This window comes from Sus scrofa, unplaced genomic scaffold (assembly GCF_000003025.6).
Source record: "Sus scrofa isolate TJ Tabasco breed Duroc unplaced genomic scaffold, Sscrofa11.1 Contig59, whole genome shotgun sequence".
In the NCBI taxonomy this organism is placed as follows: domain Eukaryota; kingdom Metazoa; phylum Chordata; class Mammalia; order Artiodactyla; family Suidae; genus Sus; species Sus scrofa.
Window position 1 is genome coordinate 645,939 of NW_018085257.1, and position 144,179 is coordinate 790,117.

Sequence of the window (144,179 nt, forward strand, 5' to 3'; positions counted from 1 at the left end):
CACCCAAGCAATAAGAAAAAATACACCTGGGAAATGCACCCAGCATAGAAGATGGAGTGACTCTGCGTTTGCATGTTCAGGAGCATTTTTGGAGCAGTGACTGATGAAAACATGATGTCGGTGAAGGCCAGGTGACTGAGGAAGAAGTACATGGGGGTGTGGAGGTGAGGGTCCAGCCTGATGAGCAGGATGATGAGCAGGTTCCCCAGCAATGTGGTCAGGTACATGCCCAGGAACAGGGCAAAGAACACTCCCTGCTGCTCTGGCCAGATGGGGAGCCCCAGGAGGAGGAACTCAGACACACAGCTCTGGTTCTCTCTCCTCATGCTCCTCTCCTGTCTTCTGGGGAAGGATGGGAGTGGGAAATGTCAGAGACGTTGAAGTCATGATTGTGGCCACCACCCTAGTGTCTCTCATTTCCTAGTGGAGAAACAGAATAACTGCCTGCGTTTCTTTATCACCTAGTGTTTCCAGAGCAAGTGACACATCCTCAACACTCAACATGATTCCTTTCAATGAAAACCAGCACATTCATTTATATTTTTCTTTTCATTTATTTTATTTGAGGGGGGCTGCACCTGTGGCATGTGGAAATTCCCAGCTAGGGGTCAAATCAAAGCTGCACCTGCCAGGCTACACCACAGCTATAATAACACCAGAATCAAACCTTATCTTTGAACTCCACCAGAGCAGAAGGCAATGACAGACCACCAACCCACTGAGCGGGCCAGTGATAAAAACTGCATCCTCCCAGATGCTAGCTCAGCTCATTACCATGGAGCCTCATAGAGAACTTCTTTTTTCTTTGTAATCAACCATGTTTCTGGCACTATGCTACTAAGTGGACATACAAGAATAAATATGACATACAGGATCCCTTCCCTCAAGATGCTGACCCTGAAGGGCACACATGACCAAGGACTGACTAAAGGTGTGAGCCTGAAGTCAGATTCCCTGTATTGTGATTTTGGTCCCACAAAATTCTTGCTGTAGGACTTGGGACGCTCAATCTCTCTTGGGCTCAGGTTGTGCCTATAAAACATGAATATGCCAATATCACACCTTCATAGAGTTAATAAAGAGGATTCTAATTCATTATTTGTGAATATCTAAGAACACTGTCCTGCATCAAATAAACACCAAAAATTGCATAAATTATCTTTTGTGAGAGGACCTGCATCCCCAAAATACTACTATCAAGTTCATGAATTTAATAAAATTCAATATTTTGAGCTGGCTTATAAAGGACCATGAAGCTAACCTATTATGAGCTGGTTTATAAAGGACCATGAAGTTAACCTAAAATTTATGTCAACCTACCTGAGTTCTCACACTCTTAAGGTCAGTTTCTGAGATCATATCCTATCACTGGGGTTAGTTCCCTGGTGGAATTTATCTTAATGCAAGTTTATTTTCTTGCCAAGAAGTAAACCTTATTTAGAACACTGTAAATCAGCTATAATGAGAAAAATAAAAATCACATATAAAAAAAGCAAGGTAAAAATTATTTCCATCTATATCTGTCTATATCTGTTACTCATGCTGTCCCTCTATACCTTGAAGATGTCAATATCACACATTCATAGATTTAACAAAAAGGATTCTAATTCACTATGCCTTCATACCTAAGAACACTGTCCTGCATCAAACACCAAAAATTGTACTGATCACTTTTTTATAGGATAAATATCCAAAATAAACCAATGTCAAGTTTAGGAAATTAATAAAAAAGTATTATGAGGTGGTCACCATAAAGCACCAAGAAGATGACCTAAAATTTATGTTAACTTATATGAACTCTCACACTCTTCAGGTGTGTTTCTGAGCTCATATCCTATCACTGGGTTAAGTTCCTTTCTGGAACTTGTCTCATTGCATGTTTATATTCCTGCCAAGAAATAAAGCTTACTTCAGTGCATGGACCTCTATTTCCATCTATGTCTGATCCACCAATTTGGCTCATATCTGGATATTCATCATTAGAAAGACATTTGAGATCTGAGATGGGGTCTGAGGCTGAGGGATACTGAAGAATTGGGGTGTCTCTTAGAAGTCAGTTACCTGATTGACCAGAACTATTTCAAATACTGATCTTCACACAATGGCGGAGAAATAGGTTTTTGCATGATTGCATCACTGAATATTTCAATAGTCTTAGGAGGGAGGTGCGATTAAAACTTCACTATTGGGAATTCTCATTGTAGCTCAGTGGGTTAAGGACCCAACTAGTATCCATCAGGATGCCAGTTCAATCCCTGGCCTCACTGAGTGTGTTAAGGATCCAGCATTGCTGAGAGCTGTGGTGTAGGTTGCAAACTGGGATGAGATTTGGCATTTTTGTGGCTGTGGTTTACACCCTACAGCTGATATTCTGATTTGACAGCTAAACTGGGAAAGGCCATATGCAGCAGGTATGGACCTTAAAAAAAAAAAAAGGTAAGAATTAAAAAAAATAAACTTCATTATCAACATACTCAGAAGGAGTAGGAAATGATATTGGAATCTTGGCTACTATAACCCTACTGTTCCTCCCTCTCTTTATTTAGACAAAATAGGCAGGACCTTATGAAGAACAATTTCAGGATTTGAAGGCATCCACCTGCTAAGATAAATGTCCACACTCATATTCATGCAGACCTTTATACTGCCAATGGCTTTAATATGCCTTCAATTTCATTGAATTGATCAACATTTATTTGTTCCTGGGAAGCAGAGAAGACAGTGTTTTATCCCTGCTTTTTACCAACAGGAGTAGTGAAATCATTTAAACAATCTCACATAGATATTGCATAGTGGAACATGGTCTCAAATATTGATTTTTCTGTTCATCATTTCACTGGAGAGATAATCCACACATTTCTTTTTATGGGGGGTAGTGAGGCTAAAGTCAAATGCTAAAAGTGAAAAGTTAAGTGTTAAAATATGCCTGACAGAGGAAAGTACATTAACACTGTGTAAGAATCTGTCAGTAGATGCTTGCTCCAGACCAGGGACTTGCTTGGGGTTATTAACTGACTCAGTTCATGGGGCACATGGAAGGACCAGGCACTTGACCCTCCTGCCAATCAGGCTTCTCACTGAAAGCAGCTGGATCAGACATAGCCCAGGATCTCACAGATCTCCTGCAGGAGAACCAGAGCTCCTACTGACACCCAGGAGTTACAATGTGATCAGAAGGGAACCATACAGATGTGCTACTTTGATTCCTTCAGCACCATGTGCAAAGAGGTAGCTGCAAAACTGCTTAATAGTGAAGAGGAGACAGTGTGTGACATAGGGGTGGGGCATTGAGAGAGAGAGACTATGGATGGGGCTGATTTTCCTGCTTCATACCAAATATTGTCCCCTGCACAAAAGAAACAGAGAGTCAGGTGTCTGGATCTTCACAAGGCTACAATGTGTTACGGGGTTATGGTGTGCCTAGCTTCTTTTTTTTTGTGCCTAGCTTCTTAATCACCTTACAAACAAGATCTTTTAGCAGCTAGCATGATCTCTTGTAATAACAGTGGATGCTGAGAATCACCATGGCCACAAACAAGGCTACCAAGCTATTAAGTGAGGAATGATAAAGATCTGACTGTCAAAGTATGTGCTTTCAAAATAAGCCTTTCATTTCTAAATGGACTGACCAAAATTGAAGCAGAGTGTCAAAAACTTTGGGCCTCCAGGGGCCCTGCTGGAGGAGTCAAATCACAGAAAATTTGAGGTCAATAGCTCTGCAAAGTCAGTTTCCCATGTGGACTCTGGTCTCAGGCAGGTGGATACCAGAGATGTGAGACTGCCACACACACACAGAGATATTTAAATTTTCTGTGTGAAAGAAATCGATGTGTGGATTTGATACACAAAACAATTCACACACCATCACAGACACACACTTACCAAGTAGAGATTTATAGATTTTGCTGGCTTATACCCTCACTACATAAATACAGTCAGAGTGTAAATCAGCTTCACATAAATCTATGGAAAATTCAATAACAAAATACCTATGTACAACACAGATACACACTCAGAACTGTTAAGTATTATAGACCAAAGTTGATGTTGTCATAAGAAGTCGTTCATATTTGAATCATAAGTGGTGCACTAGGTCTTACACACAGAACACAAGCAGCCGATGCACATAGAATAAGCACACCCTGAGGAAATGTCCAAGCTTCTCTGACCTCTGTGTATCCTAGTGTGTGCCATTCAGTGTTTTTGTCACTTACACATACACACATAGACTCAAACAACACACCACAACACACACACAAATACATTAACTTCTCTGATGGTCATGGACACACTTACACACAGACACACATGCCCGACTATGGAGGTTTCTGGGCTCCTTCTAAGCTATACCTGTGCTCTGAGTTCAAATACCTTCTGTTTCATTCTGTTACCTGAAAACTCACTTTCTGTCCATAAAGCTCGGAGTCCAAAGAAAAAGAGCAAACCTTGGTGGCCTGAGGAACTTACAGACTCTCATGTAAGTTCTCCAGCTTCAAAACAATGCACAAGGAGATCTCCTTTACTCCATTCAAAAGAGGCCCCAGAAAGAATCCCCCCAGGTCCCTACTAGAGAAGCAGTCCACTGGGACAACTGCACAACTCCATCCAGACCCCTTGGGAAGGAGGATTATTAGGGTCCACAGGGGCTGATCCGCACCTGGTTTCACATAAGATATCAGTGGTAACTTGTGCTTCTGGTCATGTCTCTGATAAGAAGAAGCAGTTTCCCCAATGTCTGTGGCCTCTGAATCATGAGCACAGCTTCTCTCAAATGCAGTGTATGGCACAGAAAGAGCAAGTGTTTCTGCAGTTTCCCCGACACTGACACAGGTTTTCATCAGAATATAAAGTCCTTAAAATGTGCACATCTTCCCACTGCCCTGGAAGGTGTTGTAGGGCACAGTCTAGCCTTTTTCAGGAGAAAGGGGATTAAATATAAAACTCTGGAAACAAGACTCTGGGTTATTCCCCTGCTAAGGAGGCACACTTGAGCAATTTATACAAGGCCACTGAGACTTACTTTCTATAAAGTAGAAATAATAACCATAGTCTTTGTGTGAGTTGGAAGGATGGTTAAATGAGCACCTAATGAAAGCTTACTAAATGTGTTTTATTGTCAATATATTTGTATCACTAGAGATCAGCTATGGCTCACAACAGACAATTGTGACCAGTAAGTGTTGAAATCATCTGTTCATTCATTCACTCATTCAATAAAATAATGCTTATGGTATGTGAAATAAGACAGCAAAAAAGAATAAACACAGTGCTATACAGTAAGTTCATGCATTACTAAGAGTAAGTCCATTGATGAATATTTGGGGTGTTTTTAGCTTATGGCTATTAAATAAAGCTCTTATGAACATTCTTGTATAAGTATAGGTATAACTATATATATTCTTTTACCTTTGACAAATACAAATATGATTCCATTGAAATAAGCTTCTAGGAAATGCAAACTAATCCATGTGACAGACACAGAATAGTGGATCCCCTGAGGACAGAAGGGAGGAGCATGAGGAGGGCAGGAGGGTAGACATCGACTTGTGGTGACAATTTCATAGGGGTGTACACAGATAAAAACTGGTCAAATGGTATACTTTTTTAACTTTTTAAAATTATAGTTGATTTAAAATATTGCGTGAATTTTTGCAGTTTAGCAGAGTGACACAGTATCAATCTATTTATAACCTTTCTTAAATTTTCTTCCAGCATGGTCTATCCCAAGACTGGAAATAGTTCATTGTGATATACAGTAGGACCTCAGTGCTTATGCATTCTGAATGTAAAATTTGCATCTACTATCCCCAAAATCCTCATCCATCCCACTTACCCCTCCTCCCACTTGGCAACAACAAATCTCTTCTCTATGTCTATGAGTCTGCTTCTCTTTTGTACATAGGTTAATTTATGCAATATTTTAGATTCCACATGTAAGCAATATCATATTTTTGTTGTCTTTCTGACTTACATCACTTAGTATGAGACTAGTCACATCATGGTGCTGCAAATGGCTTTGCTGCATTCTTTTCTATGACTGAGTAGTATTCCATTCTCTATATGTACCGCATCATCTGCATTTATTCATCCTTTGATGGACATCTAGGTTATTTCCAAGTTTTGGCTATTGTAAACCGTGCTACTATGAACATAGTGGCACATTTATATTTTGAATTGTAATTTTATCTGGATATATGTTGAGGATTGGGATGGCTGGATTATATGGTAGTTCTATATGCTTTTTTCTGAATCAAATGCTATAATTTAGCTACATGAATTTTATTGTATGTCATTTATATCTCCAAAAATCTTGGTGTTTTTAAAGAAACAATAACAAAATCAAGTATGACCATGTTATTCCTCTATTGAATACCTTCCAGCAGGATCCCAAATCAGACTGAGAATCAAAAGCTAAACTATAATGGTTAATTTTTTTCTGCATTTTTTCTTTTTAGTGCCACTCCCACTGCATATGGTGATTCCCAGGATAGGGGTCTAATCAGAGCTACAACTGCCAGTCTATGCCGCAGCCACAGCAACTCTAGATCTGAGCTGCATCTGCAACCTACACCAGAGCTCACAGCAATGCCAGACTGAAAACCCACTGAGTGAGGTCAGAGATCAAACCCACAACCTCATGGTTCCTACTCAGATTCATTTCTGCTATGTCATGACAGGAAAGCCTAAAATGGTTAATTTTATATGTCAAACTGGCTAGGCTATGACACACAGATATTTGGTCAAACACATGTCCAGATATTTCCATGAAGTTATTTTTGTGGGTGAGATTAACATCACAATATGAACACTCTTATAAAGCAGACTGTCTTCCATAATGAGGGTGAGCCTCCTGCAATCAGTTGAGGACCTTAATAAAAAGAATGTCCTCCAACAAAGAAAAGACAGGTCTGTCAGAAGCCTGCCTTCAGACTCAAACCACAACTCTTCCCTGGGTTTCTGGCCTGCCAACATAGCCTGCAGACTATACTTCCCAGTTTCCACAATTATATTAGCTGATAGTTTAAAATAAATCTCTCACTCATCTTTTTTTTTTTTTCTTCTTTTTTGGCCACCCTGTGGCATATGGAAGTTCCTAGGCCAGGGCTCAGATCAGAGTCTTAATAGCCACCTACACCACTTCTGAGGATATTGCATCCTTTAAACCACTGCAGCAATGCCACCAATCCAATAATGCCACAATAGGTACACTATATATCTTTCTTACACACACCCACTGTATTGATTCCACTTCTCTGGAGAAATCTTGACTGATACACCCATCATGACCTTAAGTGCCCTAAAAATCTGGTCCTCTGATATCTCTGAACTATCATCCACCATCACTCCCCCACTAAGTTCTGTTAAGGTACAGAGGCTCCATTAATATCCTTGGGATAGGACTGGCACCATCTCCCCTCAGAGTATTTCTAGGTGCTGATATCGATGCTTTTGCCCAGGCAGCCCCATGGCTCACTTCCCTGTCCTCACTAACATCTTTGGATGTTACCTTCCCAATGAGCTCTACCTAGACCACATGGTGTGAAATTACAAACCTCACCCCAGCACTCTTGCCCCCCCCACCATTCTTTTGATTTTACATATTTAAGGCTAGAAATGCAGAATAGAGAAATCCACAGGTTCAGGATGAATTATGAGCTGTAGCTTCCTGCCTACACCACAGCCACAGCAAGATGCGATCTGAGCCACATCTGAAACCTATTCCACAGCTCATGGCAATGCTGGATCCTTAACCCATTAAGCAAAGCCAGGGATAAAATCCATGTCCTCATGGATATTAGTCAGGTTTATTAGAGCTGCACTACGATGGGAACTCCTTGCTCTCCCCTTTTAATGCCTCCTTTATTCACAGATTTTTTTACCTAAAAAAACTTAGAATTTATTTATTCAAGATGTAGAAACCCATCTTTATCCCAATAAAGAAATGATGACAATTTTAAGACGGGATGAAAATGGAAGAATAGAAGGACTAGAGCTCAACTTCTCTCATAAAAACAACAAAATTACAACCAAATGCTGAGCAACTTTCAACCAAATGGACTGGAAACTTTAAAAAAAGATATTCTACTCCAGAAGACAAAGAGAAGGCCATATCAAGAAGTAGGAGGGGTGATTACATGATATAAGCAACACCATACCTCCCAGGTGGGAAGCCCCACAGACAGGAAAGTAACCGTATCACAGAGAATCACCAACAGGAGTGAGATTTCTGAGCCCCATGTCAAATGCCCATGCCTAGGGATCTGGCACAGGGAGAAAGAACCCCCTGAGCATCTGGCATTGAAGGCCAGTGGGGCTTGTGTGTAAGAGCTCCATGGGACTGGGGGAAACAGTGACTGCATTCTTGAAAGGTGCACACAGACATTCATGTGCACTGGGTCCCAGGGTAAAGCAAAGGCTCCAAAGGAATCTGGGTTGGACCTGACTGCAGTTATTGGAGGATCTTCTAGGAAAACAGAGGCTGACTGTGCATTTTTGTGGGGGAAGAGCAATGGCGATGAAGCTCTTGGGAATATTTATCAGTGTGTGTTTCTCTGGAGGTGGCCATTTTAAGAAAATATGGCCCCATCCATCAGTGCTGTGAAGCTCCAGGCCAACTAATAATGCAGGTGGGATCAAAGCCCCACCCACCACTAAACATGCTACCTAAAGACACCCCAGACACACAGCCACCTCTAATCTCACACAGAGACAAAGCCACATCTGCCAAATGGATAGGAATCAGCCCCATCTACCAGCAGACAGGCACCAGCCGCTCCCATAAGGAAGCCTACAGCAAGTCCCCATACCACCTTCAGCTACAAGGGCAGATATCAGAAGTAAGGAAGGCTACAACTCTGTTGTTTGCAAAAAGGTCACTACACCAAAAACTAAAAAAAACATATTAAAATGAAAAGACAGAGCACTACATCTCAGATAAGGGGGAAAGAAAGATACCTAGATAAACAGCTAAGCAATCAGGAGATCCACAGCCTCTAGGAAAAATGACTTTAGACTGTGTATGCTGAAGATGATGTAAGTTATTGTAAATAAACTGGAGGAAAATATTGATAATGTACAGAAAATGAAGAGGAAAGAAATAAAAGATATAAAACTTGAGATGCAAAATATGATATTTTTCTAATAAAAATTCATTAGAAGCAGACTACAGGAGGCAGAGGAGTGAATATGTGAGGTAGAGGACAGACTAGTGGAAATCACTGATGCAGAACAGAAAAGATAAAAAAAGATTGAAAAGAAATGAAGACACTCTCAGAGAATTATGGACAATGTTAAACACATGAACATCTGTATTATTGGGGTGCCATAAGGAGAAGAGAGAGAAATGGACAGAAAAAAATATTTGAAGAGATAATAGCTGAAAACATCCCTAACATGGGAAAAGAATCACTCACTCAAATCCAGGAAGCATGATGAGTACTATATAAGAAAAACCCAAGGAGGAACACCCCAAGACACATATTAATCGAACTGACCAAAATAAAAGTCAAAGAGAAAATATTGAAAGCAGCTGGAGAAAATAAACAACATACAAGGGAACCCCATATTTCAGCAGATTTTTCAGCATAAACTATGCAGGCCAGAAGGGAGTGGCACAATATACTTAACCTAGTAAAAGGAAATATCCTCCAACTAAGATTACTTTACCTAGAAAAGCTCTCATTCAGATTTGAAGGACAAATAAAAAGCTTTACAGATAAGCAAAATCTAAGATAATTCAGCAACACTTTATAACAAATACTAAAGGAACTTCTCTATGCTGAAAAGGAAAAGCCACAACCAGAAACAGAAACACCACAAATGACAAGACTCACCAGTAAAGACATATATAAAGATATGAAATCATCCATGCACAATTATGCTACCAAGTCATTTGATCCTTAATACTGTTTTTTCAAAATAACTTTTTCACTTTAATTTTCAAAATTTCAATACTTTCAATGATAATCTAACAAAGGGAATTTGCAAGTTTTGCTGGGGTGATAGAGACAAGCCTTGCTGATGCCCAAGGCAGGTGCCTCAAACCTCAGACCTCCATTTAAGGGAGGTTCCATGACTGGTAGGAAATAGAAGAAAATACCTCTGTAAGTAGAGAAGCAAGAATAACTCTTGGGAGAGAGGTGCCATGCTTCTGAATGTGATTTTATGGCCAATAAGAACCCCAAAGTCCTTTTTTTCCTTTTTTCCACATCTTGGAATCTAGTACTATTTTATACAAAGCCACTTGACTCCAGACACAGTGAACATAGCCCACCCAGAATATGGGAGGTGTGTGTGAGAAGTCTATTTGCTAATAGTTACATTTTATGATTTTCCAGAGAGAAAAAGAACAATTTAAAGCCAGTGAAACCTGTGGATACCACCTTAATCCAGGGATCAAAGTTACTCTCACAGGTAATGAAACAACCTGACATCATGGCCTCCTGATATGATGCACTGAGAAGGAACCAATATCCCTTCCATGGGATTCCTGCCCCAAATCTATAAGCTGAGTTTATTCATGAGGAAAGTGCCAAGTGGCTCAAACTGAAGAGCAGAGCTGAAAAAAAATTTCCTGAGCTCTTTGACAATGTAAAGCTCATAAAGGCTGAAGAACCATTCCAAGGTGATGGAGACTAAGGCGACAAAACAACTAAATGCAATATGGGACCCAGGGCTATCCTGGATGAGGAAAAAAATGCTCCAGAGAATCTCCTTGGGACAATAGGCAAAAGCTGCACACAGTCAATAAATTAAATAACAATGTCACTTCAAAGATAACATTCTGATTTTCACAACTGTACTGTGGTTATACAAAAGAATGTATTTGGTCCTAGGGATAAAGGGTCATGATGTCTTCAACTTACTCTCAAGTTGTTATGGGCAAATTTTGTGTGTGTGTGTGTATATACATGGAGATTGTGTGAGAATGAGTGGGAGATGGGAAGAATGAAGCAAGTGTGGCTAAATGCTAACAGGCTGAAAGGTGTGCAAGAATTCTTTGCTCTAGTCTTATAATTCTTCTGTAGGGTTGAAATGATTTAAAAATAAAAAGGGTTTAAAAATTTTTTAAAAGAATGCCTTGATGAATCAGTAAAAATTATTCATTGTATTATATCTGGGTAGTTAGGTACATGTATTTCTGTAAGATGAAATGGAAAGTACACATAAAGAATTTCTGGGTATTTATACCTGAAACTTATGTAGCACTAAATCAACAATACCTCAATAAAAATGTAAATAAAATAAAATAAAAAATAAGTTCTGTGCACTAAAAAAAAGAATGATGACAAAATGTTAAAAATAAGTAAAGTTTTTGGTGTCTTAGAAGGTTGAAACTATAAAAAAAAGGAGCATGATGAGCTGGATCAGGTGTGCTGGAATGTAAACTCTACAAGAGGATGCATTTTTTTAAACTTGGATTCTCAGAATATAGAAAAATTACCTGGCACATAGTAGTCATGCAATAGATATTTTAGGGTGCATAAATTTTAATTTCATGAATTTAGCTTTTTCATATTATAAGTGATATCTCTAGAGAAAAGACAACACCCATTTCCAAGATTAAATTAATCCAATAGCTGTAGACTGGTCTCAACACAAACATCCAATTTGGTGGAAAAGTCTGTCAACCTGGAATGGGGAAATTTGGTAACTGGATTGACTACTCTGTGCTCTGCTACTGTTGAAATAACAATCAAATTAAAGTTTATTTAGGTTTATCAAATGAAGAAAAGTGCTTTATGAACTGGATACTGCATTGAGAAGATAAGATTTTTGGACTTTACTAAAATTAAATATTGGAAACGTAACCGAAAGTTTGTAGCTTTGGAAAGCGAGAAGTGAAGACATGGAATAAACATAAATTTGCATCAATATATGAATGATAATGAAGATGTGGTACATATATTTAATAGAACATTACTCATCCATATAAAGAATGAAATAATGCCATTTGTAGCAAACTGGATGGACTTAGAGATTATCGTACTAAATGAAGTAAACCAGACAGAGTAAAACATAAAAAATATGATATTGCTTATACATGGTATCTAAAAAAATGATAAAATGAACTTATAAACAAATAAGAAATAGACCCAAAGACATAGAAAAACACACTTATGTGGAAGAAGATGAAAGGGTAGAGGTACAATTAGAAATTTGGGCTTCACATATACACACTGCTATATATAAAATAGACAAGTAACAAGGACCAATTGTATAGTACATGGAACTATTCTGAATGTATTTTAATAACATATGGGGAAAACAAGCTGAAATATATACATATTATATATATATGCTATATAATATATATAAAATTGAATCATTTTGCTCTACACCTGAAATTTACACATTGTAAGTTGACTATAATTGAAATTAATTAATCAATTAAAATTTTAAAAACCAATCCCCAATAGATGACCATAATAAAATTCTCAATATATAACTACTTCAGTAAATCTGTAAAAAAAGCTAAATGTTATAATAATATAAAACATTGAAAAAAACAAAATGTAAACACACACATACACACAAAGGAGTTTGGTGCTTTAAAAACCATGTTTATGTCTTTTGTTTTAAACTCCGTTTTGTCTGATATGAGTATTGCAACTCCTGCTTTCCCGTCATGTCTATTGGCATGAAATATTTTTCCCACCCCTTTGATTTCATCTATATGTATCCTTTATCCTAAGGTGAGTTTCTTGTAGGCAGCATATTGAAGGTTTTTGCCTTTTTATCCACTCAGCCACTCTGTGTATTTTGATCAGAGCATTCAGTCCATTGACATTTAAGGTAATAATTGATACATGGGTATTTATTGCCATTTTAAACCTCGTGTTCCAGTTGATTCTATGGTTCTCCATTCTTCCTTTTTTTTTTTTTTTTTTTTTGGTTGGATGGTCTCCAGTTATTATCTGTTTGAGTGTTTTTTTTTTCTTCATTTTTTGCGAATGCAATATTTGGTTTTGGCTTGTGGTTGCCCTGTTTTTTCAGTATGCTAACCCCTTCCTATAATGGTGTGTTTTAGACTGATGGTCCTGTAGGTTCAAACACTTCATTACTATACTAAAATTAAGTAGATAATCAAACAAAAAGGGTCTTTTTATTTCCTTACTTCCCTTGCCCACATTTTATGATTTCAATGACTCTTTTTTTCTTTTTAATTTTATTTTGTTTGAAAAATGTTCGTGATTAAATCTTTATGCTAGCTTATTTGAGTGACTGATATCTTTTTGTGCTTTCCTCAATCCTCGTTCTTCCTCCTTTTTTTTTCTTTTTCATCCCTTTCTTTCCTTCCTTTCTTTTTTGGTTCAGAGAAGCCCTTTCAATATTTCTTTTAGCCTGAGTTTTGTATAGGTGTATTCTTTTAGCTTTTGTTTGTTGGAAAAAAAATATTTCCCCTTCTATTTTAAATGATATTATTGCTGGATATAGTATTCTAGGTTGCATATATTTTTCTTTTAGCACTTTAAATATCCCTTGCCACTAACTCCTGGTCTGTAGAGGTTCTGTAGAGAAATCAACTGAGATCCTTATGGGGGTTCCCTTGTGGGTAAAATTATTCTTTTCTCCTGCTGCCTTTAGGATATTCTCTTTATCACTAAATTTTGTCATTTTGATTATCACAGGTCTTGATAAAGTCACTATTTAATGATTAAGGGATCCAACCAAAGAGAGGATGTTACTATCGTCAACATATATGCCCCAAATACAGGAGCACCCAGATACATACAACAAATGTTAACAGACAAAAAAGGAGAAATGGATGGGAATACAATCATAGTAGGAGACTTTAATACCCCCCTCACATCAATGGACAGATCCTCTAGACAGAAAACCAATAAAGCAGCAGAGATCCTAAAGGAAACAATAGAAAAGTTAGACTTAATTGATATCTTCAGGACACTACATCCAAAAAAATCAGAATACACATTATTCTCAAATGCTCATGGAACATTCTCAAGAATCAACCACATATTGGGACACAAAGCTAACCTCAATAAATTTAGGAGCATATAAATTATCTCAAGTATCTTCTCTGACCACAATGCCATGAAATTAGAAATCAACCATGGGAAAAGAAATGAGACAAAACCTACTACATGGAGACTAAACAACATGCTACTAAAAAACTAATGTGTCAATGAGGAAATCAAGAAGGAAATTAAAAAATAACTTGAGACAAATTATAATGAAGACACAACCTCTCAAAATCAATGGGATCCTACAAAAGCAGTGCTCAGAGGGAAATTTATAGCAATCCAGGCCTTTCTCAAAAAAGAAGGAAGATCCCAAATTGACAACTTAATCCTCCACCTAAACGAATTAGAAAAAGAACAAAAAAGACCTAAAGTCAGCAGAAGCGAGGAAATTATAAAGATCAAAGAAGAAAGCAGTAAAATAGAGTTTCAAAAAACAATAGAGAAAATTAATAAAACTAAGAGCTTCTTCTTTGAAAAGGTAAGCAAAATTGACAAACCCCTGGCTAGACTCAACGAAGAGGAGAGAAAGAACCCAAATAAACAAAGTTATAAATGAAAAAGGAGAAATCACAATGGATACTGCATAAATACAAAAAAAATAAGGGAATACTATGAACAACTATATGCCAACAAATTTGACAATCTGGAAGAAATGGACAATTTTCTAGAATCATATAGACTGCTAAAACTGAATCAAGAAGAAAGAGACCAACTTAACAGACTGATCACTAGAAAGGAAATTGAAGAAGTTATAAAAACACTCCCTACAAATATAAGTCCAGGACCAGAAGGCTTCATAGGTGAATTCCACCAAACATACAAAGAGGAACTTATACCCATCCTCCTTAAACTCTTTCAAAGTGTGGAGGAAGAGGGAACACTCCCGAGACATTCTATGATGCCACCATCACCCTAATTCCAAAACCAGACAAAGATACCACCACCACCACCAACAAAAAAACTATTGGCCAATATCTTTCATGAATAAAGATGCAAAAATTCTCAACAAAATCTTAGCCTACTGAATCAAACAACATATCAAAAAAATCATACACCACGACCAGGTAGTGTTCATCGCAGGTTCACAAGGATGGTTCAACATATGCAAATCAATCAACACCATACCACATTAACAAAAGAAAAGTAAAAAATCATATGATCATCTAAATAGACGCAGAAAAAGCATTTGGCAATGTCCAATATCCATTAATTTTCAAGACCTTCACCAAAGTGGGCATAGAGGGAACATTCCTGAATATAATCAAAGCCATTTATGATAAACCCACAGCAAATATATGACTCAATTGGCAAAATCTGAAAGCCTTCTCACTCAAATCTGGAAGAAGACAGGGATACCCACTCTCACCACTGCTCTTCAACATAGTTTTGGAAGTCCTAGCCACAGCACTTAGACAAACCAAAGAAATAAAAGGCATCCATATAAGAAGAGAAGAGATAAAACTGTCACTGTATGCAGATGACATGATACTATACATAGGAAACCCTAAGGACTCAACCCAAAAACTACTTGAACTGATTAATAAGTTCAGTAAAGTAGCAGGATATAAGATTAATATTCAGCAATGAAATATTAATATACCAGCAATGAAATATTAGAAAAGGAATACAAAAATATGATACCTTTTAAAATTGCACCTCACAAAATCAAATACCTCAGAATACACCTGACCAAAGAGGGAAAGGACTTATATGCTGAGAACTATAAAACTTTAATCAAAGAAATCAAAGAAGATATAAAGAAATGGAAAGATATTCCATGTTCCTGGATTGGAAAAATCAATATTGTAAAAATGGCCATACTACCCAAAGCAATCTACACATTCCATGCAATCCCTATCCAATGACCCAGGACATTTTTTACAGAATTAGAAAAAACAATCCAAACTTTTATATGGAATAATAAAATACCTATAATTGCCAAAGCATTCCTGAGAAACAAAAACCAAGCAGGAGGCATAATTCTCCCAGACTTCAAAAAATATTACAAAGCCACAGTCATCAAAACAGTGTGGTACTGGTATCAAAACAGACACACAGACCAATGGAAGAGAAGAGAGAACCCAGAAATAAACCCTGACACCTATGCTTAATTAATCTTTGACAAGGAAGGCAGGAACATAAAATGGGACAAAGAAAGTCTATTCAGCAAGCATTGCTGGGAAACCTGGACAGCTGCATGCAAAGCAATGAAACTAGAACACACCCTCACACCATGCACAAACATAAACTCCAAATGGCTGAGAGACTTAAATATATGACAGGACACCATCACACTCCTAGAAGAGAACATAGGAAAAACACTTGCTGACATCAACATCATGAATATTTTCTCAGGTCAGTCTCCCAAAGCAAGAGAAATTAGAGCAAAAATAAACCAATGGGACCACATTCAACTGAAAAGTTTTTGCACATCAAAGGAAACCCAAAAGAAAACAAAAAGACAACTTTCAGAATGGGAGAAAATAGTTTCAAATGATGCCATGGACAAGGGCTTAATATCTAGATATATAAGCAACTCACACAACTCAACAGCAAAAAAACCAATCAACCAATGGAAAAATGGGCAAAAGACCTTAATAGACTATTCTTCGAGTCAGACATGCAAAGGGCCAGCAAACACAGGAAAACATGCTCAACATCGCTGATTATTAGAGAAATGCAAATCAAAACTACCATGGAATACCACCTCACACCAGTCAGAATGGCCTTCATTCAGAAGTCCACAAATAACAAGTGCTGGAGGGTTTGTGAAGAAAAGGGAACCCTCCTGAACTGTTGGAGGGACTCTAATCTTGTACAGCCAATATGGAGAACAGTTTTTGGAGATACCTTAGAAACCTATACATAGAATTTCCATATGACCCCGCAATCCCACTCTTGGGCATATATGCAGACAAAACTCTACTTAAAAGAGACACATGCACCCACATGTTCATTGCAGCACCATTCACAATAGCCAGAACATGGAAACAACCCAAATGTCCATCAACAGATGAGTGGATTCGGAAGAGGTGGAATATATACACAATGGAATACTATTCATCCATAAAGAAGAATTACATAATGCCATTTACAGCAACATAGATGGAAGGAGAGTCTCCAACAATGAGTGAAATGAGTCAGAAAGACAATGATAAATACTATATGATATCACTTATAACTGGAATCTAATATCCAGCACAAATGAACATCTCCACAGAAAGGAAAATCATGGACTTCGAGAACAGACTTGTGGCTGCCCAATGGGGAGGGAGGAGTGGGAGGGATTTTGAGCTTGGGGTTATCGGATACAACTTAATATAGATTTAGATGGAGATCCTGCTGAGTAGCATTGATAACTATGTCTAGATACTCATATTGCAACAGAACAAAGGGTGGGAAAATACATGTATACATGTAAGTGTAACTTGATCCTCATGCTGTACAGCAGGAAAAAATAAATTTAAATTAAATTAAAAGAAAACCACATGTTGATTGTGGGTTGGGATAATGTAATATTTAGGGTTACAGAAGATTAAATGGGCAAGATATATGACCAAAGGGAAAGAGATTGACCCAATAACAATGATCATTTAAAAGACAGAAATGTGCTAGAGACATGGTGCTCAACACACAACTTTTCAAGACATTTCTAACCAGATCAGTGAGTAAATAAGAACATGGATAGGTGACACTCATTTAGCTAAAAGGTTACTATTTCTGAAAAGAATCACCAGAGACAATGTTATGTCTTTGTTTCTCAGGCTGTAGACGAAAGGGTTCATCCTGGCAGTGACAACTGTGTACATCATGGAAGAAATGATGTCCTTGTCATGGGACTGGCCTGAGGAGGAGGAAAAGTACACTGCTATAATTGTCCCATAGAATAGAGACACAACTGAGAGGTGGTATCCACAGTTGGACAAGGCTTTGAATATCCCTTTAGCAGAGGGGAACCTCAGGATAGAGAAACCAATTTGGCCATAAGATTGGATGGCCACTCAAAGGCCATAGGATGCCACTCAAAGGAAAAATGACAACTGCTGTCCCTAGGCCCTCAAGTGAATATGATCAGCTCATTTATGGATGTGTCTGAGCAGGAGAGTTTGACCAGGGTAGCAAGGTCACAGATGGGGATGATAGTGTCAGAACAGAAGGACAGTTGAGCCAGGATAATGGTGTGGGTCAGGGCATAGGCAGAGTAGATTTCCCAGGATCCAGCCAACAGAGAGAGACACAGCTCCTCCCTCATTATGATGGCCTAGAAAAGAGGGTGACAAATGTTCACATACCTGTCATAGGCCATCACTGCAAGAAGAAGGTTATCAATGCAACCATAACACATGAAAAATGATATGTGTTACACACCCTGCATAGGGTATAGATTGATCCTGAGTTTGCATGTCCATCAGCATCTTAGGGACAGTGACAGATGAAAAGGAGACATCTGGGAGGGCCAAGTGGCTGAGGAAGAAGTACATAGGGGTGTGGAGACAAGGGTCCAGCCTGATGAGCAGGATGATAAGCACTTCCCCAGCACCATAGTCAGGTACATACCCAGTAACAGAGTAAAGAAAATGCCTTGCTGCTCTGGCCAGACGGGGAGCCCCAGGAGGAGGAACTCAGACACAAATCTCTGGTTCTCCCTCCTCATGTTCCTCTCCTATCTCCTGGCATGAGTATAGTGTCAGAGTAGAGTGTCAGAGAAGCAAATACCATCACATTGTGATTTACGGCAGGTAGATAAAAAGGAAGCTTTTCTACTGGTGAATATTTCAAGGTTTGTCTGCCTTGCTAGGACCCTGCAAATATCCCTTAAATTGTATGGGATCATCATGTGAAATGAGAGAACTTACTAAAGATAAGAGCAGATAGAGAAGAGACATTGGCTCAGTGGAAATTTTTCATCATCTAGGAGAGAGTCAGCCTATTAGGCATCATTTCCAGCAATGTGTAATTGGTAAAGAAAAAAATGGCCTAGGAGAGGAATATAAAATTAAGTCTACACACTTTACATTTTGTTCCTGTATATTTAGAAACAAACACAATTCTTGATCTTCAAGTTGTAAAATATTGAACTTTTGAAATCTAAAACCCATTAATAAGTTGTATTTGGAGGAAGTTTCAATGACATATATTCAATTCAAACTGAATCAGAAATAAATAGTTGAATTGTACATTTTATATAAAATTTGAAGAAAAAAAGATGCATACCTGTTGCTTGGATTCAAAGGGTCCTGGAGCTCAGTCTTGAAATACCACTGGTAGAAAAACTAAAAATATTACTGCTAGTTATATATATTTTTACTAGTACTCATATTTATCATTCCCCTACCTCTTCTGAATCAACAACCTCTCTATTCAATATAACTGGGTAGAACATGTTGGAATAGGAAAAAAAGAATGTATATGCAATGTGTATATATGGTTATATAATACATATAATATATAACTCTGTACATAAATCATATATATATATAAATTTATGATTGTGTCACTCCCCTGTCCAGCAGAAATTGACACAACAATGTAAATCTACTATACTCTAACAAAGTAAAATTATATATTTACATATATATATATATATACATATATATATATATATATATATATATGTACACACACAGAAAAAAACAACATTTCATGACCTCAACATGCACAATCTAAAATGAAAAGAGGTATTATTAAGAAAGGTCAAAGAGAGAATCAAGAATGTCTCCTCTATTCATTTTAAGGAACTAGGAATAAGAAGTGGTTTAAGGAAGAGCTCACAGAAGTGTGGAGCACCTATATTCACATGCACATACACACACACACACACGCACCTGCTTCTGATAAGAGATATGCTGTTCTGCTCTGAAATTTATGCTCAAGTGATCTACTGCCAGGAGTATGGACTGTTTTCTCACCTTTTCTGTAGGATACCCTCAGACCATATGTAGTCACAACTTACACGGTCCTGAACCTCTCACCAGCAACAGAGAGAAAAGTCATGAGCCTGGAGCTTACTGCTCAGTGAGTTCACCCCCTTCAGAAGTGGAGAGGTAAAGACTATGCTCTACCAACCAGGGAGAGGGCCCAAGGGGACAGGGCACCAAGCTCTGGGTTCAAGACATGCACTAAACCTGTGTTAATTGCTCACTTTTCCTCCTCCTATCGCCAGAACAGGTGACCTAGGGAAGTGGTCCCTAAACTGGGATGTTCTCTAGAATTGTCTGGGGAGCTGAGTAAAGATGCAGAGCCCAGCTCCACCTCCAGTTATGCTCATTCACAAGACCTGGGGTCAGGTGATTCTCAGGCAGATGGTCCTCAGGGCTGTGAGGCAACACTGTCCTTAGAAAGAACACCAGGGAGATGCCCTGTGCATGGGAGCCCAGAAGGAGATGTGGGGAGACCTCCATACTGGCCCTTCCTACCAGATTCATGTTTCCCCTGACAGGTAATGGCCAGGGAGGTGAAGAGGCATTTTTCTCCCCAGTGGACATTCATATTAGATTTGCTGCTTTTAAATCAATTCTGCTTCATGATGGAGATCCAAATGAAACAGAAATGAAAATAAAGGACAAGGTCAAAGTACTACACCTTTCCATTGTTCATTTTTTATCTTTCTAAAATGAGTTTTATTTGGAAAATTTTAGGTTTACATAAATCCTCTTTATATCATATTATATAGCTTTATTTTTCTATCATAATTTATTATAATAATATTTGCATTTCTACTTCATGCATATCAATACATTGAGCACATAAAATAACCCTACATCAATCTACCTAATTTTTTTATCTGAGCATTTGTTCTGTGAACACATTCACTATGAAATTTTATTAAAGACCATACTATGCCTTGAAATCTCTTTTGTAAGTTATCTAATGAAGGTTACATGAACATCCTCAATGTATTCATTTTATTTTTTCATTTTTATTGCACTAATTAATTTACAATGTTGTGTCAATTTCTGCTGTAAAGCATAGTGACACCCCCTATATATATATATATATTCTTTTATTCATGCTAACTTTACTCATGTCTATAAAATTATCCATTTAGTAGGCTCCATTGTCTTAGTTCTTGACTGCCTTTGGATTGCTCTGGATTTCCTTGTTTTTTTTAAAATTTATTTTAATGGACTATAGCTGACTTACAATGTTGTTTTAGTTTTAGGTGTGCAGCAAAGGGAATCAGTCACACATATACCTATATCCATTTTTCCTCCATTGATTATTGCAAACTATAGAGTACATTCTCCTGTGCTATACAGTGGGTTCTAGTTAATAATCTATTTTATACAGTAGTGTGTATATGTTAATCCTACCCTTAAGATTCTTCCCTCCCCACAATGGTTCCACCTATGGTAACCATAACATTGGTTTTGAAATCTGTGAGTTCCTTTCTGTTTTATAAATAAGTTCTTTGGTATCATTTTCATTAGAATCCATATGTAAGTGATGTCATATGATATCTTTCCTTCTCTGCCTACCTGAGTTCACTCAGTATAATAATCTCTCCATGTTACTGCATAAGACATTACTTCCCCTTTTTTTAATGGCTGCATAATAGAGAAGATGTGGTATATGGTGTTTTCTCCTTTACAAAAAGAACCTATCTTTGTAAAGGTCCAGGAAAATACATGACAAATGGAAATCCAGGTTGAACACCATGGAAAGAGCAACAAAGCCACATTACCTTCATGCACCTGTGGGATCACCTAAGTCAGAGCTTATGGAGTGAGCTAAAAGCATGATTAAGGAAAGTCACTATCATAAATTTTCCACATGTATCAAATGCCAAATTCCTTCATAGTGTTTTGACTCCCATCTTCACACTCCAAACAGACCAGAGTTGGGAACATAAGCACAGCCTTAAATGTCACTCCAAATGCTAGTTATAAACTATCTAATCTTATATTTATGTATAAAATTTGTAAATTTTTTGCATTTAGCATAGGCCAGACATGCACACCCAAATACAAAATCAAAATCTGAGAAGACTGAAGGAAAAAACCTGAGACTCAAAAATAAGATATATACCTATGAAGAAAATAATAGAGATAAAATGAATAATACAGCAGTTCCTGTTGTGGCTCAGCGGGAATGAACCTGCCTCATATTAATGAAGATGTTGGTTTGATTCCTGGCCTCATACAGATGGTTAAGGATCCTGTGTTGCCCCAAGATCTAGTGTATATTACAGATGTGGCTGGGATCCTGCATTGCTGTAGCTGTGGTGTAGACCTGCAGCTGCAGCTCTGATTGGAATCCTAGCCTGGGAACACATGTACCTCAGGTATAGCCCCAAAAAGCCAAAAATAATTAATCTAAAGAAAGGCAGGAAAAGAGGAAAATAAATAAAAATAAAAAATCCAAATCTATTTTAAATGCATGAGTTTAACAAGGTAATATAAAACAAGGTGAATGAACAAAACCCCAAAATCAATGGTATGTCTATTTCCTCACAGTGAGCATTGTGACTTGAGAATTTTTATATACTTTTATAGCAATAGAAAAACAAAAAATATGCATGGATAAATTTAACAAAACAAGTGCAAAACAAGATAAAAAACCACAAAAACATTCATGGGTAAAATTAATGAGGACATAAATAAAAGACATATATTTTGCACATAGATTGGATAATTCAGTGAAATTATAGAAGTGGCTATCCCCACAATTGACCTATAGACTCAAGGTAATATAGTCAAAATAGCAGCAGCCTACCTTTAGAAGTTAATTCTTGATTTTATATAGAAGTGAAAGGGAAACAAAATAGACAAAACAACATAAAAATGGGAAACAAACCACCAGACATATTTTACCAAATTTTAAAACCCTTTCTTAATCCATACCAAGGGAAAAAACAATAATTGCATGAGGATAGGAATATAGATCAATGAATAATTTGAATAGAATGAATAATTTTGAAACAGAACAATATACATAAGGATAAATAATGTTTTACAAATGCACCAAGGCATATAAATGTGGAAAGGATATTGTTTCAATAAATGGGGACAGTATAATTCAATATCAATATGCCTTAAATGAACATAGAGTCTTGTGTTGCACCATATGCAAAATGTATAACTAGAAATGGGTCAAACTGTTAAGAATTATAATGAGAAAACTATTTTGAAGAGAACGTTGGATACAATGTTGGAAAATTTGGGGTATCAAAATTTACTGAATAGGATGAAAAAGTCATGGACTTTGTAAAGAAAAACATAATTATTTGGACTTCATAGATATAAGATTCACTAAGGCTTCAAAAGAAACTCTTAATAGAATAAAACAACTAACTCCAGACTGGCAGAAAATACTTATAAAACATATTTCTGATAAAGACGTGAATCCAAAACGTGTAGAGGAGACAAGCAAGCCAATTATTTTCTAAAACTAAACGTAAAAGATTTGAAAAGATATTTCACTGAAGAAGATAGAATATCAGCCTGTATAAAGAGACCTAACATCATTAGTCATTAGATAAATGGAAACAAAAACCACAGTGAGATACCATAGCAAAATCACCAGAATGGCTGAAATCAGATGACTGGCAATACCAGAGGCAGTGAGGATGTAATTAAAAGTTGGAATTCTCATACATGGTCAGCAATAATGTATAATTCAGAATCTTTATGGGAAATTTTTGGTAAGTTTCTCATAAAGTTCAACATACACTTGACCCAGCAATTCCATTCCTATGTAATTAAGCAAAAGAAATAAAAATCTTCTTCCCATAAAGTGTTAGATGGAGAGATATAAACATGAACATATATTTGGGACAAAAGTTTTACTGATACACAAGAAGGGAAAGTTAATGTTCATTATTTAGTATTGCATTTGTTTCAAGTCAAACATATTTTAGATGTTTTGGAATGTTTTCAATTTCAGTAGAAGAAGAAAGGAATATTCAGTGGAGTGTAGGGAATTTCCCCAGGCCATACACTGGCAGGTTCAGCCTGCAATTTAGATCCGTTTTCCCAGATACTCTTCTCTTATGCTATGTGGTGCTGAGCTGCAGAAGCAGTTTTGATCATATTAATCTTTAATTAAGTATAGCCCAAAGAAGAAAAATAGGTGGTCCTTCAATATACATAGAAGAAAAGAGATTAATACTTACTCTTATAACATAAAACGGGTATCATGAAGCTGATTAGAAATGATTTTTTACAGAGATTCATAATGAAGATGTTAAATAGGACAAACACCAAACTCAATGGTGGCAACAGAAGACGCCAGACCATGGGTGTTTCGTTTGTCTTACTCTTTCCCAGTCTGGACTGAGCAGGCCTTTTGTTCAAAATCACACATGCAGTCAGAACACTCCAGAGATGACTAGTCTGTGAGTGACCTGCTGAGTGTAGAGAACAGCAGTGTCTTAGAGTGATCATCGTTTCTAAAATCCAGAAGAAGCCTTGAGTCCCTAAGTGGAGGAGCTGAACTCATAGATGTGGATTGCTTCCTGGAGAAATACAGGCTGCTCTACAGTTTCTTCTCCTGACCCACCATCATCACCACCAGCAACCCAAAACATGAAATGAATGTGAAGCAAGGATAGGAAAAGACATAATTTGCCAAGTCCTAGCACTGCACCTTTCTATGGCACCAAAGCCTGCTTGGCATGGAGCTTCCACCCATCCATAGGGACACACATTTCCTCCTCCCAACACATGGCAACCACCATCCTATCCTCTGCTGTATGAATTGCTTATTTCAGTTTCCACATAAAAGTGAGATCACACATTATTTGTCTTGTTTTGGGTTTGACGTATTTCACTAGCATAATGGACAAATTTCCAATGAGTTCTTCTGAGGTATAATGTACAGCACAATGATTACAGTGAACCAGACTATACTGTACACTTGATATTTAATCCAGTAGTACAGTGGATCTTATGTTCTCTCACAACACACACAAATAAATTAAAATGGTAATTAAGTGGAGATGAATATATTATATATATATATATATATATATATATATATATATATATATATAGGGTGGTCCCAATGTAGCCTTAGATATATATATATATATATATATATGAGTTAATTTCACAATGTATACATATCAAAATACTAATCTGAACACTTTAAATACATTCTCTATTTAAAAACAATTTTACTTCAATAAAGACATTTTATAACAAACTAATAAATTTCTGTGATATAAGAAGAGAGACAAAGTACTACCAGTTATGTAATTTCTCAATGTTGTAGACAAGAGCAGTAATCAATAATGTCAACTCAGAATTCACAATTTATATAATGCATTATTAGGAAAATAAATGATGAATGTAAAAAATTGTAATTCAAGTTACCAAATAGTTTCTGAGTATTCATTCAAGGCTGGGCTCAAGATTAGACATGTAGGATATGCGGTTATGTAACTACATTTGTCTGTTCTAAAGATGAGCAAATGTCATTGAGACAAGACTCTTGTTGAAGAGTTTCTCCAAGGCCCCTTCATGTCCCTGTTCCTCAAGATGTAAATGAAAGGGTTCAGCAATGAGGTGACCACTGCATACATCACAGAGGCAACTATGTCCTTCTCATGGAGGTGCTGGATGAGGCGAAAAAGTACAGCCCAATAAATGTTCCAAAATAGAGAGAAACCAGAGAGGAGGGAGCTACATGTGGACAAGGATTTTCAGATCACTGTGGTGGGAGGAACTTTGAGGATGGTGGCCCCAATGCAGCCTTAAGAGCCAAGATTCATATTAGTGGGGGGGATAATGACAGCCAGTCCTACTGTGAAAATGACCAGCTCAATGAGGGATGTGTATGATCAGGAGAGCCTGAAGAGTTTACCAGAATCACAGAGGAAATGGGTTATGGTATTGTCATCACAAAAGGACATCTGGGCCAGGAGAAGGGTGTGACAAGGGCACTGGCACAGGACAGAATCCAAGATACAGTTATAAGTAAGGGACAGCACCTCTTTCATGATAGTGGTGTAGTGGAGAGGGTGAAAGATGGCTATGTACTGGTCATATGTCATTGAGGTGAGAAGTAAATTGTCTAGATCAGTAAAAAGTATGAAAAAATACATCTGTGCTATGCACCTGGCATAGGGGATGGATTTGTACTCAGTGTTCATGTCCATCAGAATCTTTGGGACAGTGACAGATGAAAAGGAGATATCTGTAAGAGCCAGGTGGCTGAGGAAGAAGTACATGAGGGACTGGAGGTGAGGGTTCAGCCTGATGAGCAGGATGACGTGCAGGTTCCCCAGCACCATGGTCAGGTACATGCCCAGGAACAGGGCAAAGAACACTCTCTGCTGCTCTGGCCAGATGGGGAGCCCCAGGAGGAGGAATTCAGACATGGTGCTCTGTTTCTCCATCCTCATGCTTTTCTTGGCTCAGCTGGGAATTGGTGAAAGTGGGAAATGTCACTGAACATGCCAAAATATTATAGTCATGTCCTTTGTACAATGAAAAGTCTTAATTTAGGCTATATTTCCCTTCATTTATGTTAACTATTGGTGAATGAATTAGTCTCTCCAATTCTGGCTCCAATAACACATCAAACCTTCACATTAACTGAGTCTTTTTCCCAAGAAACTAATGGACATTTATTCTCCATTCAATAAACAATTATTGAAAAACTGCTTTCTCCCATATTGAGTACTTAGGAGTTAATAAGAACAGAGAAGTCTCTGTATTCAAGTTTATATCTTTACATCAAGCCGTGTTCAAATCTCTGTAATTGGCCAAGATGAAAAGTGAAAAGAGCACCAGGGAAGATGTATCAATCGTTCATTTCCTCTTAAGAAAATTAAATTCCTTACATTTGCATAGAATTACTAAAGCTATTTCATGAGCTTTCAGTATAGTTTGCTGCATCCTATTTGTTTTGAGTCACTTATAATCCCTTCTTATCAAAAATGTCCAATCCAGGCTTCCAAACCAATGTCAACAGTTCCAAGCTCTGTTCCAAGTGTTTTGTACATACTTTCAAATTAAATGTTCCCAGTATCTCTAATAAATACTCTTAAATATATTTTAAATAGAATAAAACAAAAGCATACATTATTTAAATGTGCAAAAATACACAATTAAATGCAACAGGCAGAATCACAACACAGGTCTGTTTGACCAAGATCCATTCTCTTAACCACTCAGAATGGAAAATACACCCTCAGTAGTTAAAATATACAGAGAAGCTTCATTATGTCAGCTATCTTTCTCCAAAATCTTCCTAACTTGCTCTAAGAAAAATTTATGACTCCTATTTATATATCATACAAGGGATTTTCACATGCTTTAACCTCTCAAAACACTAGTTATATTTTAGGACTGCTTGGTACCCAAGGCAAATCTTATGTCTTCATTTGATAAATGTGGAAAGTGTAGCTAAGAGATAAATTACTTACCTCAGGTGATTTAGTGTTTTGACAGTCAATTCCAGATTAATGTATAGTGGGAGGGGGCCAAGCACTCCTACATCAAAGTGAAGTGAAGTGCAGCACTGCCAGCATCTGTGGGTGCACGTGTAGTTCTGTATCAATGCAGCATAAATGATATCCATGAGCACAGTTGCATCTAGAGTTGTCTGCCTCAAATTTATAGTATACCTGATAAGGGGGACAAAGATACTTAGATGTAGCAGGAAAACAAGCGGGGTATATAAGCCACCCCTCCACTGCATTCCAGGCTCAGCCTATGGATACTAATTCCTGAGCCAGTGCCTACCAGCATGAATAAATGTTGCTTCCTGGTGAAAAATAAAAGCTTTGGTGTCTGATTTCTCTCTATATATTCTGAGGGTTCATCTGGGATTTGGAGCCAGTGATTTTGCCTCCCTTGTAGCTGGGATACAACGCCTGGAATGCCAGAAGAGGTAACCTCACCTGGTGCCCACTGACCAATTGATCCATAGGGGACTAGCACTCAGGACAAGGACCCCAGGAGCACAAAAGAACCTGGGGAGGCCCAGGAACCTGCCTAGGGAGCACCACCCATCAGAATAGTAAGAACCCAGGTTCAATTTGGGGGCCTGCCCCTAAGAGGTAGAAGGGGAGTCTGATATCCTCCTAGACATGCCCTAAGAGTCTCACAGGAGTTCATCTAGAGGAGACATGAGAGGAAACTGCACCTCTAAGGAAATGGGCATCAGATTGGAGATGTCCTGTGAATGCAAGTAAATATGAGTGAATGAGACAGACATTTGGAGAGTTCCAACATAATCAGATATGCTTAAGCAAGTGTTGAGTCCCCAGCCAAGAGTCCATGGTGACCTCATATAGCTTAAGGTGACTGTCTTCAGAGAGGTCCTGATGAAGAGTTTATACAGTCTCATGAATGCCAAGAGGAGCCTGAAATATTTCTGCAAGGAGAGCGCCAGAGATGGATGAAGTGATTATTTACTTCTTCCCTTTTCTCCTCCCTCCCATCCTTGTATTGTGTAGTCCTTGTCTTTCAGGAGATGAAATAGGTGGAAACCAGAATAAACAAACCCCCCTTGGAGTGCATGGTAAAGAATTTTATGAAGGGATATTCAGGAAATTATGATAAAAAGCTCTCTCCCCCAAACTTCCAGATATTCTTTGAAATAGATTGGCCTGCTTTTGGGGGTGGGACTCTAGATAGAGAAATGGTTATTAGGGTGTTTAGGATTGTTGCAGGTGACCCAGGGAACCTGGACCAACTCCCTTATATTTACTGCTGGCAAGACACAGTCCTTTACTGGCCACTGTGGCTGAGAGCCTGTTTGGAAGAGAATTGCAAAGTTATGTTGGCTCAAATATGGGCTTCTCCAAAGTGCCCAAAGTAACTCAAAAAGTCTGCTTTATCTGGGGAACCAGAGGAAATCCCCCCACCTTATTTACCTTTGTACCCTCTACTGCCTTCAGGTGCTCCCAACAGCCAGGCTGTACTAGGAAAGGCTGTCTCTCCCAGAGGGTCTCATCCAAGCAGCCCCTCCCTTGACTCACCCATGACATCACCAGTAGCTGCCTCTCTGGAGCCACAAGTGTTTACCTGATATACACCAGTGGGAGAACAACCAAAAAGTAGGGTCAATGGGGAGAGAAAATGCACAGGCATGTGACCAGAGCCAGCTCCTTGAGAAAAGAATAAAATCCCCAATGGGACCCTAATAATGCCTGGGGATTTCAAATACTGGAGCACCACAAAGGGGCTCTTTTAAACAACATGAGGAAAAAGGTTAAATACCTTGGATTTCATATCCCCAGGGATAATGTCAACTCAGCGCTGAGAAAAGGCAGGATGTCTTGTCAACCCTGCTTCCCTCCACCCAATGCCAGGTTCAGAAATTTCTCTGGGCCACAAGTTTCTGGAAGATTTGGATACCTAACTTCTCCATTTTGACAATACTCATTGATCAGGAAACAAAGTGGGGAGAGCAGGAGTCTTTGTTGTGTGAAATAATAGCAAAAAGCCTTTGAAGAAATCAAGCAAGCCCTCACCAAAACACCTGGCTTGAGACTCCCAGATCTCCAAGCCCTTCTTGTATGTACATGAGTGCTCCAGGGTCACAGTAGGGGTTTTAACACAAATTCCTGGGTCATGGCATCCTCCAGTGGCATATCTTTCCAAACAACTTGACTCTATTGCCCGGGGGTGGCTGCCCTGCCTGTGGGCACTAGAAGCCACAGCACTTCTAGTGATAGAAGCTAATAAATTGACTATGGGACAGGAAATAACAGTCCATGTGCCACATTCAGTGCTTATGTTAGTGGAATATAAGGGACAATACTGCCTGGATGGTCAAGAATCAGGTAATGCTATGTGAAAATCCATAAATTTGCCTGAAGTTAGGGAGGACCCTAAACCTTACAACCCTGCTGCCTGTCGGGCCAGGCCAGCCAGATCATGACTGTGTAGAGGTTATGGATGAGGCATTTTCCAGCTGCAGGATTTAACAGAACAGCCCCTTAAAGTCCCAGATGCTGAATATTTCACTGATGGTAGCAGCTTTGTAAAAGAGGGTGAATGCCTTGCTGGGTATTCCATGGTGACCTTACATTTCACAGTTGAAGCAAAGGCTCTGCCAAAAGGAACTTTCATGCAAAGGGCATAGCTCATTGCCCTAGCCCAAACTCTCCTACTGGCAACAGGGATACATGTCAACATATACAATGACTCCAAATATGCCTTCACCACCCTCCATGTATATGGGACTTTATATAAGGAAAAGGGGCTAATTGACTCAGGAAGGAAGATATAAAGCAGGACAAGGAGATTCTTGAAATTTTAGATGCTGTATGGGCCGCTAAAATTCATGCACTGTGGGGGATATCAAAAGGGGGATACCTCTTTCACTTGGGGAAACCAAACCATAGAGTAGACCAGCAAGCAAAACTTGCTTGCTCCAGGGGGACAATAAAATCAGTGGCCCTGACCATCACACTGTTCCCTACCCTGCTGACAGAATGGGACTCTAACTATTCACAGCATGAGAGCACTTGGTTCCAAACTGAAAAAGGAAACTACCTCCAAGTTGGATGGTGGGAATCTGAAGATGTCGAAATTGCAATTCCTGAGGCCATAGCCCAGGCTTTGTTAAGAAAATTCATCAGAAGACTCACATTGGCCAGAGGGCTCTTGAGACTATACTCGGCAGACACTTCTACATCCCTAGGCTTGCCAGCATAGCCTTGGTAATATGTGAACAGTGTGAAATATGTGCATGAAATAACCCATGTCAGGGGCCTAGGGCCACCCCTGGGGTGCAGTGTCAGAGGGGCCCTCATCAAAAATATAGTCATGGATTTCATTTAGATCCCCAGTGTCCAAGGCTATAAATTCTTGTTAGTGTTTGTGTGTATATTCTCCGGTTTGGTAGAGGTCTTCCCCATTAGCACAGAGAAGGCACAGGAGGTTGCTTGATTCCTCCTAAAGGAAGTAATTCCCCGATTTGGGATTCCAATCACCACTGGGTCAGACAATGGACCTGCATTTGTGGCGGAAGTAGTGCAACTGGTGACAAAGGGATTAAAATTGACCTGGAAGTTGCACACAGCTTATTGGCCCCAGAGCTTCAAGAAGGTGGAAGAGATGATTCAGACTATGAAGCTGCAATTAAGTAAACTGTGTCAGGAGACAGCTGCATTGGGACCAGCTCTTTCCAGTAGCCTCATAAATGATTAGGTCCAAAGCTACTAAACAGACTGTATCTTCTCCTTACAAAATCTTCTATGGGCACCAACCTCATCTTATTAAGGTTATGAAGGGGGGACTTAAAGAAATTAGGGATCCTCATCCTGAGAAAGCAGGTGCAGGCACTAGGTTGCACCTTGGTCACCCTCCATTTGTGGGTTAAGGAATGGTTACCTGTGAGCCTAACGACAGACCCCACACTTTCAAAACAGGGGATGCTGTATGGGTTAAAATAAAAGGAATTTCCAGCCATTAAAAACTCTTTGGAGGGGCCCATTTACTGTCATTTTATCCACCCTACTGCAGTAAAGGTGGCAGCAATGGCTCCTTGGATTAACCACAGCAGAGTAAGACCAGCATCGCAAGACCTGGGACTGCATACCTGACTGGTTGACGCTGTGCAAGCTGACCATCTGAACTGCAACTTCAGGGACCTGAGAGGACAACAGATTTACTCTAGTCATTCCAGAGGCTGACTAGTCTATGCATGGTGAAAGCTTGTGGAATCAGCTGCCAGACAGAATAAATAGACTGTGTCTGCTCCTCATTTTGGTTCCCTAAATGTGATGCACTGCCACCCCTTGTACCTGTCTGTTATTGCAGTTACTGTTCTAATCTTTGCCATAGGGTTGGAAGGGACTGCTCCTGAAAACTGGAAATGTGGTGAGAAGTCCCTGCTCACATTCTGCTTCATCTTCTGGGTAGGATACATTGTTACTATTGGTTGCTTCTAATCTGTGTCCCTTTTGCCCCTTTAGTAGACATAAATTCTATCCCTTGTCATAAGTGTATGCATAATATTTTGTATTGGTGAAAGATTAGAGTGAACTTTACCTCCTATAGCAACCAACCAGCTTCTTGCTATTAGGATAACACACCCACCTTTTGCACATATAATGGTAGTAAGTAGCAGATGGGGTGGATAAAGGTCAAATATCTAGGGGGACATACTTGTTGGGGACCAAAAAGAAAAAGCAGCTTGGACCTGTTGGACATACAGCGAGTGTCAAGACATGCCCAGTGGAGGAAATTGGGGCCCAGGTATTCAGAGAAATTATACAAAAAAACAAAAACAAAAACAACAGGCAGGTTCAAAGTCCCCACAATCAAGGTCTAGCCAAGTCTATGACCAACTCAGGGAGGACCTAGGTCCAGAGCATGACTTCCCCACCCTGGGAGAGAAACTTTTCACTGCCCCAGCTGAGAGGATTGCCCATAGGTTCAATGTCACTGACTATTGGGTCTGTGGAGGGGCCCTTGTGAGTGAAAAATGGCTTGGAGGGGAATCAGTCTAAATGCACTCCATTTACTTCAGTGGAAACATTCCATAATGGAGAGAGAAAACAACCAGCCCCAAGGTTGGGTTTTGGGTAACTGGAGAGGAATAAATTAGTAGAACAGGACCTGCTTATACACAATGGGTAGGAGAAACTCCATGCAAAAGACTTTTTTGGGATGCTACCAGTTTTGAGTGGTGGCCAAACACTCCTACCTGGCATTGGGCCCTGGCCTCTGTGGTTAACATATCCCAGTGTAAATCCTCTCCCCATAAAGCCATAGTCAACTGTACTATAAATACTAAGGAGGAAGCCAATCCATTCCATGGCATAACTGAAATTAGTAAACACTTGGATAGCCTAGCTCTTAGTGACTCAAGCACTGGAGGGAACCTGACGGGCTGCTTTGGATATGTGGAAAAAGAGCATATACACAACTCCCTGCTTGCTAGAAAGGGAGTAACACTATCAGAATAGTCCAACCAGGGTTTTTCCTCCTGCCAAACTAGGAGGGGGGAATATTAGGGGAGTCACTTTATCAGAGTGTAAATGTTAAAATCAAAAGAAGTCTTATAGGTAGGGGGACAAAAAAGATGAAGGGAAGAATAATGGATGCCCTAGAGAATTATTGAGACTTATGGCCCAGCCACCTGAGCTCAAGATGGAAGCTGGGGCTACTGAACCCCCATATACATGCTCAATCAAATCATCAGATTGCAGGCAGTAGTGGAAATAATTACTAACCAAACAGCCATGGCCCTGGAACACATGACAAAACAACAGTCAAAAACGCAAGCAGCTATTTACCAAAACAACCTAGTCTCAGACTATCTATTAGCAGAGCAAGGAGGAGTATGTGGAAAATTTCATCAATCTGACTGCTGCCTCCAGATAGATGACAATGGCTATGCTGTAACTAATATAGCCACAAACATCAGAAAAATGGCACATGTCCCCATACAAACTTGGAAGGGCTGGAACCACAGAGATCTGTTTGGGGAATGTTTTTCAATCTTTGGGGTATTCAAAACCCTCATAGAGGTTGTGCTTATGATCTTGAGAGGCTGCCTGATCTTACCCTGTGGCTTCTCTACTTATAAGATCTCTCTCCGAACTCAATGAAGTTGTGAGAAAAACAGCCACACACATGATGATGCTGTGGAAATATAAACCCCTATCCCAAGATGATTCACTTTGACCCTGGAAAAGAATCAGAGAATCAAGGTGGGAATATAGGGGGAGGGGGCCAAGCCCTTATAGATAAAAGGGAAGGCAAGGTGCAGCACTGCCAGCATCTGTGCTCATGCTGACTTCTTTAGTAATGTGGCATAACCTATATCCATTAGTGCAGGTGCATCTATAGTTGTCTGCACAAAATTTATAGTATACCTTATAAGGGGGACTAAGAAACTTAGATGTAGTGGGAAAACAAGCAGGGTATGTAAGGTAGCATCCTTCCATGTTTGGGGCTCAGCCTCTGGATATTAATCCTCTGAGTCAGTGCCAACCTGAATACACGCTGCTGCCTGGTAAAAAAAAAAATCTTTGGTGTCTCATTTCTCTGGACATAAACCCCACTAAAAATATTGCTTTAGAAGTTAGTTTAGAGGTAAGGATTACCAACCACAGAGCCCTGAATAAGGACTCAAGATAGACATTCTCACTCAAGTATAGGGGCAGGACAGCAAGTCCCCCTCAGAGACTGAAATAAAAGAACAAATCTGACTCCATATTAATCTTGTTTCTTTTACTTTAACTTTTGTATACTATTGCTTTGCTACAAGTGAGGAATGTTGCCTCTAGCCTGAAACATACAGAAGAGCCCATTCACAAGCCTCTGATCTTTAAAGGTGTAGCACTTTCCCATTCATATGGAGATTAAAAATCTGCAGATCAGAAAATAATATTTGTCTCTTTGGGGGTTTACAGGAGAACTATGACCTGACCTATGCGGACAGCTGCAAGAAGAAAAGATTCGAACACCAAGAAATTTGAAGCCACCAATCATATGTTTACATACTTTATTATAAGACAAACCTGAATTCTAACTCAGGGAAGATGGTTCTTTGGGACACCATTTTCTCCATTTGTTGGCTTTCCAAATAAATTCACTATTCCTTGCCCCAAAACATGGTCTCTCAATCGACTGGCCTATCATTCAGCAAGAAATGCAAGTTTGGGCTTAGTAACCAGACCACGTTCTTGCTTGAGTCACTGGCAATTTCACTTCATGGCCACAAAGGAGGACAATGACAACCATTTTATAGAGGCATGACTACTCCCTGGCATGCATGGTGTTGGTCCTCTCAGAGAAACCAGAAGGGAACAAGATGGGTGTAAGCAACTAGGAACCTTAATTCAGGTATGACCTTGTGAAGGAGGCAGCCGGGCCATGAGTCCTGGCAGGTAGGTAAGACTGTGACTTTGAGGTTTTAGAAGGAACCACTGGATGGACCTGTTTTCACAGACCTCTACATGTCCTGCCACAGACAAGAGTGAAAGAGGAATCTCCATGACAGAAACATGGAGTTTGGAGCAAGATAATAAAAATACCTCCTTTATACTGAGCACCAAAGATGTGTCAGACTTCATTTTGGATAATTTCCATGCTTTCCTCACTTAATCCTCAAAGTAAAACAGGGATGTAGGGAGACTTCCTTCTTTTGAACCTGTGAGTATTCTTGACCCTTGGAGAATTGAAGTCACTTCCTAAGATCACAAAAACATTTTAGGACCAGACTGAGGACTGAGCCTAAGTCTGACACAGTGCAGATACTGACCTCATATCCATTAGTACACTGCACCTACTCAGGGGTGGAAATGTACATGAACCTGCCTGCCAATGCCATGATACAGCCACTGTTGACAGACAGTTAAAGGATTATTTGGGCTCATAGGCATTAAAACATAAGCAACTAAGAGTTGTATGTGAAACACACACTAATATACACACTTAAATTACTGATTTGTAATTTCTTATCAGTGTGATCTATAGGAAATTTATGATGGATCATGCCTCAGTTACCCAAAGATTCACAATAGTGAATTCCTAAATAACACACAAGATTGTACACACAAAATAATCCACATCACTATGAACAAACAACTCGTGTAATTTCAACAAACATAAAACCACCAGAAACACCTAAAAATCACATATCAGATGTATGAACTCAGATCAGACTCTAAATTGAGATTGATACATGCAAACACACATTATCCAGTAAACACAAAGTTTTTCCAGAAACTTTTTCCAGAAAAAAGGTAGATGAAATAGATTGAGTCCTTGGGCTCCGACTCAGAAGAACTGGGTCTGGGCTATGCGCCTCATTAACAGCTGACCCTGAGGAACTTAACTATCCTCTCAGCCCTGCACGACTATGGAGGTTTTTGGGCTTCTTGTCAGCTATACCTGGGTTCTGGGTTCAAATATCTTCTCCATTCTGTTAGCGTTATCCTCATTTTCTGTTCAGAATTCCCAGGTTCCAAAGAAAAAGAGTAAATATTGGTGGCCTGCGCATTTTACAGTCTCTCCTGGTGGTTCTCCAGCTTCAAAATGATATTCAAGGAGAGCTCCTTTTCTCCATCCAAAAGAGACCCTGGAGGGAATCCAGCATTAGCCCTGGCTAGAGAAGGAGTCCACTGGGGCAACTGCCAAACTTCCTCCTACCCCCTGTGGAAGGAGGATGGTTAGGGTCCACAGGGGCTGAGCTGCACCTGGATTCACAGGAGAAAGTGACTCTAATATCAGTGGCAACTTGGGCTTCTGGTTAAGTCTCCAATGAGAGGTGGGAATTCCCCCATTCCCCATGTCCTCTGTTTCATTAGCACAACTTCTCCAAAGTGTGCTGTACGTCAGAGACAGTGGAAGGGTTTCTGCAGTTTCCCCAACACTGACACAGGCTTTCATTACAACACAATGCCCCTTAAAATGTGCCCATCTCCACACTCCATTGGAAGGTCTTTAGTGCAGTATCAGTGCCTTGTTTGGGAGAAGGGAGATTTAATCTAAAACTCTGGAAAAAAGACTCTGTATTCCTCGCCTACTATGAGAGCATACTTGAGCAATTTATCAAAGGCCACTGAGACTCAGTTTCTTCAAAGTGGAAATAATAATTGTTCTATTCACTTGAATTTCAAGGATGGTTAAATGAGCACTTAAAGAAAGCTTACTAAATGTTAAGGTTTATATTGTCAAAGTCTTTGTATCACTAGAGGTCACCTATGGCTCACAACAGGTAATTGTGTTTAGTAACTGTTGAATAAAATTGTCAGCTCATTCATTCCCACAGTCCTTTAAATTAACATTAAGATTTCCACAAATGTAATACTGATATATTCTCTAGAGACATAACAGTTAATAATATAAACCGAAATCCCTGCACATCCAAGTGGGGGGTGCATAAAATATTATTTATGCAAAATGAATGGCATGTAAATGGTGACAAGTGCTGCATAATGATGAAAATCATGCAGGTGGATATTGCATAAAATACTCAGTGTTACAGGATTCTTTTTCAAGAACACAGACACCCCTTCAATCAAGTGGATCCATATCTGTAAAATGTTTTACACCATTACATACCTATTAGACTGGCTGAAATTGAAAAGACTGCTACTCTCACTGTCACTGAAGATATGATGTAACTAGAACACTTATACACTGCTCATGGGAATACAAAACAGTCTGAACATTTTTTAAAAAGTTAAACATATACTTAGCACATGACTAGGTATTTATAAAAAGAAAAAGAATGTGTATAGGTAAAAACAGACCATATAAGAATGTTCATAACATATCTGTTTAACAGCCATAAATGTGAAAAGCTCAGATGTTCATCAGTGGACTTACTGTTAGTAAGTGAATGGACTTACTATATAGCACAGGAATCTATACTCAATATTTTGTCATAACCTTTCAGGGAAAATAATCTCAGAAGAATATATAAACTGTGTGTGTGTGTGTGAGTGCGCATAACTGAGTCACATTGTTTCACACTTGAAACTAACATAAAATTGTAATTGCACCATACTTCAATAAAAAATAAAGTCAAATTAAATTTTTAAAAAAAAGATAAAACAAATTTTTAATTACAAATAAATAATTAAAAATTTAACAATAATAAAAAATGTGTGAAAATTATGAAAGTTGAGTGGACACAACAGCTGTGGTATATCCATACAATCAAATACTACTCAATAATAAATAAAAAGAACTATTGATACACAGTAGAACATGAATGAATCTCAAAATGCTCATGCTGAGTGAAAGAAGGCAGCAAGAAAAGATTACACACTGTATGATTCCACTGAAATATGCTTTTAGTAGATGCTAACTACCCAATGTGACAAAAACAGATCAGTGGTTTCCCTGAGGACAAGTGGGAGGAGCAAAGAGGGCAGGAGGGTAGACATCAGGGAAATTCCTAATCTTGATGGCTGTGGTGATAGTTTCACGTCAAAACAAGGCAAATGATATATTTCTATTTTTTACCTTTTTTATTACTGTAAAGTTAATTTATAATGGTTGGGCCCAGTTCTGCTATATACCACAGTGACCCAGTCATATATATATATATATATATATATATTCCCTTTCTTATATTTTCCTCCCTCATGGTATATCCCAAGAGACTGATATAGTTCCCTGGACTATACAGTAGGACCTCATTGCTTATCCATTCTAAATGCAAGAGTTTGCATCTACTAAACCTAAATTCCCTGTCCATTCCTCTCCTTCTTGGCAACCACGAGTCTCTTCTCTATGTCTAAGAGTTAGCTTCTGTTTTGTAAATAGGTTCATTTGTGTATTATCATCACTGAAATGAACTAACAGCCCAATATCCCTCCCCCACTTAATACCATCCAGCTACAAGGCCAAATGAATATCCCTGGAATTGGCCAGGAACTTTCTCACCTCAAAAATTTCTTAGGTTCTGATCTCCATGCTTTTGTCCAAGTATCACCATGGCTGTCTTACCTGTCCTCACTAATATCTTTGGATATTACCTTCCTAATGAGTTCTACCTACACCACATGGTGTTAATTTATGAAGCCCACATCAGCTCTCTTGCTTATCAACCCCCTTTACTTTGGGGGGTTTTTGGCCACAACTTTGGCTTATGGAATTTCTCAGGCTAGGGTTTGAACCAGAGCTGCAGTAGCTGGCCTCCACCACAGCCACAGCAACATGGATTCTAAGCCACATTGTCAACCTACACCACAGTTCATAGAAATGCTGTATCCTTAACTCACTAAGCAAAGCCAAGGATGGAACCTGTGTTCTCATGAATAATAGTCAGGTTCATTACCACTAAGCCAAGATAGAAACTCCTTCTCCCCCACCCCTTTTTATGGCTCCTATGAATATAGTTTATTTTAGCTTCAAAAATTTAGAATTCATTTATTTCATACAGAGAAACCCATATTACATATAATTTTCATCTCAGTAAAAAAAAAGACAATTTTAAAAATGAGTAAAGTTTATGGTGTTTTAGAAGGTTAAAACCTGTTATGGAAATAAAGGAGCATGATGAGCTGGATCAGGAGGGCTTAAATGTAAAATCTTTTTTAACATGTATTCCCAGAATGTAGAAAATTGTCTGGCACATAGTGGTTATGCAGAAGATATTTGTGGGTGCATAAATTATAAATTCATTCATTTAGCTTTTTCATATTAGAAGTGAGATCTCTGGAGAGATGAAAACAAGCATTTCCAAGGCTAAAATTAATCCAGGAGCTATAGACTGTTCTCTACACAAATGTCCAATTTAGGGGGGGAAATTAGTCTTCCTGGAATGGGGAAATATGGTAATTGGATTGACTACTCTGTGCCCCCATATTGTCAAATCACAATCAAATTAAAGTTTATTTAGGTTTAGCAAATGAACAAAAGTACTTTATTAACTTGATACTGCATTGAGATGATAAGATTTTTGGAATTTACTAAAACTAAAAATTAGAAACTTATCTGATTACATGTAGCTTTGGAAGGTGAGAATCTAAGACATGGAAACAACCTCAATATCCATCAACAGACGAATGATAAAGAAGATGTGGTACACAGTATAATAGAATATTACTCAGCCATATAAAGAATAAAATAATGCCATTTGAGGCAACATGGATGTGCCTAGAGATTATAAAACTAAATGAAATAAACCTGGCAGAGAAAATCATATATCATTTGATACCATTTTTATGCTGTATCTAAAAAAGTTACAAATAAATTTATACATAAAATGGAAATAGATGCACAGAGATAGAAAATGATCTCCAAAAGGAAAGTGGGGAGTGACATAGTAGGAGTTTGAGGTTAACATATACACACTACAGTATATAAAGTAGATAATGATCAAGGATCAAATGTATAGCACATGGAACTATTCTCAATATTTTGTAATAACATATAAGGGAAAACAATCTGAAAAAATACATCATATATATTTAAAAGTTAATCACTTTGCTCTACACCTAAAATTCACACAATATTGTAGCCAAATAAACTTCAAAAAATAAAAAATTTAAAAATAATGGCCAATGGATGACCATAATATGAATTAATACATATATATATTTAATTTAAAAGACTGTAAAAACCCAAATTTAATAATAATATAACACATGGAAAAAATTAAAAACACATACACATACAAACAGAGGAGGTTGATGCTTGGAAAACCAAAAAATTAAAAGTGTGTTGTTGCTAATGATACATATAGAGTTATGGAGGAATAAAGGGACAAGAGATGTGACTAAAGGGAATGAGATTGATCCAATAAAAATGACTATTTAAAGGACAGTGATGAAAAGTGCTAGAGACATGGGTAATCAACATACAAATTTTTAAGGCATTTCTGACGAGGTAAGTGAATAAATAAGAACATGGTTAGGTGATTCTCACTTGGAAAAAAAGATTATTGTTTCTGAAAAGTTTCCCCAGAGCCAATGTAATATCTCTGTTTCTCAGGCTGTAGATGAAAGGGTTCAGCATTGGAGTGACCACTGTGTACATCACAGAAGCAATGATGTCTTTGTCATGGGACTGGTCGGATGAGGAGGAAAAGTACACTGCCATCATTGTCCCATAGCATAGAGTCACTACAGAGAACTGGGAGCCACAGGTGGACAAGGCTTTGCACATCCTTTTAGTAGAAGGGTTCCTCAGGATGGATACCCCAATGCAACTGTAAGAGACCAGAAGGCTAATCAAAGGAAAGGTGAAAACTGCAGGCCCTACAATTAGTATGACCAGCTCATTGAGAGTAGTGTCTGAGCAGGACAGCTTAAGCAGGGCAGCAAGGTCACAGAAGAAGTGGGGGATGATGTTGTCAGCACAGGAGGAGAGTTGAGCTAGGGGGAGGGTGTAGGTCAAGGCATCAGCACAGGAGAGGAGGCAGGGTGAAGCCAAAAGACATAGACACAGCTCCTCCTTCATGATTATGGTGTAGTGTAGAGGGTGACATATAGCCACATACCAGACATAGGCCATCGCTGCAAGAAGAAGGTTATCAATGCAAGCAAAAAACATGAAAAAAGTTGGTGTTACACACCCTGCATAGGGAATGGATTGATCCTGAGTCTGCATGTTTGTCAACATCTTAGGGACAGTGACAGATGAAAATGAGATGTCTGTGAGGGCCAGGTGACTGAGGAATAAGTACATGGTGGTTTGGAGGCAAGGGTCCAGCCTGATGAGCAGGATAATGAGCAGGTTTCCTAGTACTGTGCTCAGGTACATACCCAGGAACAGAGTAAAGAACACGCCCTCAGCTCTGGCCAGATGGGGAGCCCCAGGAGGAGGAACTCAGACAAGTGCCTCCCTATGCTGATTTTCCCTCTTCTTGGACTGAAGAGAAATGGGAAGTTCCAGGAAATTAGAAGTACCAAACACAGCAGTAACCACGTGGTCACGTGTTTTCACAGAGTGCCTGTGTCAGTGTGCCAACAGATCTGATTTCACTGCACTCACACACTGATGCTTCATCCAGTTTGGTGAGAGCAACACAGCATGAATTGTCTGAACACTGACACAGTCACATGGAGAAAGTATATGGCTTTAATCAAAGCTTCAATGGTAATATAGAAGAGCTCATTCTCTTTCTTACAAAGTGGAGACATCATGATAGACAATAGGGAGGGAGTAATAATTGGGACACAATTGATTCCATGGCTCTACTGTCAGACTATGTGCTCTGTCTGTATTACACAAACACACACCAATGAAAGCACTATTTGGAAGATTAATGTACCATGTAGGAAATAAATTTCTCAACACATTAACTTACTTTTTATCATCAGAATAACTATAACAATTACAAAAAAAGAATAAAGAAAGGAAAAAAGAAAGGAAGAAAGAGGAAGAAATGAAGGAAGGAAAGAAGCAAATGACAAAAAAAAGGAAGGAAGGGAGTGAGGGAGGGAGGAAAAGTCAAACATTAAGAAAGTTCCTCCAAAAATTCAGTAGAATTTCCATTTGATGAAGGAATTTTACTTCTGCTTATATACACATAATAACTGAAAGCAGGGGCCAAAGAGGGGTTTATACACCCATATTTAAAACAGCATTATTCACAGTAGCCAAAAGATGGAAACAACCCATGTCCTTTAGCAAATGATTGGATAAATAAAATGTGGTCTATACATACAGTGGAAGACTCTTCAGCCTTAAAAAGGAAAGAAATACTGATGCAGCTGCAATGTGAATGGACCTTTAGGACATTATGCTAAGTAAAATCATGCAGTCACAAAAGTGTAAATACTGTAAGATTCCATTCATATAAGACTACTAGAAGAGTCAAATTAATAGAGACAAAAAATTGAATGGTGACTGATAGGGCCTGGTATGGGTAGGAAAATGAGGAGTTCCTGTTCAGTGGGTACAGAGTTTCCATTTGAAAAGATAAAAAATTCTGGAGGTGGATGGTGGTGATGGTTGTACAACAACATGAATTACTTAGTTCCACAGAAGTGTACACAAAAATATTGAAATGTTAAATTTGGTTACATGTATTTTATCACAACAAAAATTTCAGTTTAGAAAATATATCACAAGTCAATAAATATTGACTAAAATAGCAATCAAAATGAGAATGACCCCAAAAATAAATAAATCAGCTCATTATTTGGGCAGGATGTGTAAGCAGGCATCAGGAACTAAAGATGACAAAGATACAGGAGGCCATCAGACAAGATCAAGCAACTCCCTGAAATGTGTGTTTACTTCTGAGGTCTGCCTCCCACATCCAGGAAACAGTACAGGTCCAGACCATGGACACCTTTTGAAGATCAGTTGGTCAAAAGAACTTCACTCACTGCTTTTTTATTTTTTAATAAATTTGCCAAAAGTAGCTTCCTTAATATCTTCCAAGGTCTCTCTCTCCCCTTCCATCACCATTGCTTTAAAGACACCCAATTCTGAGCATACATGCAAAGTGAGGGACATGTGAATTTGCCCAGTTAGGTTACCAGAGGGCTGATATATTACAGATGATGTAGGACCAAAGACCTATCTCAGAATTCACAGTCATTTCATTAACTAGACAAAGTTGCTAAATTGACAACACTTAATTCCCAGAGTGGAAATGTGGAAGTCATTAAACATCAATGAGGAATACTGCAAGAAGCTCAGTAGCCCTCAAACCCTCTGGACAAATTGTCACCAACTTAGCATAAAGAGGACTTGGTTGGCTGCCTGTTTATATCTAGAGCTTAGACAAAGGAAGATTCAGGCTGTGTGGCTGTATTGCTAGGTCAAATGCTTACATATATTTCCAAGACCCTCATGAGACCATCTCTGCTCTACATCCATCAAAAAAGGAGAAGTAGTGTGTAAACATGTTATGGACAGAAACAGACACTCAGCATGACACATAGTGACACAAAAACAAAACCCATACTCATCCTAGTCAGAAGTGAGGTTTGTATGGATTCATACCAATTTACTATTTTAAAATGAAATCTTTCATCACACACAGCTTAAAAAACTTGCATACAAGAACACTTCTACACTCTTTGTGGGGAGGTAAAATGGTGCTGCCAATGTGGAAAACACTAAGGAGCTTCCCCAAGAAATAAAAAATAGAACTACATGATCCAACAATCCCACTTCTGGGTATACACCAGAAAGGACTGGAATTGGGAGCTCAGAGAGGTATCTACTCTCCCATGTGCACTGCAGCTCTGTGCACAGTAGATAAGTTATAGAAACAAGCCACATGTCCATCAAAGTGAATGCGTAAATGTGGCATATACACACAATGTTATATCAATTTGCCTTAAATAAAGGAAATCGTGACATTTCTGACAACATGGATGAACCAGGAGGTTGTTATGCTAAGTGAAATAAGCCAGTCTTATAAGGACAAATATTGTATAATTTAACTTTTAGAAACTCATAGAAACAGAGAATAAATGGCAGTTACAAAGGGTGAGGGGGCAGTGGAATGGTAATGTTGTAATTTGGTTGGAAGAAAGTTGCATTTATACAAAATGAGTTCATTCTAGAGACCTGCTATACAGCATAATGCCTAGAGTCAAAAATACTATACTGTGCATCTAAAAATTTATTAAAAGAGTACATCTCATGTTAGGTTTTCTCACCACAAAAAAAAGGACACAAGGACACTTTGAGGTGAGAAAGAATATGTTAATGACCTTGGTTGTGATGGTAGATTCACAAGTATGTGCACATATCTAAAATCCTCAAAAATTTGAAAATTAAACATATGCAGTTTTGTGTATATCAACTGTACCTCGCAAGCTGCTTAAAAAAATGCAAGGCCACATCCAGTCACTCACACAACTCACAAAACAAACACAATCACATACACACAAACTCCTCTACAAACATTAAGAATCAGATGTGGTAAAACCCAATACAAAAATAACATAAAAAAGAGGAAACATGCACACAGCAAAAGAAGCTGTGTGCAATACACACACACATGTATTGAAAATTTCCAACCTCCATAGTCTATTATAACCAATGTACAATAGGGCTGTCCACAAGGATGGAAATAGTCTGTAGCTGTGTTGTCCAATACAGCAGCACCAGTCTCCTGTGGTTGGTGACTTGAAATATAGCTAGTGCAACTGAGGAACCCAAATCTTAATTTTATGTCATTTTAATTAATTTTCATGATATGGCCACTTGTGGCTGGTGGCACTATGTAAGTCAGTGTGTGAATCAGTTACTAAAAACCCATGGTTATATGATCAATGTAAACACACATTTTCTCCATCTCTTCTTCCTAGTCCTCATATCAAAGCACACATCTGGGCCAGGGATGTTTCCCCACATTGATCTTATCTCTGCTGTTCCAGGCTATACCTGAGGACTCATCTCTTATGCCTCCATGGCCTGAGGATATTTAGCACTTCCGTGCCTGTTTACAAGAAGAAGAAAAATGAGCAGGAAGATCCAAATTTACCAACAGGACTGAAACTCAAGGGAATACACTCCAAAGCTTCTGGTTAGAAGACAACTGACTTAACTGCCAAATTTCTTGCCTGCCTCTGGAGATGGATCCAGTGCAGGGAACAAAGGGAGTCCCAGAAGACATCTCTAATGTCAGTGACACGTTGGTCTTCCCTCTCCCTGCTCATGAGGAGTAGGAGAGGACATGAATATCATGAACTTTGCAGAACCTACAATGGAATCTGCCCCTCCATCCACTGAAGAAAGGACCAAACAGAGTAGGACCAGCCCCTGAGATCTCACACCACTGACCCTGAATTGTGTTCACATCCCATTGCCATCATTTATTGCCATCATTTATTCCATCCATATGAGACCACAAAAGACACACAAATGACAAAGCCATCTTAAGAAAAATGGACAAATCTTTGGGCATCACACTTCCTAATTGCAAACTATACTTCAAACATTTATAAATCAACACAATATGTTACTGACATAAAAATAGACATTTAAAAAATGGAACAGAATATAGAACTTAGAAATAATCCCACACATTTATGATTAACTGATCTTTGGCAATGGAGCTAAAAACACGCAATGGAGAAAGGTGAGACTCTTCAATAAATGGTTCTGGGAAACTGGATATCCACACAAAAAAAGAATAAAAGTGAATCCCCAACAGTGAAAACAACTGTTTGTGCTATCCCTTCCTGTGGACTAAAAATGTTTGTCACCTCTGTTGACAACACTGTGGCCATAGGAGATCTATTCAAGTGTATCTCACAGTTCCCAGCTGTTTTCCAACAACATGGATGGATCTAGAAGCTATTATGCTTTGTGAAATAAGGCAGAGAGAGAATGGTATATATCATGGTAGCTCATTTATATATGGAGTCTAAAAATCACAACAAATCAACAAAACCAAATGAAAACAGACTCATATACATACAGAGAAGAAACTGGTAGTTGCTATAGGGGACAGTGCCTGGGGGAGAGGCATGAAATAGGTAATGTGGATGAAGAGGACAAATCTTCATTTATAAAATAAATAAACCATGATGATTTAATATACAACATAAAGAATATGATCAATAATATTGTAAAAGCATATAGGGGCAGATAGTTACTAGAGTCAAAATTGTGGTGATCATTTTAATGTATGAAAATGACAAATCATCACATAATACACCTGAAATTAATGTAATATTGTGTGCAAACAATATTTCCTGCAGCCCCTGGACAGTGACTTGAAACTGGACCATCACATTGGAAGTCTGATGCCCTATGGACTGAAATGTCCAGGTCCTGCAAATTATAATTCCATAAAGAAGTTAGTAAAGATGTCTGGTGCTAGAATCATCCTCAAACTATCATTCATAATGTGGAATATTTGTAAGAACTTTTGGGTCCTAGGGTAAGGGCTTTGCCCATGTTTCCTAATTAATACCAAGTATCAGCCTTACCTTCCCAGATTTCTTTCAAAAATTACAGAAGCTTCATTAGGAATTTGTGTTCTTTGGAGATGCATTTGTGGCTCAGCAGAGTATGAACCCTGACTAGTGTCCCTGCCCTCCTCATTGGGTTAATGTTCTAGCATTGCCACAGACTGCATTGTAGCCACAGATGAAGTTAGGATCACTTGCAGCTGTCGCTTTGGTGTGGGCTGGTAGCTACAGCTCCCATTCTACCCCTAGCCTGGGATCTTCCATATGCCACAGGTAGTGCCATAAAAAGAAAAACAAAATTTCCAATTACTAATGATTTTGTCCTTTATCAATTGCTAAAGGTAGTGTTTGCCAAGTTCTCTATAGTAACTTTCTATTTTAACCTTTGTAATAAACTAAGTATAATTTGGTAGATATTTTGAGACTATATAACCAGTACACTTAATGCAATTTCACCCACTACATCTAACATCCATTGATGACTCCTATATTGAGTGTGCTATTGCAAATGTGGTGGCCACATGATTTTCTAATTTGATCATTTCCTCTATGTTTATTAGCTGTATTCTCTATAGGAAGGAACTCCCCCTTTCACCAGATTTTTTTATATTTTCTTATTTATATCATTACAGATTCATGACTTTGAATTTATTCTGAGTTGTAAGCAATTACAGATGTTATTCATTTTTAAGACCTAATTATTCCAGATTTGGCAAAGGGAACCCCATCGAGATGGCTGCTGTATCCCCATGATTCATTGAGCACTTTTCATATTCAAACTCAGAAAAATTTCGCTCGCCTTGTCATGTTGGCCCCAGCACTAGAACCAGCCTTTTTTTTTTTTTTGAGTAACTTTGGTTTCCCTTAGAGGAAACTTATATTCAAAAAAATTTGGCATTATGTGTGTTTGTTCATTACAAGGCTTCTAAGTGATCTCAGAAGACATCCAGGAAATATATGTATATATAAAAAAAACACAGGTTGTAGAAACTAGAATCAAGCAAACTAAAGGAATGCTTATCCATAGGAGATGGGTCAGGAGTGGGACAGAAAGAATGGGTGATGGGAACCAGAGAGATATCATGTATAATTTCAATCTGTTAATACCCATTACAACCCAGGAGTTCAAGTTGGTAGCTTCAATTCTAGTTTGAACCATATAGTTCTTTCTAGCTTCTCTCTGTCCATGTACATTGCACCCTTCACGAGTGAGAAGTGAGTCACCTTTTCCAGGATGTTTATTTAGTTACTAAATCTTTGAATACATGTAATTTCAGAAACTTGAACTCAAAACACTGTTAATGATGCACTAACTCCAGCTCAAAAATTTTGCTTCCAAAAAAATGCTTACAGTTTTTTGGTTATTGTGAGAGTAGTTTATAAACAAAAGGAGAAAGGCTTTAAGTGTTCAATAATAACCTCATTATTTTATTTTCCCCTTAGTCTGATTATGGTATGAACTCAAAATATAGTTAGGCTCATTTCTGGTTTTATTCTATTTTTCTTTATTTTCCATTTCCTTCTTTCTATTTTTCAGTAGGTAGAAATAACACAGTCAAAATTATACAAATAAATGTACTCATCTAACAATCTTTTCTATCCTATTCCCACCCTAGCCCCTGTAGGAAAACAGTTTCATTAGTTTCAAATTGATTCCTCATGTGTTACTTCTTCTCAATGGGAAGATACAGGCATATATTATTTTCCCTTCTTTTTCACATAGGAAGTAGCATGCTATAGATGTTCTTTTATGCATTGTTTTTTTCATTTAATAATATAACTTGGAAATCCCTCCACATTGATTCATAGGTATCTTTGCCATTATTTATTCATAGCTGTGACATACTCATATGCATTGATCTTCATAATTTTGAAGGCCTAGAATAAAACAGCAGTGATGCATGTACTAAATGCCACCTAACTGTATACCTCAATCGGTTAAAATAGCAAAATTAATATTGTGTAGCACATTATATCACAATAAAAGTTTTTAAGAAAAAGCAAGTCATAATCTCTACATAAAGCACAGAGAAAAATAATAAAATAATAATAATGTTTGATTAATAAGTTAATGGAGGGGCTATGTAATAACAAATTATAAAGAGAAGCAAGAACCAATACAAATCAGTTGTCTCAATTAGGAAACATATAGAAATATGGAAAACATAAATTCAAATACATTCTGATTATATGAGATGTTAATAGATCAAATTCTTGAGAAATACAATCATTGTCAACCTACATTTAAAAAAGCAAAGCCCAACTTTACATTGCTAAGAACTAACACTTTCCAGATATACGGATATAAGAAAGTTTAAAGTTTTGGAAAAGAAATACATGTAAACACTCATTAAAAGAAAGTTGGTATATCTAAACTAAAACACTCATTAAAAGAAAGTTGGTATATCTAATATCAGAGGAAGTAAGTGAAATGTGAGGATAGGAACCATGACTAAAGTGAAATCTCCCCTCAACTATAAATACAATGGTGTGATATTCAATGAATAAGAAAATGCTCCCTGTCACAAATGAGCATTACTTTTTAGCTGTTGCCAATCTACATATTGTAATTAGGCTCATCATGACTGATTATGATCCACCAGCAAGGTGTCATTTACTATGGAGTTGAAAATTGAGGTTCACAATCAGCCTGAAGCCAATGTAAGACAATTTAGCACATCTTACAGAGAAGAATCACTCCACAAGGAGCAGAACATGACGCTAAATCAGTATGTCCTCAATAACAATGTATAAAAAAATACAAGCAAAAACTGACATATCAAAAAGGAGAAAAAGACAAAACCACAATCATAATTATGTGAAATATTTTGCATAGGATTATTCACATGTCAATAAGAGATGATGAAGAAATTAAAGATAAGGGATATTAACAATGCAAGTAACAAACTGGATCTTATTGACGTATTATCACTATATATGATGGCTGAATGTGTTTCATTTAAATTTACAGAGTTGCCAAACTTGTGATAATTTTAGGAGATAATCTCACTGTGCTCATGACTACAATGTGAGGGTTTACTGATTGTCACTTCAAGAAGTTAGCCCTATTGATAAATATATCTAAGGTCTGTTTTATATTTTTGTCCCCAAGGCTGTAGATGAAGGGGTTCAGCATGGGAGTAACTACTGCATGCATGATGGAAGCAGTTATGTCTTGGTCACTGGAGTCCCATAATGAGAAAAAGGAAACAATAACAAGTGTTCCATAGTATAAAGACACCACAAAGACATGCAGGCTACAGGTGGAATGAATTAAAGTGTTTCTTGGGGGAAGAGACCCTCAGAACTGTTGTGCCTATAAGAATAGATGAGCACAAGATACTACTCAAAGGCAGGATGAAAAGTGTTCCTCCCACAGGAAAGATGAGAATCTCATTGAGGGATCTGTCTAAACAGCTCAACTTCAGGAGGGCAGCAGGGTCACAGAAGAAGTGGGGGATGATGCTGTCAGCACAGAATGACAGTTGGACCAAGAGGAGGGTGTGCAACAGGGCATGGATACAACAGAGGAACCAGGACCCAGCTACTAAGGAGACACACAGTACCTGCCTCATGATGGTGCTGGAGTGGAGAGGCTGACAAATGGCCACATACCTTTCATAAGACATCACTGTGAGAAGGAAATTGTCAAGGATCCTATAATACATCAAATGCATTAAGCAAGTCTTTTCCCAAAGAAACACAAGGACATTTATTCTTCATTCAATAAACAGTTTTTGAACAACTGCTTTGTCCCATGCTTAGTACATAGTAGTCAACAAGAAATGAGAAGACTCTGTGCTCAAGTTCCTATCTTTGCATCAAGCCAGGTTCAAACTCTGTAATTTGCTAGGATAAAAATTGGAAAAGGGCACAAAGTATGAGCCCCCTCTTAAAAAGGATATGAAATTCCTTACACTTGAAGAAAATTATTGAACCTATGTCATGTGCTTTCAGTGTAGTTTGCTGAACCCTACATGTTTTGAGTCACTTAAAATCCCCTGTTATCAAAAATGTCCAATCCATGCTTCCAAGCCAATGTTGATAATTTGAGGCACTGTCCCAAGGGTTTTACACACACTTTCTTTTTTTGTCTTTTTTTTGTCCTTTTAGGCCCACACCTGCAGCAATATGGTGGTTCCCAGGCTAGAGGTCTAATTGGAGCTGTTGCTCCTGGCTTACACCTGAGCAATGCCAGATCTGAGCCATGTCTGTGACCTTCATCACAGCTCATGGCAATGCTGGATCCTTAACCCACTGAGTGAGGCCAGGGATTGAACCCACATCATGGTTCCTAGTCAGATTCATTTCTTCTGTGCCATGATGGGAAATTTTACACACACTTTCAAATTAAATCTTCTCAGCAGCTCAAACAAATATTCTTATACAAATTTTAACCATAGGAAAACAAAATTATATATTATTTAAACATACCAATATACAGCTAAGTGCAATAGGTGGAATGACAATATAGCAAACCATCAAATGCACTTTATTTTTTTTATTTTTTATTTTTTTTGCAACTTTATTAAATTCAGACTGCATTTAAAAATTAAGCATTTTGGAGTTTCCTAAATGTAAACAATACAGTCATAACTGAATGTTTGTAGCTTTGTAGGCCAAGAAGCCAAGACTTGGAAACAATATTAATGTCCTTCAACAGATAAATTATAAAGAAGAAGTGGTACATGTATTTAATAGAATAGGCACTCAACCATATAAAGAATGAAATAATGCCATTTGTAGCAACATGGATGGAACTAGAGATTATCATAGTAAATGAAGTAAACAAGACAGAAAAAAAAATATATGATATTGCTTATATGTGGTGTCTAAAAAATTCTCCAAATGAATTTACACACAAAACAGAAATAAACATACAGACATAGAAAACAAGCTTATGGTTACAAGGAGTAAGAGGGAGGTACAACTCAGGAGTTTGGAGTTAACACACACATATTTCTACACATAAAATAGATAACTAAAAGTACCAATTGTATAGAATGTGGAACTATACTCAATATTTTGTAATAACATATAAGGGGAAAAAACTGAAAAAAAAAAAAAATATATATATATATATATATTATATAACATATTTAAAACTGAAATAACTTTGCTCTGCACCTAAAACTAACAGAACATTGTTGGTCAACTATACTTCAAATTAATTAATTAATTAATTAAATATTTGAAAACCATGGCCAAATAGATGATTAAAAGAAGACTTAAATACATATATATATATATACACTTAAAAAAGCTGTATGAAAAGCCAAATGTAATAATTATAACACACTGAAAAAACAAAATTTAAATACACTTGCATATATACACAAAGGAGTTTGGTGATTTGAAGATGAAAATTTGAATATGCATGGTGGGTAATGACCTACTTAGAGGTATGGAGGAATAAAGGGACAAGAGATATGAGATAAAGTGAAAGAGATTGATCCAATAAAAATTACAATTATAAGTACATTGATGAAAAGTGCTAGAAACATGGGTTCACAACTCACAAGTTCTAAGGCAAGGGCAGTGAGTGAAAGAAAATTGTGATTAGGTGATTCTCACTTGGCAAAAAGGTTAATATTTTTGCAAAGAATCCCCAGAGCCAATGCCATGTCTCTGTTTCTCAGGCTGTAGATGAAAGGGTTCAGCATGGGGGTGACCACTGTGTACATCACAGAAGCAATGATGTCTCTGTCATGGGACTGGCCTGATGAGGAGGAAAAATACACTGCTTTACTTGTCCATAGAATAGAGACACCACATAGAGGTGGCAGCCAAAGGTGGACAAGGATTTGGAGAGCCTTTTAGTAGAGTGGACCATCAGGAGGGAGAACCCAATGTGTCCATAAGAGACCATGATGCCACTCAGTGGAAAAATGAGAACCACAGACCCTGCAGTGAATATGACCAGGTCATTGAGAGAGGTATCTGAGTAGGACAGCTTAATAAGCAGGGCAACAAGGTCACAGAAGAAGTGGGGGATGATGTTTTCAGCACAGGACAGTCCAGGCAGGAGAAGGGTGGGTCAGGGCATAAGCATAGGAGAGGAGCCAGGATACAGCCAACAGACACAGACACAGCTCCTCCCTCATGATTATTGTGTAGTATAGAGGGTGACAAATGGCCACATACCTGTCATAGGCCATTACTGCAAAAAGAAGGTTATCAATGTAAACAAAAATAAGAAAAAATATGTCTGTGTTACACACCCTGCATAGGGAATGGATTGATCCTGAGTCTTCATGTTCATCAACATCTTAGAGACAGTGACTGATGAAAAGGAGATATCTGTGAGGGACAGATGACTGAAGAATAGTACATGGGGGTGTGGAGGCAAGGGTCCAGCCTGATAAGCAGGATGATGGGCAGGTTCTCCTGTGCGTGGTCAGGTACATGACCAGGATCAGGGCAAAGTACATGCCCTGCTGCTCTGGCTGGATGGGGAGAGCCAGGAGGAGGAACTGGTACATGCTGATCTGTTTCTCCCTCCTCATGCTCCTCTCATGTCTGCTGAGGAAGGAGGTGAGTGGGTAATGCCAGAGACATTGAATTCATGACTGTGGCCACCATACTATGCCTCTAGCCTTCTCATGGAGAAAAAGAATACCTGACTACATTTCTTTTATCACCTAGTGTTGCCAAGGCAAGTGACATACCCTCAACATTCACCATGATTCCTTTCTATGAAAACTAGGAAATTCATTTTTTTTCTTTGCAATCAACTTTGTTTCTGGCACTAAGTTTCTAATAGAAGGATAAATATGACATAAAGGGCCTCTTCTTTCATGAGACTATCCCTCAAGGACACACTTGACCAAAGACTAACTAAGGTGGGAAACTGATGCCAGATCCCCTGTGTTATGATTTTGGTCTCACTACTTTCTCACTGTAGGGCTTGGGATGCTAAATGGCTCTTGGCCTCATGTTGTCCCTCTGTAATGTGAAGATGCAAATATCACAATTTCAGAAAGGTAAAAAAAGGATACTAATTCATTAGGCATTAATGTCTAAGAACACATTCCTGCATAAAATAAACACCAAAAATTGCATGCATTTTTTATGGAAATATATGTATGGCCCCCCAAAATTATCAAGTTCAGGAATTTAAATAAAAGTATTGAGGCTGTAACCATAAAGCACCAAGAAGATGACCTAAAATTTATGTTAACTTATCTGAGCTCTCACACTCTTCAGGTGAGTTTCTGAGCTCATATCCTATCACTGGGATAAGTTCCCAACTGGAACTTGTTTTCATGCATGTTAATCTTCTTGCCAATAATGAAACCTTACTTCAGTGAATGTAATTCCTTCTATATACATCTACATCTTACCCTCAAAGTTGATTCAGATCTGGGATATTCATTGCTAGGATGATCCCTGATATCTAAGATGGCGTCTGAGAGCTGAGAGATACTGAAGGACTGTGGTGTCTCTTAGAAGTTTCATTTGTGCCATGTTTTAGATTCCACATGTAAGTGATATCACATGATGTTTGTCCTTCTGACTTACTTCTCTTAGTATGAGACTACCTAGTTGCATCATATTACTGCAAATGACATTACTGCATTCTTTCTATGGCTGAATAATATCCCACTCTCTAACTATACCACGTCTTCTATATCCATTCACCTCTTAATGGGCATATAGGTTATTTGTAAATCTTGCCTATTGCATAACTGTGCTGCTATGAAGATAATGGTTCATGTATCTTTTTGCATTGTGGTTTTATCTGGATATATGTCCAGGAGAGGGATGGCTAGATCACACAGTAGACCTATATTCAGTTTTCTGAGTCAAATGGTATACTTTAGGTATACAAAGTTTATTGTATGTCATCTATAGCTCCAAAAATCTATGTGATTTTAAAGAATCAATAAAAAAATCAAGTATGGCCATGTTATTCCTCCATGAAATACCTTCCAGCAGGTTCCCAAATCAGACCGAGAACCAAGGACTCAACTGCAATGGTTAATTTTATGTGCCAACTTGATTAGGAAACTGTACACAGATATTTGGTCAAACAAAACTCTAGATGTTTCCATGAAGGTATCTTTGTGGATAAGATTAATACTGTAATCTGAAGACTCTGAATAAAGCTAAGACTGGCCTCCATACTGCAGGTGGGCCTCATCAATAAGTTAAGGTTGTTAAGAAAAAGAACAATCTCCCACAGAGAAGAAACACTCCCATCAGCAGCCTGCCTTCAGATTCAAACTGCAACTTTTCCCTGGGTTTCCAGCCTGCCAACCTACCCAGCAGACTTTACATTTGCTGGCCTCCACAATTGTAATAGCCAATTTCTTTTCCCTTTCTTTCCTTCTTTCCTTCTTTCTTTCTTTCCTTCTTTCTTTCTTTCTTTCTTTCTTTCTTTCTTTCTTTCTTTCTTTCTTTCTTTTTCTTTCTTTCCTTCCTTCCTTCCTTCCTTCCCTCCCTCCCTCCTTCCTCTTTCTTTCTTTCTTTCTTTCTTTCTTTCTTTTTCTATCTATACCTCCTTCCCTCTCTCCCTCCCTCCCTCCCTTCCTTTTTTTTCTTTTGCTTTTTATGACCACACCCACAACCTATGGAAATTTCCAAGCTATGGATCACATTTAGCTGCACTGCTGGGCTAGGCCTCAGTCACAGCAATGCACAATCTGAGTTATGACTTTGTCCTACACCACAGATCACAGAAACACCAGATCCCTGATACACTAAGCAAGGCCAGGGATTGAACCTATATCCTCATGGATACAATTCAGATTCAATTCCACTGAGCCAAACAGGAACTCCAAGCCAATATTTTAAAATAAATTTCTCTCTTTTTTCTTCTTTTTTGGCCATCCCATGACATACAAAATTCCTAGGCCAGGCATCAGATCAGATCCTCAGTTGCAACCTACATCACAGCTGCAGCAACTGAATAATTTAACCCTTGGCAAAGATGCCACCAATCTCATAATGCCACAATTGTTACACCATAAATCTCTCTTATAAACACACACACATGCAGCCTATTTGTTATCCTTCTCTGGAAAATCTTGACTAATACACCTACCATGACCTTAAGTGCCCTAACAATCTGTTTCTCTGATATATCTGAACTAATCACCTACCATCCCTCATGACTTAATCCTGTCCAGAAACATAGGCTCCATTAATGTCCCTGGGATAGGCCAGGAGACATCTCCCCTCAGAGTATTTCTAGGTGATGTATCCACGCTTGTGCCCAGCCAGTGCCATGGCTCACATTCTTGTCCCACAACTACATCCTTGGATGCTACCTTCCCAATGAGCTCTACCTAGACCATGTGGTGTGAAATTATGAACCCCACCCTAGCACTCTTAGTCCCCCACCATTGTTTTGATTTTACTTTTTTAGAGCTACACACATGGCATATAGAAATTCCCAGGCTAGGGGTGGAATAACAGCTGCAGCTTCCTGCATATACCACAGCCACAGCAACTTGGGATCTAAGCCACATCTTAGACCTATCCTGAAGATCACAGTAATGAGACCTATACTGCAGTTCACGGCAATGCTGGATCCTTAACCCACTAAGCAAGGTCAGGGATCCAATCCTTGTCCTCATGGAAATTAGGTTTATAACAGTTGAGCCATGACAGGAACTTCTTGCTCCTCCCTTTTTATGACTTCTTTATTCATAGAAGTTTTTACCTACTGAAAATTTAGAATTTATTTATTTCAGACATAGAAACATGTCTTCCATGGAACATTCACCCAAGTAAAGAAATAATGACAATTAAAAAAATAAATTTCACAGTGTTCTAGAAGGTTAAAACCTATGGGAAAAAAAGGAGCATGATGAGCTGTATCGGGAGTGCTAGCATTTAAACTCTATAAGGGTATACATTTTGATTTAACTTGTATTCTCAGAATGTAGAATATTGCCTGGCACATAGTAGTCATTCAGTAGATTTTTTTGTGTGTATAGAAATTATAAATTCAGGCATTTAGTGGTTTTTTCATATTATAAGTGAGATCTCTTCCAACAGGACTGAGACACCAGAGATCACACCCCAAGCATCTGGTTAAAGAAGAAGACAACTGAGTTAATTGCCCAATTTCTCCCCTTCCTCTTGAGATGGATCCAGTGAAATGACAAAAGTGTTTGAACAACTGGAGTCCCATAAGATGTCTCTTATATCAGAGACGTATCAGTCTTCCCTCTGCCTGCCTATGAGGAGAAGGAGAGGCCATGAACACCCTTGAACTTTGAAGAACCTACAATGGAATCTGCCACTCCAACCACTGAAGAAAGTACCAGAGTAGGATCAGCTCTTGAGATCACACACCACTGACCCTGAAGTCTGTTGGAGCTCACATCCCATCACCATCATTTATTCCATCCATATGAAACCACAAAAGACCCACAAAATCAAAGCCATTTTGAGCAAAATGGACAGAACTGTAGGCATCACACTGCCTGATTTCAAACTATACTTCAAACAATTAGAAGTCAACACAGTATGTTACTGACATAAAAAGTAGACATATAAAAATGGAATCATATCTGCTGCTTCTTCTTTAGTCAATCTGTTTCTATAAATGGGTTTTTACTAGTACAAATACATATTTAGTCATTTATAAAATAATGGAACAGAATATGGAGGTCAGAAATAAACCAACACATGTACTTTCAATTTATCTTTGACAAAGGAACCAAAAACACACAATCGGGAAAGGTTAGTCTCTTCTATAAATCATGCTGGGAAACTGGATATCCACACAGAAAACCATAAAAGTGAATCACCAACAGTGAAAACAACTGTCTGTGCCATCCCATCCTGGGAACTAAAAATGTTTGCCAATTTGCTGGCAAAAACTTGGCCATAAGGGAACTATTTAAGTGCATCTCACAATTCACAACCATGTTCAAACGACATGGATTGATCTAGAGCATATAATGCTCTGTGAAATGAGACAGAGAGACAATGATAAATACCAAAATCAAAACAGCAAATCAAAAAAACAGAATGAAAACAGACTCATAAGTACAGAGCAGCAACTGGTGGTTGCCAGAGGGGACAGTGTCCTGGGAAGAGGGAGGAAATGGGTGATGTGGATGAAGAGGAACAAACCTCCAGTTATAAAATAACCATGGGGATTTAATATACAGCATAAAAAATAGGATCCATAAGACTGTCAAAACTTTTGGGGACAGATAGTGGCTAGATTAATAATTGTGGTGATCATTTCATAATGTATGAAAATGTCAAATCACCATGTAATACAGCTGAAGCTAAGGTAATATTGTTCATGAACTATATTTCACCCAGCCCCTGGACAGGAACTTGAACTCTGGACCCTCAGATTACAAGTCTGATGCTCTACTGACTGAGGTACCAAGGCCCTTGCAAATTACTTCAATGAATATGTAAGTAAAGCTGCTTGGTGCTAGAATGCTGAACATTTTAATGAATATCTGGGTTCTAGGCTAAGGACTTTACCCATGCTTCCTAATTAATACTACACATCAGCTGTACATTCCCAGAATTTTTTCAAAAATGGCAGAGCTTAACTAAGAACCTGTTTTTTGGAGTTCTCACCATGGCTCAGTGGTTAGTGAATCTGACTAGGAACCATGAAGCTGCAGGTTTTATCCCTGGCCTTGATCAGTGGGTTAAGGATCCAACATTGCCATGAGCTGTGGTGTAGGTTGCAGATGTGGCTCAGATCCTGTGTTTCTGTGGTTCTGGTGTAGGCAAGGTGGCTACAGCTCCCATTATACCCCTAGCCTAGGAAACTTCATATGCCATGGGAGAGGCCCTAGAAATGGCAAAAAGGCAAAAAAAAAAAAAAAAACTGTGTTCTTTGGAGTTACCTTATTGGATCAGTAGGTTAAGAACACAACTACTATCCCTGAGGATGCAGGTCTGATGTCTAGCCTCACTCATTGGGTAAAGGATCCTGCTTTGCTGCAGGTGGCAATGGAAGAGACAGATGTAGCTCATATCCCTTGTTGCTGTCGCTGTGGAGTAGGCTGGAAACTGCAGCTCCAATTCTACCCCAGCATGGGAAATTTCACATGACACAGGTGTGTCCCTAAAAAGAAAAATAATTTCTTTCCAATTACTAGTGATTTTTCTGCTTGATCATTTGATTAATGTGGTGTCTTCCAGGCTCTCTACAGCAAGTACCTATTTAAAACCTTGTAGTTAACTGTCATTTGGTAGATACTTTGAAAATGTATAACCACAACACTTTTATTAATACAGTTTAACCCACTGTATCTAACATCCATTGATGACTCATACTGAAAAAAACAATTGCAAATGTGGTGGCCAAATGGTGATTTTCTAATTTGATTATTTCCTCTATGTTTATTAGCTGAATTCTCCTATAGGAAGGAATTTCCCCTTACTCTACATTCATTTGTTTCTTCATTGATTTATTTATGTCATCATGGACCCATGAATTCTTATTCTCTGAGTTTTAACCCATTACTGATGTTATTAATTTTGAAGCTCTAATTATTACATATTTGGCCAATGGGACCCCATCAAGCTGACTCCTGTGTGCTCATGATTATAGAACACTTAATTTTCAAGCTCAGCAAAATTTCCCTGATCTTGTAGTGTCCTGGGGCCAGCCCTAGAATCAAGGGGATATGGAATAGCAGAATATGTATTTAAGAAATCCAAAGGTATAAAAAGAAGAGACAATAAATATGAAATTATACATCTCAACTAGAAAACATGGAGAAACACAGGAAACATAAATTCAGAACAATGTTATTTTATCAGATGTTAGCAGATCAAATTCCCTAGAAATGCAATGACTGACAGCCTACATAAAAGAGTAAAACCCACCTTACACTGTTAACCCTAACACTTTATAGCTATAAGGACAATAAAATGTTTAAATAATGGAAAAGAAATGCCATGTAAACACCAACTGATAGGTGGTATATCTATACCTATAACAGAGGATCTAAATGAGATGTGAGGGTAGGAGCCAGTGATAAAGAGAAATCTCCTCTGACTATAATTGCAATTGTGTGCTGCTGAGTGAATGAGTCAAGGCTCCTGATCACAGGAGAGCATCACACTGTAGCACTCGACAATTTCCACAGTTCACTTATGTCCATTGTGGTTGATTTCATCCAGAATATTGTAATTGAGTGTGGATTTGAAAGGAGATGTTCACAATCAGCTTGAAGCCAATGTAAGACAATTTCAGCACATCTTACAGAGAAGAATTAATCCACAAGGAGCAGAACAAGATGGTAAAACATTGTGTTCTCAATAACATATTACAAAAAATATATAAGCAAAAACTGACATATCTAAAAGGAGAAAAAGTCAAAACCAAAATCACAATTATGTGACATATTTTGTATAGGATTTTTCACATTTTATAAGAGATGAAGGCGCATAAAAAAGTTAAAGAATGTTTAATAATGCAAATCACAAACTGGACCTTATTGACTTATATATTAACACCATATATGACAGCTGAATGCATATACATTTGAAGTTAGAGAGTTGGCAACCATATGCTAATTTTATGAGATAATCTCACTGTGCTCAGGACTGCAGTAAGAGGATTTAGTGATTGTTACTTCACAAAGTTAGCCCTACTGACAAATATCTCTAAGGCCTGTTTTATGTCTCTTTTCCTGAGGCCATAGATGAAGGGGTTCAGCATGGGAGTAACTACAGCATACATGACGGGAGATATTATGTCTTTGTCATTGGAGTCCCAGGATGAGGAGAAAAGGTAAATACTAGCAAGTGTCCCATAGTAAAAAGACACTACAAAGAGATGGGAGCCACAGGTGGAACAAACTTTAACGAGTCTTTTGGTGGAAGATACCCTCAGAACTGCAGTCCCTATACAAATATATGAGCCCAGGATACTACTAAAAAGCAGGATGAAAAGCATTCTTCTCACAGTAAAGATAACATCTCATTGAGGAGGTGTCTGAACAACTCAACTTCAGGAGGGCAGTGAGGTCACAAAAGAAGTGGGGGATGATGCTGTCAGCACAGAAGGACATTTGAGCCAGGAGTAGGGTGTGGGTCAGGGCATTAGCATAGGAGAGGAGCCAGGATGCAGCCAACAGACATATACATAGCTTATCCTTCATGATGTTAGCATAATATAGGGGGTAACAAATATCCACATACCTATCATAGGCCACCAATGCAAGAAGGTTATCAATGCAAGCAAAAATATGAAAAAAATATGTCTGTTACACACCCTGAATAGGGAATTGATTGATCCTGAGACTGCATATTCATCAGCATCTTAGGGACAGTGACAGATGAAAAGGAGACATCTGTGAGGGCCAAGTGGCTGAGGAAGAAGTACATGGGGGTGTGGAGGCGAGGGTCCAGCCTGATGAGAAGGATGATGAGCAGGTTTCCCAGCCCTGTGGACAGGTACATGCCCAGGAACAGGGCAAAGAACATGCCCTGCTGCTCTGGCCTGATGGGGAGACCCAGGAGGAGGAACTCAGACATGCTGCTCTGGTTCTCCCTCCTCATGCTCCTCTCCCGTCTACTAGGGAAGGAGGTGAATGGGAAATGTTAGAGACACTGAAACTATTGTGGCCACCACTCTAGCCTCTCTCCCATTTTCATGGAGAAAAAGAATACCTTCCTGCATTTCTTTTATCACCTAGTGTTGCCAAATCACATGACACACGTCACAATCAACATGTTTGCTCTCACTGAAAACCAGTGAAAATTCTTTCTTTTTTTCTCTTTAATCAACCATGTTTCTGACACTAAGTTACTATTTGGACATAGAAGAATAAATACAACACACAGAACTTCTTCCCTCAGGAGACTAACTCTCGAGGGCTTAACTGACCAAGGACTAAGTAAAGGTTTGAATCTGAAGCCCAATTCATGGTGTAATGATTTTGGTCCCACCACTTTCTCACTCTAGGACTTGGGATTCTAAGTCTCTCTTGGCCTTATGTTTTTCCTCTAAATGTGAACATAATCACACTTGTATAGGGATGACATAAGGGATTCTAATTAATTAGACATTAATATCTAAAAACACTATCACACATCAAATAAACTCCAAACATTCCACAGATTATTTTGATGAGAGGATCTGTATCCCCCAAAAAACTAGTATCAAGTTAAGGAATTTCATAAAACAGTATTTTGAGGTTTTTTGCATAAAGGAACAAGAGGATCACTTAAAATTTATGTTAAATCATCTGAGCTCTCATACTCTTCAGGTGAATTTGAGCTCATATCCTATCACTGAGGTAAATTCCCTGCTTGAACATGTCTAAATGCATGTTTACCTTCTTGCCAGGAAATAAACATGCATTTAGACATGTGTAGTGCAGGTACCTACATCAATCTCATCTAAACTTGTTCCTCCAAGTTGGCTTAGATATGGTTATACATCAGTGGGAAGATACTTGAGATCTGAGATGGGGTCTGAGAGGTGAGAGATCCTGAAGGACTGGGATATCTCTTAGAACTCAGTGACCTCATTGATTAGCACTATTTCCTAATATTGATCTTGACACTGATAGTGGCCATTAATGAACACAATGGCAGACAAATATATTTTCCCATGATTGCCTCATGGAACATCTCAATAGTACAAGGAGGGCAGTGCTTTTAAAATGTCACTCTTGGGAGTTCCCATTGTAGCTCTTGGGTTAAGAACCCAAAGAGTATCCATAAGGATAAAGGTTTGATCCCTAGCCATACTTGATGGATTAAGGATATGGCATTGCTGTGAGCTGTGGTGTAGGCTAGGCTCCAGACAGGGCTCAGATGTGTTGTTGCTGTGGCTGTGGTTTAGGCCAGCAGCTAAAGCTCAACTCCTAGCCTGGGAACTGCCATATGCTCAGGAGCAGCACCCTCAAAATTTAAAAACTAAAAAAAAAATCTTCTCTATCAAACATTCTCAGGAGTAGGAAGTGATCATGATCATGAACTTGGTAACAACTATGGTCACATTTATCTCCCAAGCATTTAAAAATACCTTGGAAACTTTGCTCATATGACCTAGTTCCTCCCTATCTTTAGTTACACAAATAGGCAGGACCTTAAGAATAAATATTTCAGGATTTGAAGGAGTCCACCTGCTCAGGTAACTGCCCACACCCATATACTTGCATCATTCTAGTTTGCCAATGTCTTATATATACCTTCAATTTCATTCAGTCCATCATTATATATTTGAGTCTGTGAAGCAGAGAAGAGTTTTCTTTCCCTGCATTTTACCAACAGTAGTAGTGAAATCACTTAAACAATCTCACATAGATATTGCATAGAGGAACATGGTCTTAAATATTGATTTTCTGATCATCATTTCACTACAGAGAGAGTCCACCCATTTTTCTTTATGGGTTGTAGAGAGGCTAAGGGGAAATATTAATAGTGAAAAGGTAAATGTTAAAATATGCCTGGGAGAGGAAACCAACATTAACACTCTCTAAGAATCTGTCAGCACATGCTTGCTCAAGACCAGGGAATTGCTCGGGGTTCATGGGGCTCAAGAGGGACCAGACACTTGACCCTCCTGCTAAGCACAGTCCTCTAACTGAAAGCTGCTAGGTCAGATGTAGCCCAGGATCTCACAGATCTCTTGCAGGAGAACCAGAGATCCTAATGACACCCAGAAGCTGCAATGCAATCAGAAGGAAACAATACAGACTTGGAATTTTGAGTCTATCAGCAGTGTCTGCAAAGAGGTGGCTGAGATATTGCTTAGTAGTGAGGAGGGGAAGATGTGTGTGATCTGGGGGTGGGGTAGGGCTCTAATTTTGAGATAGCATATGAGTGGGGCTGATTATTCTGTCTTCATTCCAAATATTGGCACATCCACAATCAAGACATGGAGAGTCAAGTGTTTGTGTCTCCAATAAGCTAAAATTAACTAAGTTCTTATGATGTGCTTAGCTTAAGCACTTTACATGCAAGATTTTTCAGCAATTAACGTGATCCCATGTAATAGCAGTGGATGCTGACATTCACCATGGCCAAACACAAGGCCACAAAGCTATTAAGTAGGGAAAATATAATGATTTGAGTGTAGAAGTACATGATTCCAGAAATGAGCATTTAATTTCTAAACATTTGATCAAAATTAAAGGAGTGTCAAAAACATTGGGCTTCCAGGGATCATGCCATCCCCCTCCTACTCAGCCCTGTCCAGCTACAGAGGCCTCCTTAATTGCCAGGCACCATCTCACCTCAGAGGATTTCTAGGTGCCAATCTCCATGCTTTTGCCCAGGTGTCACCATGACTTGCTTACGCATCCTCTCTAATGTTTTTTTTTTTTTTTTTTTGGATATTACCTTCCCAATGAGCTCTATCTGGACCACATGATGTTAAATTATGAACCGCACCCCGAGTACTCTTGCTTCCCATTTTTTATGCCTCCTATATTAATAACAGTTTTTACCCACAAAAAAATTATAATTTATTTATGTCAGTTATAGGGATCCACCCTGCATAGAGCTTCCATCCCAGTGAAGAAGCAATGGCATTTTAAATGTAAGTAAAGCTTATGGTGTGTTAGAATGTTAAAATCTGCTATGAAAAAAAGGACCATGATGTGCTGCATCAGAAATGCTGGAATGTAAACTCTACAGGGGATACCTTTCTTAAACTTGTATTCCCTGAATGTAAAAAATTGCCTGGCACATAATAGTCATGCAGTAAATATTTTTGTGTGTATAAATTATAAATTCACACATTTAGACTTTTCATATTAGAAGTGAGATCTATGGGGGAGACAAAACTCATTTTCCAAGATTAAAATTAATCTGATAGCTACAGACTCTTCTCAACACCAAAATCCAATTTAGGTGGAAAAACCAGGCTTCCTAGAGTAGAGTAACTTGGTAATTTGATTGGCTGCTCTCTGCTCCCATACTGTCTCAGGCACAATCAAACTGAAGTTTATTTAGGTTTCAGTAAACCATCCAATGTACTTTATTAGCAAGATACTGCATATAGAAGATAAACAATCTGGATTTTACTAAAAGCAAACATTAGAAATTAATGTTTGTAGCTCCAGAAGGCAAGAATCAAAGATGTGGAAGCAACCTAAACGTCCATCAATAGAAGATTTAATAAGGAAGATGTTGTACATATATGTAATATAATACTACTTGACATAAAACAGCATAAAATAATGCCATTTTTAACTCCCTGAATGGACCTAGAGATATCATATTAAGTAAAGTAAGACAGACAGAGAAAGACAAATATCATATGATATCACTAATATGTGTTATTTAAAAAAAATGACAGAAATGAACTTATGTACAAATCAGAAATAAACCTGCCAACATATTAAACAAGTTTGCTTACTAAAGGGAAAAGGGGGAGGGATAAATTAGGGGTTTGGGATTAACAAATACACACTCCTATATGTAAAATATATAACTAACAAGGATTGGGTGTATAGCCCAGGGAACTATAATCAATATTTTTACTAATATATAAGGAGAAAGAATCTGCATATATGTACATATATATGTTTATAATTGAGTATCTTTGCTACACACTTGGAACTAAGACAAAATTGTATGTCAACTATACTTCAATAAATAAAGTTTTAAAAAAATTAAAAAAACATGCCTAAGACAAGATGACCATAATAAAATTTAATGTATGTGAGTATATATATATATGTATAATTCAAAAGATCTGTAAAAATCTGAATATAATAATAATATAAAACATTGAAAAAAACAAAATTTGAACAAAGACATACACACAAAGGAGTTTGGTGAATTGAATTTCACAAGTTGAATGTGTGTTGAAGATAATTTCATATTTAGGTTTATGGAAGAATAAATGGACAAGAGATATGACCGAACAGAAAGATATTGATCAAAAAACAATGACAATTTAAATGTCAATGACTGTAAGAAAGTGCCAGATTTATGGGTGATCAACACATAACTTTTTTAAGGGATTTCTGACAAGGTCAGTGAGTGAAATAAGAACATGGTTAGGTGATTCTTACTTGGATAAAAGGTTTCTGTTTGAAAAGACTCCCCAGAGCCAATGCCATGTCTCTGTTTCTGAGGCTGTAGATGAAAGGGTTCAACATGGGGGTGACCACTGTGTACATCATGGAAGCAATGATGTCTTTGTCATGAGACTGGCCTGATGAGGAGGAAAGGTACACTGCCATCATTGTCCCATAGATCAGAGACACCACAGAGAAGTGGGAGCTGCAGGTGAACAAGGCTTTGCAGATCCCTTTAGTAGAGGGGATCCTTAGAATGGAGAAACCAAAGTGCCTGTAAAAGATGAGGATGTCCCTCTATGGGAAAATGACAACTGCAGCCCCTTCAGTGAATATGACCAGCTTATTTTTTTTTTTTTTTGTCTTTTGTCTTTTTTGCTGTTGTTGCTATTTCTTGGGCCGCTCCCACGGCATATGGAGGTTCCCAGGCTAGGGGTTGAATCGGAGCTGTAGCCACCGGCCTACGCCAGAGCCACAGCAACGCGGGATCCGAGCCGCGTCTGCAACCTACACCACAGCTCACGGCAACGCCAGATCGTTAACCCACTGAGCAAGGGCAGGGACCGAACCCGCAACCTCATGGTTTCTAGTCGGATTCCTTAACCACTGCGCCACGACGGGAACTCCCATGACCAGCTTATTGAGAGAGGTGTCTGAGCAGGACAGCTTGATTAGGTTGGAGAGGCTGCAGAAAAAAATGGAGGATGGTGTTATCAACACAGAAGGACCCCTGGGCCAGCAGGAGGAAGGTCATTTCCACAGGAGAGCCTTCCAGAGCCAGCCAACAGCATAGCATTCAGTCCTTCTCTCATAATGGTGGTGTAGTAGAGATGGTGACAGATGGCCACGTAACTGTCATAGGCCATCAACACGAGGAGGACATTATCAACACAACCAAAAAACATATAAAATACACCTTTGAGATGCACCCTGGTTAAAAAATGGATAAGTTCTGTTTATGCATGTTCATCAGCATCTTAGAGACAGTGACAGATGAAAAGGAGACAACTGTGAGGGCCAAGTGGCTGAGGAACAAGTGCATGGGGGTGTGGGGGTGAGGTCAAGCCTGAGGAGCAGTATGATAAGCAAATTCCCTGGCACTGTGGACAGGTACATGCCCAGGAACGGGGCAAAGAATATGCCCTGCTTCTCTGGACAGATGGGGAGCCCCAGGAGGAGGAACTCAGACACATGGCTCTGGTTCTCCCTCCTCATGTTCCTTTTCTCTCTTCTGGGAATGAGGATAACTGGGAAATTCCAGGAACTTAGAAGTATTGAGCTTAGCAGTTATCACAAGGTCACATGATTTCTCAGAGTGACTGTCTCAGCATTCAGAGATCTCATCACATTTCACTCACACACTGATGCCTCATTCAGTCTGGTGAGAGAAATGCAACATGATTTGTCTGGACACTGACACGGTCCCATGGAGAATGTATATGACTTTAATCAAAACCTTCTGTGGAAATAAGGAACAGCTCATTCTTTGTTTTACATAGTGGAGACACCATGATAGACAGTAGGGAGAGAGTAATACGGGATTGTTATGATAGACAATCCCTTTCATGGTTTATTCTCAGACTGCTTATGTGCTTCTGTCTGTTTTACACAACCACTCATGCATGGACACAAACACACACACGTACACAAACACACCACTTAAATCATTATTGGGAAAATTAGTGTACCATGTACAAAATAAAATTATCAACACATAACTCACTTATAATTAGGGTGACTAAGGGAAGGAAGGAAGAAATAAAAAGAAAGAAGAGAAAATAAAAGAAAGAAAAAGGAAGGAAGGGAGGAAGGATGGAATGAAAGGAGGGAGGAAGGAAGAAAAGGGGAAACATTATGACAGTCCTTCAAAAAACTAAACATAGACTTACCATATGATTCAGAAATTTAACTTCTGGTTATATAACCAAAGCAATTTAAATGAGAGGCTAAGAGTTGTTTATACAGCCGTTTTCAAAATAGCATTATTCACAGCAGCCAAAAGATGTAAACAACCCACGTTCTTTAAAAAATGAATGGATAAAAAAATGCAGTCTATACATACAATGGAATATTATCACCCTTAAAAAGGAAATAAATCCTGACACAGCCACAATATGAATGAACTTGAAGATGTTATGCTAAGTAAAATCATGCAGTCTTATGGTATTTCTAATGGTAAATACCATAAGAATCCATTATATATATGAGATGGATTGAGTCAAATTAATAGAGACAAAAAATGGAATGGTGACTGCCAGGAGGCTGTGGAGGAAGGAAAATTGGTATCTACTGTTCAATGGATACAGACATTCCATTTGGGATGATTAAAACATTCTGGAACTCCCAGTTGTGGCTCAGTGGTTATGAAATCAACTAGTAACCATGAGGATGTGGGTTTGATCCCTGGCCCTGATCAGTGGGTTAAAGATCCAGCATTGTGGTGAGCTACAGTGTAGGTAGCAGACACAGCTGGGATCCTGAATTGCTATGGCTGTGGTATAGACCAGCAGTTGCAGCTGTGAATCAACCACTAGCCTAGTAACTTCCAAATGCCATAGGTACAATCCTTTAAAAAAATAAGGTCTGTAGGTGGATGGAGGTCATGGTTGTATAATACCATGAAATATTTAGTGCCAGAGAAATGTGCACAAAACTATTGAAATGTTAAATTGGGTTATATATATTTTACCACAATAACAATGTTTTAATTTAAAAAAATGCAAAAGTTAATAAATCATTGACTACAAATAACAACCTAAAAGAGAATGACACAAAAAATAAATAAATCAGCTCATTCTTTGAGCAGGATGAGTAAGCAGACATCAGGAACTAAAGATGACAAAGATACAGGAAGCCATCAAGCAAGACCAAGTAGCCCACCAAAAATATGTATTTACATCTTGAGGTCTCCCTCTCACATCCAGGAAACAGTACAGGCCCCAACAGATGGCCCTTGAGGATTAGATTCACAGCACTGGACTCATTGCATTTTTAATAAATTTGCCAATAAATAGCTTCCTTCATATATGCCATTGTCTCTCTGTCTCTCCCCTTCCATCACCAGGGCTTTAAAATGGCTCAGTTTTGAGCATACATGCAAAGTGAGGGACATGAGAATTTGCCAGAAGAGGTGACCAAAGATCAGAGATATTACAAGTGCTGTAGGACCAGAGACCTATATCAGAATTCAGAGCTATCTTATTAACTAGACAAGATTTACACACAAACATACACTCAGCATGATGCATAGTGACACAAAACCAAACCCCAGGTGCTGCTCTTTGACTCTCTCTCAACCATACTCATCCTATTCAGAAGTGGCATGGTTGGTATGGATTCATACCAACTAACTTATAACCTTAAAATGAAATCTTCTGTCACACACAACTTAAAAAACATGCAAATAAGAACCCATCTACACTGCTGGTGGAGATGAAAAACGGTGTGGCCATTATGGAAAAGAGTATGGAGGTTCCCCCAAGACATTCAAAATAGAACTACCACATGATCCAGCAATCCCAATTCTGGGTGTACACCAGAAAGAACTGGAGTCAAGATCTCAGGGATGTGCCTACTCTCCCATGTGCATTGCAGCTCTGTGCACAATAGATAAGCTATGGAAACAAACTGAAAGTCCATCAACAGATAAATGGATAAATGTGGCATATACACAATGGATTACAATTTTTCCTTAAAAACAAAAAGAAAATCCTGACATTTGTGACTAGAATGAACCAGGAGTACATTATACTAAGTAAAATAAGTCAGTCCTACAAAGGTAAATATTGCATAATTTCACTTTGAGAAACTCATAGAATAAATGGCAGTTGCCAAGGGCTGGGGGAAGAGGAAATGGAGTGTTGTTATTCAATTGAAATAAAGTGTCAGTTATGTGAGATGAATTAGTTCTTGAGACCTGTTTACAGCATAATGACTAAAGTCAAAAATACTATTCTGTTCACATAAAACTTTCCTAAAAGAGTAGATCTCATGTTAAGATTTCTCACCACAACAAAAGGACACAAGTACATTTTGAGAGGAGGCAGATATATTGATGACATTGAGTGGGGTAGTTGCTTCACACATTTGTGCACATGTCCAAACTCCTCAAATTACATACATTAAATACGTGCAGTTTTGTGTATAACAAATACACCTCACAAGCTGTTTTTAAAAAAATATGCAAAGATCACATCCATTTGCCCACACAACTCACAAACCATACACACTCACACACACAGAAACTCCAATACACACATGAAGAATCACATGTGATCAAACCCAAAACACAAATAACATAAAAAGAAGCAACATGCAAACACTATTGCAGATTTCCAGCCACCATGGTCTATTATTAGCACTGTACAATAGGGCTTTCCACAAGGATGGAAATACTCTATAGCTGTGTTGTACATTACAGTTGCACCAGTATCCCATGGCTACTGGAAACTTGAAATATAGCTAGTGCAACTTAGGAACACAAATTTTAATTTTAGGGGATTTTAGTTTACTTTATTATTATGGCCACCTAAGGCTGGTGGCACCATGTAGGTCCATGTGTGAATCAGTCAATAAAAACACATAGTTATAAGGGCAATGTAAACACACATTTTATCTACCTCTTTTTCCTATTCCTCGCATCAATGCACACATCTAGGCCAAGTTGTTTTTCCCTACATTGTTCCAATCTGATCTGGCCCAGCCTGAAGACTCATCTCTTGTGCCTCCATAGGCTAAGGATATTTACCACTTCCCTGTCTGTTTGCAAGGAGAATAATGACCAGGAAAATCCACATTTACCAATAGGATTGAGACCACTGGGAACACACCCCAAGCTTCTGGTTAAAGAAGAAGACAACTGAGTTAATTGCCAAGTTTCTTGCCTTCCTCTTGAGATTCAGCCAGTGCAGGGACCAAAGGGGCTAGCTACAGTAGTTCTAGAAAATTTCTCTAATGTCAAAGACACCTTGGCCTCCCCTCTGCCTGCACATGAAGAGAAGGAGAGGCCATGAACACACTTGAACTTTGAAGAGACTACAATGGAATTGTCCACTCCATCCACTGAAGAATGGAACAGAGTACGACCAGCACTTGAGATCACACATCACTGATCCTGAAATGTGTTGGTGCTCATATCCCATCACCATAATTTATTCCATCCATATGAAACCATGAAAGACCCACAAAAGCCAAAATCATCTTAAGCAAAGGGGACAAAATTTTAGACATTACACTTCCTGATTGCAAACTATACTACAAATTTTAGAAATCAACAGTATGTTACTGATATAAAAACAGACACATAAAAAAAGGAACAGAATATGGAGCCCTGAAATAAATCCACACATATTTGCTCAACTCAACTTTGACATGGGAGCCAAAAATACACCTTGGGTAATGAGAGTCTTTTCAATAAATGGTGCCGAGAAACTGGATATCCACACACAAAAACATGAAGGTGAATCTCCAACAGTGAAAACAACTGTCTGTGCCATCCCATCCTGTGGACTAAAAATGCTTGCCACCTTCATTAGAAAAAACATGGCCATAAGGGACATAATCAGGTGCATTTCATAGTTCACAGCCATGTTCCAACAACATGGATGGTTCCAGAAAGTATTATGCTTTGTGAAATAAAGCAGAGAGACAATGATAAAATCATGATACCTAACTTATATCTGGAGTCTAAAAATCAAAACAACAAATCAACAAAACAAAATGAAAACACTCATAAATGCAGAGAAGAAACACGTGGTTGTCAGAGGGGACAATATCTTGGGAAAAGGGATGAAATAGATGATGGGGATGAAATAGGTGATGTGGATGAAGAGAAACAAAACTCCAGTAATAAACTATGGGGTGTAATATACAGCATAAAGAATATGATAAATAATACTGTAAAGACTTTTTGGGACAGAGAGTTACTAGATTAATAATTGTGATCATTTCATAATGTATGAAAATGTCAAATCACCATGTAACACACCAGAAACTAACATAATATTGTTTGTAAACTATATTTCACACAGCACGTGGACAAGACTTGAAGCCTGGACCCTCAGATTGAAAGTCTGATTCTATACTGACTGAGCTACTCAGGCCCTCCAAATTATATTTCTAGGTTTTGTGGGTTTTTCTGTGTATGTGTGTGTGTGTGTGTGTGTGTGTGTGTGTGTGTGTTTAGGTTTTCACCCATAGCCTATGGAGGTTCCCATGCTGAGGTTAAATCTCAGCTACAGCTGCCAGCCTATGCCACAGCTACTGCAATGTAGGATCTGAACCACGTCTGTGACCTACACCATAGCTCAGAGTAATGCTGATCTTTATGCTAATGGCTACCCCAGGGATTGAACATGCTTCCTCATGGATGCTTGTTGGTTTTTTTAACCAATGAGCCATCATGGGAATTCCAGAGGCCCTGAAAATTATATTTCAATAAAGAATTTAGTAAAGCTGCTTGGTGCTAGAATTCAGAAACTGTCATTCATAACACTGAAAAATTTTATGAACATCTGGGTCCTAGAATAAGGGCTTTACCTGTGTTTCCTAATTAATACCAAATATAGGCTTTAAATTCTCAGATTTCTTTCAAAAATTGCAGAATCTTCATTAAAAATTTGTGTTCTTCAGAGTTCCCTTTGTTTCTCACCAGGTTACCAACCCAGCTAATATCACTGACCTCACTCATTGGGTTAAGGATCCAGCATTGCCACAAGCTGCATTGTAGGCTGCAGATGTGGCTCGGATCCTGTGTTCCTGTGGCTGTGGGGTAGGCTGCCCTCTGCAGCTCCAATTCTACCACTAGCCTGGGAACTTCCATATGCCACTGGTACAGACCTTAAAAGGAAAAAAAAAATCCAATTTTTACTGAGTTTACCCTTGATCAATTTGTTGAGGTGGTCTTTGCCAGGTTCTCTACAGTAAGTTACTATATTAACCTGAGTTTCATTTGGTAGATACTTTGAGTTGTATAACCACAGCACTTTTCTTAATACAATTTCACCCAGTATATCTAACAGTCATTGATGATTCTTATATTGAACAAACTATTTCAGATGTGGTGGCCAAATGGTGGTTTTTCTATTTTGAGCAGATTTTCTATATTGATTAGCTGTATTCTCTATAGAAAGGAACTTCCCCTTACTCTGCATGTTTCTTCATTGACTTATTTATATAATCACAGACCCATTAATTCTTATTTATTCTCTCAGTTGTAACCCATTACTGATGTTATTCATTTTGAAGCTCTAATTATTCCATATTTGGCCAAGGGGAGCCCTTCCAGCTGGCTCCAGTGTTCCCATGGTTCATTGAGCACTTTTTATTTTCAGGCTCAGCAAAATCTCCCTGGCCTTATCCTGTCCTGGCCCCAGCCCTAGAATCAGCCATTTTTCTAAGTAACTTTGCTTTCTCTCAGAGGAGATTAATACTCAAAAATCAAATTAGCAATGGGATCCTGCTGTGTAGCACTGGGAACTATGTCTAGTCACTTATGATGGAGCTTGACAATGTAAGAAAATAGACTGTGTACATGTATGTGTAACGGGGTTACCATGCTGTACAGTAGGAAAAAGTGAATTGAGGAAATAATTATTTAAAAATAATAATTAAAAATCAAGAAAATCAAATTTGGAATTATATATTTTCATTGCGTATAAAGCTTCTAAATGATCTCAGTGTATACAGCCAGGAAGCATAAAAGAAACACAGAATGTATAAACTAAAACAAGTAAAGTCATGGTTACCCATAAGAGATGGGTCAGCAGTGGAACAGAAAGAATGGTAGATGGGGACCAGACAGATATTAATATATAATTTCAATCTGTTTATGCATATTACAACCTATGAGTTAAAACTGGTATCTTCAATTCTAGCTTTACACCATAGAGTTCTTTCTAGCCTCTCTTTTTCCATGTACATTGCACCTTTCCCCCAGTGATGACTCAGTCCTTTTTTCAGGACAAGTTTATTTATTTGCTAAATCTTCAAATATATGTAATTTCAGAATATAGATCTGAAACCACTGTTAAGGAAAAACTTACTTCACTTCAAAAATTTTGCTTACAAAAAATGTGCTTCTGTTTCTGTGAGAGTATTTTATAGATGAAATTCACTGTTCAATTATTAATCACTTTATTTTCCCCTTTAGATTATTAACTCAAAATATACTTAGCCTCATTTTTTATTTTATTCCGTCTTGCTTTATGTTCCATCACTTTGTTTTTATTTTTTAGTACGTAAAAGATAACACAGTCAAAACTATACAAATAAATATAGTCATTGCCCCATTTTTTCTTTCTTATTCCCACACCACCCCTGTAGGTAAGCAGTCTCATTAATTTCAGATTGATTCCTCATGTGTTTCGTCTTCTGAATGGGAATATGTGTGTATATATTATTTCCCCTCCTTTTTAACATAGGAAGTAGCATGCTATAGATGCTCTTTAATGCATTGCTTTTTTCCATTTAATAATGCATCTTGGAAATACCTCCATATTGATTCACAGGAACCTTTGCCAGTATTTTTTTCATAGCTGTGAAGTACTCAACTGCACTGATCTTCCATAGTTCCCTTTTGCAGCCCTATAACAAAATATCAGTAATGAATTTACTAAATGCCACCTAATTGTATAACTCAAAGGATTAAAGTAGTAAATTCATGTTGTGCCATAAATTATACAATAAATTTTTTAAGAAAAAGCAAGTCATAATCTCTACATAAGCAGAGAAGAATAATAAAATAATAATAATGTATGAATAATAAGTGAATGGAGAGTATATGGAATAACAAATTATAAGAGAAGTGAGAATAAATATGAAATCAGATGTCTCAATTAGAATACATATAGAAACATGAAAATAATTCAAATACTTTCTGATTATATTATATGTTAATAGATTCAATTCTCCAGAAATAATATGATTTTTAACCTACATAAAAAGAGCAAAACTCAACTTTACACTGTTAAGAAATAACAATTTCCAGATATAAAGACATAAGAAAGTTTAAAGTGATGGAAAAGAAATACATGTAAAATGTGAAAGATTTATATGATCTTAAGAGAAATTTGGGAAATAAAAAAAGAGAAAAAGAAAAACATGTAAAAAAAACAAAAAACTGGTATATCTAAACAATATCAGAGGATGTAAATGAGATGTGAGTGTAGAAGCCATGGCTAAAAAGACATCTGCCCTCACTATAAAGGCAATGGTGTGCTGTTTAATGAATAAGAAATCTCCCTATCATAGCAGAGAATTACTTGTAGCATTAGCCAATTTCCACAGTGTAATTATGCCAATCATGGCTGATTTTAATCCACAACAATGGTGTCATTGATTTTGGAGTTGCAAACAGTTGTTAACAATCAGCTTGCAGCCAATGCAAACCAATTTCAGCACATCTTAAAGAGAAGAATCAGTTCACAAGAAGCAGAACATGATGCTAAATCAGTGTGTTATCAATAACCTAATATAAAAAATATATAAGCAAAAGTTGATGTATCTAAAATCAAAAAGACAAAACCACAATCATAATTATGTGACATATTCAGCATAGGATTTTTTACATATCATATGAGAGATGATTAAAAAGCAAACAAAAAATTAAAGATAAGGGATATTAACATTACAGGTAACAAGGTGGACCTTATCAACATATTAAAACTATATATGACCACTGAATGCATATTCACTTGAAGTTACAGAGTTGCCAAACTTATGGTAATTTTAAGAGAAACATCTCACTGTGCTCATGACTTCAATAAGAGGTTTTAGTGATTGTCACTTCAAGAAGTAAGCCCTATTGACAAATACCTCTAAGGCCTGTTTTATGTCTCTGTTCTTGAGGCTGGAGATGAAGGGATTCTGCATGGGAGTAACTAACTATTGCATTCACAACAGAAGCAATTATGTCTTTGTCATTTGAGTCCCAGGATGAGGAGAAAAAGTAAACACTAGCAAGTGTCCAGTAGTATAAAGACACCACAAGGAGATGGAAGCCACAGATGGAACAAACTTTTAAGAGTCTCTTGGTGGAAGAGACCCTCAGAACTGTGGTTCACATATGAATATATGATCACAAGATACTACTCAATGGCAGGATGAAAAGTGTACCTCCCATAGTAGAGACGACCAGCTCACTGTGGGATGGATCTAAACAGCTCAACTTCAGGAGGGCAGCAGGGTCACAAAAGAAGTGGGAGATGGTATTTTATGCACTGAAGGACAGTTGGACCAAGATGAGGGTGTGCAACAGGGCATGGATACAACCAAGGAACCAGGACCCAGCTGCTAAGGAGACACACGGTTCCTGCCTCATGATGGTGCTGTAGTGGAGAGGTTGACAAATGGCCACATACCTGTCATGATCCATCACTGAGAGAAGAAACTTGTGAAGACAACCAAAAAGTGAGAAAAATATATCTGGGAAGTGCACCCTGCATAGGGGACAGATTGCTGCTGAGTTTGCCTGTTCATCAGCAATTAGGGACAGTGACAATTGAAAGGGAGACATCTGTGAGGGCCATGTGACTGAGGAAGAAAGATATGCAGGTGTGTCAGAGACCCTGAATTCATGATTGTGGCCACCACACTAGGTCACCCACTTTCTCATGGAGAAAAATAATGAATGCCTCCATTTCTTTTATGAAATAGTTTTGCCAAAGCAAGTGATGTATCCTCAACATTCACCATGATTCCTTTTGATGAAAAACTTCAAATTCATTTTTTTACTTTTTAGTCTACCATGTTTATGACACCAAGCTATTCATTGGACATAGAAGAATAAATTAAACATACAGGACCTCTTCCCTCAGGAGACTATCCCTCAAGGGCACACCTGACCTAGGACTAACTAATTTGGGAACATGAAGCCAGATTTTCTGTGTTATGATTTTGGTCCCACCACTTTCTTGCTGTAGCCCTTCAGATGCTAAATTTCTATGGCCTCAGATTGTGCTTCTATTATTTCAAGATGCCAAAGAGTTAACAAAATGATTGTAATTCATTAGGCATTAATATCTAAGAACACTTTCATGCATAAAATAAACACCAAAGCTTGCATGCATTATTTTTATGAGTATCTACATACCCCCCAAAATGTATCAAGTTCATGAATTTAATGAAATGGTATTATGAGGTGGTCTTCATAAAGCACAAAGAAGCTGACCTAAAATTTGTGTTAACTTATCTGAGCTCTCACACTCTTCAGGTGAGTTTCTGAGCTCATATCCTATCGCTGGGGTAAGTTCCATTCTCCAACCTGTCTTAGTGCATGTTAATCTTCTTGCCAAGAAAGAAACCTTACTTTAGTGCCTGTACCTCCATCCATTTCCATATACAACTGATACACCAAGTTGTCTCAGATCTGGATATTCATCATTAGGAATATACTTGAGACCCGAGATGGGGTCTGAGAGATGAGAGATCCTGAAGGATTGGGGTGTCTCTTAGAAGTCAGTACCTGATTGATCAGCACTATTTCCAATATTGATCTTCACAGTGATAATAACTGACAGTTAATGAACACAATGGCAGGCAAATATATTTTCTCCATGATTGCCTCACTGAACATTTCAAGAGTCCTAGGAGGAATGCTATTAAAACGTCACTATTGGGAGTGCTTGCTGTAGCTCAGTGTGTTAAGAACCTAACAAGTATCCATGAGGATAGTGGTTGAAACCCTGGAATCCCTCATGTGTTAAGGGTCCAGGAGGGTGGCCATGAACTGCAGTGTAGGCTGAAGACAGGGATCAAATTTGGCATTGTTGTGGCTGTGGTGTAGGCCAGGAGCTGCAGTTCCAATTTGAACCCAAGCCAGGGAACTGACACATGTTGCAGGTTGGTCCTAAAAAAATGAAAAAAATATAAAACTGCACTATCAACATTCTAAGAAGGACTAGGACATGAGCATGATCAGAGAATTAGTAACAGCTCTAGTCACATTTCTCTCCAATGTTTTTAAATATATACTGGAAGTTTTGCTTCTATGACTACTGTTTCTCCCTCTCTCTCTTTTTTTTAGTATATACAACTATATACATTGTTATTATTTTTTTAGTTAGACAAAAAGGCAGGACTTAAATAAGTATTTGAAGGAGTACTCCTGCTCAGATAACTATCCACACTCATATTCCTGCAGCCCTTCAGTTTGCCAATGGCTTTCCTATGTCTTCAATATCATTCAATCCATCATGTTTATTTCTGTCTGGGAAGCAGAGAACAGTGTTTCCCCCTGCATTTTACCAACAGGAGTAGTGAAGATGCTTAGACAATATTACATAGTTATTGAGCAGTGTAACCTAGTCATGGACATTGATTTTCTAATAATTTTTCACTGCAGAGACTCCACCCATTTCTATTTACGGGGGGTAAAGAGCTAAGTTCAAATGTTAAAAGTGAAAAGGTAAAGGACAAAATATGCCTGGAAGAGGAACATGATATTAACACTGTGTAGGAATCTGTCAGTAGATGTTTGCTCCAGACCAGGGAGTTGCCAGCGGTTATAAATTGACTCAGTTCATGGGACACAAGGAGGAGCAGGGACTTGAAAATCCTGTCAAGAGCTTGCTTCTCCTTGAAGGCTGCTGGGACAAACTTAGCCCAGGATCTCACAGATCTCCTGCAGGAGTACCAGAGCTCCTAATGACACCCATGAGCTCTAATGTGACCAGATAGGAACAATACAGAATTAGTACTATGATTCCATCAGCACTGTGTGCAAAGAGGTGGGTGAGAAATAGCTCAGTAGTGAAGAGGAGACAGTGTGTGGCCTAGGGCTGGGGCCTTGAGAGAGACTATGGATCAGCTTAGTTTTTCTGTCTTCATATAAAACACATCCCCTGCAAAATAAGACATGGAGAGTCATGGGTTTGGGGCTCCATGAGGCTACAATTTGCTAAGTGCTTACAATGTTCCAAGCTTTTTAAGCACCTTACAGACAAGATCTGTCAGCAATTAGTACAATCCCATGTAAGAGCACTGGATGCTGAGAATCATAACATCCAAACCCAAGACACCAAGCTATTAATAGGGGAAATTATAAAGATCTTATTGTCAAAGTACATGATTCTGGAATTGAGGATTTCATTTCTAAATGGAGTGACCAAAATTGAAGCAGAATGTCAAAAATCCTGGGCTTCCAGGGGCCCTGCTGGAGTAGTCAAATCACAGAAAAATGGATGTCAACAGCTCTGCAAAGTCAGGTTCATATGGAGCTGCCTGTGTAGATTTTGGTCTCAGACAGGTGGAAGGTAAAAAATGAGAGAATCTCTCTCCTCTCTCTCTCTCTCTCTCTCTCTCTCTCTCCTCTCTCACACACACACACACACAGATACTATATCTCCTCTGTGATGAAAGTCAGTTTTGGGTTTGCTACACAAAAGTACTCAATACTATCACAGACACACACTTGCTAGATTTCTCTGGCTTATACTCACTAGATAAATACAGTCAGAGTGTAAGTCAGCTTTACATAAATACATGCAAAATTCAAAAACAAAATATACATGTACAACACAGTTACACACACAAATTGTAAACATCCTAGTTTACACAAGAAGTCATACATATTTGCATCACTAGCAGTACACAAGGTCTTATACACAGCACACAAGCAGCAGGTTAATGTAAAATAAACACCCACTGAGGAAATGTCCAGGTGTCTGTTATCTCTGTATATCCTATTGTGTCTCAGTCAGTGTATTTGTCAGTTACATATACACACAGAGACTCTTAAAACACAACACACACAGACATAAATATGCCTAATGTCTCTGATGGTCACACACACACTTACACATAAACACACATTCATGACTGGGGAAGTTCCTGGGCTCCTCTGAGATATACCTGTGCTCTGAGTAAAAATAGCTTCTCCTACTTTCTATTACCTGAATCTTCACTATTTGTCAGAAGACCCAGGATCCAAAGAAAAAGAGCAAACCTTGGAGGCCTGAGGATTGTACAGACTCTAATGTTGGTTATTCAGCTTCAAAATGATGCACAAGGAGATCTTTTCTCCACCTAAAGAAACCCCAGAGGGAATACCCCCTATGCCCCAAAGAGAGAAGCCATCCACTGGGACAACTTCCCAACTCCTTCCTGGCTTCTTGGGAAGGAGGATGATTGGGGTCCAAAGGGGCTGAGCTGTACTCAGTTTCACAAGAGAAACTGTCCCTGATATCAGTGGTACCTTAAGCTTCTGGCCAAGTCTCTGATAAGAAGTAGGAATGTCCCATTGCCCATGGCCTCTGTGTCATCAGCACAGCTTCTCACAACAGCAGTGAATGGCACAGGCAGTTGAAGGGCTTCTGCAATTTCCCCAACACAGGTTTTCATTAGATCACAAAGGCTGTTAAAATGTGCATGTCTCCCCATTCCCCTGGAAGTATTTGTAGGGCACAGTCTATGCCTTGTTCAGGAGAAGGGGATTTGAATATAAAACTCTGGAAAAAAGACTCTGGGTACTTCCCCTACTAAGAAAGCCTACTTGAGCAATATATCCAAGGCCACTGGGACTCAATTTCTAAAAAGAGGAAATAATAGTCATAATCTTTCTGTGACTTTGAAGGATGGTTAAATGAGCACCTAATGTAAACTTACTAAATGTTAAGGTTTATTGTCTGTCTTTGTATCACTAGAGATCAGCTATGGCTCACAACAGGCAATTCTGATTGGTAACTGTTGAATGAATTATTCTCTTCATTCATTCACTCATTCCCTTAAATAATCATTAAGGTTCCCACAAATGTAATACTGATATATTCTCTAGAGACATAGATAATAATATAATCAGGAATACTTCTTACAACACACATCCAAGTGGGTGGTAATGCAGGAAAGTAATTCAGGCAAAATGAATGGCAGGTAAATGGTGACAAGTGCTGTAAAATGATGAGAATCATGCATGGAGCAGGGAGACACAAGAAGTTAAAAAAGACTGTATTTTTCCCATTTTATATTCTTGCCTCCTTTGTCAAAGATTAATTGATAAAAGGTGTCTTGGTTTATTTCTGGGTTCTCTATTCTGTTCCATTAGCCTTTGGGATGGATTAGTGATGGGATCCTGCTATGTAGCACTGGGAACTCTGCCTAGTCACTTACAATTGAATACTTAACATGAGAAAAAAATGTATACATGTATGTGTTACTGGGTCACCATGCCGTAGAGTAGAAAAAAATATATATATATATATAAATACATGATAGAAAAAAATAAAAAAAGAAGTTAAAAAAATACCCCAGTGTTACAGGATTCCTTCTAAAGAAACAGACACCCCTTCAATCAAATGGCTCTGGGTCTATAAACTAGTTTAACCACTGCACACCTATTAGACCAGCTAAAATTGAAAGGATTTCTGCTCTCAGTGTCATTAAAGATATGATTGAACTGGAACTCTCATACACTGCTCGAACATAGTTTGAACATTTTTTTTAATGGTAAACATTTACATAGCACATGACGAGGTATTAGTCTAAGTAAAAAGAATGTATATATTTATACATAGGTTTACACAAGTATGTTCATTAGAGCCTTAGGAAATAGCCATAAGCTGGAAACACCCCAAGTGTTCATCCATGGATTTACTGTTAGTAATGCATAGACTTACTATATAGCACAGGAAACTATACTCCACAATTTGTAGTAACATATCAGGAAAAAAATCTGATAAGAATATATTTGTCTGTTCGTGTATGTATATCTTATCACTTTGTTGTACACATGAAACAAACACAACCTTGTAAATGAACTGCATTTTGATTAAAAGTCTAATGAAAGTTTAAAAGAGATAAACAGAAACATTTTAAAAATTTAAAATAATTAAAAATTTTACAGTAATAAAAAAGTTAAAAGAAATTGTACATGTGCATTGATGGAACGGCCCTGGTATATCCATACAATGGAATGCTACTCAGCAATGCAAAGAATGAACTACTAATACATAGTAGAACATGAGTGCATCTAAAAATGCTTATGCTGAGTGAAAGAGTCAGCAAGAAAAGACTATACACTGTATGATTCCATCAAAATAAGCTTCTAGGAGATGAAAACTAATTCATGTGACAAAAACAGGTCTGTGGTTCCCTGGGGGACAGGTGGGAGGAGCACAGGGATGACAGGAGGGTAGACATCAGGGAGAATCACAATCTTGACAGCAGTGGTGATAATTTCATGGGTGTGTATATAGGTCAAAACTAGTCAAAGCATATACTTTATTTAAAATTTTTAAATTGTTTATTTACCCAATTCATTTTTTCCCACTGTATAGCATGGTGAAACAGTTACATATACATGTCTTTACATTGCTAAAACTGCAGGAATTTGCACATTATAAATCAACTGTACATTTTAATTTTTTTAAAAAAATAGATGCAGACTATTTTTTTTAAATTTTTAAAAAGTATAGTTGGGGAGTACCTGTCATAGCTCAGTGGTTAATGAATCCAACTGGGAACCATGAGGTTGCAGGTTAGATCCCTGGACTCGCTCAGTGGGTTAAGGATCCAACATGGCTGTGAGCTGTGGTGTAGGTCACAGTCATGACTCGGATCTGGCATTGCTGTGGCTCTGATGTAGGCTGGAGGCTACAGCTCTGATTAGACCCCTAGACTGGGAACCTCCATATTCCATGGGTACAGCCCTGGAAAAGACAAAAAGACTAAATAAATAAATAAATAAATAAATAAATAATATAGTTTATTTATAATGTTGTGCAAATATCTGGAGTATAGTAAAGTGACCCCATCATATATATGTATGTGTATTCACATAACTTTTCTTATATTATCTTCCATCCTGGTCTACCCAAATAGACTGGGTATAGTTCACTGTGTGATACTGTAGGATCTCATTGATTATCCATTCTAAATGTGAGAGTTTTAATCTACTAACCCCAAACTCCCACCTTCCACAACTCCCTTTTGCCCTTGGCAATCACAAGTCTATGAGCATGCTTCTGTTGTATAGATAGTTCATTTGTGCTATATTTTAGATTCCACATATAAGTGTATCATATGATTTTTGTCTGTCTTACTTCATTTAGTATGAGACTACCTAGTTATATCATGTTGCTGCAAAGGGTATTCTTTTCTATAGCTGAGTAGTATTTCATTCTCTCTCTATAACACATCTTTGTATCTCTTCATGTCTTGATGGAAAGGTATATTATTCCAAGTCCTAGCTATTGTGAGCAGTGCTTCTGTGGGCATAGTGGTGTATCTTTTTGAATTGTAGTTTTATCTGGATATATCCCAGGAGGGGGATGGCTGGATCATATGGTGGTTCTGTATTTGGTTTTATGGGTCAAATGGTATATTTTAGCCATATGAAGTTTATGTCATTTATACCTCCAAAAATCAGGGTATTCTTAAAGAAACAATAAAATCAACTATAATGCTTAATTTTATATGTCAACTTGGTGAGACAACTTGGCTACTCAACTTGGAGATGCTGCAGCACCCAGACATTTGGTCAAACTTAATTCTAGATGTTTCCATGAAGGTATCTTTGTGGGTGAGATTAACACTGTGATCTGCAGACTCTGAATAAAACAAACTGTCCTCCATAATGAGGCTTCTCATTATACAGTCATTTAAGGACCTTAAGAAAAAGAATGACCTCCCACAAAGAAGAGGCATTTCTGTCAGTAGCCTGCCTTCAGTCTCAAAACTGCAAATTTTCCCTGGGTTTTCAGCCTGCCAACCTACCCTTCAGACTTTACACTTGCTAGCTTCCACAATTATGTTAGCTAATTCTGTAAAATAAAACTCTCACTCTCTTATTTCTTCTCTTTTGGACACCCTATATCATATGGAAATTCCCAGGCAGGGACCATTTCAGACCCACAGTAGCCACCTATGCCACTGCTGTGGCAATGGGATTCTTTAACCCACTGCAGAGACAACACAAACCCTTAATGCCACAACTGGAACTCTTTTTACACACACAAACACACCCTATTTTTTTTTCACTTCTCTGGGTAATCTTGACTAATACACCTACCATGACATCAGGTGCCCTATAAATCAAGCCCTCTGATATCTCTGAACTAATCACCCACCACCCCTCCACCACTTAGTCCTGAACAGCTACAGAGGCTCCATTATTGTCCCTGGGATAGGCCAGTCACCATCTCCCCTCAGAGTGTTTCTAGGTGCTGATCTCCATGCTTTTCCCAGGCAGCCCCATGGCTCACTTCCCAGTCCTTGCAACTGTCTTTGGATGTTACCTTCCCAATGAGCTCTACCTAGACTACAATGTATTAAATTATGAACCCCACCCCAGAATTCTTGCTCCCCTATTCACCTTTTTTTTGTTTTTGTAGGGGCAAATCCCCAGCATATGTAATCCCAAGCTAGGAGTGGAATCAAGTGTAGATTCTGGCCTATACCACAGCCACAGCAAGGCAGGAATGGAGATGGGTCTGTGACCTAAACCAGAGCTCACAGAAATGTTGGATCCTTAACCTGCTAAGTGAGGCCAGGTATTGATCCCTAGTCCTCATGGAGACTTAACTGGTTCATTACCACTGAGCCATGACAGGAATTTCTGCTCCCCCCTTTTTATGCCTCCTTATATTCACAGAAGTTTTTACTTATGAAAAACATAGAATTTGTATATTTCCTAGACATAGAAACCCATCTTCCATAGAACTTTCATCCCAGGGAAGAAACAAAGACAATTTTTAAAATGAGTTAAGTTTAGGATGTCTTAGAAGGTTAAAACCATCTATGGAAAAAAATGGGAAGGATGAGCTGGATCAGAGGTGCTTGAAAGTAACCTCTACAAGGGTATACATTTTTTTTAACCTGTATACTCAAAACATAGAACATTGCCTGGCACATGGTAGTCATGCACTAGATATTTTTGGGTGCATAAATTATAAATTCATGCATTTAGCTTTTTCATATTAGAAGTGATATATCTGGAGAAAAGACAACCCTCATTTCCTGGACTAAAATTAATACAATAGCTATAGACTGTTCTCAATACAAACATCCAATTTAAGTGGGGGGGGGATTTAGTCTTCCTGGAATGAGGAAATGGATAATTGGATTGACTACTCTGTGCTCCCCTATTTTCAAAAGCACAAATTAAAGTTTAATTAGGTTTAGCAAACCATCAAAAGTACTTTATTAACTTGATACTGCAATCACATAAGCGTTTTGAACTTTACTAAAACAAAACATTAGAATCTTAACTGAATGTTTGTAGTGTTGGAAGGCAAGAAGCCAAGACATGGAATCAACCCAAATGCCCATCAACAGAGGAATGATAAAGAAGATGTGGTACATATATATAATGGAATACTACTCAGCCATAAGAAGAATAAAATAATGCCATTTGTAGCAACATGGATGGAGCTACAGATTATCATACTAAATGAAGTAAACCAGACAGTGAAAAATGTACATCATATGATATTGCTTATTTTATTGCTAATTTTTTTCTAAAAAAATGATATGGGAAGTTTCCATTGTGACACAATGGAAATTAATCCAACTAGTATCCATGAGGATGTGGGTTCAATCCTTGACTTTGTTCATTGGCTCAGGGATCCAGCATTGCCCTGAGCTGTGGTATAGGTTACTGATGTGGCTTGGATTTGGCCTTGCTGTGGCTGTGGTGTAGGCCAGCAGCTGTAGTTCTGATTGAACCCCTAGGCTGGAATTTCCACGTGCCATGGGTGCTACCCTAAAAGCACAAATGAACCTATACACAGAACTGATATAGAAAAACAGATATAGAAAACAAACTTATTGGTTACCTAAAGGGAAAGGGGGATGAACAAATTATGAGTTTGGGATAACATATACACACTGCTGTATATATAATAGATAACTAACAGGACCAATTGTATAACCATGGAACAGTACTCAATATTTTGTGATAACATATAAGGGAAAACAACCTGAAAATATATTTATATATACTATATATTATATAAAAAACTTAATCACTTTGCACTACACCTGAAACGCCACATTGTAAGACAAATGTACTTCTAAATAATTAATTAAACAATTTAAAAACAATGCCCAAGAATAGATTATCACAATAAAATCAAAAATATATATACTTCAAAAAATTTGTAAAAAGTAAAATGTAATTATAACATAATACATTGAAAAAAATTTAAACATACTACATATATACACAAAGATATTGGTGTTTTGAATACCATCAAAGTTGAATGTATATTGTGGGTAATGTCATATTTAGGGTATGGAAAAATAAATGGAAAAGAGATATGACTAAAGGGGAAGAGATTGATCCTCCAACAATGACAATTTAAAGGACAGTGAGGAAAGTGATAGAGACATGGTGACCAAGGCACCATTTTTAAGGCATTTATAACAATGTCAGTGAGTAAATAAGAACTTGGTTAGGTGATACTCACTTTACAAAAACGTTACTGTTTCTGAAAAGAATCCCCAGAGCCAATATCATGTCTCTGTTTCTCAGGCTGTAGATGAAAGGGTTCAGCATGGGGGTGACCACTGTGTACATCATGGAAGCAATGATGTTTTTGTCATGGGACTGTCCTGATGAGGAGGGAAGGTACACTGCCATAATTGTCCCATAAAATAGAGACACAACTGAGAGGTGGGAGCCACAGGTGGACAAGCCTTTGCAGATCCCTTTAGTAGAGGGGATCTTCAGGATTGAGACACCAATGTGGCCATAAGAGACCAGGATGCCACTCAATGGCAAAATGAGAAATGCAGACCCTAGAGTGAATATGCCAGCTCATTGAGAGAAGTGTCTGAGCAGGACAGCTTAAGCAGGGAAGAAAGGTCACAGAAGAAGTGGGGGATGATGTTGTCAGCACAGAAGGACAGTTGAGCCAGGAGGAGGGTATGGGTCAGTGCATAGGCACAGGAGAGGACCAGGAGCCAACCAATAGACAAAAACACCTATCTTCCCTCATGATGATGGTGTAGCGTAAAGGGTGACAAATGGCACATACCTGTCATAGGCCATCATTGAAAGAAGTAAGTTATCAATGGAGGCAAAAAATATGAAAAAATACATCTGTGTTACACACCTGTATAGGGGATGGATTGATCCTGGGTCTGCATGTTCATCAGCATCTTAGGGACAGTGACAGATGAAAAGGAGACATCTGTGAGGGCCAAGTGGCTGAGGAAGAAGTACATGGGGGTGTGGAGGCGAGGTCCAGCCTGTGAGCAGGACGATGAGCAGGTTCCCCAGCACAGTGGTCAGGTACATGCCCAGGAATAGGGCAAAGAAGATGCCCTGCTGCTCTGGCAGATGGGGAGCCCCAGGAGGAGGAACTTGGATATGTGGCTCTGGTTCTCCCTCCTCATGCTCCTCTCCTGTCTGCTAGTGAAGGAGGGGAGTGGGAAATATCAGAGACATTGAAGCCACAATCATGGCCACCACACCAGTGTCTCTCATTTTCTCATGGAGAAAATAAATAACTGCCTACAATTCTTTTATGACCTAGTGTTGCCAAAGCAAGTGACACGCCATCAACATGATTCCTTTTGATGAAAACCAGAGCATATTCTTTCTTTATTGTTTTTAATCAACTGTGTTTCTGACACTACCCTACTAAATGGACATAACAGATTAAATAGAGCCTATGGGACCTCTTCTCTCATGATTAATGATTGAGGACACATCTGACAAAGGACAAACTAAATGAACCTGAAACAAGATTTTCTACTTTATGAATTTGGTCCCACAACTTTCTTGCTGTTGGACTTGGGATGCTAAATCTCTCTTGGCCTCAGGTTTTTCCTCTATAATGTGAAGATGCCAATATTGCACATTCATAGAGTTAACACAGAGAATTCTCATTCATTAGGCATTAATATTTAAGAACACTGTCCTGCATAAAATAAACACTAAAAATAGCATAGTTGAATTGAATGAAAGAATCTGCATACACCCTCCCCCCCAAAATTATAAAGTTCAGGAATATAATAAAGCAGTACTATGATGTGGTCTGCTTAAAGGATCAAGAAACTGACCTAAAATTCATGTTAGCCTCTCTGAGCTCTCACACTCTCCAGGTGAGTTTCTGAGCTCATATCTTATCACTGGGGTAAGTTCTCTGGTGGAATTTGTCTTAATGCAAGTTTATCATCTTACCAAGAATGAAAACTTACTTCAGTGCATGGACCTCCATCTATCTCCATCTACATGGCTCAGATCTGGATATTCATCAGTAGGAAGACACCTAAGACCTGAGATGGGGTCTGAAAGCTGAGGGATCCTGAAGGATTGGGGTTTCTCTTAGAAATCAGTGAACTGAATGACCAGCACTATTTCAAATATTGATCTTCATACTGATATAAGAGTTAATGATCATAATGGCAGACAAATACATTTTTCATGATTGCCTCACTGCATTTTTCAATAATCAAAGGAGCTGGGATTTCTTGTTATGTCTCAGCATGATAAGGATCCTAGACTTTGTCACTTTGAGGATATGGGATTGACCTCAGTGGGTTAAGAATCCAGTGATGCTGCAAGTGATGGCATAGGTTACAGATGCAGCTCAGATTTGACCCATAGCCTCAGAACTTCCTGGTGTGGCTTTAAAAAAGAAAAATAAATAAACAAAAGTTTATCAACACATACTCAGAACAAATACAAAACTTGGATGATTATAGAGTTGGTAACTGCTACAATCACAATTTTCTCCCATTTTATTAAAAATATATTGAAATATTTGCTCCTATGACTGTACAGTTCCTCCCTCCCTTTAGTTAGACAATAGGCAGGACCTGAAGAACTATTTCAGGATTTAAAGGCGTGCTCCTGATCATATAATTGTCTACACATATTCCTGCAGCTGCGGGGAGCCAAGAAAATGCAGGGACTCAAAACAAGGACCTTGCCTGATGGCACAAAAACCTAAAGGCAGGTTCCTAATCAAGGAAGGGAGCTCACCTGAACAGTACAAGCGAAGGTGGGCTTCTGGTCAGGTTGAAAGCCTGCCTGTATGGTACAAGCTGAGGGCAGGCCTCAGGTTACACAGCTTCATTTTGATGTTGATGGGGAAAAATTGGGGCTTTCCTAGGAAAACCATTTCCATGTTTGTGCTGGAGAACATGGAATGTTTCTTGGGTGACCTAGTCTATCCTGTTGTTATATTTGTTATTCAGTTTTCCTCAGTATTTCCTGATTATTTGCTTATTATTCTTATTTTCCATTCTTATTTTCCTGTGGTGATTTGTGATTTAACAAAGTTACAACAATAATATAATAAAATTTCATCCTGAAGGACTTTTCCCTATTCATATCCAAATTAATTAAAACACAGTGTTTGTCTACTAATTAGTTGTACAGTAAACTTTAGAGTTAGGATTTTAATGAGGTTCATAGAAGTTAGACATATATTACTCATGACCAAAAGACACCTAGCTATGAGTTATAGTAGCTTTTAAGTGATAGCTAGTTAAGTTGGTTTATAATTTCTTATACTGTCTCCTTGCCATAACACTTTAAAGATAAGCACCAATCTAAAAACAAGATTTGTGAATGCCCAATTCTTGTGTCTGTGACCTCTTCAACTTGTGGAGACTTGCTGGCCATGGGATGATTTGTACTGAGTTTCCTCTTTTGCACATGATGTATTGTACCTAATTGCCCTTAAATCGTACTCACTAAATTTAGTTAAGACAAAGATGTTAGAACATGATGTATAGCTGCTGTACCATGTAAAAGTTAACCAACGTACTTTTAACACTGTGATGTAATCTGTAGTGAAAAGCTGTCTATATAATCAACCACTTATGCCAATAAAATTTGAGCAGTCCAGAGCCCTGAAAGAAGGGACAAAGAGGCTGTCTCCATTGCAAAAGCCGACGTCCATCCCTCTCCTTTGGGAAAAAGGGTACATTCCCTGGCTGCCAGAGCTGGCCTCCAGCAACATGCAGCCCTTTAGTTTGCTAGTGCCTTTCATATCCTTTCAATTTCATTCAATCCATCAACCTTTATTTGTGTCTGGAAAGTAGAGAAGACATTGCTTTTTCCCTGCATTTTACCAACAGGAGTAGTGAAATCACTTAAACAATCTCACATAGATACTACATAAAAGAGGCAGTTTCAAAGCCTGATTTCCTTTCTTTTGGCTTGCTTTTTAGGGCTTCCCATTTGGCATATGAAAGTTCAGAGGCTAGGCATCAATTTGGTGATGCATATGCCCACCTACTGCACAGCCACAGCAACAACAGCTCCAAGCAGAATCTGTGACCTGCACCAGAGCTCACAGTAACATGGGATCCTTAAACTACTTAGTGAGACCAAGACTCAAAACCACAACCTCATGGATATTGTACAGGTTCATAACCCACTGAGTTAAAACAGGCATTCCCTCAAAGATTGATTTTCTAATCAACTTTTCACTAGACAGAGAATCCACCCATTTCTTTTTATGGGGGGTGGAGAAGCTAAAGTCATTATTAAATGTGAGAAGTTAGAGATAATGTTAAAATATCCTTGGGATATAAACTTGACATTGTGTAAGAATCTGTCAGTAGATCCTTGCTCCAGACCAGGGACTTGCTTGGGGTTATTAACTGAATCAGTTAACAGGGCACAAGGAGAGACCAGGCACTTGATCCTCCTGCCAAGCACAGGCTTCTCACTGAAAACTTCTGGGTCAGACCTAGCCCACGATCTCACAGATCTCCTGCGTGAGATCCAGAGCTCCTAATGACACCCAGGAGCTCCAATGTGATCAGAAGGGAAAAATATGAATGTGATATTTTAATTCCATCAGCACCATGTGCAAAGTGGTGGCTGGAAAATTGCTCAATATTGAAGAGGAGAGAGTGTGTGACCTGGGGAGTGGTGTTGATAGAGACCCTAGGGATGGGCTTGATTTTCCTGTTTTCTTAGAAAATACTGTCCCCAGCACAATAGGATGTGGAATGTCAAGTCTTTGTGTCTCCAAGGGCTACCATTTGCTAAGTGCTTATGATGTGTCTCACTTCTTAAGAGCCTTACAGACAGGATCTGTCAGCAATTAGAATGATCCCTTGTAACAGTGCTGGAAGCTAGGAATCACCAGTGCCAAATCCAAGGCCACAAAGCTATTAACTGGGGAAAAGAAAAAGATCTGGGTGTCAAAGAATGTGATTCCAGAAATGAGCATTTCATTTCTAAACTATTTTACTAAAGTAAAGCAGAGTGTCAAAAGCCTTGAGCTTCCAAGTGCCCTGCTGGGGTAGTTAAATCACAGAACAATGGATGTTGAAAGCTCTGCAAAGTCAGTTTCCTATGGGCTGCCTGTGTGTTTTCTGGTTTCAGGCAGGTGGATGGTAAAAAATAAGAGAATGTCACACACTTATATGTAAACAAATATTTATTTCTTGTCTGTATGACTCAAGGTGTGGGTTTCTTACACAAAATAACTCACACATTATCACAGACACAAATGGAGATTTATGGATTTCTATGGCTTACGCTCTAAGTAAATACAGGGTGTGAGTCAGCTTCACACAAATCTATGCAAAACTCACAAACAAAATACACATGCACAACACAGCTACACACACAGAACTGTCAAGCATCCTAGACCAGATGCCTTCTTATCACAAGTACGTCATTCATATTCTAATCACAATCAGTGCACAAGGTCTTACAAACAGGGCCCAAGCAGCAGATGCATGTAGAATAAGCACACACTGAGGAAATGTCCAGGCTTCTCTGACCTCTGTATATCATAGTGTGTGTCATTCAGGGTGTTTGTCAGTTACACACACACACACACAGACTCTTACAACACAACACAAATACAACTAATGTCTCTGATTGTCACACCCACACATACACACACACACAAACATGCATGCCTGGCTGGAGGTTTCTGGGATCCTTGAGCTATAGCTATGCTCTGAGTTCAAATACCTTCTGTTTAATTCTGTTACCTGAATCCTCACTTTATGTCCAGAAGACCCAGGATCCAATGAAAAAGAGCAAATCTCGGTTGCCTGAGGACTTGTACAGACTCTCGTGTCAGTTCTCCAGCTTCAAAATGATGCACACGGAGATCTATTTTTCTCATTCCTAAAGAGACCTGGGAGGGAATCCACCCCAGGTCCTGACTAGAGAAGGAGTCCACTGGGGCAACTGCCCAACTCCCTCCTGGGCCCTCAGGAAGGAGGATGATTAGGGTCCACAGGGCCTGAGCTGCATCTGGTGTCACAGGAGAAATTATCCCTGATATCAGTGATTTCTTGGTACTCTCGTCAAGTTTTCAATGAGAAGCAGCAGTTACCCCATTGCCCATGGTCTCTGCTGCATCATAGCAGTTTCTCCCTAGGGCTCTGTATGGCACAAGTAGTGGAAGGACTTCCACCCCCAACACTGACATAGGTTCATTAGAACACAAAGCCCCTTAAAATGTGCATATATCCCCACTCCCCTGGAAGGCTTTGTAGGGTAAGTTCTATGATTTGTTCAGGGGAGTGGGGGTTGGATATAAAACTCTGGGGAAAAAAATGACTCTGGGTTCTTCCCCTACTAAGAAAGCATTCCTGAGCAATTTGTCAAAGACCACTGAGACTCAGTTACTTAAAAACTGAAATAATAATCACAGTCTTTCTGTGACTTTGAAGGATGGTTAAATGAGCACATAATGAAAGCATACTAAGTGTTAAGGCTTACTGTAAATGCTTTTGTATCACTACAGTTATGGCTCACAACAGGTAACTGTGGTTGCTAACTGTTGAATGAATTCATCTGTTCATTCTTTCAATCATTCACTTAAATATTCATGAAGGTTCCCACAAATCTAATACTGATACGTTCTCTAGAGACATAACAGATAATAAATAAACAGAAATCCCTCTCTTCAAACACACATCCATAATGGAGGTGGCACAGAAAAAAACAGGCAAAATGAATGGCAGATAAATGGTGACAAGTGCTTCAGAATGATGAGAATCATGCATGGAATTAGGGAGAATCAAGAAGTTAAAAAAATACCCCAGTGTTACAGAATTATTTTTCCAAAGGAACACAGACAACCCTTCAGTCAAGTGGCTCCAGGTCTGTAAACTGGTTTCACCACTACACCCCTATTAGACTGACTAAAATAGAAAAGAATGCTCCTCTCAGTGTCACTGAAAATATGATGGAACTGGAACACTCATACACTGCTCATGGGAATGCAAAATAGTTGGAACAATTTAAAAAATTAAACATATACCTAGCATATGAGTATGAATTTTTCCAAGGTAAAAGAATGTATATAGTTATACATAGGTTTATACAAGTATGTTCATAAGAGCTTTATTTAATAGCCAGAAGATGGAAACACCTCAAATGTTCACCAATAGTTTTACTGTTAGTAATGAATGGAAGTGATATGTAGCACAGGAAACTATAGTCAGTATTTTGTAATAACCTATCAGGGAAAAGAATCTGAAAAGATTATATGTATGTGTGTATGTGTGTGTTTGCATAACTGTATCAATTTGTTGTACATTTGAAACTAACACAACATTGTAAATGATCAACACTTTGATTAAAAGTAAAGTCTAAGAAAGTTTAAAAAGACAAACACAAACATTAAAAATTAAAATAATTTAAACTTTTTCAATAATAGAATAATTAAAAATATTTTTAAAGTGTGTGGATGCAACAGCCCTGGTATATCCATACAATGGAATACTACTCAGCAATAAGAATGAACTACTGGAACAGCAAAACATGAATGCATCTCAAAACATTCTACTCAGTGAAAGAAGACAGTAAGAAAAGAACACAAACTGTATTATTCCATTGAAGTAAGCTTCCAGGACATGCAAACTAATCCATGTGACAGAAACAGAATAGTGGTTTCCCCTGAGGACAGATGGGAGGAGCAAAGAGATGGGAGTAGAAAAGAGATCGCAGGAGGGTAGACATCAGGTAAATTCCTGATCTTGATGACTGTGATGATAATTTCATGTGTGTGTATATATGCCAAAGCTGGTCAAAAGGTATACTTTATTTTTTTACCTTATTAAAAATTAAAGTACACTTGATTTTCAGTGTTGTGTCCATTTCTGAAGTATAGCAAATTGACACAGCATGTGTGTGTATGTGTCTGCATGTGTGTGTGTATATGTATACACACAGATAAATATGTATATATATATAAACTTTCTTATATTATCTTCCATCATGGTCTATCCCAAGAGAGTGTATATAGTTCACTGTATTATACAGTAGGACTTCATTCTTTATCCATTCTAAATGCAGTAGTTTTCATTTACTAACCCCAAACTCCCCATCCATTCCACTCACTCCCTTCTCCCACTTGGCCACAAGTCTCTTCTCTATGTATATGCATCTGCTTCTGTTGTGTAGATAGGTTCATTTGTGCCATATTTTAGATCCCACATGTAAGTGTATCATGATTTTTGTCTTTCTGACTTACTTCACTTAGTATGAGAATATCTAGTTGCATCTTGTTGCTAGAAACGGCATTACTGAATTCTTTTCTATGGATGAGTAGTATTCCATTCTCTACGTGTACAACATCTTCTGTATCCATTCAACTCTTGATGGACATCTAGGTTATTTCCATGTCTTAGCTATTGTGAATGGTGCTTCTAAGATTACAGGGAGTTCATGTATTTTTTGTATTGTACTTTTATCTGTATATATGCCCAGGAGTGGGATGGCTAGATATGTGGTATTTGTATATTCAGTTTTCTGAGTCAAAGAGTATACTTTACATATATGAAATTTATTGAATGCAATTTATACTCTAAAACTCTGGGTGTTTTTAAATAAACAATAACAAAATCAAGTATGGTCACATTATTCCTCTATTGAATCCCTTCCAGCTGGTTCCCAAATCAGACTGAGAGCAAAAAACTCAAATATAATACTTAGTTTTATATGCCAACTTGGTTAGATACAGTACCCATATATTTGGTCAAACACACAAGATATTTCCATGCCAGTATCTTTATGGATGAGATTAATATTTCAATCTGCAGACTCTGAATAAAGCAGACTGTCCTCCATAATGAGGGTGCCCATTATCCAGTCAGTTAAGGACCTAAAGAAAAACAGTGACCTCTCACAAAGAAGAGGCACTTCTCTCAGCAACCTGCCTTCAGTCTCCAAATGCAACTATTCCCTGGGTTTCCAGCCTGCCAACCTACCCTGCAGACTTTACCCTTTCTAGTCTCCACAATTATGTTAGACAATTCTGTGATATAAAACTCTCACTCTCATTTTTGTTTCTTCTCTTTTGTAGCATATGGAAGTTCCAAGGCCAGTGATCAGATCAGACACACAGTAGCCACCTATGCCAATCCTCCCCCTCTTAGTCATGCCCAGGAACAGAGGCCCAATTAATGTCCCTGGGATAAACCAGGCACCACTTCCCCTCAGAGTATTTGCAGGTGCTGATCTCCATGCTTTTGCACAGGCAGCCATGGCTCACTTCTCTGTCCTCACTAATGTCTTTGGATGTTACCCTCCCAATGAGCTCTACCTAGACCACATGATGTTAAATTATAAACCCCATACCAGCACTCCTTCCCCTCTTTTTTGTTTTTTTAGGGCCACACATGGAGAATATGGAAATTCCAAGGCCAGAGGTAGATTCAGAGCTGCAGCTTCCTGCCTACACCACAGCCACAGCAAAGTCAGATCCCAGCTGCAACTGACACCTACAATGCATCTCACAGCAATGCTGGATCCTTAATTCACAAATTGAGGTCAGTGATTGAACCTGTGTCCTCTTTGATATTACTCATATTTGTTACACTGAGCCTCATCAGGAAACTCTTGATCTCCATTTTACACCATCTTTACTCATAGATGATTTTTACCTAGCAAAAACTTAGAAATTATTTCAGACATATAAACCTATCTACCATAGAAATTTCAGCCCAGTTCTATGATGACATATTTTAAAAAAGAGTTAAGTTTATGGTGTGTTAGAAGGTTAAATCTTGATATGGCAAAAAGGAGCATGATGAGCTGGATCAGGAGTGCTGGAATGTAAACTCTACAAGGGGATATATTTTTTTAAACTTGTATTCTCAGAATATAGAAAATTACCTGCACATAATATTCATGCAGTAGCTGTTTTTTTTTGTGCAAAAATATATAAATTCAGGCATTTAGCACTTTTTTATATTAGAAGTGACATCTCTGTTGGGAAACATGACATTCATTTCCAAGACTAAAATTAATCCAATAGTTATAGACTTGTCTCAACACAAACATCCAGTTAATTGGGAAAAATATAGGCTTCCTGGAATGGGGAAATTCAGTAATTGGATGGACTATTCTAGCTCCCTTATTATCAAAAGCACAATCAAACTAAAGTTCATTTAGGTTCAGCCAACCATCAAAACTATTCTATTAACTTGATCAAGCATTGACAAGATAAGCATTGTGAACTTTATGAAAATGAAACATTAGAAACTTAACTGAATGTTTGTAGCTTTGGAATGTGAGAAGCCAAGACATGAAAACAACCCAAAAGCCCATCAACAGATGAATGATAAAAAAGATGTGATACATCTATATAATAAAATATTTCTCAGTTGTAAAAAAATGAAACAATTCTATTTGTAGTATCATGGATGGTGGTAGAGATTATTATACTCATCGAAGTAAACCAGAGACAGACAAATATATATCATATGACATTGCTTATATGTGGTATCTGAAAAAAATTATATAGGGTGTGCCTCTTGTGGCTTAAGGGAAATGAATCCAAATAGTATCCATGAGGATATGTATTCAATCCATGGCCTTTCTTAGTGAGTTGTGTATCCAGCATTGCCCTGAGCTATGGTATTGGTCACAGGAGTGGCTTGGATTCCACGTTGCTGTGGCTGTGGAGTAGGTCAGCAAATATAGCTCTGCATTGACTCCTACCCTGGGAATTTCCATATGCTGCTGGTGCAACCCTTAAAATGCAAAAAAAAAAAATACAAATGAAATCATACACAAAATGGAAATACACATACAGACATAGGAAACAAACATATGGTTACCAAAGGGGAAAGAGGGGATGGACAAATTAAGAGTTTGGGCTTAACATACACACAGTCGGTATATGAAATAGATAATTAACAAGGATTGTTTGTATAGAACATGGAATTCTACTCAATATTTTGTGATAACACACAAGGGAAAACAATCTGAAAATAAACATATATTACATAATATATAAAAGATCTAATCACTTTGCACTACATTTAAAACTAACACAACATTTTTAGTCAACTATACTTCAAATGAATTACATCATTAATCAATTAAACAATTTAAAAGAAAGTCTATTCAGCAAGCATTGCTGGGAAACCTGGACAGCTGCATGCAAAGCAATGAAATTAGAACACACCCTCACACCATGCAAACAGATAAACTCCAAATGGCTGAAGGACTTTAACATAAGACAGGACACCATCAAACTCCTAGAAGAGAACATAGGCGAAACACTCTCTGACATCAACATCATGAATATTTTCTCAGGTCAGTCTCCCAAAGCAACAGAAATAAGAGCAAAAATAAACCCATGGGACCTCATCAAACTGAAAAGCTTTTGCAGAGCAAAAGAAACCCAAAAGAAAACAAAAAGACAACTTACAGAATGGGAGAAAATAGTTTCAAACGAAGCCACTTACAAGACTGTAATCTCTAGAATATATAAACAACTTATACAACTCAACAGCAAAAAAGCCAATCAATCAATGGAAAAATGGGAAAAAGACCTGAGTAGACTGTTCTCCAAGGAAGATATACAGATGGCCAGCCAACACTTGAAAACATGCTCAACATCGTTGATTATAAGAGAAATGCAAATCCAAACTACCATGAGATACCACCTCACACCAGTCAGAATGGCCATCATTAAGAAGTTCACAAAGAACAAGTGCTGGAGGGGCTGTGGAGAAAAGGGAATCCTCCTGAACTGTTGGTGGGAATGTAAACTGGTACAGCCACTATGGAGAACAGTATGGAGGTACCTTAGAAATCTATACATAGAACTTCCATATGACCCCACAATCCCACTCTTGGGCATAAATCCGGACAAAACTTTACTCAAAAGAGACACATGCACCCTCATGTTCATTGCAGCACTATTCACAATAGCCAGGACATGGAAACAACCCAAATGTCCATCGACAGAGGACTGGATTCGGAAGAGGTGGTATATATACACAATGGAATACTACTCAGCCATAAAAAAGAATGACAGCATGCCATTTGCAGCAACATGGATGGAACTAGAGAATCTCATCCTGAGTGAAATGAGCCAGAAAGACAAAGACAAATACCATGTGATATCACTTATAACTGGAATCTAATATCCAGCACAAATGAACATCTCCTCAGAAAAGAAAATCATGGACTTGGAAAAAAGACTTGTGGCTGCATGATGGGAGAGGGTGGGAGTGGGAGGGATGGGGAGCTTGGGCTTATCAGACACAACTTAGGATAGATTTACAAGGAGACCCTGCTGAGTAGCATTGAGAACTTTGTCTAAATACTCATGTTGCAACAGAACAAAGGGTGGGGAAAAAATGTAAATGTAATGTATACATGTAAGGATAACTTGATCCCCTTGTTGTACAGTGTGAAAATAAAATTAAATTAAATTAAATAAATAAATAAAAGGAAGTAAGCAATCTGCCTCTAAAGAAAAAACAAAAACAAAAAGCAAATGCCCAAGAATATAAAACCATAATAAAACGTAAAATACATATATACTTCAAAAAGATGTAAGCAATCCAAACACTGCTGCAAGTGGGATTATTATGTTCTTTCTATGGCTGAGCAGTATTAAATTGTATATACACCACTTTTTCATAATCTAATCATCTCTCGGTGGACATTTGGATTGGTTCCTTGTCTTGGCTATTGTTAATATTGCTGGAATGAATATGTGGGTGCATGTGTATTTTTCAAGGAATGTGTGTCAGTTATATGCTCAAGTGTGGGACTTCTGGGTCATATGGTAGATCTATTTATAGTTTTCTAAGGTACCTCCATACTGTTCTCCATAGTGGTTGCACCAGCTTTCATTCCCACTAACAGTGTAATGCCATTTGCAGCAACATGAATGGAACTAGAGATTCTCATACTGAGTGAAATAAGTCAGAAATAGAAAGACAAATGCCATATGATATTAATTATATCTGGAATATAATATATGGCACAAAGGAACCTTTCCACAGAAAAGAAAATCATGGACTTGGAGAATAGATTTGTGGTTGCCTAGGGGGAGTGGGAGGGAGTGGGATTAATGGGGTTCTAGGGGTTAATATATGCAGACTCTTGCCTTTGGAATGGATTGGCAAAGACATCCTGCTGTGTAGCACTGGGAACTATGTCTGTTCACTTTTGATGGAGCATGGTAACATGAGAAAAAATAATGTATAAATGTATGGGTAACTGGGTCACCATTTTGTACAGGAGAAAAATGACAGGACACTTTAAACCATCTGTAATGGAAAATAATAAAAATTATATTAAAAATAATACTTTAAAATAGCCAAATGTAATAATAAAACAAATTGAAAAAAATTTATACATATATATACGTATACAAAAGAAGTTTGGTGCATTGACTACTACACATTGAATGTGTGTTGAGTGTAATAATATGTAGGATTATGGAAAAACAAATGGGCAAGATATATGATTAAAGTGAAAGAGATCGATCCAATAACAATGACCATTTTTAGGACAATTAGAAAAGTGCTAGAGACATGGGTGCTCAACACAGAACTATTTAATGCTTTTCTAACAAAGGAAGTGAGTGAAATAAGAACACGATTAAGTGATTCTCTCTTGGCTAAAAGGTTACTGTTTCTGTAAAAACTCCCCAGAGCCAATGTCATGTCTCTGTTTTTCAGGCTGTAGATGAAAGTGTTCGGCATGCAGGTGACCACTGTGTACATCATGGAAGCAATGATGTACTGATGAAGAGGAAATGTACACTGATGTACTTGCCCCATAGAACAGAGACACAACAGAGAGGTGGTAGCCACAGGTGGACAAGTCTTTGCAGATCCCTTTAGTAGAGGGGCCCATCAGGATTGAGACCCCAATGCTGCTATAAGAGAGCAGGAGTCCCCTTGGAAAAATGAGAACCAGAAACCCTACAGTGAATGACCAGTGCATTGAGTAAGGTGTCTGATCAGGATAGCTTAATAGGGCAGCAAGGTCACAGAAGAGGTGGGGAACAATGTTGTCAGAACAGGACAGTTGAGCCAGGAGGAGGGTGTGGGTCAGGGCACTGGCACAGGAGAGGAGCCAGGATCCAGGCAACAGTGAAAGACAGCTCCTCCCTCATGATGATGGCATAACATAGAGTGTGACATATAGCTACATACATGTCATAAGCCATCACTGCAAGAAGGATATCAATGCAATCAAAATTATAAAAAGTATGTCTGTGTTAAACATTTGCATAGGGAATGGATTGATCCTGAGATTGCATGTTAATCAGCATTTTAGGGACAGTGACAGATGAATAGGAGACATCTGTGAGGGCCGAGCATATGAGGAAGAAGTACATGAAGGTGTGGAGGTGCAGATTCAGCCTGATGAGCAGGATGATGAGCAGGTTCCCCAGCACCATGGTCAGGTACATGCCCAGAAACAGGGCAAAGAAAACGCCCTGCTGCTCTGGCCAGATGGGGAGTCCCAGGAGGAGGAACTCGGATAAATGGGTCTTGTTCTCCCACCTCATTCTCTGTTTTTATATCTTCTGCAAATTAATAGAGATTGGTAATTCTTGGAATAGAAGTAACAAGCACAGCAGTTATCACATGGTCACATACTTTCTCAGAATGACCGTGTCAGTGTGCAGACATTTCTAACAGCAATGCGCTTAAACACTGATGCCTCATCCATTCTGGTGAAAGCAATGCAACTTGATTTGTCTGAACACTGACACAGTCACTTTGAGAAAGTGTATGACTTCAATAAAACCCTTCAGTCGAAATAAGGAATTGTTCATTCTCTTTTTTCACAAGGTGGAGACATTATGATAGACAGCAGGGAAAGAGTAATAAATAAGACAATACCCCTTTCATGGCTCTACTGTCACACTGTATAAGTGTTTGTGTCTATCATACACACACACATACCACTTAAAGCATTATTTGGAAGATTAATGTACCATGTCAAAATAAAATGCTCAACACATAATGTTACATTTTAGCATTAGAATGACTTTAAGAAATAAAAAAAAGAAAGTAAGGAAGCCAGCAAGCAAGCAAGCAAGCAAGAAAAAAAGAACAAAAGTAAAAGAAAGAAAGGGAAAAAAAAAGAGGGAGAAATGAGCAATCAAAGGAAACAGAAACAGGAGAGGAAGGAAGGCAACAAAGAAGGAAGGTAGGAAGGAAAGAAGGAAAAGACAAACATTAATAAAGTTCCTCATTGGGTTGTTTATATGTCTTGGCTATTCTGATTAATGCTGCAATAAACATGCAGGTGCATGCCTCTTTTTTAAGGAAAGTTTTGTCTGGACATATTTCCATGAGTTTCTGTATCATATAGTAGTTCTATGTATAGTTTTCTAAGGTACCTCCATACTGTTCTCCATAGTGGTTGTACCACCTTCCATTCCCACCAACAGGGAAGGAGGGTTCCCTTTTCTGAACACCCTCTCCAGCATTTTTTATTTGTGGAATTATGAATGATGGCTTTTCAACTAGTGTGAGGTGGTATCTCATAGTAGTTTTGATTTACATTTCTCTAATAATCAGGGATGTTGAGCATATTTTCATGTGCTTGATGGCCATCTGTGTATCTTCCTTGGAGAAATGTCTGTTTTGTGAGATATGGTATTATATACAATGGACTACTACACAGCCATAAGAACACAGTAATGCCATTTGTAGCAACATGGATGGAACTAGAGACTCTCATACTGAGTGAAGTAAGTCAGAAAGAGAAAGACAAATACCATATGATATCACTTATATTTGGAATCTAATATAGAGCACAAAGGAACCTTTCCACAGAAAAGAAAATCATGGACTTGGAGAATAGACTTGTGGTTGCCAAGGGACAAGGGGAGGGAATGGGATGAACTGGGACCTTGGGGTTAACAGATGCAGACTATTGCCTTTGGAATGGATTAGCAATGATATCCTGCTGTGTATTACTGGCAACTATGTCTAGTCACTTATGATGAAATGTAATGTAAGGAAAAAAATGTACACATGTATGTGTAACTGGGTCACCATGCTATATGGTAGAAAAGAAATGAGGTAAAATATACAAACAAACAAACAGAAACAGACTCAGAGGAAAAAAAAAACACCTCAACATAGTAAAGTCTGTATATGACAAGCCTGCAGCTAACATTATACTCAGTGGTGAAAGATAGAAAGATTCTCCTCTAAGATTAGGAACGTAAAAGGATGCCCATTCTTCTAATACTCCTGCTTAACACAGTACTGGAAGTCACAGCAAAAGCAATTAGAGAAGAAAAAGTAATAAAAGGAAAACAAATACAAAAAGAAGAAGTGAAACTCTCTTTGTTGGCAGAGGACATGATAGCATAGAAAGAAAATTTTAGACTCCATCAGAAAACTGTTAGAACTAATAAACAAATTCAGTAGAGTTGTAGGATCAAAATCAACATACAAAATCAATTGCATTTATATATACTAACAGTGAATTATCTGAAATGGGTAAATGAACAAAGAAAAAATCCTATTTATAATAGCATCAAAAACAATAAACCACCTAGAATTAAATTTAATTAACAAGATAAAATATCTATCCATACACTGAAAACTAGAAAACATTGATGAAAGAAATTGGAGACAACACAAACAAATGAAAACTTGTACCCTCTTCATGGGTTGGAAGAATTAATGTTGTTGAAGTGTCAGACCCACCCAATGAAATCTATAGATTCAATACAAACTCTATGAAGATTGCAATGGAATTTTTTTTTAGAAATAGAAAAAAAATCCTAAAATATGTACAGAACCACATACAACTTTGAATAGCCACAGCAATCCTGAGAAAGAACAAACCTGGAAATATCACACTTCCTGATTCCAAAATATTATAAAGCTGTAGTAATAAAAATAGTATGGTACCTTTATAAAAAGAGAAACACAGACCCGTGAAACAGATTTAAGAGCTCAGAGATAAACCCATACATATACAATCAGATAATATTTGACATAGTAGCCAAGAATTCTCAGTGGAGAAAGGTAGTCTTTTCAATAAATGGTACTGGGAAAACTGGATATAACAGGCTAAACAATGAAACTGGACCTCTATCTTATACGACTCACAAAAATTAAGACAAGTGTAAAGTTAGAAATCACAAAACTCTAAGAAAATAAGGAAAAGAGCCCTTGGCATTGATTTTATCAAAGATTTTATGGATATGACAGCCCAGGTATAACAACAGAACACAAGCAAAACAAACACATACACACACACACACACACACACACACACACACTTTTTTTTTTCTCTTGCATTTCAGGGTCACACCTGAATTAAATTCCCAGGCTGGGGTCAAATCAGAGCTGCAGCTGCTGGCCTACACCACACCCACAGCAATGAGGGATCCAAGCCACATCTTCGACCTACACCATATCTCATAGAAATGCAAGATCTTCAACCCACTGAGCAAGGCCAGGGATTGAACCCAAGTCCTCATGGATACTAGTTGGGTTTGTAACCCATTGAGCCTTGACAGGAACTCCCCCAAACAACTTCTGAGTAGCAAAATAGTATCAACAAAATGAAAATGGAAGGCAACACAGAAAACAACATGGAGGTACTGTATGATCTAGTAATCCTACCTCTGGGTATATATCATAAGGAAGTGAAATCAGTATTTCAAGGAGATAGCTGCACTGCTATGCTGATTGCAGCTTTATAATAGCAAAGAAGTGGAAATAATCTAATTGTTCATCAATGGATGAGTGGATAAAGAAAATGTGAATATTACTGGAATACTCTTTAGCCATAAAAATGAAATTGTGCCATTAATACCAATGCATTGAAACCTGAAAACATTATGTCAGCGAAAGAAGTCAGAGAGAGAGAAACACTGTATGATCTCATTTATATGTGCAAATGAAAAAAAAATAGAACTTGGAGTGGATTCCATGAGAGAGGAGTCCTGGGTGGGAGAGATGGGTGAAGGTAGTCAAGGGTACAAATTTTCAGACATATGGTACATAAATTCTGGGGTTGTAACATACTGCATGGTGACTAGGATTAACAAGATTATGTTGTATGTTTTAAAGCTTCTGCAACAGATTTAAAAATTTGTCACTACAACAAAAATGTTATAGCTATGTGAAGAAATGCATGTGTTAACTGACATTATAGTGGTAATAATTTTGCAATAAAAACATCTCTCAAAAAATTGGGTTGTACACCTTAAACAATGTTATATGAGGATTACATCTCAGTACAGCTGGGAACTAATTCTTTTTTAAATTGTTGAATAAATGAATGGAAAGACCAAGGCCATGTGAAGGGTAATTGGAGGGGGCAGGTCTCAAACACCGGACTTTCCTCTCTCCATAGTATTTCATCTTAATATGTAGAAAGGAAACAGGCAGAAGTGTGTTGTGTAAGACACTGATTTCTTTTGAGGACACTAGCAGAATGTGATTTATTTCCAATAATGTTGTGGATGATGTTCAACATAATATAAAATAAACTCTATAAAATCAAAGCAAAATTTTCTTTTTGATTTTTGTGCAAAGAGGAGTTGCATTCCTCATTTAGCTGATGAAAAACTGAGGATCATGGAGGCTCAGTAACTTGATAAAAGCAACTGCTAAGTAAGGATGTCAGCTTTCTATTGGGAATCTCATTTCATCCACATTAAACTGCAAAACACTGTTTGAGCCTAAACTCTGAAAAAACATACATTATTTATGCCAAAGCTCCTTTCCTATATATGACAATACCTTTTGCCTAACCTTGTGCTTTAAACATACATAGAATAGTATTAACCTCACACCACATACAAAAAACCTTATGCACAAACCTCCCCAGACATGGCAAAGCACATACTCACCATTGATAAACCCTCACTGAATCCCCTGAAAACTGCAATCTCCCCATATTGAATTAGGACCTGCCTGATTCTGCAATATACCTTGGTCCACATTGGAATCCCCTAAAATGAAAATATTCACCTATGTAAGTATTGGTTCACACTTGCCAATTCACATGAGATGTTGCCATGGGGAAAATGTCAGCTTCCTGGTGACATGAGATGTTGCCATGGGGTTGAGACACTCTGAGATTCATTCCAGCATCTAAGCAGGAAGCCTAGGGGATCCACTTGCCCCCTTGGAGTCAGCTGTGCTAACCTAGATTCCTATTTTGCTTCCTCTGCCTGGAGAGATCCCAGGACAAACTCCTCTGAGAGATCATCACACCACAACACCCTCAGCCTAACAAATACCCCAAGAGGACAGCAGAGCTGACCTCCAGCTCCTTGGAAGCCAGCAGGACTTCCAGAACCAGGATTACCCTCTGTGCTCAGAGTATCTCTGCCTCCTGAGATCAGGATCTGGGAGAAGCAGCAGTCTTCTGGAGACCAGACAGCAGGAAATTAATGGGGGACTGAGGACAGGGGAGGATAAATGTCATTCCTTTGGAGGAGGACATCAGCTCCTTCCTCCTTTCCTGCTTCTCTCTTTCCAATCAGCCCAGCATCCCATGGGAGACACAGGAGGAAGATGAGCTTTGGCTGAGAAGTAGATGTGTACCTGTTGATCAGATGTGGTGCCCATCAGCTTCTGGGGAGGTTGGCAAGGAAAGAAAATATCTGGACATGGAGGTGAGCTTCAGTGAGCTGGCCACCCAGGGGCTCCCCAACCCTCTCACCCTATGCTTTTAGAACTGTTCTTCCTGATTCTCAGATACAAAATCTTCCAGCTTTTTGCCCCTTGTCAGCACAGATATTCCTGACGTCTTCAACCTGGATCCAATCTCATTAATTCACCAAATCACCACTAAGTTTTGTAATCAACTTTCCCCCAGCAACCCTTTCACAAATGATTCATCTTTGAGTATTGATCTCTGTGTTATAAACTGCTTTACAGACATGGTATCTTCCTTCTTATTCATAAAACATCAGGAACCTGCATGAGAGCAGGTGGTGGAAGACAAATCCAACCCCTACTTTTCAACTTCAATCCAGGCAGTGTCTACTTAATGACCATGGTTCTGCTCACCAGACATGCCCTGGACATGCATGGCCAGTTATTCCTGCCTGATTTGGGCCAGTTAATCATGTATATTCAAAATTTCAAATTCCACCATCTCCAAGACAAAGAGAGATATGTCACCTCTCAGTCAACTACAAGGAGTGATCCTGAATATGGGAGAAGAAAGTTTGTCAGTTAAGGGGAATGGAAGGTTAATTCATGCAGGAAATTATCAAATTGAGGAAAACAGTGCCTTGCATGATTGAGACAGGCAGTAAATATACCAAAACCAGAGGAAGGGTTAGCGTAATGCTTGAGAGCATAAGTTTAGAGTGAGACTGAAATCAGAGTGGGCTTCAAATCTTGCCCATGATTCACTTCCTTAGTGACCTTAAGCAAACCCCTTTACCACTGTAAATATAATTCTCCTAAAACTCATGCCTCACAATACCTTAGTATGTGAGTTAGTAAGATGCTTAGCATAAGCATGACATGTAATAAATTTTCAATAAATATTGACTATATTAAACTTTAATTACTGATTCACTCAGAGCTCAAAATATAAAATAAAGTTCCTTAACAAAATCCTAAAATTAGCCTGACAATTTTGCAGTGAGGAATGTGAATTAATTGATTTGGAGAACATCTAGAAACAGCAGATAAGGGAAGGGAACTCAGGGCCTGATGAGGATCAATGGTTTCTCCTTGGTGTTTACAAAATGCCTATCTCTTTTCTAAGCATGTTCACTGTGTTATCTCATGAAACCCTCATGAAAATGAGGGTATTTGTATCCATTTTTACACATGAGGAAACTGAGGTCCGAAACGTATACAAACTCTGAACTAAAATGTAAGCATTTATTAAATGAATTAATAAATTAATATATATATATATATAAAGTTTTTTTGAAATCCATTAAAAACTCTAATGTAATAGGTCCATTTAAAATGTATGAAAGAGGAGTTCCTCTTGTGGCTCATCAGCAAGAAACCCAACTAGTATCCATGAGGATGCAGGTTCAATCCCTGGCCTTGCTCAGTGGGTTAAGGATTCAGCTTTGCAGGGAGCTGTGGTGTAGGTCACAGACATGGCTCAAATCTGGTGTTGCTGTGGCTGTGGCTTAGGCAAGCAGCTGCATCTCCAATTCATCCCCTAGCCTGGGAACCTCCATATGCCACAGGTGCAGCCCTAAAAATAAAAATTAAAAAAATAACAAAAAAAAACAAAAATACTTTATAAAATGTATGAAAGAACATGCTGCCCCCTAAAAATTATTTTCAAACACTTTGCTTATATACATATTTTACTGTAGATTTTAATGGTACACAAGAATATATAAATAAGCAATGTCTCAAAATGTTTGAAAATTTCTGTGTAATATGTAATTCACAAGGTATGGGTGAATATGCTGTCTCTAAAAATTGATTTAAATCACTTTAGCTAATACAAGATCCTTATTACATAATTTTTTAGGGTGGCAAGAAACACTAGATAACTAGTGACAGAAAAAATATGTGTGTATGTATATGTACACATGAAATATACGTGATGAATATACCCATCTATATATCATAAGTATATAAATGAAAAAATAATTTTTAAAACATGATTTGAATAGTCACCAATGGACACCCATACAGTACACATATGATTTAGGACATGGGATAAAGGAAAAAAATTACCAAAGAAGGAAGACATGCGCAGATTGAGAAGGAAGATGAGTGAAGGAAGATGAATCTCTCATTTTCTCTGCAGATGAGGAAAGAAACACTATTGAACTAGATTCAACAATCCTGTTAGATTTGCCCTGCTGGTTATTTTGGCCAATGCTGATTTCCATCCAAGACAATGCAAAAATTAACCTTGGTATTATAAAAACTGAATTTGCTTTGATAAAGAATGACTGTCCTATGACTTCACTACCTAAAATACTTCCATCTCCACTCCCCAGTCACCTCCATCCTCTTTTACTGCTTTCTTTTGTTAAAAAAATGTATCCCAACCTGGTATTCTATTACATATTTGTTTGCTTATGATCTAGCTCCAAAACTACAACCTGAACTACACAAAAGCAAATATTTCTCTGCTTTATGCTATGTTCTCAGGAGGACACAGAGTTTTCTCAGAAGAGGAACTAAAAATCTTCAATCAGAGAGATCCACCCATGATGGCTTCTATAGGAAAACACCTCTTCTGTCTCTCCAGATTTCATACCACATGATACCCATGGATTTGGGAAGGAAGGACCACATCAAGCACCAGGAAGCTGACATTTCCCTGCACACCTGCTATTTGTGACTAAATAGAGGAAACAAAAACTTGCTGAGTTCCCATGATTTAGGCTGTGGAACTGGAGCATGTTTAAAAACAAAACTTCCTCTATATAACTAGACCCATGTCAATGGAAAGCATCAACTGAATCAGCAGTGTCTCTGAGTTCATCCTCCTGGGACTCTCCTCCCGGCCCGAGGACCAGAAGCCACTCTTTATCCTCTTCCTTGCCATATACCTGCTCACCATCACAGGGATCCTGCTCATCATTCTGGCCATCTGCTTGGACCCCAGCTCCACACCCCCATGTATTTCTTCCTGAGTTTCCTGTCTTTCATTGACATTTGCTTCTCAACAACCATTGTCCCCAGGATGCTGGTGAATTTGCTGTCCCATAAGACCATCTCTTATGTTGGGTGTTTGACTCAGATATATTTTATATATGCCTTGGTCTACAATGACAGTTGCCTTCTAGTAGTCATTGCCTTTGACCGCTATGTGTCCATACCTTCCACTATGTCACCATCATGTGCCACCACATGTGTGTCTTGATGGTGGCCTTCTCCTGCTCATTGCCTCACCTCCACTCACTCCTACCTATACTTATCCTGAATGAGCTCATTTTCTATGACTCTAACATTATCCATCTCTTCCTCTGTGACTTCAGTCCTCTAGTGGAATTGTCTTGTTTGTCCATATCTGTCAATGAAGTTTTAATGATGAAAAATGATCTGTTTTTCAGGGTACCCCCTTTCAATGCATTGCTTTCTCTTATATATGAATAGACACTGTGGTTCACAAAATTCCCTCAGCTGCTGGCAAACCCAAAGCTTTCTCTACTTGTGGTCATCATGTCACTATGGTAACACTCTTTTACAGAATCATCTTCTATGTTTATTTACAGCCTGTATCCTCCAACACTGTCACAGACAACATGGAAAAAATTGTCTACACACTTCTAACCTTCACACTAAATCCTGTTATCTACAACCTGAGAAACAAAGACATGAAACAAGGCCTGAGGAAGCAGGTGGGCAGGAGGAAACTCCGGGCAGTATCCTTTTGATTAACACCCAAGAAGTGTTTTCTACAGGAATATGTTTTCTATGTTCTTGACTAACAAGCAAGGTTTTGGAGGTTGCCCCATGTGAGACAAGGTTTCTGTGGGCACTTACATCCAGGGCTGAGGACTCATCAATTTGCTCTGCTTCTGCTTATATCATGATAGACTCCCTTACTAGTCCTCCTCTTTTCTAGGAAGTGTCATCACTTGCTCATCTTCCAGATACTGCTTTAATCCTTTTCCCAAAGACAATTCCTGAACAAGTTTCTTTCTTTTATGAAGACTTATCCTCAAAAATCCCTCACATTTCAGTATATTACTGAAAGTAATTATTGAGTTTTTAGCAGTTGAATATCTTTGCAAACATTTGAGAGGGGAAAGAGGAATAGGAGTATATTTTAGTTAATTTTCACTACATGATTTTTATAATTCCTCATTTATCTCCTTCAAATATTTTTCCTTGGGAATTCCCTGTTGGCTTAGAAGGTTAAGTATCCAGTGTTTTCAAGATTGTGTTTTTGGTTTTGACTCAAATTCAAACCCTGGCCCAGGAAACACTGCATGCCACAGGCGTGACCAAAATAATTTTTTGTGTGTGTTTAAAAATTAAGTTTTTACTTGTACTCTTAACTTTATCTTCCTCCCTTATTATATTTCTATGGTTTTATTCATTTTCAATTTCCTCATTTTTAACCATATAATTAAAAATCACTAAAGACCAGAGAGAAGAAGAACTAAGAAATGATCCATCCCATAGTGGAGATGTTGAAATATTTTCTTCCTACCATCTATCCCTGAAGTTATGTGATTAAAATATATCACTTAAAACTATTCTAGATGCAGGGATCTGAGAAGATACAAAGAGCCAAGGAAGGGAGCTTGCCTGAATGGTTTGATTCTGAGGGCAAGCTCCTAATCAGGAAGAGGAGACTGTCTGAACGGTGCAATTCCGAGGGCAGATTCCTAAACAAGGAGACGTCTGCCTGTATGGTTAACTTCCAAGGACAGGCCCTAGAAGACAATAAGGCTCACCCACTGACATTGGTGCAGAACTGAATTTTCCGGGAAACAATTTCCATTTTGCGTTGCTGAGTGGGAATTGTCCCATGGATGACTTAGTCTTTTCTGTTATTCACTTGTTCTTCAGTTTTCCACAGTCTTTCCTGATTATTTGCTTATTATTCTTATTTTCCATTCTTATTTTCCTGTGGTGATTTGTGATTTAACAAAGTTACAACAATAAGATAATAAGAATTTCATTCTGAAGGACTTTCCCCTATTTAAATCCAACTTAATTAAAACACAGTGTTTATCTACTAACTAGTTATACAGTAAACTTTAGAGTTAGGATTTTAATGAGGTTCATAGAAGTTAGACATATATTATTCATGACCAAAAGACACCTAGCTATGAGTTATAGAAGCTTTTAAGTGACAACTAGTTAAGTTGGTTTATATTTTCTTATACTGTCTCCCTGCCATAATGCTTTAAAGATAAACAGTAGTCTAAAAACAAGATATATGAATGCCAGGTTCCTATGTCTGTGACCTCTTCAACTGGTAAAGACTGGCTTGCCATGGGATGATTTGTACTGAGTCTCCTCCTTTCCACATGATATATTGTACCTAATTGCCCTTAAATTCTACTCACTAAATTTACTTAAGATAAAGATCTTAGGAGTTCCCATCGTGGCGCAGTGGTTAACGTATCTGACTAGGAACCATGAGGTTGCAGGTTCGGTCCCTGCCCTTGTTCAGTGGGTTAAAGATCCAGCAGTGCCATGAGCTGTGGTGTAGGTTGCAGACGTGGCTCGGATCCCCCGCGTTGCAGTGGCTCTGGCATAGACCAGTCGCTACAGCTCCGATTCGACCCCTAGCCTGGGTACCTCCATATGCCATGGGAGTGGCCCAAGAAATAGCAAAAAGACAAAAAAAAAAAAAAGAAAAGATCTTAGAACATGATGTATAGCTGCTGTACCATGTAAAAGATAATGAATGTACTTTTAACACTGTGATGTAATCTGTAGTTAAACAACTGTCTGTATAAACACTCATCTATGCCATTAAATTTGAGCAGTTCAGCACCCTGAAAGAAGGGACAAAGAGACTGTCTCTGAGTGCAATCGCTGACACGGTACCTCTCCTTCAGGAAGTGCCCTCCCTGGCTTCTGGAGCTGGACTCCAGCATCTAGGCTCTGCAACTCTTAAGAGTCTAACCTGAAGAAATATGAACATACATGTACATTGAGTACTGAGAATTTTTTTTTTTATTTTCCCACTGTACAGCAAGGGGATCAGGTTATCCTTACATGTATACATTACAATTACAGTTTTTCCCCCACCCTTTCTTCTGTTGCAACATGAGTATCTAGACATAGTTCTCCATGCTATTCAGCAGGATCTCCGTGTAAGTCTATTCTAAGTTGTGTCTGATAAGCCCAAGCTCCCCATCCCTCCCACTCCCTCCCTCTCCCATCAGGCAGCCACAAGTCTCTTCTCCAAGTCCATGATTTTCTTTTCTGAGGAGATGTTCATTTGTGCTGGATATTAGATTCCAGGTATAAGTGATATCACATGGTATTTGTCTTTGTCTTTCTGGCTCATTTCACTCATCATGAGATTCTCTAGTTCCATCCATGTTGCTGCAAATGGCATTATGTCATTCTTTTTTATGGCTGAGTAGTATTCCATTGTGTATATATACCACCTCTTCCGAATCCAATCATCTGTCGATGGACATTTGGGTTGTTTCCATGTCCTGGCTATTGTGAATAGTGGTGCAATGAACATGCGGGTGCACGTGTCTCTTTTAAGGAGAGTTTTGTCCGGATAGATGCCCAAGAGTGGGATTGCAGGGTCATATGGAAGTTCTATGTATAGATTTCTAAGGTATCTCCAAACTGTTCTCCATAGTGGCTGTACCAGTTTACATTCCCACCAGCAGTGCAGGAAGGTTCCCTTTTCTCCACAGCCCCTCCAGCACATGTTATTTGTGAAGTTATGAATGATGGCCATTCTGACTGGTGTGAGGTGGTATCTCATGGTAGTTTGGATTTGCATTTCTCTTATACTCAACGATGTTGAGCATTTTTTCATGTGTTTGTTGGCCATCTGTATATCTTCAGTTGCATCATTTGAAACTATTTCCTCCCATTCTGTAAGTTGTCTTTTTGTTTTCTTTTTGGTTTCCTTTGCTGTGCAAAAGCTTTTCCATTTGATGAGGTCCCATGGGTTTATTTTTGCTCTAATTTCTATTGCTTTGGGAGACTGACCTGAGAAAATATTCATAATGTTGATGTCAGAGAGTGTTTTGCCTATGTTTTCTTCTAGGAGTTTGATGGTGTCCTGTCGTATATTTAAGTCTTTCAGCCATTTGGAGTTTATTTTTGTGCATGGTGTGAGGGTGTGTTCTCGTTTCATTGCTTTGCATGCAGCTGTCCAGGTTTCCTAGCAATGCTTGCTGAATAGACTTTCTTTTTCCCATTTTATGTTCTTGCCTCCCTTGTCAAAGATTAATTGACCCTAGGTGTCAGGGTTTATTTCTGGATTCTCTATTCTGTTCCATTGGTCTGTCTGTCTGTTTTGGTACCAATACCACACTGTTTTGATGACTGTGGCTTTGTAGTATTTCTTGAAGTCTGGGCGAGTTATGCCTCCTGCTTGGTTTTTGTTTGAGAATTTCTTTAATCAAACCCATCTTTTTTGTTGTTGTTGTTCTTAAGGCCATACCTGCAGCATATGGCATTCCCAGGTATGGGTCTACTCATAGCTGGGGAATCTGCTGGTCTACAACACAGCCACAGCAATTCAGGATCCAAGCCACCCCTGCAAACTACCCCACAACTCACCAAAAATGGAGATCCCAGACCCGCTGAATGAGGCCAGGCACTGAACCTGTATCCTCATAGATACTAGTCAGACTCATGTCCATGGCATGAAAATTGGAATTTCCCAGCTTCATCACAAATAAAAATTGGCAAAAAATCTAATCCTACCAAGAGGAAAGAAATAAATTAATTTCGATTAATTACATAGAATGTAAAAATTTAAAGCAGGCTGAAAGCACAAACAGATATTTTTTTAAGAAATTCATTAAATAGAATAATAAGATGTAGAACAAAGTATAAAAATATGAAGATTAATTTTTAGGTTTTATGAATATATAGCTGTATATTTACTCTAATGGGGGAAAGACAGAGGAGGACAGAGAGGGAGACAATTTCCACTTCTTCACACATATCTGGAATGTCTGAATTTTCTCAAATAAATATTTATAGCTCATGGAATTTAAAATTATTAGCAGATATCCAGTGTTCCCAGCAGCACTTATTGAAGGGTCTGTCTTTTCTCCTTTGTATGTTCTTGTCTCCTTTGTCATAGATTAGTTGACTGTAGGTGCATGGGTTTAATTCTAGGCTTTCTACACTGTTCACCTGATCTATATTTCTGTTTTTGTGCTGCTGTCATATGGTTTTTATGACTGTAGCTTTGTTATAGTCTGAAGTCAGGGAGGCCGAATCCTCCAGCTCCATTTTTCTTTCTCTGGATGGCTTTGGATGTTCTGGGTCTTTTGTGTTTAAAACACCTAATATGCTTATAACATTGCCTGACATTTTGAAGGTCTTCAAAAACACTGGTTATTTTCTCATTATTCTTTACAGACTCATCACAAGCAGACACCATTTATTTCATGACCACTGTAGTTAATTTCCATCTGTTCAAATCAAAATATAGGAATCATTTACTCCTATCTTTCCTCTCACATTTCTCTCACTACATCAGGAAGTCTTGTTGCTTTAGACTTACAACCAAATACACTTCTCCAAATACTCTTTCCTGCTATTATGCTAGCCTATCAATCTCTTATTGGCACAGTTGTTTGAGCTCCTAGACAGTCTTTCTGCTTCCAAAAAGCTCCCTTCTCTATGTCAGTCACCCTGATACCTTGTAGAGCTGGATCATGTTACTCCTGTTCTGAAGAGCTTCCAAGTGATACATGCATAATTCACAGTAAGTTGCAAATTGTAAAGATTAGGGGACCTTGTTACACATAGGTGTTGAAATGACTCACACTACTCTTCTCTCCTCCCCTCCTGTCACCCCCACTCCTTTCAGTTCCTAAAACCTAACTGACAATGTTACATCTCAGACTTTTGTAGTTGCTGTTTTCTGTCCCTGGAATAGTTTTCTTGCAAATATCCCCATGGCTCTCCTTTGGTGCCTTCAATTCTTTCAAATATCACCCTCTTGATGATACCAATCCTCACCATGCTACTTAAAATTGCAACCTATCCCCCTCATTCTTGATTTCCTCACAATGCTGCTTTTTATACTACTTAAATACCATGACACTTACTTACATATTATGTTTATTCTCTCCTCATTAATATATAAGCTCAATAAAGTAGAAATATTTTTGTCTGATTTTTTCACTTCTAAAAATTTCCATAAACACAGTAGACACATAAAAATGCTTGTCAGAATGAATTACCTATATATACATTTAGCTTTGTCTTACCTGAAAATCAGTTCTTGGTGTATGTGAAGCAAACAATAACTCAATTTAACAATCTAAAATTAAGCAGGCATAAGTAGGCTGTCCTCAGAAAGAGAGAACCAATTAGGAATACATCCCACATTGCAATATCGAATTTGGAAATGGGGTTCAATTCCCTATATTCCTCTACTGGATTGTTGTCACAGGCAGAAAAAAAAGTTTAAGAATGAAAAATCAAGCCAAAATCTTTGCAATACATTTAGATTTTAGGAAATAATCAGACGCAATATACTACTAGCAACTGCATTAATGCAAACATTTTCAACTTCATTACTTTAAGTAACATTTACTTTATAAACCTACAGAAAATGATAGAAAAGATGACAAATAAAGCAAAAAAAATGTTTCTTGCTATCTGATTTACATATAGATATACACTATGGATTATCATTAAATTTCATCTTCATTACATTGATGACTGTTTATTTATCTAAAACAATATTCCAACATCCTAGATACTAACTCAACTGTAAGGAATCCTATTCTAAAGAAAAGGAACATATCACATTAGAGAATTCTTATCTTTTTAACTTGGTTTCAGTAAATTAAGGAGTATGAAGGTATAACTTACACAAAATGCAATAGTATTAAAAAGTCGGGAATAGAAAGACTGGAGCTCAACTTCTCTCACAAAAACAAAAAAAAAAAAAGACAAGCAAATGCTGAGCAATCTTCAATCAAATGGACTGGAACTTTCAAAAAATATCCTACTCCAGAAGATAAAGAGAAGGCCACATCAAAACGTAGGATATGCTGATTATTTGCTATAAGCAACCCCACACTGGCTGGGTGAGAAGCCCCAAAGACTGGAAAGTATCTCTAAAACAGAGACTCACCTACATGAGTGAAAGTCCTGAGCCACATGTCAAATCTCCACACCTGAGGATCTGGCATTGGGAGAAAGAGACCCTGGAGCACCTAGTATTGAAGACCAGTGGGGCTTGTGCACAGAAGTGCTACAGGACTGGGAGAAATGGAGATTCCCTTTTTGAAAGGCACACACAGATTTTCACATGCACTGGCTCCCAGGGCAATGCAATGTCTCCATAGGAATCTGGTAAGATCTGACTGCAGTTCATAGAGGATCTCCTGGGAAAACAGGAGGTGAATGTGGCTTGTTGTGGGGGAAGGGTATTGGAGACAAAGCTCCAGGGAATATTCATCACCATGCATTTTCTGTAGGTGGCCATTTTGGGAAAATCTGGACCCACCCATCAGAACTGAGAAGCCCCAGGCCAAACAACAATCCAGGTGGGATCAGAGCCACATTCATCAGTAAATAGGCTGCCTAAAGACCCCCCAGTCACAGAGCAGCCTCTAATGTCATCCAAAGGAAAATCCCCACTCACCAGGTGGGATCAGAATCTGCCCCACCTACTGTTGGGCAGGCACCAGTTCCTCCCATCAGCAAGCCCCTGTACCAACTTCAGACACAAGGGATCAGATAACAGAAGTAAGAGAGGTTCCAACCCTACTCTCTGAAAAAAGGTCACCACACCAAAAACGTTTTTAAAATGGAAAGACAGGGAACTATAACTCAGGTAAGGGAGAAAGAAAAAAAAAAACAGAAAAACAACTAAGTGATCAGGAGATTCTCAGCCTACAGGACAAAGATTTTAGACTGTGGATACTGAAGATGATGCAAGACATTGTAAATAAACTGGAGGCAAAGATGGATAATTTAAAGGAAACACTGAGCAAAGAAATATAAAACACTTAAGCAAGAAGATATGCAAAATACAATACCTGAAATAAAAAATTTCATCAGCAGCAGCCAAGAGCAGAATATAAGAAGCAGAAGAACCAATAAATGATGTAGAGGACAGATTAGTGGAAATCACAGTTGTGGAACAGAAAAGAGAAAAAAGATTGAAAACAAATGAAGAGAGCCTCAGAGAACTGTGGGACAACACTAAACACACTGACATCTTTATTACAGGGGTGCCAGAAGGACAAGAGAGAGAGAAAGGGACATAAAAAATATTTGAAGATATAATAGCCAAAAACTTCCCTAATATGGTAAAGGAAACACTCACTCAAATCCAGGAAGCATGAGTACCATATAAAATAAACCCAAGGAGGAGTACCCCAAGACACATATTAATCAAATTGACCAAAATGAAAGACAAATAGAAAACATTGAAAGCAGCTAGGGAAAAGAAACAAATAACAAACAAAGGAACCCTGATAAGGTTATTGGGAGGTTTTTCAGCAGAAACTCTGCAAGTCAGAATGGAGTGGCCTGATATGCTTAACGTGATGAAAGGAAAAATCCTCCAACCAAGATTACTTTACCCAGAAATGCTCTCTTTCAGATTTGAAAGAGAAATCAGAAGCTTTACAGATAAGCAAAAGCTAAGATAATTCAGCAACACTGAGCCAGCTTTACAAAAAAATACTACAGGAACTTCTCTAGGCATAAAATAAAAGTCTGAAACCTGAAACAAAAATACCACAAATGTCAAGCCTCACCAGTAAAGGTATATATACAGTAAGGATATATCATCCATGAACAATTATACTACCCAAATCAGAAATCATGAGAAGAGGAACAAATGCAGGATACTGGTGATACAATTGAAATTAAGAGACCAACAACTTAAAGCAATCATATATATATATATATATGGACTCACATCAAAACTTCAGAGTAACTGCAAACCAAAGTCTGCAATTGATATACAGACGAATAAGAAAAATCAACTCAAACACAACAGTGAAGATAGTCATCAAACCAAAAGAGGAGAGAAGAGAGAAGAAGGTAAGAAAAAGAGCAACAAAACATATCCAAAAGAATTAATAAAATGATAGTAAGAACATACATATCAATAATTACCTTAAAAGTTAATGGACTAAATTCCCCAACCAAAAGACATAGACTGGCTGAATGGATACAAAAACAAGATCCATATATATGTTGTCTTCAAAGGACTCACTTCACTTCTAGGGACACATACAAGTTGAAAGTGAGAGGATGGAAGAAAATATTTCATGCAAATGGTAATCAAAAGAAAGCTAGAGTAGCAATACTCATATCAGACAAAACAGACTTTAAAATGAATAATATGTAAGAGACAAGGAAGAACACTGCCTAATGATCATGGGATTAATCTGAGAAGAAGACATAACAATTGTAAAAATATATGCACCCAACATAGGATCATCACAATATACAAGGCAACTGCTAACAACCTTAAAAGGAGAAATTGACAATAACGCAGTAATAGTGGGGGACTTTAACACCCCACTTACAGCAATGGACAGATCATCCAGACAGAAAATCAACAGGAAGCACAGGCCCTGAATGAAGCATTAGACCAGATGGACATAATAGGTATTCCATCCAGAAACAACAGAATACACATTCTTCTCAAGTGCACATGGAACATTCTGTAAGATTGATCACATCCTGGGCTAGAAATCAAGGCTCATTACCTTTAAGAAAATTGAAATCATATCAAGCATCTTTTCTGACCAAAATGCTATATGACTGGACATCAAAAACAAGAAAAAAACTGCAAAAAAACCCCACAAACACATGGAGACTGAACAGCATGCTACTGAAGAACAAATGGGTCACTGAAGAAATCAAAGAAGAAGTTAAAAAATACCTAGAAGCAAATGACAAAAATGATATGTCACTCCAAATCCTACAGGATGCAGTAAAAGCAGTTCGAAGAGGGAGGATTGTAGCAATACCAGCCTACCTCAATAAATAAGAAAAAGCTCAAAAAAATATAACTTGACATCTTAAGCAGCCAGTGAGAGAAGAACAGACTAGAGTTAAAGTTAGTGGAAGGAAAGAAATCATAAAGATCAGAGCAGAAAGCAATTAAATAGAAATGAAAAAAAAAAACATGGAAAAGATCAATGAAATGAAAAGCTGGTTCTTTGAAAAGATCAACAAAGCTGATAAACCCTTAGGCAGACATATCAAGAAAAAAATAGAGAGGACTCAAATCAATAAAATTAGAAATGGAAAAGGAGAAGTTACAATTGACATCACAGAAATACAATAGATCATAAGAGGCTATTATAAGCAACTATACACCAATAAAATTATAAAACACAGAAGAAATGGACAAATTCTTAGAAATGTACAATTTTCTAGACTAAACCAAGATGAAATTTGGAAAGAAATTTCTGATGCACGACAATGGGAACTTTGGAAAAATAAAAATTTAGACAAGTAGTTTCAAAATTAGGAAATAAAAATGCTAGCAAGTATTTAAAAGGTATGCAATCTCATGATTACTCACTGAAATACAAAGTCAAACCACCAGGAAATGCTCCTCCCAGCATACACACACCACATGAATACAATGAAAAAGGCTGGCACCACCATGTGTGGTCAGAATGAGCTACAACCACACCCTCACACATTGATGGTGGAAGTGCAACTTGGTACAATCTCTTTGGAAGTCAATTTCACAGTGTGGAGTGAAATCAAAGATGGGAACCTTCTAAAACCAAGGAATTCCACTCCTAGATATGTAGGAAAGGGAAGGGAATGCACATGTGCACCAAGAAATATATATAGGAATTATCATGGCAGCATTATCCCTAATAACCCCCCCAAATTATTCAATCAAGAATAGGTTGCATAAGTATTAAGTGAGACCATCGTACAATGAGGTAAATCTCAGCAATAGAAATGAACAAACTACCACTCCATACCACTACCTAGATGACCTTGCAAATATAAGACTGAACAAAAGATCCAGAAAAAGAATATATCAGGTCTGAGGGCATTAATATAAACTTCCAAAACAGGCAAAAATAAAATAACATATTTGTAAAGACAGTAAGGATTATTTTACTTTGAGATGGAGAGAAGAGGAATGACTATCCGGATACACAAAAGGAGATTCAGTTGCTCGTAGTAATATTCTCCTTCTAAATCTGGGAAATAATACACAGGTGAATGGTTTCTAATAATTTGGGGGGCATTCTGCTAAGACAAATATGACATACAGAGGACAAAGAACACTATGATATAACTTTTATGTGGAATCTAAAAATAAAATAAACAAATAAATAAAAAAATTCAGACTCACAGATATAGCTAACTAGTGGTTACTGAAAAGGAGGGGTTGAATGGGCAAGGTGGTGGAAAGAGAGATACAAATTTTGGGGTGTAAGATAGGCTAAAAGATGTACTGGACAGCACAGGGAATATAGCCAATATTTTGTAATAACTGTAAATGGAAAGGAACTTTTAAATATTCCATTAAAATTTGTTAATTAAAAAAATTTCTTATGAAATGATAAAAGACCAAAAATTGTTAAAGCAATCTTGAGGAACAAAGCTACAGAAATCACACAGTATTTTACTGCTATCAGAACAGTCATACAGACCAATGGAACAGAATAGAGAACCCAGAAATAAACCTAGACATATATTGTCAATTAATCTTTGACAAAGGTGAAAAGAATAAAATGGGGAAATGACTGTCTCCTGCCAGCTGCATGTAAATCAATGAAACTTGAACACATCTACACACCATGCACAAAAATCAAATATAAATGGCTGGAAGATTTAAACATAAAACAAGATACCATAAAACTCCTAGAAGAGAACATAGGCAAAACATTCTCTGATGTGAACCATACAAATGTTTTCTTAAGTCAGTCTCCAAAAGCAACAGAAACAAAAACAAAAAATAAACCAATGGGACCTCCTCAAACTTACAAGCTTTTGCACAGCAAAAAAAAAAAAAAAAAAAAAAAAAAAAAAAAAAAAAAAACCATTAAAAACACCAAAAAAACAACCTACAGAATGGAAGAAAATAGTTTAGTTTAAATGATGCAACAAACAAGGGTTTAATATCCAAAATATATAAACAATTCATACAACTCAATAGCAGAAAACAAACAAACAAACAATTATTATATGGGCAGAGATCCTGAATAGATATTTCTCTAAAGAAGACATTCCAATGGCCAATAGGCACAGGAAAAAATGTCCAAAATCACTAATTATTAAATAAACGCAAATAAAATTTACAACTAGGTACTGCCTCACAATGATCAAAATGGCTATCATTAATAAATGTATAAATAACAAAAGCTGGAGAGCTTGTAGAGAAAAAATAAAACTCCTACGCTGTTGGCGGGAATGTAAATGGTACAACCACTAAGGAAAACAGCATGGAGGTACCTCAGAAAACTAAACTTGGAACTACAATATGACACAGAAATCACACTCCTGGGCATATAACCAATAAAACTTTCATTCAGAAAGATATATGTTCTCCTATGTTCACTGAAGCACTATTCACAATAGCCAAGTCATGGAAACAACATAAACATCCATGAACAGATGAATGGATTAAGATGTATTACATATACACTATGGAATATTACTCAGCCATAAAAAGAATGAAATAATTCCATCTGTAGCAACAAGGATGGAACTAGACCATACTAAGTGAAACAAGTCAGAAAAGCAAAAGACAAATACCATATAACATCACTTTTATGTGGAATCTAATACATGGCATAAATTAAACTTTCTACAGAGAAGAAACAAACTCATGGACATAGAGAACAAACTTGTGGTTGCAAAGGGGGAGGGGGAGAGAGGAGAAAGGACTGGGAATTTGGGGTTAGTACATGCAAACTATTTCTTTTGGAATGGATAAGCAATGAGGTCCTGTTTTATAGCCCAGGGTGATATATCAATCATTTGTGATGAATCATGATGGAAGATACCATAAGAAATATAATATATACATACATGTATTACTGGATCACTTTTCTGTTTAGCAGAAATAGAACATTGTAAATTAACTATAATTTAAATAATTTTGTGAGTTCCTGTCGTGGCTCAGTGGTTAACAAACATGACTAGGAACCATGGGGTTGTGGGTTTGATCCCTGGTATGGTCAGTGGGTTAAGGATCCGGCATTACCGTGAGCTGTGGTGTAGTTCACAAATGAGGCTTGGATTGAGCTCTGATGTGTCTGTGTCATAGGCCAGTGGCTACAGCTATGATAGACTGGCTGTGAACCTCCATATGCCCTGAGTGTGGCCTTAGAAAAGACAAAAAAATAAAAATAAATTAAACTAAGTATTTAGAGAAGCCCTTTCAGTATTTCTTTTAGAATGGGTTATGTATTGCTGTACTATTTTAGTTTTTGTTTGTTGGAAAAATTCTTTATTTTCCCATCTATTTTAAATCCCATTCTACCCAGATAGAGTATTCTAGGTTTCAGATATTTTCCTTTCAGTGCTTTAAATATATCTTGCCACTCCCTCCTGGCTTGTAGTGTTTCTGTAGAGAAATCAGATAATATGATAGTCTTATTGGTGTTCCCTTATAATTAACACTAAAAAAAAGGAATATCTAGGATGGAGGAAACCACAATTGGAAACCAGACACTTAAATAAGCCAGCATACAGATTGGAACATGCAGATGCTAAGAAAAAAAAAGACATCAAAATCATAAACTTTGAGCAAGGAAATAAGAAAAAATAGATTTTTAAAATTTTTTAATGATGTATTTGAGCCTATATGACTATGAGGCTAAAGCAAGCAGATATAGGAAGAGTTTAACATACATACAAAACAGGGCAACCACAAATCAAACCAAACATACATTCACAAAGCTGAAAATAAAAGTACTCAAGTATAAAATAAATGGAAATCATCCAACAAAAAACAGAAAGTAAGAAAAGAGAAACATAGAATCAAAACTGGAAAACAAGGTTTAAAATGGCAATAAATAAATATCTATCAATAATCACCTTATATGTCAATGGACTGAACGCTCCAAACAAAAGACACAGAGTGGCAGAATGGATAAAAAAGCAAAAATCTTCAATCTTCTGCATACAAGAGACTCACCTTAGGGGAAGGACACTTACAGACTGAAAGTGAGGGGATGGGAAAAGGTATTTCATGCCAATGGACCAGACAGGAAACCAGGAGTTGCAATACTCACATCACACAAAATAGACTTTAAAAGAAAGGCCATAAAGAAACACAAAGAAAAACACTATTTAGTGGTTAAAGGATCCATTCAAGAAGAGGCTATTACAATTGTCAATATATATGTGCCTATATAGGAGCACCCAGATACCTACAAAAAATACTAACAGACATCAAAGGAGAAATTTATGGGAATACAATCATATTAGGAGACTTTAATAGCCCACTCACATCAATGGACAGATCCTCTAGGGAGAAAATCAATGAGGCAAAAAAGATCCTAAAGGAAACAATAGAAAAGTTAGACTGAATCTACATTTTCAGGACATTACATCAAAAAAAAATCAGAATACACTTTCTTCTCAAGTGCACATGGAACATTCGCAAGAACTGATCACATCCTGGGGCACAAAGTGAACCTCAGCAAATGTAAGAGTTTCTAGTATCTTCTCTGACCACAGTGGCATAAAACTAGAAATCAACCACAGGACAAGAAGTGAGAAAAAACCTACTACATGGAGACTAAACAGCATGCTACTAAAAATCCAATGGGTCAATGAGGAAATCATGAAAGAAATTAAAAAATACCTTTAGACAAATGATAATGAAGACATAACCAATCAAAATCAATGGGGGGCACAAAAGCAGTGCTCAGATGGAAGTCATAGCAATATATGCCTTCCTCAAAAAAGAAGAAAAAGCTCAAATCAACAACTTAACCCACCACCTAAATGACATAGAAAAAGAAGAACAAGGAAAGTTAAGTCAGCAGAAGGAAAGAAATCATAAAGATCAATGAGGAAATCAATAAAACAGAGATTCAAAAAACAGTAGACAAAATCAATCAAACCAAGAGATGGTTCTTTGAAAAGGTAAAAATACACTGACAAACCTCTGGCTAGATTCACCAAGAAGAGAGGGAAAAAATTAAATAAAAAAATAAGAAATGAAAAAGGAGAAGTCAAAATGGATACCACAGAAATACAAAAAAAAAAAAAAAAAACACATAAGAGAATACTATCAACAATTATATTCCAACAAATTTGACAACCTAGGAGAAATTGACAACTTTCTAGAGAACTTCATCTTTCCAAAACTGAATCAAGAGGAAATAGATCAACTGAACACACCCATCACTATAAATGAAATTGAGTATGTCATAAAAACACTCCCTACAAATAAAAGTCCAGGACCAGATGGCTTCACAGGTGAATCTACCAAACATACAAAGAGAATCTTCTACCCATTCTTCTTAAACTTTTCCAAAATGTTGAAGAAGAAAGAACACTCCCAAAGACATTCCATGACTCCACCAATACCCTAATTCCAAAACCAGACAAAGATGCCACCAAAAAAGAAAACTATCGGCCAATATCCTTGATAAATATAGATGCAAAAATTCTCAATGAAACTTTAGCCAACTGAATCCAACAACATACCAAAAAGATCATACATCATGACCAGGTGGGATTCATCCCAGCTGCACAAGGATGGCTCAACATATGCAAATCAATCAATATCATACACCACATTAACAAAAGAAAAGCCAAAAACCACAGGATAATCTCAATAGATGCAGCAAAAGAATTTGACAAAGTCCAAAATCCCTTCATTATAAAAAACTCATTCCAAAGTGGGTATAGAAGGAATATAACTTAATATAATCAAATACATTTATGACAAACCTACAGTAAATATAGTATTCAATGGAGACAACCTGAAAGGCTTCTCAGTAAAAAATGGAACACGATGCAGATGCCCACTCTCAGCACTATTATTCAACACAATATTGGAAGACCTGGCCATGGCAATCCGACAAACAAAAGAAATAAAAGGCATCCAAATAGGAAGAGAACAGGTAAAACTGTCACTGTGTGCAGATGACATGATAATATATATATAAAACTCTAAAAATTCAACCCAAAAACTACTTTAACTCATCAACAAATTCAACAATGTAGCAGGATATAAGATTAACATTCTGAAATCAGTCACATTTCTGAATACTAAAAATAAATATTAGAAAAGGAATACAAAAATACAATACCCTTTAAAATGGCACCCCAAAAAATCAAATACCTGGGTATACACCTGACCAAGGAGGTAATGACTCTATGCCATGAACTATAAAACATTAATCAAGGAAATAAAAGATGTAAAGATATGGAAAGATATCCCATGCTTCTGAGTTGGAAAAATTAGTATTTTAAAAATGGCTATACTACTCAAAGCAATCTACACATTCAATGCAACCCCTATGAAATTACCCAGGACAATTTGCACAGAACTAGATCAAACAATCCAAAAATTTATATGCAACCACAAAAGAACCAGAATTGCCAAAGCATTTCTGAGGAACAAAAACCAAGTAGGAGGTATAACTCTCCCAGACCTCAAGCGGTATTACAAACCACAGTCATCAAGAGAGTGTGATACTGGTATCAAAACAGACAGAGAGACAAATGGAACAGAATAAAGAACACTGAAATAAACCCAGACACCTTTGATCACTTAATCTCTGACAAAGGAGGCAATAGCATAAAATGGGAAGACAGTCTTTTCAGCAAGAATTGCTGGGAAACCTGGATAGCTGCATGCAAAGCAATGAAATTAGACCACACCCTCACACCATGCACAAAAATAAACTCCAAATGGCTGAAAGACTTAAATATAAGACAAGACACCATCAAACTCCTGGAATAGAGCATAGGCAAAATATTCTCTGACATCAACCTCACAAATGTTTTCTCAGGTCAGTCTCCCAAAGCAAGAGAAATAAAAGCAAAAATAAACCAATGGAACCTCATCAAAATGACAAGTTTTTGCACAGCAAAGGAAACCAAAAAGAAAACAAAAAGACTACGTACAGGATGGGAGAAAATAATTTCAAATGATGCAACTGACAAGGGCCTAATCTATAAATTATACAAGCAATTTATACAACTAAACAGCAAAAAAGCCAACAACCCAATTAAAAAATTGGCAAAATCCTAAATACACATTTCTCCAAGGAAGATATACAGATGGCCAATAAGCACTTGAAATAATGCTCAACATCCCTAATCAGTGAAAAATTTAAATCAAAACTACCATGAGATACCACCTGACACCATCAGAATGGGAATCATTAATAAGTGCACAAATAACATGCTGGAGGGAGTGTGGAGAAAACAGAACCCTCCTCCACTGTTGGTGGGAATGGAAGCTGGTACAACCACTACAAAGAACAGTATTTAGGTACATTATAAAACTATACATAGAACTACCATATGACCCAGAAGTCCCACTCTTGGGCATATATCTGGACAAAACTTTCCTTAAAAAAACACATGCACCAGCATGTTCATTGCAGCACTATTCACAATAGCCAATACATGGAATCAATACAAATGTCCACTGACAGATTGTATTAGGAAGATGTGGTATATATACACAATTCAATACTACTCAGTCATAAAAGAACAAAATAATTCCATTTTCAGCAACATGAATTGAATTTTGTGGACAATGGGTCTCAGACCACCCTTCCATGAGTCCCATCAGTGAACAGGACATGGCACCTGTGAAATAACAGAGCATAATTCACTCTCAGTCCAGCGGAAAAAGCATGCTTTCCAGTATCACTCTCAGCCACCACACCAAGTCAACACCACTAACTTATGCCTCTACTTATATTTAACATTTATCAAACTCATTCACATCCTTTCTTTTTCTTAAAATTTGATCTAGCAAATAACTATCTAAGATGGAGTTATTTATTCCTATGATATACTTAATAAGTTGGAGTCTCATAATTATGTTATTCAACCCAGTAAATGTGACTTGGTTTCTGGATGCCAAAATAATCCTTTTTGATGGATAGTTCCAAGTAGGGTTTAAAGCTTTCCAGTGTGGTGTTGATGGGCTGATGACAATGGTGATGATGATGATGCAGTGACGAGGGCCACAAAAATGACACAAGAGCTTAATTTAAAAAAAAAGTTTAGTAATAATAATAATTAAATATTTCAATTATTAAGTATTTTAATAATATTAAAAATATTTTCCAATAATCAATAGTAATAATAGATCATATTTAATGAGTGCTTAGTATTTGTCTTTTCTTTTTAATCTTTTTGCCTTTTCTAGGACCGCTACTGTGGCATATGGAGCTTCAGGCTAGGGATCTAAACAGAGCTGTAGACATTGACCTACACCAGAGCCACAGCAATGCCAGACCTGAGCTGCATCCATGACCTACAACATAGCTCACAGCAATGCTGGATACTAACCCACTGAGCAAGGCCAAGGATCAAACCCACAACCTCATCATTCCTAGTTGGATTCCTTAACCACTGTCAGTCTTGATCTAAATATTATATCATTATCAAATTACTCCTCATAATAACTCTATACAATGAACACCAGCATTATTCTATTGAGCCAATGAAGAAACTAAACCTGAAAAATTTCTAACTTTCTCAAGATCTCAAGTGTAAAGAGTATGGAAACTTGCAGACTCCAGAGATGTCTTATATTTTTACTCACAACCTTAAACTTACACGGCTACCACTGACTGATCACATTATCCCCCCACACCATTACACAGGTCATTTGAATTCCACATCTTAACTGCAAATCATGATTCATGAAGAAACTGACATGAGTTTCAGCCTTTGGTCTCTTCAGCAATCCTATCAGGTAGGGATATTATCTACATCTTACAGAGGAGAAAAGCAAATTTCAAAGGGACTAAAACTTCCCTCCAATTGAAAAGGAACATGAGGAACAGAGCAGTAGAGCAGGTAAGCCAGAGTTTTGTCACCACATCCTGTGTCCCTCATTCACATTTCATCACCTGTGACTAACAGTGACAGTAACATCACTGTCCTTGCTCACAGCCTGCCCTCCACATACATTATCTCAGGAATGATGCTAGTGAGTCTATGAGGTAGATACATATGGTACAAATCCAGAATCAGAGATGCAGTGAGAAGTAATTAACCAAAGACAGAATGAATATAATGAACAGAAAAATGATTCCCACCCCATCTCCAGAGGCCAAAGCCTAGGTATTCAAACAAAATATGAGGAGGAGGAAGTTGATGATAAAAATGAAAATGGTGTGCCTTTCATGATAAAGTGCTTTTCAGTTTGCACTGTTCTCCTAGCCACACATATTCACGGGAAGGGTCTTCAAAGCAAAGGGGCCCAGAGAGTTCCCAGCACAGCCAGAGACCTCTGAGACCCAGCTGGCTCCTCTCTGAAGAAACTATTCTTTCTTCCATCTCCCTTGATGTGTGCGCTTGTGAACACACATTCACATACACACAGATTCTGATTTTGCCCAACAAATCATAGTATGTACATGAAATACAAGTAAGCATAGCAATAAGTCAAGATATTTAAATGAGTTTTCTATAGGTTTTATTAAGGGAACTGAACTTGGAAACATTTATCCAGATGAACACCAGGCCAGTCTCATTCAGAACATCCATGGGGAAAACCTTCCATATTACAGGAGTCCAAACCTCAAATTACACTCTACCCTGATGAATTATTATCAGAGTCCACTGTCCTCTTTGTATATTTTGCAAATTAAAAGTTATACATACTAGTGAATCTCAGTGACCTTTTCAAGGGTAAGAGAAAAATAGATCAATGTCCTTGGATGCTAACATTGACAGCCTATTTTTATTTAAGAAAGATTCTGCTCTAATTTCTTTAATTTAGAACAAAAATAGAAATGAAACCAGCATCTCTCACCTCCTGCTGCTGGACTTCTCTCCACACCCAGACCAGCAGCCTCTCCTGTTTGGGCTCTTCCTGGCCATGTACCTGGTCACTGTACTGGGGAACCTGATCATTATCCTGGCCATTGGCTATGACCCTCACCTCCACACCCCCATGTACTTACTCCTGGCCATCCAATCCTTTGTTGGCACTGGCTTCTCCTGAACCATTGTCCCCAAGGTGCTGGTCAACATCCAGACACAGCACCACACCATCTCCTACACTGGGTTCCTCATGTAATGTACTTCTTCATAGCATTGGCCCTGCTGGATGACTTCCTGCTGGCTGTGATGGCATATGACCACTACATGGCCATCTGCCTCTCTCTTCACTACACCCTAATCATTTTACCCAGTGGTGCCTGCTGCTAGTCACCACATCTTGATTCTGTAACCATCTCATGGCCTGCTCACTCACTCTCATGTCTTGGTTCTCCTTCTGTTCCTTTCATTCCATCCTACACTTCTTCTGTGATCTTCACCCACTCCTCAAACTTGCCTGTACAGACACCCACATTTTTCAAGTAATGATGTTTGCAGCAGGATCACTCTCAGGCATGGTCCCTCTCACCTGTGTCCTGGTCTCTTATGCCCACATCATCCACCCTATCCTCAGGGTCCCCTCTCCTGGGGGAACAAACACAATCTTCTCTACCTGTGACACTCACCTGACAGTCATCACTCTCTTCTATGGGACCCTCTTTCTGGTGTACTTCAAACCCTCCTCCTCCTACTCTGCAGACACTGGAATGGTGGCCTCTGTGGTATACATGACAGGCACCCCCATGCTGACCCCTTTATCTATAGCCTGAGCAACAGGGACATAAAGGAGGACTTGTGCAGATTTGATGGGTGTGGAAGATGTTCCACCCCATAAAAAGTCCTTCCCTAAATGAGAGGCCAAGACTTTCAATGTGCTTTCTTTCCTCCATGTGTCCACTATAAATGTGAAAAGTTCATTCAAGACAAGATGTTTTGCCTTCCAAGAAATGCAAGTAAATGAAGTCCTAGACTTTTGCAGGACTGAAATAGGGCCAACTGACCAAGGCCAGAATTGCATTCTGAAGAGAGGGAGTGAACAGCAGTCCCTACCAGCTGACTTGATGCTTAGGTATATGTATCCAGGAAGACTCAACCCAGAGTTGGTAACATCAAAATGACAGCAAACAGCTGGCTTCTAGAAGAAAGCCCAATAGAAGCACAGTGTAGGACTATAAATTCTTCCCCAAGACCACAAATTCTGGCAAGACTAGGCATGTCAGGACCTCAGCCAACTCACTGGGCTTGAAACAAATTCTGACCCTGCCTCAGAAGAAACTCACTCATGAGGACCAGCATCAACATGGAGAATATCACACCGAGTGATAGAATCTATGTGTGGCCTGGGAGGGCCAGAATAGTCTAGAAAAGGAAACAAAGATGAAGAGATGTATTCAAGATCATATATCTGTGTTTAGATCTTTGTCCCTGGTAAGTGATTTGGTTTTTGTGAGCTGTGATTAGTCTTTATTCTTTTAAACACTGGTTCATTTTTTTCCTCCAACTAAAAAATCAATCATGTCATTATCATGAATGTCTAAAATATAAAGAAAATTTTTTCAGAGATCTCATTGTGTTGCAGTGGTTAATGAATCTGACTAGGGACCTTGAGCTTGAGGGTTCAATCCCTGGCCTTGTTCAGTGGGTCGAGGATCCAGCATTGCCTTGAGCTATGGTATAGGTTGTAGACATGGCTTGGATCCCACATTGCTGTGGCTCTGGTGTAGGCTTGTGGCTGTGGCTCCGATTAGACCCCAAGCCTGGGAATCTCCATATGCCCTGGGAAGCAGCCCTAGAAAAGGCAAAAAGACAAAAATAAATAAATAAATAAATAAATAAATAAATATTTTTTTTTTCAAATCCTTTCTTGAAAGAAACCAGTGTGCAAACTTAAATTATAAGACACTTAGAGAAAAGCATGGGAGTGAGAATTTGTGACCTTAGATTAGGCAATGCTTTCTTAGATATGACACCAAACCGCTTGTCTGCACAAGAAGTAATAGAAAAAATGGATCAACAGGAATTGATCAAGATCACCATTTTGCACTTCAGAAGATACCATTCAGGAGAGTGAATAGACAACACACAAAAAGGTAGAAAATTTATGCAAATCATATAGTTGATAAGATATTTGTATAAGAATATATGAAGAATTCTTACACTTCAACAAAAGACAAAAAAAAAACAAATTTTAAAATGTGCAAAGGATTTAAATAGACATATTTCCAAATTTAAAAAATACAAATGGCCAATGATCACATGAACGATACTCAACATCATTAATCATCAGAGAATACAAATCAAAATTACAATTAAATACCATTTCACTTCTACTAGGGTGGTTACATTTTTTTTTAAAATTTACCACACAATATAAAAATGTTAGAAAGGAATGAGGGGAGGGTGAACTGTTCTGTGTTGGGAGTAAGAACTTAAAATAATACAGCCAATTTGGAAAACATGGGCAGATTCTCAAAATGGTCAAACACAGACTTACCAAACCACCCAGCAATTCCATTCATAGGCATATAACTAAGAAAATCTACATCCATGTAAAAGCCTGTACATGAAGGTTCATAGAAGCATTATTCTTAATAACCAAAGAGAGGAAAACCACGCAATAAAGCAGACAATTGCTGAAAATTTTCTGTTAACTGTAGTATCAGTTCAGGCCCACAATAAACAAAAGCCAAAGCCTAATTAGGGGAAAATATGTTACAGAAAATGCTTATGAAAGATAAAAGCATAGGAAAGACACCAACACACAAGCCCCTCCACTCACAAAAAGCATAAATCACTTGCCATGGAGGATGGGGGCAGAAAATTGAGCTGTCTGTTCACAAACTGGCCCCTGAAAAAAGAGCCAGTCACCATCCCCCCACCCCTGAAGGATAGAAGGCAGTTTTAATAAGCAAGCAAACTTACTTACCAGGCTTGTCTTGGTAGCCAAAAGCAGCTCTCCACCCCTGCTGGCCAGGGTCTTGAAAGCTTTTACAGAGGCCTTCAGTGGGTTCAGACATGCATGTTGTCCAGAGAGTCTCAGAAACACACTGTTCCTTCAAGGCTGCCTCCTCAAAAATGGCTCCCAGCCTGGGAACCATGGGCAGAGTGTACATTTCAAGGACACAGGAAAGGTCAAGGTTCCTCCAATCAGCCAAGTCCAATTTGCAGGTCAATCAGCAGTTACCTCTTCCCTGTTCTCTCCCTAACTTCTCTGGATGTAACTGAACAGGACCCCAAGGGGTCTTCCCAGGAAACGCCACAACCTCCCTTGTTCCTCCCCAGGCCCTAGGCTTGCTGCTGGTTTGTAGACAAATGTTAGCCTCCTAGGGCTTCCCTGAGTTACAAAGAATATATTTAAGTGAAAAAAAATGCAGAAAGAGAAGCAATCAAGCCAATCTTTTGGTTTGAGAAATAAAGAATAATTTAGCCACAAAACAAAGTCAAGGACTTTTAATTCCTCCTCAAGGGCTGCGGGTAATATTCTGAGCCTTAAACTTTAAGCTGTTTGGCAAGAAACTGAAACTCCTACCAGGTGGAAAGTGTTAACTGCTTGCTAACCACAAGCACATGGACTGGGTGGAACCCAAGGACTGATGATGTTGACTCCTGATTACCTCCCTACCAAACAATCAGAGGAATGTCCACCAGCTGGTCAATCTAATCCTGCACCTGCAACTCTCTCCCTCACCCTGTCTTTAAAAACCATTCCATGAAAGCCATTAAGTATTTCTAGCATTAGCCACCTTGGCTCCCTGCAAAAAATGCTGCCCTTTCCTTCACCACAACCCAGTGTCAGGAGATGGTTTACTGCACGCAGGTGAACATACCTAAATTTGACTTGGTTACACCAAAACTCTAGTGACAAGCTCCTATGGTCTCACATGTCTCCCTCTTCTGCAATGTTTCCTGAGTAGCCAGCAAGGGGTGTCACTGGCTTGGAGGTGGCTGGTTTGGTAGTTATCTGGCTGCAATTGGAGGCAGGTTTCACAGCAACAGTGCAGGGTCATGCAAGAAAAAAACACAATTTAGGATGATGATTTCCCAAATAAGTAACAATTTTTTCTACCACAAGCCCATGATCTGAATCACATATCATGTCCCACAACCTGGGGACTCAGGATAGTCACTTGTGCCCTCATGTGATTTAATAAATTGATACATTTATATACTCATCAAGTATAAAAACACAACACTCTGGATAACAGCACAAGTGCCTCTTTGCAAGGTAGTGATAATGTTGTCCAGGCCATCATTTTCTATGGGGGGGTGCAAAGGCCTGGGATATGCCACAGCAGTGGCAAAGCCAGTTGCTTAACCTGATGAACCACCATGGAACTTTCCCAGTCAGCAGTTTGGGGGTTTGTCTGTATACTGGGATTGACATAAAAAGAATATTCATGCAGAAAGTTATTGATTGTGTGTGCCCCCGGCCAGGTTTCTGGATCAGTACTGGTAATATCAAATGAATCAATAGTAGTCCTAAAGAGAATGGCAAAAACCATGTGATATCACTTATATGTGGAACCTAAAATATGACATAAATGTACTTGTCTACAAACAAGAAACAGACTCATAGACATAGAGAACAGATTTTTGACTGCCAAGGGGGAAGTGGCCAGAGGAAAGATGGATTGGGAGTTTGGGATTAGAAGATGCAAATAATTATACATAGAATAGATAAATAACAAGGTCCTACTGCATACCACAGGGAACTATGTTTAATATCCTGTGATAAACTAATGGAAAAGAATGTGTATATATGTATAACAGAATCACTTTGCTGTACTTAGGAATGAACACAACATTGGAGTTCTCATTGTAGCTCAGCAGGTTATAAACACAACTAGTATCCATAAAGATTCAGGTTCGATCCCTGGCCTTGCTCAGTGGCTTAATGATCTGGCATTGCTGTGGCTGTGGTGTAATCTGACACCTACAGCTTAGATAAGAGCCCTGGATTGGGAACTCCCATATGCCACATATGTCATGGGTGTGGTCCTAAAAAGACAAAAAAGGAAAAAGAAGAAGAAAGAGGCTGGGTATTCCAGACAAGAGGAAAATGTGAAGAGTTAGCACACCCCCCAGGAAGAATTTTCCTTGGGTAAAATGTCATAACACATAAGAAAATATGGAGTCCCAAGAATGGATTGGAGAGGGGGTGGGATGGGGAGCTCAGGTGGGGAAAAGGAGCCGTGGGATGCATCTAAACCAGCAGCATTACACTTATCCCCACTTAGAGTCTGGGGATCCACCCAGCCACACTTTTTCCACCTTCCTAGGCTCCAAAGCATGCATTATCTAGGGCATTCCCCTGCCACCAGCTATCATGGAGTCCTCAAAGGCTGTGGAGAGGGAGACTCCCTGGAGTTCAGGAAAGCAGAGGGTGAAATAGTGGTTGTCAGGAAAATAGAGACAATTGCATCAGGAGAATCAAAGCCCCCAGTTCTTACATCTGGGGTGGGGCATGTCCCTTCCACCTCCCCCTGCCATCATCACCCCATGCCTGAACTGAAGCTGCTCTGTGGGAAGAATGCCATACTCACCTCCACCTTCTAGGAATGTCCTATAAACCCCCTAATCCTTCACCATCATGGTAACAGCAGCCTGAGACATATCAAATGTCTGTGTGCTGAGGGGGAATGAGTTAAGAACAGGGGCTCCTCAGGAATTGGGGAGGCCACATCCTGATAAATACTAGGAGTCCAGCCTCACTACACTAAAAAGTGTTCATGAGTTTAGGAGGGCCTGGGAAGGGGGGAGGAGTGTAAACAAAGTCATAAGTAGAGAGAAAGGAGCTATGAGGAGGAGGCTGAGAACCCTCCAGCAAGCTAGAATCTTAAGATGTAATATCCTGTTTAGTCCCTGCTGTGGCTTGGTAGGTTAAGAACCCACCATGGGGTTCATGAGCATGTCAGTTTGATCTCTGGCCTCACTCAGTGGTTAAGGATCTGGCATTACCGTGAGCTGCAGTGTAGGTCACAGATGCAGCTTAGATCAGTTTCTGACCAGTGTGTAGACCCATACAATTTTTCACAAAGCTCCACCAGTAATTCCAGTGACAGAGGTCCACAGAGTAGACCACAAATAACTGATATGGCCCAGTCTGCTTCATTTGAAGATGAGAGGACTGAGGCAAGAGAGTGGCAACACTAACTTGGTAATCTTTTAACAGATCTAATTGGGGTCTCTGCCTAGAGACAAAGAAAATTGGGTTTGAAGCCAGATCTGAGTTCAAGTCCCAACTCCACATCTTCATAGCTGGGTATCTTATCTCCTTCCTTCTTTGGAATTCCATCTTCTTTCCTTCAAGGAAAAAAATAATTATGTTCCTGAATGTCAGGATTACTCCTCATGGGCATTAGGTAACAGAGAGAAATTACTGGAGAAATCACTACGTTTTGTGCACACACACACACACACACACACTCCATAGTAACTGCTTAACTAATGTTTTGGGATCCTTGCACCCCAAACTTTCCAATCAATTTCAAAGCCTTGAAATCTCATGGTCCCCATTTTCCAGATGAAGAAGTCGAGCTGTGCTTAAAGCAATCCTACTCCTCATTTTGTGACAGTAAGTAGTGTTTGCTTCCATGTGAATAGATGGAAACACACAAGGGCTTTGCTACCAGCTGGGTTCTGGATGCAGGACCTCAGCCAGCAAGCTGATTTCATTCATGGAGAAGGTGAGGTTGAGGGGAGATGAAGGTCCACAGCTTTCTACCCCCAGACACTGTCTCACATCGAGCAGTGATCCCCATCAAGGTGGAGGGAAGGACCCGTAAATTTTTTTTTCTAAAATTCTGTATCATGAAGAGTAGAGGAAAGAATTGGGCATGGTCACAAATGTTCATTTAGGTGAGAGAGAACATCACATAAGTAAATATAAAATGATAAAGCAGGGTTATAAAGAGAGAACCCAGTGAGCGGGATTTCATAATGAGTGGCTATGTGGTTGGATGTTCAGATAAAGTCTCCTGGGAAAAGATGATGACCCCTGAGCTGACTCTTAAAAGACAAGAAGGGAGCTCCTTGGTAGCCTAGCAGTTAAGGATTCAGAGTTGTCACTGCTGTGACTCAAGTTACTACTGTGGCATGGTTCTCCTGAAGAGGGAACTTCTGAATTCCACAGATGTGGCCATAAAAAGGAAAACAGTTAAGAAGGATCAGCTATGAATATAGGGATGAGTCAAAGCTAGTGCAATCCTTTGATCTGCCCTTAGGCCCTTTAAACTGGAACCCCATCTCTGGTTGGAGCAACCAGCAGTACATTAGATGTACAAAGACAGCCATATATTATTTTGTGCTTTTACTTTAATCTACATATTTTCCCACAAATTAGGCTTTTATCTCAATATGTTTATGAGATTTCTGCACATTGATACATAGATATTGAATCAACATTTAACTCCCATGATCCTGCAGACAAATATTTAAGTGTGGCTAGTGTTTGGCCATTACAAACTGTCAAAGACTGCAGGCACCCTTGTGCATATTTCCAGTTGTGTACATGTGGGAGAGTTTTAAAAACACCAAGAAGTGGAGTTACTAGCTATTATGTACTGCATGTGTTCCCACCCCCAAATTCATATGCTGAAGCTTTAACCCCCAATGTAATGGTATCTGGAAGAGGAGCCTTTGAGAGACAACTGGGTTTAGATTCTGTCAGAAGGATGGGGTCCTCATGATGGAACTAGTGACCTTAGAAGAAGAGTCTAGACAACCTGCTCTGTCTCTCTCCACCATATGAGATAAAATCAGAAGGAAGCCATCAGCAAGTCTGTAACTGAGACCTCACCAGAATCCCACCATGCTGCCACCCTGATCTTGGGTTTCTAAGCCTCCAGAGTTGCAAGCAATAAATGTCTGTTTCCTTTTTTTTTTCTTTTTCTTTTTTCTTTTTGTCTTTCTCTGGCAACACCTGTGGCATATGGAGGTTCCCAGGCTAGGGGTATAATTATAGCTGTAGGTGCCAGGCTGTGCCATAGTCACCGCAACTCCAGACCCAAGTTGCCTCTGCAACCTACACCACAGCTCCTGGCAATGCTGGATCCTCAATGCACTGAGCGAGACCAGGGATCAAACCCGCATCCTCATGGTTCCTAGTCAGATTTGTTAGTTCCTGAGCCATGACAGGAACTCCTAAATGTTGGTTTCCTAAGCCAACCAGTCTATGGAAACTTCTGACAGCATCCCAAGCATTCTAAGACATATGGTATGCATGGTTTTGGGAAGTTCATTGCCAAATTTTCCTCCAAATTTCTCACTTTATATTCTACCAGCAAAACCTCACTGCTATATGATATAAACAATATTTTATCTATCTTTATAAGTGCGCAAATAGTGTATGGAAGTTCCCAGGCTAAGGGTTGAATCAGAGCTACAGCAGCCAGCCTACACCATAGCCACATCTATGTAGGATCCAAGCCATGTCTGTGACTTACACCACAGCTCAAGGAAAGAGCAGACACTTAAACCACTGAGCAATGACAAGGATAAAACCTAAGTCCTCATGGATACTAGTTGGGTTTGTCATCTCTGAGCCATGATGGGAGGTCAATATAATCAAATTTCTTATCCAAATTATCCTCTGTTGGAAGCTCTTTATCACTCTCACTAGCCACAGGTAAGGTCCCAAACATTTAAACTAGTCTGTTTGTTTGTCCACAATTGCATCATGTGGATGTTCCCAGGCTGGGAATCCAACCTGTGCCATAGCAGTGACCTGAGCCACAGCAGTGACAACACCAGATTCTTAACCCATTGAGCCAAGTAACTCCTAAACTCCTCTTAAATGAATGAGAAAGATAATTTACTCAGTTCCAGGTGCTGCACATTTTGCTTGCCTCCTTCAGAAATATTATATCTTGCACTTGACATGAGAAAACAGCCTAGAGAAGGTGAAGTGACCTGCCCCAAGTTACACACCTAAAGTGGAGGACAAGACTTACAGCCAAGTCTGCATGCTATTAATTTTCACATTCTTTTCAATTTCATATATTCAACTAATATTTATGAGTGCTGATTACATACCAGACCCTGGAGGGAGAAAAATGAATCACAGGGCCGTACGTAGCACATACAAGGACTCAAAAAAGTTGTTGAATCCATATTGAACCAAATACTTCAATGATCATAGGACACAAAGTCATATAAGTTATATGTACAATAGAATGAGGAAACACTGTGATAGACATAAACTCCAGTGCAGCCAGCACACTGAAGGGAGATGTTTACTTTCCTCTGATTCATTTGCAGGAAGGCTTTACATCCAAGATAGTTTTTGTCAAACACAAAAAGAGGAAATGGGTTCTAGGCAATAGGAACAAGCAAAAAGGCACAGGAGGGTGAAGCAACATTATGTTTTCTGGAAACTAGAGTACCTCTCGTTGCCATCAAGTTGCTTCCTTCCAGGATCAAGGCAAGACATATAGCTCAATTCACTTCAATTAACTGATCCTCCATGAAAACCCTGCTGTGTGCCAGGCTTTGTGTGAGATGCTTTACATGCATTATCTCATCCAATCCTTACAGCTTTTTTTCCTAATTAAACACATGAGAAAATTGAGGCTTGGAGAGAAGAAGAGTCCAGTCCTGGAATACTTTCAAATCTATTCTTTCCCCTCCTGCCCATCTCCCCCAGATGCCATCCACTGCTGCACTATCCCTTCCCACCTCTTACTCCAGTGGGAATATGACTTCCAAGCATATTTCAACACCCATACCTAGTTACTTTTTATATCAGGAACCTCGGCCCATTTCCCTGCCTCTTTTCCTCCTTGGGAATCTGGAGAGGAGAAGGCACATAGAATCATGAGCTTTGGGAGTTCCCATTGAGCTTTGAAGCTTAAGGACCCAAAATAGTTTCTGTGAGGATGCAGGTTTGAACCCTGGAATCACACTGTGTGTTAAGGTTCCAGCATCACCACAGCTGCAGGGTAGGTCACAGGCAAGGCTCATATCTGATGTGGCTGTGGCTATGGCTGTGGCTATGGCTGTGGCATAGGTCAGCAGCTGTAGCTCCAAGTTCAGCCCATAACCTGGGAATATCCATATGCAAATTAATAAAAAAATAAAATTCTTTATTGCCAAAAAACAATACTAACCATCCTCTAAGCCTGCCAGGAAAAACTGAAGGTGGTTCATCAGAGATAACCGATCACAAATCACCAATAACAAAGATAATAATATTGAAATAGTGTGAGAATTACCAAAATGTGACAAGGAGACTCAAAGTAAGCAAGTGCTCTTGGAACAATGGTGTCATGCCAATGGGGACCTATACAGCACAGGGAACTCTACCCAGTATTCTGTGATAATCTATATGGGAAAAGAATCTGAAAAGTAATGGATATGTGTATATGTCCAACTGAATCACTTTGTTGTGTAGCAGAAATTCCCTATACTTCAATAAAACCTTTTAAAAAACTATTTAAATATAAAAAGATTGTGTCACAAACATTTAATTACTAAAAAAATGCACTACCTATAAAGCATTATAAAGCAAATTTAATACAACAAAGTGCAATAAAACAATTGAGTACTTACTATGTACCAGGCTATGTTCTCAGTACTGTGGATACAAAATTGATTAAAACAGGCAAGATTTCCTCCCTCATGATGTTAAATGGCAGAGATTTCTCAACATTGGAAACAACAATTTTGAGAGGTGATATGGCTTGTCCAAGATCACACAGCAATTTTGTTACCAAATAGGACTAACACCCAAGTCCTGATATCTAGACAAAGTGCTTTGTCCCCCATGGTGGTCATGACCTTTCCCTTACCTCCTTTTGCTTTTTCCCTCCTCACTTTCTGTTCTTTAGTATGAGGCCAGAGAACTTCACCTGGGCCAGGGGGCCCCTGCTGAAATTCAACCTTCTGGGCATCACAGATCACTGGGACATGAGTGTCACTCCCTTCCTGGTATTCCTGCCCCATCTACGTGGTGAGCCTCTGGGAAACATGGGGATGGTGCTGCTGATCTGCATGGACACCCAGGTCCACACAACCATGTACCTCTTCCTGGGCAACCTCTCTCTGTTGGATGCCTGCTATTCCTCAGCTATTGGCCCAAATGTCAAATGGGAAAAGGCACCAGGTAAGAGTTAGTGATCCTTCCTTTCCTCTTAAAATGGATGTGAAACTCCTTACATTTTAAGAGAGTTGCTCAAACTATGTACTGAAACTATATCATGGGCTTTCAGTACAGTGTTCTACACCCTACCTGTTTTTAATCATTTAAAATCCCCTGTTACTCAAAATGTCCAATCCAAGCTTTGAAACCAGCTTAAATGTTTCCAGGCACTGTTCTAAGGTTTTTATAGACACTTTCAAATTAAATCTTCACACTGGCCCAAATAAATATTCTTTTTTGTGTATATGTGTTTTTTCTTCTTAGGGCCACACCAGTGGCTTAAGAGATTCCAAGGCTAGAGGTTGAATTGGAGCTGCAGCTGCCAGCCTATACCACAGCCAGAGCAATGTGGGATCCGTGTCACATCTGCAACCCACACCACAGCTCATGGCAAGCCACATCCCTAACCTATTGAACAGGGCCAGAGATTGAACACTGATCTTCACGGAAACTAGTCATATTTGTTAACCATTGAACCACAAATGGAACTCCATAACCACTGAGCCATGATGGGAACTACTCAAATAAATATTCTTTCACACATTTTAACCATAAGAAGACAAATGTATACATTATTTAAATATGCAAAGATACAGACAATTAAGTGCAACAGATAGAATCACAACATAGCAAACCATCAAAAGTACTTTATAAAGCAGACACTACCTTGAAAAGATAAGCATTTAAGACTTTACTAAAAGTATACATTAGAATCTTAAGTGAAAGTTTGTAGCACTGAAAGGCACAGAGCAAAGACATGGTGGCAATCAAAGTGTCCATCAATGGATGAATGATAAAGAAGTTATAGTATATGTATTTCAGAGAATGGTACTCAGCCATATAAAGAAAGAAATATGCCATGCGTAACAACATGGATGGAGCTGGATATTAGCTTACTAAATGAAGTAAACCAGATAGAAAAATACTTACCTCATATTATATAACTTATAAATGGTATCTAAAAAGAATGATACAAATGAGCTTGAACATAAAACAGAAACAGACACATAGACACAGAAAACAAAATTGTGGTTACGAAAAAGGGAAAGGTGGAGGTGAAAATTAGGATTTAGAGTTAAAATATACACACTGCTATAAATAAAATAGATAACTAACACAAACCAATTGTAAAGAACGTGGAAATATACCCAATATTTTGTAATAATATTTAAAGGAAAACACCCTTAAAAACATATATATTATATGATATGTTAAAAATGAATTGCATTGCTCTACACCTGCAATTATAACAATATTGTAATTCAACTATACTTCAAATTAATAATTAAATTAAAAATTGAAAAAATAATGCCCAATAGGTGACCATAAGGAGACCAAATATACATACATATATATATATATAAATATATAAAAAGGCAAATGTAATGATAATATAACACACTGAAAAAATTTAACCACACATATATATATATAACACAAAAAAAGTTTGACGCTTTGAAGACAACAAATTCAATGTGTGTTGTGGGAAAAGTTATATTTAGGGTTATGGAGGAATAAATGGGCAAGAGATAGGAATAAAGGGAAAGAGATTAATCCAATAAAAATGATAATTTAAATGACAGGAAAGTGCTACAGATATGGCTGACCAAAACTCAACTTTTTAAGGATTTTCAAACAAGGTCAGTGAGTGAAATAAGCACAAGTTTAGGTGATTCTCACTTGGCTAAAAGTTTACTGTTTCTGAAAAGACCCCCAGGAGACAAAGTCATGTGTCTGTTTCTCAGGCTGTAGATGAAAGCGTTCAGCATGGGGGTGTCCATTGTGTACATCACAGAAGCAATGATGTTTTGTCATGGGACTCCCTGATGAGGAGTAAAAGTACACTGCCGTCATTGTCCCATAGAACAGAGACACCACAGAGAGGTGGGAGCCACAGGTGGACAAGGCTTTGCAGATCCCTTTAGTAGAGGAGGCCCTCAGGATGAAGACCCCAATGCGGCCATAAGAGAGATGGATGTCACTCAGTGGAAAAATGACAACTGCAGCCCCTGTAGTGAATATGACCAGCTCATTGAGAGAGGTGTCTGAGCAGGACAGCTTTAGCAGGGCAGAAAGGTCACAGAAGAAGTGGGGGATGATGTTGTCATCACAGAAAGACACCTGAGTCAGAAGGACAGTGTGGGTCAGGGCATAGGCACAGGATAAGAGCCAGGATACAGACAACAGACATAGACACAGCTCCTCCCTCATGATGATGGTGTAGTGTAGAGGGTGACAAATGGCCGCATATCTGTCATAGGCCATCACTGCAAGAAGAAGGTTATCAAGGCCAGCAAAAATATGAAAAATATATCTGTGTCACACACCCCACATAGGGAATGGATTGATCCTGTGTCTGCATGTTCAACAGGATTTTAGGGACCATGACAGATGAAAAGAAGATGTATGTGAGGGCCAAAAGGCTGAGGAAGAAGTACATGGGAGTGTGGAGGTGAGGGTCCAGCCTGATGAGCAGGATGATGAGCAGGTGGCCAGCACCATGGTCAGGTACATGTCCAGGAACAGGGCAAGGAAAATGCCCTTGCTGGATGGCGAGTCCCAGAAAGAGGAACTTGGACATGCTGCTCTGATTCTCCCACCTCATGCTCCTCTCCTGTCTGCTGGGGAAGGAGGTGAGTGGGAAATGTCATTGATATTGAAGTCACAATTTTCATGATTGTGGCCATCACACTAGGTCTCTTATCTTGTCATGGGGAAAAGAATAACTGCCTGCATTTTTTTATTTCATAGTTTTGCCAAAGCAACTGACACACTGTCAACACTCAGCATGATCCCTTTGGATGAAAACTACTCAATTCATTTTTTTTCTTATTTTTAACCATGTTTCTGACACTAAGCTACTAATTGGATATAGAAGAATAAATATGATATATAGAGCCTCTCCCCTCAGGAGACTAACCCTCAAGGGCACACCTGACCATGGATTATCTAAGTTAGGAACTGAAGCCAAATTTGCTATGTTTGATTTTCTTCCCACCACTTTCTTGCTCTAGGACTTGGGATGCTAATTCTCCTTTGGCCTCATGTTATCGCTCTAAAATGTGAAGATACCAATATCACACTTTCAAAGATTTAAAAAGAAAAGATTCTAATCCATTAGGCATTAATATCTAAGAACATTTTCCTGCATAAAATAAACACCAAAATTTGCATATATTATTTTAATAGAATATCTGTATACAACCCACAAAAGTATCAAGTTTAAGAATTTAATACAACATTATTATGAGGTGGTCACCATAAAGCAAAAAGAAGCTGACCTAAAATATATACTAACTTATCTTAGTTCTCACACTCTTCAGGTGAGTTTCTGAGTTCATATCCTATCACTGGGGTAAGTTCCTTTCTGGAACTTGTCTTAATGCATATTTATCTTCTTGCCAAGAAATAAACCTTACTTCAGTGCATGGACCTCAATCTATCTCCATCTCCATCTGATGCTCCAAGTTTGCACCGGTCTGGATATTCATCATTAGGAAGATACTTGAGATCTGAGATGAGGTCTGAGAGTTGTGAGATACTGTAGGATTGGGGTGTCTCTTAGAATTCAGTTTCCTTATTGACCAGCACTATCTCCAATACTGATCTTCATACTGATAATAACTGGCAGTTAATGAACACAATGTCAGACAAATACATTTTTCCATCATTGCCTCACTGAAAGTTTTCCTTAGTCCTAGGAGGGATGCAATTAAAACTTCCCTTTTGGGAGTTGCCATTGCAGCTCAGCAGGTTAAGAACCCAACTACTATCCATGAGGATACCAGTTTGAACTCTGGCCTCACTCAGTTGGTTAAGGATCCAGCATAGCCAAGAACTGAAATGCAGGCTGAAGACAGAACTCAGGTCTGGCATTGCTGTGGCTGTGGTGTAGGCCAGCAGCTGCAGCTCAGATTTGATCCCTAGTCTGGGAACTACCATATGTTGCAGGCACAGATCTAAAAAAATAAAAATTGAAAAAAATATACAACTGCACCATCAACATACTTGGAGTAGGAAATGAACACGATCATAAAGTTAGTAACAGCTCTAGTCACATTACTCTCCCAAGCTTTTAAATATATGCTGCAATCTTTGCTTCTATGACTCTACTGTTCCTCCCTCTCTTTAGTTAGATGAATAGGCAATAAGTTAAGAATAAATATTTTGGGATTTGAAGGAGTCCTCCTGTACAGATAATTGTCCACACTCATATTCCTGCAGCCCTTGAGTTTGACAATGGCTTTCATATACCTTCAATATCCTTCAGTCCAACATCCTTTATTTCCTTCTGGGAAGCAGAGAATGATGTGTTTTTTTCCTGCACTTTACCAACAGGAGTAGTGAAATTACTTAACAATCTCACATAGATATTGCATAATGGAACCTGGTCTCAGATGTTGATTTGCTGATCATGTTTCACTACAGAGAATCCACCCGTCTCATTTTAAGGGGGCTGGAAAAGTTAAGGGGGAATGTTAAAAGTGAAAAGGTAAATGTTAAAATATGCCTGGGGGAGGAACATGACATTAACCCTGGGTAAGAATCTGTCAGTAGATGCTGGCTCCAGACCAGGGAGTTTCTCAGAGTTAATAACTGTCTCAGTTCACAGGTCACAAGGAGGGACCAGGCACTTGGCCCTCCTGCCAAACACAGGCTTCTTACTGCAAGCTGTTGGGTCAGACTTAGCCCAGGATCTCACAGATCTCCTGCAGGAGAACCATAGCTTCTAATGACACCCAGGAACAGCAATGTGAAAAGAAGTGAATACAGACAGGAAAACTTGGTTCCATCAACACTGTGTGCAAAGAGGTGGCTGTGGAATTGCTCAGTAGTGAAGAGGAGACAGTGTGTGACTTCTGGGAGTGAAAGAGAGAGAGAGAGTATGGATGGGGCTGATTTTCCTTTCTTAAAACAAATACCGTCCCTTGCACAATCAGGACACGGAGAGTCAGGGGTTTGGGTCTCCACCAGATTTCAATTTGCTAGGTGCTTGAAATGTG

The 144,179-nt window shown here is 38.4% G+C and overlaps 2 protein-coding genes and 7 pseudogenes across 2 annotated transcripts in view; 2 read left to right on the forward strand and 7 right to left on the reverse strand.

Annotated features, from left to right (window-relative positions):
• The window catches only part of LOC110258976 (olfactory receptor 50-like), a 981-nt gene extending 655 nt beyond the window's left edge, over nucleotides 1-326 (reverse strand). Inside the window, exon 1 of the mRNA XM_021082267.1 lies at nucleotides 1-326. This exon is cut by the window's left edge and continues 655 nt beyond it. Within this exon, the coding sequence (XP_020937926.1) occupies nucleotides 1-326 (326 nt within the window).
• A 39,775-nt stretch (nucleotides 327-40,101) lies between these two features.
• LOC100524477 (olfactory receptor 1J4-like) lies at nucleotides 40,102-41,122 on the reverse strand. The gene has a single exon (XM_021082232.1). It carries the CDS (start codon nucleotides 41,120-41,122, stop codon nucleotides 40,271-40,273), a length of 852 nt encoding a protein of 283 aa, XP_020937891.1. The 3' UTR covers nucleotides 40,102-40,270.
• Nucleotides 41,123-49,366: 8,244 nt separating this feature from the next.
• LOC110258942 lies at nucleotides 49,367-52,754 on the reverse strand (annotated as a pseudogene).
• A 7,064-nt stretch (nucleotides 52,755-59,818) lies between these two features.
• On the reverse strand, nucleotides 59,819-60,582 carry LOC110258943 (annotated as a pseudogene).
• A 14,429-nt stretch (nucleotides 60,583-75,011) lies between these two features.
• On the reverse strand, nucleotides 75,012-75,603 carry LOC110258944 (annotated as a pseudogene).
• A 10,023-nt stretch (nucleotides 75,604-85,626) lies between these two features.
• Nucleotides 85,627-86,265, reverse strand: LOC110258945 (annotated as a pseudogene).
• A 12,645-nt stretch (nucleotides 86,266-98,910) lies between these two features.
• LOC100153646 lies at nucleotides 98,911-108,739 on the forward strand (annotated as a pseudogene).
• A 19,089-nt stretch (nucleotides 108,740-127,828) lies between these two features.
• On the forward strand, nucleotides 127,829-128,809 carry LOC100152473 (annotated as a pseudogene).
• Nucleotides 128,810-140,666: 11,857 nt separating this feature from the next.
• LOC110258956 lies at nucleotides 140,667-141,622 on the reverse strand (annotated as a pseudogene).
• Nucleotides 141,623-144,179: the final 2,557 nt, after the last annotated feature.

What these genes read in the sequence shown, in the direction of transcription:
- LOC100524477 (XM_021082232.1), bottom strand. Translation starts at nt 41,122, where the DNA reads ATGTACCTGAGCACAGTACTAGGAAACCTGCTCATTATCCTGCTCATC.